Raw genomic sequence first — 144,179 nt, forward strand, 5'->3', positions numbered from 1 at the left:
TGTCTGTCTGCCAATGTAACTCAGTACCACCCTGATTACTCCCCAGGAATAATTTGAGCCATTAAAATCAATATTAATTAGGCTGTTGAATGTGCAAGAGGGAACGAAGACAGCTGCTTGCTGCTGTTAGAAGGTGTACACGATGTAATAGCTGGAAAGACCCATCCAGAGATGTTTCACTTTTTTAAAAACACTATAAATAGGCTATGAATAACATTATCTAGCTAGCTCCTGTCTTTATAGTTGCAATGAAATGTTATGAAGCAATTTTGTTAAGAACATCCTCACAATCCTCCTGGTAATGGTTGGGTTTCTGTACAGCACTTTGAGATATCAGCTGATGTACGAAGGGCTATAAATACATTTGATTTGATTTGATTTAATGCCCAAACAACTTGTGTTGGTTTTGGCTCTCCGTTTGGTCTCAGAAAATCCATTTAATCACTTAGAAGGTGTTCTCCCAACTTGATTGAAAGACAGAATACAGAGCTGATGAAGATGAGGGTGATAAAATCAATAACATCCATCTAAAGGTGATTAATTAACACTGGCAAGGGGAGCAGCACAGCAAGGGGGTGGAGTGTAAACAGGGCATCTCTAGTAACATCTAAAAGCTAGCTGCTGTAACAAAGGTGCTTCTCATGGACTTTTGAAGCTGGAGATGTCAAAGTAAATGCTGCTGGAACTGAGAATCAGTGTTGTGATTGGGGCCCTAGTTGTATTTTTATGAATATCACAATTCTACTATCAGCATCAACACACCACCATACACTGTAACTGATCTACATCCTAGTTGGCAGGTGTTCAACGACACATTCAGTCATCTCTCTGTCTGTGTTGAGAGACACAGAGCTGTGGAGGTTCACTGATGTGGTGCACAACGGAGCTAGATACATTCCTACTGACAATGTGAGATGTGCACCTTTCTGCTATCAGATGCAAGTGAGCCAACCAACTCTTTCGGTGGCTGCTTGGAGAATTTTGACATACACTTTTAAGAAAACTCGAGGAGGAATATGAGAATCAGTCTGATAGAATAACTGTGTTTCATTTGTTCAGACAGAACAGTGTACCAGGCTCTGGGTTAATAATGCAGTTTGTTCATTTTATGAATACCTTTATGAATACCTTTATGAATACCGCATGTCTCCTGTATCACTGAGAGGACTGGGGTAGGAACATGAAGAACTAAAGATATGAATGAGGGCACAGTCGTAGCTGCCGTTACACCATTTTTTCAGCGTAACATTGTTGGCTATCTTCATAGTGCTAAACGTTTCACCTCGTGGAACAACATACTTAATCATTTGTATATATCCCACAAGGAATTCCGTTGCAGAAGGGCTGGGTTCATGGAGCTTTAGTGCAGGAGTAGGCTTAATCTTGGTCCTGGAAACCGGACCTTCGTTTTTTCTATGTGTACATTAATTGTAAATGATCATGTTTGGTTTCTCATGTTGGGGGAAGACAGTTCAAAGTTTTGTATCTGTTGAGATACAGTGCCTTCAGAAAGTATTCATACCCCTTGATGTATTCCACATTTTATTGTGTTACAGCCTGGATTCAAAATGGATTAGGACTTTTTTTTCTCACCCATCTACACACAATACCCCAAAATGACAAAGTGAAAACAGGTTTTTAGAAATGTTTGAAAATGTATTGAAAATGAAATACAGAAATGTCTTATTTACATACATATTCACACCCCTGAGTCAGAACATGTTAGAATCACCATTTGCAGCGATAGGAACTGTGAGCCTTTCTGGGTAAGTCTCTAAGAACTTTGTACAATATTTGCACGTTATTCTCTTTAAAATTGTTTTTAAAATGGTTGTTGATCATTGCTAGACAGACATTTTCAAGTCTTGCCATGGATTTTCAAGACGATTTAAGTTAAAACTGTAACTTGGCCACTCCGGAACATTCAATGTCGTCTTGTTAAGCAACTCCAGTGTACATTTGACCTTGTGTTTTAGGTTATTTTCCTGCTATAAGGTGAATTTGTCTCCCAGTGTCTGTTGGAAATCAGACTGAGTCAGGTTTTCCTTTTTGTCCTAAAAACCTCCCTAGTTCTTGATGATGACAAGTATACCCATAACATGATGCAGCCACTACCAGGCTTAAAAATATGAAGAGTGGTACTCAGTGATGTGTTGTGTTGGATTTGCCCCAAACATAAAACGTTGTATTCAGGACATAAAGGGAATTTCTTTGCCACATTTGTTTCAGTTTTACTATGGTGCCTAATTGCAAACCAGAGGCATGTTTTGGAATATTTTCATTCTGTACAGGCTTCCTTCTATTTCCTTTGTCATTTAGGTTAGTATTGTGGAGTAACTAAAATGTTGTTGATCCATCCTCAGTTTTTTCCTATCACAGCCATTAAACTCTGTAACTGTTTTAAAGTCACCATTGGCCTCATGGTGAAATCCCAGAGCGATTTCCTTTCTCTCCAGGAAACCGAGTTAGGAAGGACACCTTTATCCTTGTGGTGACTGGGTGTATTGATACACCATCCAAAGTGTAATTAATAACTTCACCTTGCTCAAAGGAATATTCAATCTCCACATGTTTTTTTTTTATGATCTATCAATAGGTGCCCTTCTTTGCAAAACATCGAAAAACCTCCCTGGTCTTTGTGGTTGAATATTTATTGACGCAAGACATTTCAGCTTTTCATTTTTTAAAATGTATTTGTAAACATTTCTAAAAACTTCATTTCACTTTGACAGTATTGTGTGTGGATCAGTGACACAAAATCTCAATTGAATCCATTTTAAATTCAGGCTGTAACACAACAACATGTGGAAAAGTCGAGGGGTGTGAATACTTTCTGAAGGCTCTGTATATTAGCGTAGATCTTCAAAACAGTTTTCCCTTCCATTTGCTTGCTAAATAAGTCTAAATATAATGCAACACTGTGAACCGTGTGCCCTAATCTGCTACCTACTCAATCTAGTCCAGAGAAGCTGCAGGAGTAAAGCATATTGGGTCACGGGAGCACACTTTATATGCACATAAAATCCCATTCCCTGCTTGCTACAAATCAGATAGATCTTGTCCTGAGCCTATAAATATAATCATTCCTCACGTGCTTGAGTGGGTGGATGCCCATCAGGGAATGTATGAAATCAATAGTCAAGAAACATAAAGGCCAATAGACTAGTTCAGGTTACAACGGGTCTGTGAAAAATAGTAGGAGAGTAATGTATCTTGGTCAAAACAGTTGTTTCCATGGAAAAGAATGGTGGGTGTTATTTGGCAACAGCTTCGGTTGTTGTGAGTTAGACCTACATACTATGTCTGTTAGGGATACAGCAGAAATGGATTACGGACATGGAACATGTATTCTCAGCATTGCCTTTCATATTCATATTCAAAACCACTCATGTACTGTACTGTATAGTAAAGCATGTATAGCCTACCCTACATCTGTGTTAGATCTAATCATATTCCATATCTGGACCATCAACAACACTATTATTATCTTTTTAGTTATGAGCACAGGTTGGGGTTATGTGTGTGTGTGTGTGTGTGTGTGTGTGTGTGTGTGTGTGTGTGTGTGTGTGTGTGTGTGTGTGTGTGTGTGTGTGTGCGTGCGTGCGTGCGTGCGTGCGTGTGTGTGTGTGTCTTTGAGTCAGCAACTGCAGGCCTAAAGATAAAGTTGAATTATCCTAAAAGCCTTATTGGCTCCTGTACGACTCCTTCCTCATCCAATAACTCCTACATTTCCCACACTTCCCTGTAGCTCACAGGACTGGGAGAGGAAAGTTCCCACTAATTGGACAACCTTATAATCATTGGGCCATACTCAGATGAATGACTGGACCCATTTCTGTGCTGCCCTCTTATTCAATACCGACCCTGTCTGTGGGGCTCAGCTCTTATTCAATACCGGCCCTGTCTGTGGGGCTCAGCTCTTATTCAATACCGGCCCTGTCTGTGGGTCTCAGCTCTTATTCAATACCGGCCCTGTCTGTGGGGCTCAGCTCTTATTCAATACCGACCCTGTCTGTGGGGCTCAGCTCTTATTCAATATCGGCCCTGTCTGTGGGGCTCAGCTCTTATTCAATTCCGGCCCTGTCTGTGGGGCTCAGCTCTTATTCAATACCGACCCTGTCTGTGGGGCTCAGCTCTTATTCAATACCGGCCCTGTCTGTGGGGCTCAGCTCTTATTCAATACCGACCGTGTCTGTGGGGCTCAGCTCTTATTCAATACCGGCCCTGTCTGTGGGGCTCAGCTCTTATTCAATACCGACCCTGTCTGTGGGGCTCAGCTCTTATTCAATACCGACCCTGTCTGTGGGGCTCAGCTCTTATTCAATACCGACCATGTCTGTGGGGCTCAGCTCTTATTCAATACCGACCCTGTCTGTGGGGCTCAGCTCTTATTCAATACCGGCCCTGTCTGTGGGGCTCAGCTCTTATTCAATACCGACCCTGTCTGTGGGGCTCAGCTCTTATTCAATACCGGCCCTGTCTGTGGGGCTCAGCTCTTATTCAATATCGACCCTGTCTGTGGGGCTCAGCTCTTATTCAATACCGGCCCTGTCTGTGGGGCTCAGCTCTTATTCAATATCGACCCTGTCTGTGGGGCTCAGCTCTTATTCAAAAGCCATCTTGGCAAAGGGACATCAAGATGCTTTGGAGATTTTTTGCTGGGTATTATCTGTAAACAAATCTAAAAGCCAACTGGGACAGTTGAGTTGGTGATAGATTGGCTTGGGTGGGGCTGAGTTCTATTTTTAATTCAATCAATTGAGGAAATGAATGAGCTATTTGACTTGCTGATTGAACTGAATTGAAAAGTGAATTGAGCCCAACCCTGGCAGTTATCCAGCCATCGCTGTAACATACTGGTCCCGGTTTCTGGTTTGTTGTCTCTCTTTCAGGTTATTGCCATACTACTGTACCATAGATGTTAGGTCCTGATCACTGTCTGTGTCTTCTCTCCCCTGCAGGGTATGACCATGCTGCTCTACCATGCTGCTGTACCATTACATCCTGGTAACTGTGGTCTGTTGTCTCCCTGCAGGTTATGGCCATGCAGCTCCCGGCACAGACGCGGGGAAGGCCTTCTGCATGTTCTATGCCGTCCTGGGGATACCCCTGACCCTGGTCATGTTCCAGAGCCTGGGCGAGAGGATGAACACCTTCGTCAAGTCCCTCCTGAAGCGCATCAAGAAGTGCTGTGGCATGCGCATCACCGACGTTTCCATGGAGAACATGGTGACGGTGGGGTTCTTCTCCTGCATCGGGACGCTGTGCATCGGGGCGGCCGCCTTCTCCCACTACGAGGACTGGAGCTTCTTCCAGAGCTACTACTACTGCTTCATCACACTGACTACCATCGGTTTCGGGGACTTTGTGGCCCTGCAGAAGAACCGGGCCCTGCAGCGGAGGCCCCTGTACGTGGCCTTCAGCTTCATGTACATCCTGGTGGGCCTGACTGTCATAGGAGCCTTCCTCAACCTGGTGGTGCTGAGGTTCCTGACCATGAACAGTGAAGACGAGAGGCGGGACGCAGAGGAGAGGGCCTCGCTGGCGGGGAACAGAAACAGCATGATCATCCACATTCAGGAGGAGACGCTGGGGAGAGGAGGAGGTGCAGGGAGGAGGCGCAGGGAGACGCAGGGCCAGTTCTGCGCCGAGGTCAACGATGTGCCATCTGTCTGCTCCTGCATGAACTACCACTCACATGAGTTTGGTAGCTGTGGGGGAGAGATGGGAGGAGGGGGAGTGATGGGGGGTGGAGGAGGAGGGATAGAATGTGCCTTTTCCCACCAGAACTCCTTTAGTTCCCAGTTGAACCCCCACCAGTACTTTCACTCGTTGTCGTACCGCATCGAGGAGATCTCTCCCAGCACCCTAAAGAACAGCTTCTTCCCCTCGCCCATTAGCTCAGTCTCCCCAGGCCTCCACAGCTTCACAGACAATCGTCGACTAATGAAGAGAAGGAAATCCATCTGAGCCTAGTGCATCATAGTGTTTTGAACTATGTGTTGCATTTCAATGTTTTTTCCTAAATGATAAAACGTTGAAATAGAACAGATCATCAGACTGGGTTGGCTCATCTACACAGACAACTCCTAGCTTTCCTTTTTTATATACAAGTACAATGCATCTCCAATGTTGCTCCTAACCAAATCTTATTTTAGAACTTCTTTTTTTTTCTCTCTTTTGGTTGGTATAAAGATACAATATATTGAAGCGATTCATAGGGATTGATAGAAGAGGAAGGAGCTTCGGAAAGAAATGGAAAACCTTTTGGACATGAATTGTGTGTTTTTTTCTTGTGAGGGATTCAACGCATGAAGCATGGATACTTATTTTCCCAGGAAATTGGCCCATCTGAGAAATACAAATCAGAACCATCAGATGTTATCACAACTTTCCTCATTGCCAGCTCATTCAAATAGTATAGGATCTTGGTAACAATGTACCAAATGATGCACACTTAGCATTGTAATGGAGATATGCTATTTTTTTAAAGTGAGTATGCCTGTTTCACCTTAACTTAAAATGATTGCAGTTAAGTGCTTTTGAAATGACTTAAAAAGCATCAGGTATTATTTTCTATAAGCAATTCTATCTAGGAAAACAAGTAAAATGATTTATTTACAGAACATCATGCCAAAATATTGTTGCCAATCTTAGCATGTGCATTAGAAGTCATCAAATGAGTGTTTTTAATTTTTGTTTCTTTTTTTAAAATAGCAGATTTTGTATTATCATGGTTTGTGTCTGTAGATGTTTTCTTTCTGGATTTCAGATTGTGTAAAATATGAGGATGGGAAAAGGAGTAACAAGGGTTTTAAGGCTTTCCAGTTTGAAAAAGTTGCTATGTGCATGTACTTTGTGAAACTGGTATGCATATAGATGTATGGGGAAAAATAATAATAACCTTGCAATTTGATTGAATTTTGATAGCAAATAATCATAATAATGATTTAAAAAATATACTTAATTGATTTAGCCACTTAAAAGTAATGATGTATAGTGTAGGCTAAACAGCTTTTTGTTTTTCCATTTTTTTCCATTCTGAAAAATTGTACAATAACCTTTGGTCTCAGGTTTTGAATGGATAGCCTCTTTAGGTTCTGGTCCCCGAATCAAATCACAAAAGATATCCCGGAAATCCGAATGCACCTGCCAAACAAAACAATACATATCAATTTATTTTTTAAATAGTACACATTTTCCAGGAAAAGGATATTGAGATGCATCATCTTACTAAGCGAAGCTTCCTGTACTATAGACCAGCGTGGGTTCAGAGCGCACGCACACACATACAGCTCTTCGCTGTATCGAGCCATAGAGGAGCAGGCCAGATTACTGTACCACTGCTGTTATATAACAATGTTAATGTTGATGACAGGTGTAATCCAAGAGTCCAAACTTCAATTGTGTCACTAAGTATATATACACGCCTTCAGCCTACGAACACAATGACAGGCATTTGAGATGTATACAATGATGTTATCCTTGGGTTTAAATCAAAACATTGAAATTCAATGACAGTCAAATGGCAATCAATGGGTGAAAAATGACGAGATGAAGGAGCAATGCAATACTGGCATTGGTTCGTTAAGCACAAAATGTGCCAATTAAGTCGGCAACAGGGCAAAGGGATGAATACCATGGATACCATTAGGTAGATTTCCATTGACACAGGTTAATTAAACAAAATAAATGTTGTAAAAAAAAACGTTGCAATGTGTAATGAAAACGGTAGATATTGGAGACATTTTTCTAAAGATCAACAAAAAATGAATTCGTTTTACAGGATATTTATTTTGTCTAACTTTCTTTGTTGCGGCAAATGATGATGGAAAACACGTTTTTTTAATAAACGATGATTGCCGAATAATTTTGAAGGTACGCGGGGAAAGTGTTGTCATCACGTAGGTTGACTATAAAGGTCAACTTCACAATTCTAAATGCATACTGCTTGCAACATCTATTTTATAAAAATCTATAAAAAGAATGTTTCTTTGCAAGACAAGGATTGTTCTGACTTTCAAGAATGCCTGAATTGCTTCACCTTGCTTTTATGGTTGGCTGGCAAGTTTCGCCATCCAATTATTTCAGATCTACAGGAGTGCACAGACCTAGGCGACGTGTTGGCACATGAGAATTATTATGGAAAATATTAGTCAATTATTGCATTCTAGTATCCATGCTGACCTTTGCAGGCTATCTGAGACATGAAAGAGATAGGTGAGAGGGCATACAGGCTGTTGCCAATTTATTCATGTGGAAATTGCCTAAATGGGTAATGGAAACAATTCAACCAATACATTTTTATTCAAGACTAACGTAAACTCACCCCATTCCATACAAATGTGCGCAACCGCAACATACAAATGAGGCTACAAAGAAAACTAATGTGACTGTAGTGACTGTGTTGACGTCAAAATCGGGGGTGTAAACTAGGTTTCTATTCAAGCGTTGATTGACATGGTAATGGCTCTATAGTAGTGGAGAAAAGTTGAAAATAACTGACCCTCTGTTACATCTTGACGTGTCATGTCGTAACGTACAGCACACATAAAGCAACTATTTCTGTCTTACAATCTCTCTCCACCAGGTGTAGCACTTCTCTCATCCCTTAAAAACAAGAAATGGACAGTGACGGGGGTGAGGGGGGATACCTAGTAATTTTTTTCGTCATCATTGCATGCGATTATCATTCTCTAAGCCGCTGTTAACTTCTAAGATCACTTTAGCACCGCCCTAAAAACCCGATTCAAATTCGACACAAACCTTCAAATAGGTATGTAATGACACATTATATAAACTCTTTATAGTGTTTAATTTACATTTTAGAGGCGATAAGGTGATAAGTTGGACAGATCGAGTGAAAAAAAGCAATTTTCCCACCCAACATCTCTCCTTCTCACTATCACGCATTAGTTTCGCTTCCCCACCCGCCATTTTTAAAAAGACCCGACGGAGCTCATTGCCTTCTAGAATTATGCAGAAACGGGCAGCGTTTAGGTCATGTAATTGATTCTGTTGGAAATGGGAGAAATTGTGCTTTACAATGGTATTGACATTACAGTTGAAAGGAAGTATGGAAGTATTACGTTTTTAGGGAGCTAAAATAAGGGCAATTGTACGGTCCAAGGCGATGTACGAGTTTACGTGAGTTTACGTTAGGTTTTTGCAAAAATGTTTTGGGGTTTAGCTGTGACATCATTACGTCCAGCTGTTTTTAGCGACACAAGATAGTTAAATGGAAACGCACCCTAGCAGACAAAACAATACATATCAATTGCATCTAATTTCTATGTCGACAAAAAAATCACTGGACAAGTTAATGGAAACATACCTAGTGTCTGTCTTAAATGAAAATAACAAAACATGAACATCCAAGGTTCCAGAATGTTCAGATGACCCTAGAAATGCATATGTAAATATACCGACTACTTTATATCTACTGTACAGTACATATATTGTAAGTATTCATCCTTTGGAATAAAACGGCCTTTCCACAGCTCAGATGCGTTAGCATTTTTACAAATTTTAGCATATGTGCCTTTAAAAAACTATATTTCAATGTTTCTATACCTGTAGGCACATTTTATGTCTGTGAAATAAATCAAACACTTGTCCTTATAAAATATGTATCCATCTCTAAGGATTCATGTACACTTCATACAAATGCAAACCAAAGCAGAAATGGACTTATTTTCGACAAACCACATAGACGTAAGCCAGCTGATTTACAACTTAAAAAGTACTTATTTAGGCAGAACTGCCACAGGTTCTACGCTTGTCGTATTATTGAGGTGAATGATTGGGTATAGGTGGAGAAATCACTCTTACATTTAGCTAAACTACTACATGTGTAATTTATTGGCGTAGATGGTGGACATGCACATGGATATTAAGGGTTGAGAGTCAATGTTAAAGTCATTTTGATTGATTATGAGTCAATATTGGCAATATCCAATACATCTCTATTTATTCACTTTAATTTTAAAGTGCATACCAGCATTTTAATGACTGATCATACCATAGTGAGGTGATGCCAACATGATAATGCTTTACAATGATTTACAAGAGAGTAAAACAATAATTGTTACTGGGGTTTGCTTGCCAGGAAATGTACCATATTACCATGCATGGATTAAATGCTGAGTGAGTCAACAGTTAACAGATGTTTGTTAACACATATATAAAACACGTTGTACGAAAGACATTGATATTGACTTGTGGTATTTATATTAGTTGTTGCATTATCCCTGCTCTTTCAAAATGATACATTTGGCTTTTTACCTCCACGCTGTGCAGCCAGAAACAAAACGTACTCTGGATTCAGATGGTTATTGGCCGATCTTTCTGCATTCTGCATGTCCTCCTAATGCCTGAGGCTTAATGTGGCAGATATCGCCATGTGCCGGCCAGCGTTCTATCTGCCCAGAAGTCCAAAGTGCCAAGTTCTCCTATTACAGGGACAAAGAGACACATATTGCACAACTATATGTGTCGTGATGAACTCAAGAAGGCTGTTGGGTTACTTGTATAATTCCATGTTACTGTTTATTAATTTTACTAATTTCATGAGTTAAAAAAAATAATCCTTTGCAATAGAATATTTTTTTTTTAGGTCTAATGAACAAATGCCATGTACCATGTTAATTTTAACATTACAAAAATGCTAAATGCATACCATCTCCACATGACACGTTTTATCAATTTGGTTAAACAAATGACCAAATTGACCCAATGGACATTTTTGTTTCACAGTTTTGGAAAACTCCTGATGTCAATACATGCAGCGGTATGGGCTTTCTCTTTTCAATAAATGGAAAGAGCAACTTGTTGAGTAAACAACCATTTATGTTTATGTTTTCATTTTTGTGTGTGCATGATTTGGTGTGGTGACTTCCTGGTCAGGTGACCTGGGTGAAGCCATGACACCACTTAAATAAAAACTATGAGCCTCCTTCTCACACGGCCCAAACCCTCTGACTTCTGACTCTGGTCTTACACTACTGTAAATCTACTACAACACTACTACTGTAACACTACTGTAAATGTCAGCTACACTGACTATAACACCTCAAACTCTTTCTTCTGACTGTGGTCTGTGTTTGGTCTCACATTGATGTAACCCCACTATAACACGACCGTAACACTACTGTATTGGGCACACTAATGTAACCCCACTACAACACGACTGTAACACTACTGTATTGGTCACATTAATGTAACCCCACTACAACACGACTGTAACACTACTGTATTGGTCACATTAATGTAACCCCACTACAACACGACTGTAACACTACTGTATTGGTCACATTAATGTAACCCCACTACAACACGACTGTAACACTACTGTATTGGTCACATTAATGTAACCCCACTACAACACGACTGTAACACTACTGTATTGGTCACATTAATGTAACCCCACTACAACACGACTGTAACACTACTGTATTGGTCACATTGATGTAACCCCACTATAACACGACTGTAACACTACTGTATTGGTCACATTGATGTAACCCCACTACAACACGACTGTAACACTACTGTATTGGTCACATTGATGTAACCCCACTATAACACGACTGTAACACTGCTGTATTGGTCACACTAATGTGACCCCACTATAACACGACTGTAACACTACTGTATTGGTTACACTAATGTAACCCCACTATAACACGACTGTAACACTACTGTATTGGTCACACTGATGTAACCCCACTATAACACGACTGTAACACTACTGTATTGGTCACATTGATGTAACACCACTATAACACGACTGTAACACTACTGTATTGGTCACATTGATGTAACACCACTATAACACGACTGTAACACTGCTGTATTGGTCACACTAATGTAACCCCACTACAACACGACTGTAACACTACTGTATTGGTTACATTGATGTAACCCCACTATAACACGACTGTAACACTACTGTATTGGTCACACTAATGTAACCCCACTATAACACGAATGTAACACTACTGTATTGGTCACACTAATGTAACCCCACTACAACACGACTGTAACACTACTGTATTGTTCACACTAATGTAACCCCACTATAACACGACTGTAACACTGCTGTATTGGTCACACTAATGTAACCCCACTATAACACGACTGTAACACTGCTGTATTGGTCACACTAATGTAACCCCACTACAACACGACTGTAACACTACTGTATTGTTCACACTAATGTAACCCCACTATAACACGACTGTAACACTGCTGTATTGGTCACATTAATGTAACCCCACTATAACACGACTGTAACACTGCTGTATTGGTCACATTAATGTAACCCCACTATAACACGACTGTAACACTACTGTATTGGTCACATTGATGTAACACCACTATAACACGACTGTAACACTACTGTATTGGTCACATTGATGTAACACCACTATAACACGACTGTAACACTGCTGTATTGGTCACACTAATGTAACCCCACTATAACACGACTGTAACACTACTGTATTGTTCACATTGATGTAACACCACTATAACACGACTGTAACACTGCTGTATTGGTCACACTAATGTAACCCCACTATAACACGACTGTAACACTACTGTATTGGTCACATTAATGTAACCCCACTACAACACGACTGTAACACTACTGTATTGGTCACACTAATGTAACCCCACTATAACACGACTGTAACACTACTGTATTGGTCACACTAATGTAACCCCACTATAACATGACTGTAACACTACTGTATTGGTCACATTGATGTAACCCCACTATAACACGACTGTAACACTACTGTATTGGTCACATTGATGTAACACCACTATAACACGACTGTAACACTACTGTATTGGTCACATTGATGTAACACCACTATAACACGACTGTAACACTGCTGTATTGGTCACATTAATGTAACCCCACTATAACACGACTGTAACACTGCTGTATTGGTCACATTAATGTAACCCCACTATAACACGACTGTAACACTACTGTATTGGTCACATTAATGTAACCCCACTACAACACGACCGTAACACGACTGTATTGGTCACACTAATGTAACCCCCTATAACACGACTGTAACACTACTGTATTGGTCACACTAATGTAACCCCACTATAACACGACCGTAACACTACTGTATTGGTCACACTAATGTAACCCCCTATAACACGACTGTAACACTACTGTATTGGTCACACTAATGTAACCCCACTATAACACGACCGTAACACTACTGTATTGGTCACATTAATGTAACCCCACTACAACACGACTGTAACACTGCTGTATTGGTCACACTAATGTAACCACACTATAACACGACCGTAACACTACTATATTGGTCACACTAATGTAACCCCACTATAACACGACCGTAACACTACTATATTGGTCACACTAATGTAACCCCACTATAACACGACTGTAACACTGCTGTATTGGTCACATTAATGTAACCCCACTATAACACGACCGTAACACTACTGTATTGGTCACACTAATGTAACCCCCTATAACACGACTGTAACACTACTGTATTGGTCACACTAATGTAACCCCACTATAACACGACCGTAACACTACTGTATTGGTCACACTAATGTAACCCCACTATAACACGACTGTAACACTACTGTATTGGTCACACTAATGTGACCCCACTATAACACGACTGTAACACTACTGTATTGGTCACATTAATGTAACCCCACTACAACACGACTGTAACACTGCTGTATTGGTCACACTAATGTAACCCCACTATAACACGACTGTAACACTACTGTATTGGTCACACTAATGTAACCAAACTACAACACGACCGTAACACTACTATATTGGTCACACTAATGTAACCCCACTATAACACGACCGTAATACTACTATATTGGTCACACTAATGTAACCCCACTATAACACGACTGTAAGACTACTGTATTGGTCACATTGATGTAACACCACTATAACACGACTGTAACACTACTGTATTGGTCACACTAATGTAACCCCACTATAACACGACTGTAACACTACTGTATTGGTCACATTAATGTAACCCCACTACAACACGACTGTAACACTGCTGTATTGGTCACATTAATGTAACCCCACTATAACACGACTGTAACACTGCTGTATTGGTCACACTAATGTAACCCCACTATAACACGACCGTAACACTACTGTATTGGTCACATTAATGTAACCCCACTACAACACGACTGTAACACTGCTGTATTGGTCACATTGATGTAACCCCACTATAACACGACTGTAACACTACTGTATTGGTCACACTAATGTAACCCCACTACAACACGACTGTAACACTACTGTATTGGTCACACTAATGTAACCCCACTATAACACGACTGTAACACTGCTGTATTGGTCTCACTAATGTAACCCCACTACAACACGACTGTAACACTACTGTATTGGTCACATTAATGTAACTCCACTATAACACGACTGTAACACTACTGTATTGGTCACATTAATGTAACCCCACTATAACACGACTGTAACACTACTGTATTGGTCACATTAATGTAACCCCACTATAACACGACCGTAACACTACTGTATTGTTCACACTAATGTAACCCCACTATAACACGACTGTAACACTACTGTATTGGTCACACTAATGTAACCCCACTATAACACGACTGTAACACTACTGTATTGGTCACACTAATGTAACCAAACTACAACACGACCGTAACACTACTATATTGGTCACACTAATGTAACCCCACTATAACACGACCCTAACACTACTATATTGGTCACACTAATGTAACCCCACTATAACACGACTGTAACACTACTGTATTGGTCACATTGATGTAACACCACTATAACACGACTGTAACACTACTGTATTGGTCACACTAATGTAACCCCACTATAACACGACTGTAACACTACTGTATTGGTCACATTAATGTAACCCCACTACAACACGACTGTAACAATGCTGTATTGGTCACATTAATGTAACCCCACTATAACACGACTGTAACACTGCTGTATTGGTCACATTAATGTAACCCCACTACAACACGACTGTAACACTGCTGTATTGGTCACATTGATGTAACACCACTATAACACGACTGTAACACTACTGTATTGGTCACATTAATGTAACCCCACTACAACACGACTGTAACACTGCTGTATTGGTCACATTGATGTAACCCCACTACAACACGACTGTAACACTACTGTATTGGTCACACTAATGTAACCCCACTACAACACGACTGTAACACTGCTGTATTGGTCACATTAATGTAACCCCACTATAACACGACTGTAACACTGCTGTATTGGTCACACTAATGTAACCCCACTATAACACGACTGTAACACTGTTGTATTGGTCACACTAATGTAACACCACTACAACACGACTGTAACACTACTGTATTGGTCACATTAATGTAACCCCACTACAACACGACTGTAACACTGCTGTATTGGTCACACTAATGTAACCCCACTATAACACGACCGTAACACTACTGTATTGGTCACATTAATGTAACCCCACTACAACACGACTGTAACACTGCTGTATTGGTCACACTAATGTAACCCCACTACAACACGACTGTAACACTGCTGTATTGGTCACACTAATGTAACCCCACTACAACACGACTGTAACACTACTGTATTGGTCACACTAATGTAACCCCACTACAACACGACTGTAACACTGCTGTATTGGTCACACTAATGTAACCCCACTATAACACGACTGTAACACTGCTGTATTGGTCACACTAATGTAACCCCACTACAACACGACTGTAACACTACTGTATTGGTCACATTAATGTAACTCCACTATAACACGACCGTAACACTACTGTATTGTTCACACTAATGTAACCCCACTATAACACGACTGTAACACTACTGTATTGGTCACACTAATGTAACCCCACTATAACACGACTGTAACACTACTGTATTGGTCACACTAATGTAACCCCACTACAACACGACTGTAACACTACTGTATTGGTCACATTGATGTAACACCACTATAACACGACTGTAACACTGCTGTATTGGTCACACTAATGTAACCCCACTATAACACGACTGTAACACTGCTGTATTGGTCAGCTCCCAACACAGTCGCCACATCCCACTGACAAACAGTAGCCCAGTACAGTATTCACTATTCACCCCATGACAGACTACATTGTATGAAGACTACCCCGCTAAGATAAAACAAGAACCAGTATATAAACGCATACATTTCCAAATTCATTCCTTACCAAGATATTCACTATTGCAGTTAAAAGATTGAGTTCAAAACCTTACCTGTTGGGGAAATTAAGTTTTACTCCAAGAAGAAGTTATGAATTCATGACTACAGTGCATTTATTAAGAATCACCCTCCAGAAGGGAAATGACTGGCATCTAATTTGACGCTCAAACCCAAACTGAAGCTCATATTTGCTCAAGGCTTCCAGATACACAATGGGGCTTAAAAAGTCATTTTAGTGTTGGCTTAAGGACATGTGAAGAGAGAGAACATATCTAGCCCAGAGAGAGTGACCACCGACGTCTAAACTGATCAAAACACAAGACACTTCAAGACAAATCAGATCTAATTCTACATTCCGATTCAGAATGATCTAGAGGCAACCGTCCCAGAGAGGATAAAAATGTGAGCGAGTGTCACGGATCCCCCTGGTACTGCTGCTCATCCCATTCACCAGCTCTGGTGGTCTACGTCACCGGCCTTCCAGGTGTCACTGAACTGGATTCATTACCACCAACCCTGGACTGTCTCGTCTCATTACGCACACCTGGTTCCTATTCCCCTTGATTAGTCTGTGTGTGTATGTGCCCTCTGTTCCCCATTGTCCTTGTAGATTATTGTTACCATGTCCGTTGGTCTTGTGAGTCCCAGTGCTGTTGTATCGGCTTCCATGCTACGTGTTATTGTGAGCTTGTTTTACGGGTCTCGTCCTGTGTATTATTTAGAGGTTTACACTTCGCACTTTTCGTTGGAGAAAATAAAACCACCTATTACGTATTCCTGCGCCTGTCTCCATTCATTATACAATAACCAACCCCTAAATGGAGACAGCAGGAAAGACAGAGCTGTGGACCATCGTAGAGACAGTCCAGCATCACGAGGACTGTATCTCCCGACTCGGCAGCGCCATGGACAGCGTGCTGGCAACCATCCAGAATTTGGAGAGAAATGTGCAGTCCCTCCAGTCTCCAGCACCGGTTCCGGTATCAGCCCCCACACCACTACATGCCTCTGTCCAATCTGAGCCGGTCCGCGGAATACCCCTGTCCCTCCCGGAGCGCTTTGACGGCGTGCCAGCGAGATGCAAGGGATTCCTTCTGAAATGCGACCTGTACCTCGTTCGCTACGCCGAGGCTGTCTCTGGGAGAGACAGGGTTGCCACCGTCATCTAGGCACTGACCGGACGGGCCCTGGACTGGGGTGCCGAGGTCTGGGAAATGGGCGGACCAGAGGTCGAGTCCTACGAGCGCTTCACCCTCCTCTTCTGCTCTGTGTTTGATCATCCTGTGGAGTGCCGAGAGGGGGGTGAGCACGTACTCCGACTACGCCAGGGATCTAGGACCGCCTTGGAGTTCGCCCTGGAGTTCTGGACCATCGCGGCCTCCACCGGAGGGAACGAGTCGGTTCTGGTCACCGTGATCCACAGCGGACTGCGGGAGGAGGTACAGATGGAGTTAGCCTGCCGTGATGACAACCTGTCACTCGACCAGCACATCAGCATGGTGATTCATTTGGACAACCTCCTGTGGTCCAGATGAAGACCTGCACGGAATCTGGAGCCCGTGGCTACACCTTCTCTGTGCCAGAGCCGATGGAGTTGGGCTCTGCACGTTTGCCCGAGGCAGAGCGTAGGAGAAGTAGGAATCTGGGCCTCTGCTCCTATTGTGGAGAAAGGGGTCATTTCTTGCCGACCTGCCCTCTATCCACAAATAGGCGACGGTGACAAGCCAGGGAATTATCCTGCTCCAACCCAGGTAAGATGCAAGATCTAAATGTGAGCGAGTGTCACGGATCCCCCTGGTACTGCTGCCTACTTCGTTCACCAGCTTCGGAGGTAAACGTCACCGGCCTTCTAGGTGTCACTGAACTGGATTCATTACCACCAACCCCGGACTGTCTTGTCTCATTACGCACACCTGGTTCCCATTCCCCCTGATTTGTATGTGTATATCTGTGCCTTCTGTTCCCTATTGTCCTTGTCGGCTATTGTTACCATATCCGTTGGTCTTGTGAGTACCAATGCTGTTGTATTGGCTTCCATGCTAGGTGCTATTGTACACTTGTTTTAGGGGTTTTATAAAAATATAAAACCCCCTATTACGTATTCCTGCGCCTGTCTCCAATCCTTATACAACGTAACAGTGAGGCTCTTACTCACTGACTTAGTTAAGTCTCTATCCCTCTTTCTGTGATCATAAAGACTAACTGGAATAAACCTGTGTGTGCTTGCAATTAAAGCACCAGACAAGACACATGTCGAATGTACTTTAATTCACTCCGAACCCTACAGAGATGGAGTGCTGTGCTGAAATACCACAGGAGGCCGATACATGTCTAATACAATGTATGGGTGTAGAGGAGATTGAGAAAAGTACTGAGAAAGTCACCTTATTACAAATAAAGAAATCAGCAACGAAGTTCCACAAGCTTGGTGTGAAATGCAAAAGAACCACAGTGATCCACTGAGAAGCCATATTGACTAAGTGAAGGTATGTGTGTAATAATAGAGACAGGCAGATATAGGCTGTACATTTCACTAAAAGTCTATATCTGGAAATAGCTGTCAATGCCTGGGGAAGATGCGTATGGATGTCTACTGTACTGTGTGTGTGTGGTTCAAACCCAGGTCTCCTGCACACTAGAAGGGCACATTAGCCCGCTAAGCCAAAGTCTGGGTATAGACATGCAGGAGGGGGGTGCCGGAAAGAGGACGCTGACAGACAGAAAAATGACACGCCTCATGAAGAGGCTTGTGTGTTCTGCCACTGGATGCTCCCCTGCCCTTTTTCAGTAGGTGGGATCTCTGCAGAGCCGAGCGTGGTGATCACTGCAGTCCTATTTATCCAACCCCTGTTCTTATTGTGTCTTCCTCCTCATCCCACACCATGCTAATTACACTGCCAGAGCCACAGACGTCAGGGATGGAGGAGGACAATAAGAACAGCCTGGAAGGAAGGGCGTTGGAGTGTCATTGCGTCGTGGCCCTCTGTTCAAAGCCTAGAGGGGTGGTGGCGTTGGTGTTGGTGCTCTCCGTTCAACATTAAGCCTGTAATTTCACCACAGCTCAAATAATCAGGGAGGAGGGTTTTTATATATCAGCAAGCAGATGCTGATGGTGCAACAGAAACTATTGTTATTTTATGCAGGATTGTTTGGGAAGTTAGTGAATACATGAATGACTACCTGGGAAGATGGAAGATGTGTGTGGCACATGAATGACTAACTGGGAAGATGGAAGATGTGTGTGGCACATGAATGACTAACTGGGAAGATGGAAGATGTGTGTGGCACATGAATGACTAACTGGGAAGATGGAAGATGTGTGTGGCACATGAATGAGAAGGTTTGGGAACAAAACTGCCTGAAAGAAAACCAGCTGGCTGAAAACCACCATGATGTGAGAATTCATGAAAACCAAAATCCAGTGGAAATCAGTTGATGGAAGGGCCAACAAATCATCATTAAATGATCATAAAAGCATAGCCTGCCCTATGCCCTACTGTAATCGATCGCACACAACTAACATGTGATTTCACATCACAGACCAAATGGTCTCGTTGGCCTACATAAATCCATGACTCCTGCATTTAACACGTGACTCACAAAGACCTACACAAATAAACCGTAGGCCTATAATTCATAGATTGTGAGACTAGAACCTAATGCCCTGATATCACAGTAATAATCCCAACAGGCACCTATAGCCTACACAGACAAAAACAGTGGTCGATCACCTTTTCTTAATCGAGATCACTTTATGAGTCAAAATGCAAACTGAGTGAATTCTCTGCCTAGTGGTCAGAGCGTTTGACTAGTAACTGAAAGGTTGCAAGATTGAATCCCAGAGCTGACAAGGTTCAAATCTGTCGCTCTGCCCCTGAACAAGGCAGTTAACCCACTGTTACTAGGCTGTCATTGAAAGTAAGAATTTAACTGACTTGCCTAGTTAAGTAAAGGTAACAATACATTTTAAAAAATGTGACTACAATGTATTGTGTGACATCAATTAAATGATCAGAAGTGGATACGTATTGGGCCTAACTATAGTGAATGGGTGGAGAAGCACATGGCAAAGTTATATATAAGGCTCAAGATAGGCTACATGATAACACTGGTAATAGGCCAGGTTGTTGTTCCCTATTACCTGCAAGGCACGTCGAAGCATGAATTGAAATAACTTTCACTGGGTTGGTCGAAGTGGAGAAGCGTGTTTCATGATTTCTAAATGTTGAAGAAAAACATTGTTGTAGTGCAGATCATTGTCTTCGAACGTAGTGAAGCTCCCTTTAAAAGGTCCTGGATTAGATTAATATAGAGGGGGACTGGAGGCCCTTCGTTGTGAAATCACTGATATCAAAAATCTTGGCAAATACTCCCAACACCCTCTTCCATTCACGGTCTCTTGAAAAAAAAATGTAACAGTGAGCTTTGTTTGGCCATTTGGCTTGTTTTAGCTAGCCAAGTTGACTAGTGAGCCTTAGCTAGCTACAGTAGATAACGGTGAGTAGCCTACACAGTGTAACCTAGCCTACACAGTGTAACCTAGCCTACACAGTGTAACCTAGCCTACACAGTGTAACCTAGCCTACACAGTGTAACCTAGTCTACACAGTGTAACCTTGCCTACACAGCGATAGCTACGGTTTACTACACATGGTATCAGTGCGAAGTGACACGTACCAGAACCCCCTTACTACTTTAAAATTGCTAAGCAATTTGTTTACAGTATATTGTTTTTTTCCTGGTAAATAATCGAGCGTAATTCAAATTCATTACGTAGGCTTAAATGAAATAGATTTAATGTACAGCACTAGATGTTATGTACGATGTCCTTGTGTCCTGAAAGGCATCTGCCAAATAAAATGCATTATTATTATTAATATTACTATTGATTGTACAACACCTGCTCTTTCCAGGACATGGAGTCTATGTACAGTGTACTTTTCCCTCTGTGTAGTTTATTACATGTTAAACAAGGAAAATACCTACCAAAAGGAGAACATGTATGTGGTTTATTTCTGTGCATAAAATAAGTAGCGTATCTGGATGTGATTTCCAGTAGATATATCTGTCAACACGGTCATACACATGATGTATAATCCTGTAATATGAGTCTGGCCCGCGATGGCAAAATGATATTCTAATGTGTCCCTCCATGGAAAATAATTGCCCAGGCATGACATAGACTGACCAGGTGAATCCAGGTGAAAGCTATGATCCCTTATTGATGTCACTTGTTAAATCCACTTCAATCAGTGTAGATGAAGGGGAGGAGTCAGGTGAAAGATGGATTTTTAAGCCTTGTGACAATTGAGACATGGATTGTGAATGAGTGCCATTCAGAGTATGAATGGGCAAGACAAAATATTTAGGTGCCTTTGAACGGGATATGGTAGTAGGTGCCAGCGCACCTGTTTGTGTCAAGAACTGCAACACTGCTGGGTTTTTCATGCTCAACAGTTTCCTGTGTGTATCAAGAATGGTCCACCAACCGAAGCACATCCAGCCAACTTGACACAACTGTGGGATGGTGTCCTTCACGTTTGGTACATTTCCCCTTTGTTGTCCGTCCCACTATGCATTCAATCTGATGGTGTATGCATGTTCAGGCCAGTGCTTGACTTGGACTAAAATAGATGTCAGTACTCATTGTGGGTGCCGGTACTGTTGATATTCAGGTGCAGGAACTCCTCAATACTTTTGAGCTGATATTCTAAAGGAAGTGCAAGAACTCAAGCAGAAGAAAATATTTAGTGCTGGTACTGAGTTCCGGTGAGCTCCTGCTCAATTCAAGTACTGTGCTTAGGTAAAAAGACAAATAATGCACAGTCTGATAAAGTGGGCCTGGCTCCCCAGTGGGAGGGCCTGCGCCCACCGGTGCCTAAGCCCCAGCAAAAATCTACACCACCTTGTTGACAATGAATAAAAGTAGCAGTTGGGTAAACTGGAGGTAAATAGTGTACAAACTTGCTGCTGTTTGAGACTGATGTAGAGATACAGGAACTCCTGCAGGCAGCACACTAGAGTCTCACGTCTAATCTAACCTGTTCAAATAGATTTACACGAGTGGAATGTGAGTAGGGAACTGCATGGCATATGCAATAGGCTACCGATCACACCAAGATCACAGTCACTTTTGCTATTCGAGCCTATATTACTCCCATGCATAGTGGCACATACAATATACCATACCCTGCTGCCAGCTAGCAAACGAGTCATTCTCTATCAGTCTATGTAGAAATGAAGTAAGGGCTCGATTCAATCGGTAGCACTGAAGTTCCGTGTTACAGCGTGATTGAAATGTAAAGGCAACGTTCCCGCATTAGCAGACACTGCATTCTTGGTAAACTCTGCATATGTCGCTCAATCGGAAAATTACCATTACATTTCAAGCGCGCTATAACGCTGAACTTCAGCGATATAGATTGAATCAAGCCCTAAGCTATTTTGATATTTCGACAGACAAGATCAGGTACACATCCCTAGCTTCCTCAGGAGTCCTCCAAATTCCTTATCTCTAGAATTACTACTTGACTTCTATCCAGTGACGCTGTGAGATGACCACACACTAAAACATCCACAGTTGATAGAGTTCAGTGTCCTGTGGCGGCATCTAGTGGTCACAATACAAAACCACCAGTCCCCATTCATTATGATTCACTCCTAAATTATATTTTAACAAAATACCATTGTTCTCATGACGTTTTCTAGTCAATAGGCTACAGTCATTAATAAAGAATGAAAACAGTACCCGATAACTACCCTGCATATGGCACCGTTGCACACTACCCTGGTCTGCTATATGTGGAGTCATGGTTTTCGAGGATGAAACCAGTACCAGTCCCCAGGCTGTCTGGCAAGCTGCTGTCCAGTACCATCACCCTGACCCTGTATGAAAACACTACCATTTGGAGTCATGGTTTTCTCCAGGTGTAACTGAGCTGGATTTGGGATCATTACAGATGGCCCTGCTGCCTGCTGACCCTAATCCTCCTAATGACCTCACAGCCAGTCAGCAGGCAACTAAAACCTACCTTCCCTGCCTTTTACTGTAGTGTCCTCCCATCCCCTGCCTTCAACCCAGTGCTATACACAGCACAACAACAGCTTTTATTCATGGGCTCTCTCAGAGAAGAAATGATTCGGCAACAACTCAAGCAAGAGGAATTTGCCAAACCTGTGAGTATTGTAGCTCTATATCATCATCATCACCTACCTATCCCTTTCTTAGTTGTGTTGTATCTTATTGGGTGTATGTATACACTGGACAAAAATAGAATCGCAACATGTAAAGTGATGGTCCCATGTTTCATGAGCTGAAAAAGATACATGCATACAAAAAGCGTATTTCTCTCAAATTGTGTGCACTAATTTGTTTACATCCCTGTTAGTGAGCATTTCTCACTTGCCAAGATAATCCATCCACTTGACAGGTGTGGCGTATCAAGAAGCCGATTAAACAGCATGATCTTTACACAGTTGCACCTTGTGCTGGGGGATAATAAAAGACCACTCTAAAATGTGTAGTTTTGTCACACAACACAATGCCACAGATGCCTCAAGTTTTGAGGGAGAATGCAATTGGCATGATGACTGCAGGAATGTTAACCAGAGCTGTTGCCATATAATTTAATGTTAATTTCTCTACCATAAGCCACCTCCAATGTTGTTTTAGAGAATTTGGAAGTCCAACGGGCCTCACAACCGCAGACCACGTATATGGCATCATGTTGGCAAGCGGTTTGCTGATGTCAACGTTGTGAACAGAGTGCCCCATGGTGGTGGTGAGGTTATGGTATGGACAGCCATGAGGTGTGAACAATGAACACAATTGCATTTTATCAATGGCAATTTGAATCCACAGAGATACCGTGACGAGATCCTGAGGCCCATTGTCGTGCCATTGATCCGCCGCCATCACCTCATGTTTCAGCATGATAATGCACGGCACCATGTCTCAAGGATCTGTACCTAGAAGCTGAAAATGTCCCAGTTCTTCCATGCCCTGCATACTCACCAAACATGTCACCTATCGAGCATGTTTGGGATGCTCTGGATCGACCTGTTTTCCAGTTCCCACCAATATCCAGCAACTTAGCACAATTCATCGGGGCATGGACTCTACAAGGTGTTGAAGGCATTACACAGGGATTCTGGCCCATGTTGACACCAATGTTTCCCACAGTTGTGTCACGTTGGTTGGATGTCCTTTGGGCGGGGGACCATTCTTGATGCACACAGGAAACTGTTGAGTGTGAAAAACCCAGCTGCGCACAAACCGATGTGCCCGGCAACTACTACCATACCCAGTTCAAAGGCACTTAAATATTTTGTCTTGCCCATTCACCCTCTGAATGGCACTCATACACAATCCATGTCTCAATTGTCTCAAGGCTTAAAAATGATTCTTTAACGTATCTCCTCCCCCTCATCTACGCTGATTGAAGTGGATTTAACAAGTGCTGTCAATAAGAGATCATAGCTTTCACCTGGATTCACCTGGTCAGTCTATGTCATGGAAAGAGCAGTGCATTGGCAGTAGGACACTGTATGATGCCCATTAGTGTGAGCATGCAGTGAAAGTATCTGACATTGCTGGTTATACGCAGTCTATAACATTTTCACAAGAATATGTAGAAGAGAAAAAAATGATTGGCTACACAGGAGAGCTGTGAACTAGGTTTAGTGAACTACTATCCTCTTCAGGAAATTGATTAGTTTTCTGATGAATCTGTTTAACGTTCGACATAATAGACCACTGAGTACAGCCTGTTAAAGTATTTATGTGCTATACTTTAACAGTCTTTATGAACTGAGAAGTCACAAAGAAAAGGAAAATGCTCCTCATAAAACCGACAAGAATATTGAGATCTGTGGAAAACAATCTCAAGGAAGATGTTTCATTATTGATATCAAGGTTTTTTATAGAAAAATCTTTGAATTATAAATGATCCATCACTATGCCAATGTTTTTGAAATCTGCAGTGGAATGTCAGACTCAACAAGACATATACAACGAGATTACAAAGGAAACCGTTCGTCAATACCTTCTTGAGCATACAGTATTTAGTATTGACAGGTCTACTTTATAAGTATTCAATACTTTGCTATAATTTAATCTGAAGGATTTTCAGTGTTGATTGGCTGTGTTAGATAGTCATGTAATGTAATTGAGTAAGTGATTCTAATTTGTGAGTGATGTGTGTTTTGTCGCAGGGCTTGCCCCGACCAGAAGACCTGCTGACCTCTCAGGCTAAAAATAGCATTATGCATCTCATCGGCCAGAAGCACCTGCTGGCGCCTAAAAACGTCTGTGATTCCAAGACACCTGTCCTCCATCTGTCAGCCACACAGGGAGGGGAAGAGGAGGAAGTGGAGGTGATGGTGGGTCGGCTTATGCCAGAGTCTGCCATGCTGCCCACGCCGGGCCAGGAGGGCCCTGCCACCCAAAGGGACTCCTTGCTCCTGGTCAGGTATGTATCATGTAAACATTTGTTAATTCATTCATGCAATCGTTAATTTGTTTGTTTGTTTGTTCCTTCCTTCCTTCCTTCCTTCCTTCCTTCCTTCCTTCCTTCCTTCCTTCCTTCCTTCCTTCCTTCCTTCCTTCCTTCCTTCCTTCCTTCCTTCCTTCAGGTCCAGGTCTCCCCTGCCTGGCTCGTCCCAGGAGAAGGAGGGGAAGAACCTGCCCCCGCGGCGGCCTCTGAAGCTGGCACCTCTGGAGCTGCCCAGGGAGGTACAGAAGGCACAGAGACAGAAGATTAAGCGGATTGGGCTGGAGGCCAAGGCTGCTGCCCATAAGCTGGACACGACGGTGGGCGACCAACCCTGCTCCAGGAAGGTGAAGGACTGTGGGGTGAGAGGAGAGGGACTAGGACTGGTTAAAGGTACGGCAGAGTGTGTCTCCACCCCAGCCCCACATCCCTTACCTCTGAATGAAACAGTACCCAGGGTCCAGCGACATCAGAAGGTTAGGAGAGCGCAGCTAGCCCGTGCCAACCAAATCCAGAGACAGACAGGAGACAGGCTCTCGGAAGATGCTGGTATTAACGTTAACGGCCCTCCTCCTCCCCCTATCAGCAAACCAGCCTCTCCCTCTTCCTCTCTCCCCACCAGCGCCAAAGCTCAGGTCCAGCAGGTGGTAGCACCACATGGCGAGGAGAGCTCATGCCAAGTGGCCGGCACATTCCAGCAGGATACCGGTGGGAGGAGGCTGCGTCTCAGGAGGGCAGAGCACCTCGAAGAAGATCAGAGCAAATCTAACATGTCAACAGTAGGATTACCTGGGGAAGAGGCCAAGCTGGCCCAAGGTGTCCAGCAAGGAAAAGCCCTGAGGGCAGAGAATACAGAGGAGGCTCTGAGAAAGCCCTGAAGCAGGCCAGTCACATACTGGAGAAGGCTTCCAGGAAGAACGCCAGGCCGGAATCACCGTAGAATCCGCTGAAAGTGTCCGGAAAGGTAACCCGGAGAACGGCAGAGAGAAATCGCCAGGACGCTGTCCTTTGACCTCTGACCCCTGATCTTTGACCTCTTAACCCCTGACTCCCTTTGACCAGACCAGGAAGTAGCGAAAACAGACTTGACAGTGTTAAGTCATGTGTTTACATGTGCTTATCACCTGGAGATTAAGGATAGAAAAGCCCCTGCATCTTACTTCACACAGCATCTGCTATTCAAAGCAACAAGCCAGTTACAATGCCAAGTCCCTGGCAGGCAGTATGTACAGTATACTGTACAGAGGATAAATATAGAAGTATATTATGGACCAAAAACACATGTATTTATTATTTTATAAAAAGATGATGCTCGTAATACATTACATTTAACCATTGTAGATATCCTGACATAGGCTATTCAATGTCATATTTTGGATGAAATATGTCTGCACATGCAGGTGACATAACCATATTTGAGCGTCCCAGTAGCTTGGTAAAGCTATGTGAAACTGACCTGCATTCAGGGATTATTATCAAGGTCTCATCAGATGGATACATTGGCTTCATCTATGACCACTGTTAACAGCTCCATCTAGTCCATAACAATGGCATCGAGTAGCAACAGAGCTCACAAACAGAGCCGCAGCAGTAATCGTGTGTTAAGATTGGCAACAGCAAATAAAGAGATTTGAAATATGCCTTCTTTTCTGAAAAAAGAAGGCCCTCACTTTGGGTACTGTGTATTTAGGCCTTCAGTTCATTCTATCATCTTTCTGCACCTTAGCTACTTCGTCAGGCGTGCAGTAGATTCCTGTAGTACATGCAATCTCAGAAGAATGTCTTTAATCAATGTTTTTCCTCCAATCAGCATGCAGTACAGCTCTACGTGTGTTTGGTAACAGAACAACGGCCATCCCTCACTGTAACAAGTGAAACACTCACAGAGACGATGTTACTCTAGTCTAGACATCCACGTTTTGAGGTGACCCATTTGTTTTCAATTTATTCCCTAAATCTAGAATGGATGTAGACATTCCAGACAGTAGTTATGGGAATGTGATTTAGGTAATGTAATGTATGTTTATCATAGAGAAAAGAAGTCTCCTGAAACATGTGTGAGATTTCAAGTACAATTGTTTTCGCAGGTATGTCAAAATGAACTGACAGTGAGAAAACACATCCAAAACCATATCACAACCATTCTACATCCGAGCAAGTGAGTCGTATTAGGCAAGTCTCTCATTGACAGACTTGCAACACAAGAGGCTTCTAACACACTACTTTTTGCCTTGAGTCCCGCTGCATTCTGACAGTGAATTCATAAATTGTTTGAATATATATGTGAACCCTGCGGGAATTGAACCTACGACCAAAACCCTCAATGAGTCAGTCTGACACCAGTAGCACAGCAATGTCCATCTGCCCCAGACCATGACACGACCACCAGACTTCCTGACCGTTTCACACCACGTAGTTAGGCTGGCCTATACTCACTTTCCCTGATTGACTGACTGCAAAGTTAATCACAAATAGGATCTCAGAATGTATAGCCATTATGTCCAATGTATGTATTTGTCAATGACGTACAATAATAATAATTTTTGTTGGATGCTTGTATTTGTCCTTTATTATACGCATGTGTGAATCGTAACATTATTATTTTATATATTTTTTTACATATCTCAACTCCCCCTGAGCAAACACACAACCAGGACAAAACGTTGTTTTAACGTTGACTCTGTTGTGTACTTTAATACACTTACCAGTATCAATCACTTTACAGTTCAAACAAGGCACCTCAACCTGAGAGACGTGTACAGCACAGAGGGGACCGAGGGAGAGGAGTTCTGAGAGCTATTGGGGAAAGGGAGACATGCCATTCTGACAGGATATCTGGCAACTTCACTAAGAGAGAGAGGGAAAGAGAGAAACCAAAACACTGGAGAACAAGACCACTGTTTCCCCTTTCTTTCCCCCTCCTGCAGGGAACATGGCTGACAAGTAAACATTACTTCTCAATGTGGTTAACAGACATTTTCCTATGTTGTTTTAAATAATTTAGCACTTTTCAGAATGTAAAATCGCTGTCCAATTCTACTACATAAGAGACAGATTAGCACAAGCACAAGGAGGAGCACAAGACACATAAAGCTTCAAGCACATGCTAATCATTTTCCTGACTCAAATACACCCTCACCACCATACAGCAAGTTCCCCACTAGAGTAGACCCATCCCACCACGGCCACCACGCGCCCATCACCACAGCTGCACCTAGGGCAGCTCTTTTGTGGCTATATCTGAGGCAGGGTTATGGCTGAAGGGTTGGAGTGGATGGACAGAGGAGGCGGGGTGGCTGAGAGAGAAGCTGTGTGCATTCTGTTTCTGAGGGCAGCAACACTTCAGATGGGCGCAGCTCTGGCAGCCATAAAGAAAAAAAAAAGAGACTAAAATATATCCAGAAAGTTGGTCTATAATTGGCCAGGCCTGTCAGGGTTGTTGTTATGCCTGTGAGCTGAACAGCTAGCTAGAGCAGTACAAGCCACCTCGTCCACTAGTGAAACCCTACACTTTCAACTTCAGTCAGTTCCTCCCTCTCTATCCACCCATCCAAGAGGTTGTAGCAGATGCTCGCTTCACTTTGGACTTTTTATCAACACTTGGATTGACATCGTGGTGGATTTTAGGATTACATTTCTTCGCACCTGTAAAGGAAGTCATTTGGTGGATTCACCGTTGGATAGGGGATGGTGCCTTAATGCTGAGCTAAGGAACAAGTGAGAACTGGAGGATAGGAGCCACACAGAGCGAGAGAGAGACCTCCAGTGAAACTAAGTGATCTGCAATACAGGTAGGAGTAGGCCTTTCCTGCAGTCAAATGACCTATTGGCCTCATGGGTGGAATGTTATTAAGATTTTTTATTAGGTTTTTTTTTAACACCGAAAATCCGGTGTTTCTATGTCAAACAGTTTGTTATATTTCTGTCTTCTGTGATATAAAGTGTAATAATGGGATGCAAACTCAAAATGTAAATCATTTAAACTCTGTACCTGACATGTCTTCTTTTATTAAGTCCATATCCATGTGTGTGATGTATACTTTTACTTCAAAATAGATTTGTTTAAGACTCCCAAGAAACACTCGGTGTGACCCTGATTTAGCCCACTGCAGTAAGAAGTTTAATCAATCTGTCCCATTGAAATGGTTTTATTTCTGGCTATTTCCATTGCTTCTTTGGAGGGTAGTTTGACGTTTTCGTGCATTTAGATTTTTTTGTTTGTGATACATTGTTTGTGAGAGGAGCTCGGCGGAGCCACGTGTTGGATGCTCCGTCAGGAGGAGCTACAGGATCCATGTCTATCTTCATTTCCCTTTGGACTGGAAAACTCCTTCTGATTTTTACATCATTTTCTGGATGATGGAAGTCAGGTTTCTGGAATAGACATTTAGATTGTAATCCCTGGTCTGCCATTGAGAGAGGAGGTGGAAACGTACAGGCCCCATACAGGATACAGACCATAGCTTGTACGGGGGAGATCTGGGCTCAGGATTGGGGCTTGGGCTGCTTACTAAGTCACATCCCAATGTTTTTCATCTGTTTATTTTTGTATTATTTCAAAGTATTTCAAAGTCAACGTGTTGAAAGGTTTTTAAAGCTTACGTGATTTAGGGAGTACATGTCAAAATATTTATCTGATGGGACAAAAATAGGCTAAATGCATAGTAGCCTTTCCTTAGTTTCATAATTTGATCTCTCAGATGAGCCATCTGTTGAATAGTTATTCAATATGTAGGCCTATCATATGTATTGCGGGTAGATGGGTGGATAGTTTTTACAAGTCTGAAAAGTTTTCCAGTAGGCTATATGGCTTGAGACATATTTTCATTTTGGTCAGCTTTAAATACACACTAATTACAGCAATTGCAGCCATTTCACTAAGTAGGCATTGAGCTCATTAATAGTGTCAGTAAAACCTAAGAAAGCTCCAGGGCATAAATAGCTCTGTGGTGTGTCAGATAAAGTAATCTGCTGCCAAACTAACCCGACTACAGGTTCAACCCAGCGTCATGGTGATTGCACAGGGTGTTCACATGTTGACCATGCTGCTGGAGGATAATGGACAATCAAGCAAAGTGTAGGACATCACACAATTGTTAAGTGGCTGTGGGCACTCCCCTATGATGTAACTGTAGAGCACAAGACAGGAGAGGATACGTCGTATTAGAACAGAACTTAACTTGGTCATGTTCCAAGTTCTTAGTAGGAATCCCCTTCACAAACACATTTTTAAAAATGGGTTCCGCTGTTTCCCTCCATTTCACTAAAACATTCACATGGCTGTATTCCTGGATTTGATGATCCTGTCATTGCTATGCAAGATCTGCATAACACTTGGTGTTAAAGGATAAAGCAGCAATAAAGCATTGTGAAGGTTCAAGGAGAACGGTAAGCCATTGCCACATCACCAGACTTCCATTCACCAAAGCCACACAGAGCTTTCGCCACACACCACTAGTCTAGCCCTCTGATGACAGTGTAGCATTGGGCCCACAGACTTATTGTACTGTATTTGGCTCTGATCTTAGTTCACTGCTGCTAAATCACACAGACACTCTTCCCGTAAGGATGACTTAAAGATATAGAGGAGGTTGATGACAGATGAGAGACACAACCTTGTAACCTCTTGTAACCTCTCTACACAGGAAGTTCTATCGGAGTTGGTGTGTGTGTTCTAACAATATCATGATAACACTAGAGCACTGTCACTGATTTCTGTCCAATTCAAAACCCAGGTGCCTTTCACTCCCAGTCTCTCTAGTCACTGGGTCAGGTATCAATTGGCCTTCTCTAAAAGCATCAACTGACACGTTCCTCAATCTACTTCCAGAAGAGATGCGTACATTTCGATTAGTTGACTACTACCTAAATGAGTAAATGAGAGTTGAATACGGAATTGTAGCTTTTTGTGAAATCAATATTCCCCAAAGAAAAGCTGTTTATCGGAATCAGAAGACATTTAACATGATATTGCATTCCAATACTCAAGGATAATATTGAGGCTTAGGCCCTAAAAACACCCAGTAGTCTCTCACACCTGTCTGCTTCTTGGTAGTTTGTAATGGTGACCTGTTGATGTCTACAGGTTGGAGACTTTGATGGTGATCACAACCTAAGCTCAAAAGACCAGAGGCTGATATGGAGCTGCGACTGGGATGCAGGGCTTCCCTGGTCCTGGTCATACTGGTCCTGACACTCTCAGGACTGAAGGTTGATGCTCAGAGCAGGGCAGGTAAGGACATCAGCTGTTAATAGCTGGTTCAAAAGTATTTGTTTTTTTCTCCATATACTTTGAGCCACACTGAGCTTGTCTGGAACCAGTGGAGTAGTCTTGAAAGTAGAAACCCTGCCCACCTGGCACTAGTGTGGCTAGCTCAATCTTCAGTAGTTAGAAAGAAATTAAATACTATTTGAACCAAAGCCTGGTTCTTACTATCTTTATGACCAGTACTGGGAATTCCTCAGGTCTGACTTCTAACATCCACTTCCTCTCAGGCTGTAAGAACGTGCACTATGACCTGGTGTTCATCCTGGACACGTCGTCCAGTGTGGGGAAGGAGAACTTTGAGAAGATCCGCCAGTGGGTCTCCAACCTGGTGGAGTCGTTCGACGTGGGCCCGGACAAGACGCGTGTGGCCGTGGTACGCTACAGCGACCGGCCTACCACAGAGTTCAACCTGGGACGGTACAGCACCATGGACGAGGTGAAGAGGGCCGCCAGGAACATCCGCTACCTGGGAGGGAACACCATGACCGGGGACGCCATAAGCTACACCACCACCAACATCTTCACTGAGCGGGCCGGGGCCAGGCCTGCCGCCAGGGGCATCCAGAAGGTGGCTATCCTCCTGACGGACGGGAGGAGCCAGGATTACGTGTTGGAGCCTTCCAAGGCGGCGGCGAAGGCCGGGGTGAGGATGTTCGCAGTGGGCATCGGGGAGGCTCTGAAGGTGGAACTTGAAGAGATCGCTGCGGAACCTAAGAACGCTCACGTGTTCCATGTGACAGACTTTAACGCCATCGACAAGATCAGAGGGCGGCTGAGGAGACGGCTCTGTGAGAGTAAGTAACCAATCACAGGCTGAGAAGGAGGCTCTGTGAGAGTAGATTATCAGGTGCAGGATTTTTCTGTGACTGCCGTTACTCTTTAGTTTGTCAGTTTTGAGAAAACAGATTCCAACAAGATGTTTACATTACATACACAATCAGATTTTCAGAATTGGCTCTTAAATTCAGTTGAAAATGCAGCTATTTCTATCAATCAAAAGCCTCCACCTTTCTTACTATACAATCTGTGACTTTGAACTGTAAAGATATCTCCATCTATATCACTCTGAACTTACACTCCAAAACGAACCCTTTTACACCTCTAACCAAGACTCTAACCCAAAACTCCACCACACACCTTAATTCAATTACAGTACATGAGCCATTTCAATTGGCTTTCCTCTCGACTAAGACGGGTGTGACATGATATGTGTGAGGCGTGGGCGTTAAGCATAGATCGGCTCATAAATTACATTTTTGTGGCCACTTGCCCCAATGACTTGGGTAAGAGGTGTGGAACGCTGGATAGCCTGAATTACTCTAACCTCAATGTCTTCTCCAGGACCCAGCTACACTACTACACATCCCCCGACAGGGAAACGTTCAGTACAAATGTTACAAATGTCATTAAAATAACAACACGTATATACTGTACTGTATTCAAATGCTAAAACAGTGAGGTGAGTGGTCTGGGACGGCTCTGGGCTGGTGAGGAAAGTGGAGTAGTGAGTATATATTGTATGTTCAGGACAGGAGGTGGAATACGATTGGTTGGATGCTTCACACTCCAGAGTTTGCATTCCCCACTAAAATGATCTGAACAGGAAAGCAGCGTGTGCCTGAAACTGTAGCGTCTCAACGGAATCCTTGGGACCTCTCAACTCTGACGTCACCGTATTAAAGTCGACATTTAAAATGGTTAGGGAAGAGTTCTGGTTAGGGTAAGGATATGGGTTAAGGTTAGGGTTAGGGCAAAGACGGCACAGTATGGTTTAGAAACTCTGGTGAAGGTTTAGGGTAGGGACGTCCCATGGATACCGGATAGCACTAACCTGCCTGAAACCCTGACAGTAAATAAGGAAGATGAAATGACACGGTCACACAGCTGTACCTGACGATGTGGGTCTCGTCACAAGATAAGTGTTGGACCACCATTTCAACATAGCCTGTCTCTGAAATGCCACCCCATTGGTCAAAAGTAGTGCACTATGTAGGGAATTTCATGCCATTTTGGATGCACGTACATAATCTCATTTATTGCTAAAAAGCACAACAGGATAGTACAATTACTCAGAGCTGTGTTTAGTGTTAACTCAGAATCACACTGTAATCAGAGCCTCAATTCTTTATTTAAGTCAGACAGGTGTCCTTGTGTAGTAATACTTTAACCACTTGAGTTTGGCAGGATGCTAGGAGATTCCTTTGGAAGCTCTTAACCCTGACCCTTCCCTCTGAGACCACAGATTCCAATGTTAATATACCCACCTTGAAGTCAGTCTATACATTCCTCTCTAGTCGTAATGGCACATGCTTTCAGACATTCGATCTATTACAATATGGGGATAAGGGTACTCAGGGCTCACTACACAGAACCTCTTTACCTTGGACAACTAGTTAATTCGCCACCCAAAATTGTTCCTTCTGTAATCTCTAGGATCACCATGTTAGTGTATCTAAGAATATAAGTGGGCACCGCACAGAGCGGCCCAAGTTATTTTTGCCCTGAAAATTACAGTTCTAAAGTTTCAAGTAGGTCCTAAAGAGCAGTTTATGAATTCCACGTTGTATGTTTTCACCTTCACATCTAACATTACCACCACCGTTAAACACAGTGCTGGGAGAATATATATATATAAACACAGAAACCTTTTAACTTGAACTAAACCTCAGTGAACGAGAAAGGCGTCTTTGCCAAATCAAAGACTATTCAACAGCCATAATTGTACTTATGAGGTAATACAGTAGACTGAATTAGGTACACTCCTTAGTTAGAGCCTGTTTTCAGTTGAGTGTTTTTGATTATATTTTTGGGAACCATAGAAGTCCACTAGACAAATTAGGGCTATTATGCTTTTAGATTTGAGCAAAGTGCAATAACACTGTAGACTACCTAATCTGGAAACCAAGGCTTGTAGGAGTTAACATTGTTTTGTATTTCATTAAACCAAATGTTTCTATCATTTACAGATGTTTTTAGTTCAACTTAATAATAAACAACAGGCTAAATAAGTCCCATCATCTGATCCACTATGTTTCCTGTTGATACAAGAGCATGGACACACTTGACCTTGCATGACCTCGCAATCCACCCATGACATGGCATATCCATTCTCCCGCAGAAATCTCTTTCCCAGAGTTAATTAGTGATGGCGCCAAAAACAAATCGATACAGTTACATATTGGGATGTTATTTTTGACAATATATCGCAACATTATGCTGGACAATAGCTAGGTTTCCATCCAATTGCCAATATATTTTCATGCGAAAGTCTAAAAGCTGCATGGAAACTATATGCACATTTCCCCCTCAGAAATGTGTTTCCATCCAATTGACTTGTTGCAGATTAAAGGCTGTGCATGATGACGTAGCGCACATAAAAATAACTTTTGCAGTTCAATTCCCCATCTACCAAATTAAAACATACAAGTTAAATGTGTTTCAATCGCATTTCCAACTTTACTGATGGTTTTGTCACAAAGAATGTTGCGTTATATAGTGAATGTGCTCTCTCTGGTCTTGGCAAGTGCACTGTAGCCAACAGCTCACAGATACAGTGTGGGTATAGCCTACATGATGAGATTATTATGGACAAAAAGAGCAAAATTTTTTTCAATTGTTCTGAATGGCAGCCAAGCCTCAATCATCATGTCACCAGAATAAGACCCTGGAGCATCAAGCTCATCACTTTGCACTTTCACCACCCTGTGAAGTTCAACAAAACGTATTTAATCTGTAGTCTAATAAACTGCATGCTTGCCGGAGTCGTAGCGGGAGGACCACACACAACTTAATCGCGTGACTCTAAGTTTACTTCGATATGATAGTTATTATATCAATATTTGCGCTTAAAGACGTTTCCACAGCCACTTTTTTGCATAATTAATTTTATCAACATAAAAATATCCCACCTTGTCTAGCCTACTTTGTTTTGTCAACATTTGGAAAGTTTACCGACCAATATTCTGTTTCCATCAGGCCTGTCTTTAAATGTGTTATCCGACATGTACTGTACTTCACTCTCATAAAAAGGTTGGATGGAAACCTGGTAGTAACAATATTATTTACGTGCTATTCGGCTGTATCTGCACCAAAACTTCAGTATTTTCCCTTCATAGCTTGTTCTCCGTCTTCTTTTGAAATGTTGAGCCAATTTGTTTTCAGCACTTTTACTTCCATGACTGATCAAAACTGGTTTTCTCTTGGCTCTGTCTTGTCCCTCAGCGACAGACATACAGTATGGTAAACCCCAAAATGCAGATTCAGCTCAACTTGATTAGGACATGCTGCTTTTGCATTGTATGTTACTGCTGGTGTATGAGACCTATGAGATACCACTGGGCCCAAAAATGTTAAGGGCTCTGCCCTGCATTGCTTCCATTTTAACTCTGAGGTGGATCTTTAAATTATAGCTGTTGGGCCACAAGGAGAGGGAGTGGCTAGCTCTGCAGTGAGCACAGTCTCAGACCTTCAGTTATGGCGGATCTTAAAACACAGTGACGCACGGCTGTCCTTTCAAAGCTAGCATTGTAACTGTTGGCCAAAATAGGTATGTAGTATTACTCCAACCATCTCTTTACAAACTGAATTAAAGACATCCTATAACCACCAGCAAAGCCTATTTGGTTTACATGTTTGGAAATGCTTAAATAAAGGAAAAATCCACACCAAAACTATATTTTGGTATTTGTTTCATTAGTCAGTTGTTAACATAGTCTCAAAATGTTTTGCATGTCAGCAATCAAGTTTTCAAGACATGTAACTTTCACAATACAGCATCTTATGATGCAAAATGCATCATACTGTCTATATTTCTGTATTTAAAAAAAAATATATATATATATATATATATATATATATATATATATATTTATATATATATATATATACACAGTACCCGTCAAAAGTTTGGACACACCTACTCATTCCAGGGTTTTTCTTAATTTCTTCTTTATTATTCAACAAGGTAGAAAATAGTAAAAATTAAGAAAAACCCTGAAATGAGTAGGTGTGTCCAAACTTTTGACTGGTACTGTAGTGACGACATCAAAACTATGAAATAACACATATGGAATCATGTGGTAACCAAAAAAGTGTTAAACAAATCAAAAAATATTTTAGATTTTAGATTCTTCAAAGTAGCCACCCTTTGCCTTGATGACAGCTTTGTACACTCTTGGCATTCTCTCAACCAGCTTCACTTGGAATACTTTTCCAACAGTCTTGAAGGAGTTCCCACATATGCTGTGCACTTGTTGGCTGCTTCCTTTACTCTGTGGTCCAACTCATCCCAAACCATCTCAATCGGGTTGAGTTCGGGTGATTGTGGAGACCAGGTCATCTGATGCAGCACTCCATCAGTCTCCTTGGTCAAAGCCCTTACACAGCCTGGAGGTGTGTTTTGGGTCATTGTCCTGTTGAAAAACAAATGGTAGTCCCAATAATACGCAAAGCAGAATGCGGTGGTAGACATGCTGGTTAAGTGTGCCTTGAATTCTAAATAAATCACGGACAGTGTCACCAGCAAACTGGTACTGTATACACAGTTGAAGTAGGAAGTTTACATACACCTTAGCCAAATATGTTTAAACTCAGTTTCTCACAATTCCTGAAATTTAATCATAGTAAAAATTCCCTGTCTTAAGTCAGTTAGGATCACCGCTTTATTTTAAGAATGTGAAATGTCAGAATAATAGTAGAGAGAATTATTTATTTCAGCTTTTATTTCTTTCATCACATTCCCAGTGGGTCAGAAGTTTACATACAATCAATTCGTATTTGGTAGCATTGCCTTTAAATTCTTTAACTTGGGTCAAACATTTCGGGTAGCCTTCCACAAGCTTCCGACAATAAGTTGGGTGAATTTTGGTCCATTCCTCCTGACAGAGCTGGTGTAACTGAGTCAGGTTTTTTAGGCCTCCTTGCTTGCACACGCTTTTTCAGTTCTGCCCACAAATGTTCAATGGGATTGAGGTCAGGGCTTTGTGACGGCCACTCCAATAACTTGACTGTTGTTCTTAAGCCATTTTGCCACAACTATGGAAGTATGCTTGGGGTCATTGTCCATTTGGAAGACCCATTTGTGACCAAGCTTTAACTTCCTGACTGATGTCTTGAGATGTTGCTTCAATATATCCCCATAATGTTCCTACCTCATGATGCCATCTATTTTGTAAAGTGCACCAGTCCCTCCTGCAGCAAAGCACTCTCACAACATGATGCTGCCACCCCAGTGCTTCACGGTTCGGATGGTATTCTTCGGCTTGCAAGCCTCCCACTTTTTCCTCCAAACACAACAATGGTCATTATGGCCAAACAGTTCTATTTTTGTTTCATCAGACCAGAGGACATTTCTCCAAAAAGTACAATCTTTGTCCGCATGCGCAGTTGCAAACCGTAGTCTGGCTTTTTTTTATGGCGGGTTTTCGAGCAGTGGCTTCTTCCTTGCTGAGCTGCCTTTCAGGTTATGTTGATATAGGACTCGTTTTACTGTGGATATAGATACTTTTGTACCTGTTTCCTCAAGCATCTTCACAAGGTCCTTTGCTGTTGTTCTGGGATTGATTTGCATTTTTCGCACCAAAGTACGTACATCTCTAGGAGACAGAACACGTCTCCTTCCTGAGTGGTATGATGGCTGCACGGTCCCATGATGTTTATACGTGCGTACTATTGTTTGTACAGATGAACGTGGTACCTTCAGGCATTTGGAAATTGCTCTCAAGGATGAAGCAGACTTGTGGGGGTCTACAATTTTTTCTGAGGTCTTGGCTGATTTCCTTTGATTTTCTCGTGATGTCAAGTAAAGTTTGAGTGTAGGCCTTGAAATAAATCCACAGGTACACCTCCAAATGACTCAAATGATGTCAATTAGCCTATCAGAAGCTTCTAAAGCCATTACATAGTTTTCTGGAATTTTCCAAGCTGTTTAAAGGCACAGTCAACATATTGTATGTCAACTTCTGACCCACTGGAATTGTGATACAGTGAATTATAAGTGAAATAATCTGTATGTAAACAATTGTTGGAAAAATAACTTGAGTCATGCACTAAGTAGATGTCCTAACCGACTTGCCAAAACTATAGTTTGTTAACAAGAAATTTGTGGAGTGGTTGAAAAACGAGTTTTAATGACTCCAACCGTAGTATATACATCCGCATTCAAATGTATATACATATCTTGAAAATGTGATTGCTGACATCTAAAACATTTTGGGACTATATCAGCAATGGACTAATGAAACAAATACCAAAAGATAGTTTTGGAGTGGAATTTTCCTTTAAAATAAAAGTTTAAAAAGTAAAATGTAAAAAACAAAACAATTAAGTATACAAAAACAAACAATCAAACAACAAACACATCACAGAGACACCAAATCAAATGTAGAAATGATTGGTTGCAAATGTCCTTTTCTGCCACAGTAAAAAACATATTATGGCAGCCAGGCACAAACACTGTGACACACTGTAACAGTCTACCAGGGATAAACTGTCTACCTGAATTTTCGCAGGACATTATGCACTTGACTCTGCAGTTAGAAAGAACAAGGCATGTCAAGAGACGGAGCCATTCCGTCCATAGTAAAGTTAATGCCTCCTTAACTCAACAAAGTCCTTTTTATAGCCGCAATTAAAGAAAATTACAGGGTCTGATAGTGCATGATCATCAGAGACACAATCTGCTCCGTGGTTTGGGTTTCTGCCTGCTGTACACACGCACAAGTTCACATGCACCACACACGCATGCACACATGCACACACATGCACACACACAGATTAACAATACATTTGGTTAAGTGCCGTTAATTATTCTCATGACAATTTATCATAGCATCACAGTTCAAATGCAATAATGTGAGTTAAAACTGAATTCCTCTAGTCTTAAGAATTTCAATAATTTCACCTTCAGCACCTTTTAGTGTCAGTGTGTCTGCTCTCCTCTCAGTCGTCATAGCTGACAACTATTTCAGAGATTTTACTAATAGAGATCAATGGAATGAGAATTGGTGTTTCTAATATGCCTGTTTCTGCACATGAACATCCTACAACAAACTGTGCAGCATTCCACGAAAGTAGAGTGAGATGGGCAAAGAAATGTACAATACATTTACAGTATACCCCTCTCCAACCAGAGGAGGCTGGTGGGAAGAGCTATAGGAGGCCGGGCTCATTGTAATGGCTGGAATGGAATAAATGGAGTCAAACATATGGGTTCATATGTTTGATATGGTTACATGTATTCCGATCAAGACATTACAATGAGCCCATCCTCCTATAGCTCCTCCCACCAGCCTCCACTGTCTCCAACTGAGCCACTAGCTTCCATCCCAGTTTGAACATCATACAAAGGACCCATCCCATTGTGTCAGCAGCATTGATACCTGTTACCCCAGCAACAACACATAGACAAGTCAGGATGGCATCTTCCCTCTGCCAATGTAAACTAACCCTGAGTGGGGCTGTTGCCTTTCCTATCTGTCACCACTGGCATCACTTGGCCATCCCAGGCCTGTGAGGTATGTATGTGTGTGTGAGTCTAAAACTGTCACCGCTGGGAATGGTGCATGCATCGCTCCAGTGGCTTGCGATTCACCCCCTTGGCATTTTTCCTATTTTCTGCCTTACAACCTGGAATTAAAATGTATTTTGATTTTTTTTTAAACATTTGATTTACACAACATGCAAACCAGAAGTAAGACAAAAAAACTGAAAACTTGAACGTGCATAACTATTCACCCCCCCCCCCCCAAAGTGAATACTTTGTAGAGTCCCCTTTTGCAGCAATTACAGCTGCAAGTCTCTTGGGGTATGTCTCTATAAGCTTGGCACATCTGGCCACTGGGATTGTTGCCCATTTTTCAAGGCAAAACTGCTCCAGCTCCTTCAAGGTGGATGGGTTCTGCTGGTGTACAGCAATATTTAAGTCATACCACAGATTCTCAATTGGATTGAGGTCTGGGCATTGACTAGGCCATTCCAATACATTTAAAGGTTTCCGCTTAAACCACTCGAGTGTTGCTTTAGCAGTATGCTTAGGGTCATTGTCCTGCTGGAAGGTGAACCTCCGTCCCAGTCGCAAATCTCTGGAAGACAAACAGGTTTCCCTCAAGAATTTCCCTGTATTTAGCGCCATCCATCATTCCTTCAATTCTGACCAGTTTCCCATTCCCGGCCAATGAAAAACATCCCCACAGCATGATGCAGCCACCATCATGCTTCACTATGGGGATGGTATTCTCAGGGTGATGAGAGGTGTTGGGTTTGCGCCAGACATAGCGTTTTCCCTGATTGCCAAAAAGCTACATTTTAGTCTCATCTGATCTGAGTACCCTCTTCCATATGTTTGGGAGTCTCCCACATACCTTTATGCTTATTCTTTTCTTCAAGCAATGGCTTTTTTTGGCCACTTTTCTGTAAAGCCCAGCTCTGTAGAGTGTACGGCTTAAAGTGGTCCTATGGACAGATACTCCCATCTCCGCTGTGGAGTTTTGCAGCTCCTTCAGGGTTATCTTTGGTCTCTTTGTTGCCTCTCTGATTAATGCCCTCCTTGCCTGGTCTGTGAGTTTTGGTGGGTGGACATCTTTTGGGAGGTTTGTTGTGGTGCCATATTATTTCCATTTTTTAATAATGGATTTAATGGTGCTTCATGGGATGTTTAAAGTTTCTGATATTTTGTATAACCCAACCCTGATCTGTACTTCTCCACAACCTTGTCCCTGACCTGTTTGGAGAGGTCCTTGGTCTTCATGGTGTCGCTTGCTTGGTGCTGCCCCTTGCTTGGTGGTGTTGCAGACTCTGGGGCCTTTCAGAACAGGTGTTTTTATACTGAGATCATATGACAGGTCATGGGACACTTAGATTGCACACAGGTGGACTTTATTTAACTAATTATGCGACTTCTGAAGGTAATTGGTGGCACCAGATCTTATTTAGGGGCATCATAGCTGAGGGGGTGAATAGATATACATGTACCATTTTTTTAAACAAATACTTTTTAAAATTTTACTTCACCAATTTAGACTATTTTGTGTATGTCCATTACATGAAATCCAAATAAAAATCAGTTTAAATTACAGGTTGTAATGCAACAAAATAGGAAAAAAGCCAAGGGGAATGGATACTTTTGCAAGGCACTGTACTCCTACTGGAGTATCTACCGATAGTTTCAATGAGGAATCCCGTTTCAATGGGACACATCCTTCATAACTCCGATCATCTAGTTAAAACTAAAGATTCTATTGAATGAAAACAGGTTATCTAGGTTTTTAGGATAGGTCAAAGATTGCATTCTGTATAAGATTTTTTTTTCTCCATACTGTGAACATTGATTTATTGACTACGTAAATCCAAGTGTGCATTCTTGCAGCTTAAGACAAATGACAAAGTGTTTACTTGAATTACTGTATGTGGAAGGCATAAACTGATCAAAATAAGATTCTCTGTTACTCCAATCTAATTCTGCTCTTCTGCTCTCTCCTCAGACGTGCTGTGCCCCAATATGAAGGTCCAACCAGACCGCTTCAAACCCAACAGTACCAGTTATGGATTGGAGGAAGTTCCAGGTAAAAACAGATTTTTTTTTCACTGATAAACTTTTGTGAATGTTTCACATTCATCTAAAAGAATGGTTAAAAACTAAAGTGCCATGTATCTTTCATCTGACTGCAAGTATCATTGGATCTATGAAATCATGGTGAATAACAACGTCTGAAAATAGGCCCACTACACAAATACCTGTTTTTCATGAACATTTGTACTAAGACCAGATGGTAAATGAATTGCTAAATTACTTTCTCTACCCTCTCCTCTATCACTCCAGACCTTCCTTCGAGAACACGAAGGGAAAAGTATTTGAACCTAGCCAAAACATACCTATTAATTTATCCGTTTGCTGGTACTAGTTTCCTGTTGTTATAATGTTACAAAAAGTATCAAATCTTGTCCATGAAGCAGCCTACTTCCCTTGTGTTGAACCAAAGACTTTCCATCCAACTACAAGAGAAGGTGGGACGTTTTACTGAATGACAACTATGACAACTTCAAATTGATTATTATGGTCTAGTTCTGTATTTACTGGTTATATCAAAGCACCTTAGCAGGTTCAAGTTGTTCTAGTGGTCTCTATTTTCAGTGGGTATTTATATAAAAAATAGTTTCTGAGAAATGTGGAGCAGTATTGCTTAACCAGATAGGTAGGATGTTGTCTTACAGTCTTAAGGGATCAGAGTTCCTGTCTACTGTATGCCTCCCACTCACATTCATCATGCTAAGAGGAAAAACAGACACGGAGCAGGAGGGATGTCTGACTCTTTACCTGGGGAGAGGAAACGGTCAAATCTAGTGTGAAATGCGTAAAATATCAAGTATTGGCATCTGATCTTAGAGAATATCAAGCAGTGAGAAATTTAAAATTTACAGGCTGTTCAAAATGGTAATTTGCTTCGTAACCTAGCGTGTCAAAGCAGTGTGAATAATTGCAATAACATACTTCAGAGTTTTACTGCTTAATTATTTTTCCTTTACTTCTCCTGAGTGATTTAGGGTCAACTGCCACAACCTACATCTGTTCACTCAAAAGTCAAGGTTTTGATACCACCATCTAGTGCAAAAGGCAGAAGAGGCCAATTTCATCTAGCCAAAATAATAGTTTTCAAATAAGACTGATTAGCTAAATGAGGTGTTACTGCATGGCTGGAACAAAAGCCTACACACTTACAAGCCCTTAGCGGATAAGACCCCTGGGGGAGTAGTCTAGGGCATTCGGGGACCTAGTCCTAACTCAGTCATGTGGAGCTACACACTGAAACAGCTTTTCAGCCAAGTTCAGGAAAACCCTATCTGGGGAAGAACAGAGGTTTAACAACCTGGGTCGTAAACCTGTCTGAGAAGCTGAGACCTTCTGGCAGAGCTGCGTTTGTTTCTGGTGTTTGAAACGACAGTTCCTCCGGGGGTTCCCACTGACTAGACTGGATACATCACATCCTCTAGTATACACACCAGTTCTAATTATGTGGCTGGGCCTTTACTATAAACTGCAATATAAAGAGGAAGAAATCTGGATAAATCACTAGAACTATGCAGCCAAAGTTGTTTGAAGATGCTTCCCATTCACAACTACAATAAATGTGTTGTTATAAAGTCCCTTTGGATAAAAGTGTCTCTTAAATGGCAAGTATGTTTTATTTCATATACAGTATATTACATTTACCTGAATTGTTCAGGCAGATCTCAGTGTGGGTTTGATTGATTGGCAGATATGGGTTAATCCACACACACACACACACACACACACACACACACACACACACACACCACTGTATTTGTGGCATTTCTGCGGGAGCTTAAACTAAGTGGAGCCACACCCTTATTCTGGCCTCGCTAGATATCAGGCCCACTAGGTTTGTCTGTTAAATAGATGTACTGCCAGAGGACATTAAACTCCACTTGTTTAAATGGCAGAGGTCTAAAATACGCTCCTATTTGCAATTATGTCATTGGTGCTCCAATGGAACAGCTGCGTGTGTATGTGTGTGTGCGAGTGTGTTTGTGTGTAAGGGTTTCCAGGGTTAGCCACCCACCATATTAATGTGGTTTGTAGAGGACACACCCTTTTAAACAACAATCAAGTCACTATGGCAATGCTAGCAGGGCCCAAGAACCAGGGGCAGGGAGTTTACCAATGCTGCCTGCTATCCATCTGATCTCAGTACTGCAGCCCATGGTCCTGTTGTCCTGTAAATACAGTCTGGCATAATTCACAATAAAAGTGGGGCAAATTGCATTTGCACTGTTTGTTTGACTTAGGACCAACTTGAATAACCTGCTGTTTCATCCTGTGAATGCAGATATCATTCATAAGTTATAGTCTAGACTGCAGTTTGCTATGAGTGCTCTAGAGAATCACTCTTGAGAGAGTTTTAATCAGGCTACAGTACACGTTTTCTCAGCTAGATTTGAATCACATTTCCTATGTGGACATGATTCAGAAGAAATAAGCCTTGCGAATGTCAATATGTGATACTTCACATTGTTCAGGGGGCAGTTAAGTTCCATTATGAAGGCGGTCATGTGAGAGTGCTACTGAAGAGTACAGGCAGGTGGCAAAGCACACAGGCTGCAGATACACCATTAGCAGCAAACAAACAAGTGACCTTAAAACATACAGGTGCCCCAAGAGGCCTGTCATAGCATGCTGTTGGATAACTGTCGAAGGGACCCCATAACCCATCAACTGTCTGAGACCATAAACATTCCTCTGACCTGCTGCATCTATCTACTTCATCTCATAGCAAGAACGTGTGAATTACTCAGACAGTCAGACAGACAGGTCTACTGGTCTGTGGGGTTAGCTGCCCCGCCCCACCCCGCCTAGACAATTATGGTAGGGGAAACACTTGGAGATCAGATGTAATCTGGGTGGGTCGTGGTCAAGGAGGTACCCAACTACCCATAATCTAGCTGTGAGGTTTTTAATAGCTCTGTTTTCTCTTCTGTCATCGTGCTGCACTGTGCAAATATTCTCTGTGCTCTGTGCACTCGTTGAGTCCCGTGGCTTTAAGGACAAGCCGGGCTGTAGCACAGACCTGTAATTTGGATTGGCAGAGGATGCTGTATAATCATCATCCTCCAAAAAGTTATTCTGAACATCCAGAGACGGCCAATGGGTCGACCTGGCTCTGTGGGGAACGCCAAATGAGTGCAGTGACTGGGGAAGAGAAAGACACAATGCATTCTTTTGATCCGGACAGATGGTAACATCTGAGCGCTGGGCTAGGCTGCCGTGATGGTCGCTTTATAATTACACACAGTGGGGATATCATGGTTGCCAATCTATGGTTCTATGGTTCTCTGCTGACTCTTCTCAATATTTATTCACCAAGTTGGGTCAGACCAGACAACCAATGTCTATCTCTCAACACTCAGATGTAAATGGGTTAGGCATACTGAGTGACTAAAAGGGTTCCTCTCACTCTGATTGGTGATAGCACCAGTCAATCTCACCATTTGTTCAACAGGATGGTGAATGGTAGGAGACCCTACATCTCCTGGGGCGGCAGGGTAGCCTAGTGGTTAGAGCATTGGACTAGTAACCAGAAGGTTGCAAGTTCAAACCCTTGAGCTGACATGGTACAAATCTGTTGTTCTACCCCTGAACAGGTAGTTAACCCACTGTTACTAGGCTGTCATTGAAAATAAGAATTTGTTCTTAACTGACTTGCCTAGTTAAATAATATTAACAATTAAACCAGTCTGGGAAGTCAAATGTTGATCAATTAGTGGGTAACTACAAACTACAGAGAGGATTTCCTTCTGTCTGTAACTTTCCTTTTCCCAGGGGCCTCCCGAGTGGCGCAACGGTCTGAGGCACTGCATTTCAGTGCTCCTGCAGATCTGGGTTTGATCCCGGCCTGTGTCCCAGCCAACCGCGACCTGGAGACCAATGAGGTGGCCCACAATTGGCCCAGCGTCATCCGGGTTAGGGGAGGGTTGGGATGTCCTTGTCCCATTGTGTTTTAGCGACTCCTTGTGGCTCTCTCTCTCTCAACCCCCCCCCCCCCCCCCCCCAATTTTTTTTTTAACTGTATCAATCTGACTAGCTAGTAAGGATACACACACACACATGTAATTAATAATATATATATATATATATATATATATATATATATATATATATATATTGTGAGAAACAGTATACAGTAAATATCATCGATCTACTTGGGTATCTGTCTGTCAGTCATTTTCAACCTATAGCTCTTTTTGATGGGATCTAGTGTGTTGCTCTGGCCTTGTCATGATCAGTGCTCCCTCTGTTGGTGAGCAGAAGAAAGTTCGACAAAGCACTTCAGTGATTTGATTTACTCAGCTACAACTCCAAGCTAATCATGTTATTTTCTGTCCCGTCTGTTGCAGGGTTCGACCTGATGGAATACTTCAAAGTGGAAAACATACTGGGACCAAGGTTTGATGAGGGCCAGAGCTCCTATGTTCGACTAGGGACCATGCCTATTGTACAACAGACAGAGTGAGTGAACAATTCTTTATTTGCTGTGACAAGTAGGGCTACATTTAATTCCCAGGCTGCAGCGTACATTGATTGAGTTGAGTTGAGTTGCTGACAGGTATTCCATCACAATCTTTCTATCCTAATACAAAGTGAAGACACATTTCAACTGTTTGAGGGCAGTGGAAGTCTAGAAAAAAAGCGTAATTATTGATAACACCAACACGTTTCTACCTTTAGGTTTACACAGGAAGCCAAATTCCTTACTTTTGTTTCTACTAATTGGTCTTTTTACCAATCAGATCAGCTCTTTGACTATGATTGGACAAAATTCAGAATTGGGCTGCTTGTGTAAACACTTTTACAGACTACATTTTAAAATGGCTTCCAATGGGTTCAGGGGTTATGTTACTGATGGTTTTTATGGCTGTGGCTACCAGCACACTGCTTCGGGTATAACATTGCATTTCAACATAACACATTGGTGGGGATGAAACAACAGAGCCCCATTCATTTTCAATGGAGGGAAGTGAAGTGGGTGGGGGACCGTTGGGGAAAGCTGAACTTTATACAATACTCTGCAATATTGCAACGCTACTGACCAATCTAAGCTCACAATAGCTTCCAGACCCTACTGGATTGGCTGTTGATACCTAGCACTACCTAGCTTGCTAGCTTCCACATGAGATTATAGCTAGAGTGGCTATCCGAATAACTGTTGTTGACCCCTATAGCATTTTAGCTAAGCTTAACCCTAACCCTTTTCCTAACCTTAACCTGCTGCCTTAATTCTACTAACCTGCTACGTGAAGTCACTTCTGTCCGTAGCTGGGTACGCTTAGCTACAGTTGTCAACAAATCATCAGTCTCGACACACCATCAGTATCATCACACCTGTAATAATAGTTTTCATCAACTTCCACTGCTTTCCAAGAGTTGCCCAATTTCATCTTCACTTCAGTTCACTCCTCAGTTTTAGTGATGGGTGTTTTTGAATGGTCCTTGCTACCATCCCTACCCCTTTGAAGTTGACATTAAAAAATGGTTAAGGTAAGGGCTAGTGTTAGATTATGGTTAGGGTCTAAGGTTAGGGTTAGGGTTTAGTGTAGGGACATCCAAAGGATCCGGCTAGCACTAACTCTTTTTGAATGGCTCTTTATGGTGAATGTCAGGAACCGAATCGCATCGGTGAAAGAGCCGTTCATTTGACTACTTGATTTGCATACTGATTTGCATATTTGCATGAAGCATTTTGAGCCATGTGGGAGCCAAATGATGCTATTATTTTATGTGAACAGAGCCAGATGATGCCGCTCACCGAAAAGAACTCGGAATGCCCATCACTACTCAATTCATGCGCCCCATGGTTGGAAAGTGAGGTGGTGGCAGTGTTCCTAATTCGCTTTATCCTAATAGAAAGGATAAATGCTGCACACACTGCAGATTAAACAGTTGGATTTGTTATGCTATATGTCTTCGAGTAGCTATCAAAGCAACACGTTTTTCTAAATTTACTTGTGAGGGATTTAGGATGCAAATGCCCATTTTGTCTCCTCCTAGGACCCAAGGTGGGCATTCGCCGTCATTTGTTGCTTTTCACAATAAATGGTTGACTGGTGAAGTTGGCTGCCCATTGTACCACCAACAGTTGCTGAATATTGAGGTGACAGGCAGTTGACGGAAATGGCACGAATCCTGCAACATCGTGCAGGATAGGATTAAATGCCAGGAATTGTGAAAAACTGAATTTAAATGTATTTGGCTAAGGTGTATGCAAACTTCCGACTTCAACTGTATATACACCAAACAGATATACTGTAGTAAGAATGCCATGTAGGTCTACATATATACACCAAACAGATGTAGTGAGAATGACATGTAGGTCTACATATATACACCAAACAGATGTAGTGAGAATGACATGTAGGTCTACATATATACACCAAACAGATATACTGTAGTAAGAATGCCATGTAGGTCTACATATATACACCAAACAGATGTAGTGAGAATGCCATGTAGGTCTACATATATACACCAAACAGATGTAGTGAGAATGACATGTAGGTCTACATATATACACCAAACAGATATACTGTAGTGAGAATGCCATGTAGGTCTACATATATACACCAAACAGATGTAGTGAGAATGACATGTAGGTCTACATATATACACCAAACAGATATACTGTAGTGAGAATGCCATGTAGGCCTACATATATACACCAAACAGATGTAGTGAGAATGACATGTAGGTCTACATATATACACCAAACAGATGTAGTGAGAATGACATGTAGGTCTACATATATACACCAAACAGATATACTGTAGTAAGAATGCCATGTAGGTCTACATATATACACCAAACAGATGTAGTGAGAATGACATGTAGGTCTACATATATACACCAAACAGATGTAGTGAGAATGACATGTATGTCTACATATATACACCAAACAGATATACTGTAGTGAGAATGACATGTAGGTCTACATACTGTATATACACCAAACAGATATACTGTATTAAGAATGACATGTAGGTTACACATAAACACCAAACAGATATACTGTAGTAAGAATGACATGTAGGCCTACATATATACACCAAACAGATATACTGTAGTAAGAATGCCATGTAGGTCTACATATATACACCAAACAGATATACTGTATTAAGAATGACATGTAGGTCTACACATATACACCAAACAGATATACTGTAGTAAGAATGACATGTAGGTCTACACATATACACCAAACAGATATACTGTAGTAAGAATGACATGTAGGTCTACACATATACACCAAACAGATATACTGTAGTAAGAATGACATGTAGGTCTACATATATACACCAAACAGATGTAGTAAGAATGACATGTAGGCCTACATATATACACCAAACAGATATACTGTATTAAGAATGACATGTAGGTTACACATAAACACCAAACAGATATACTGTAGTAAGAATGACATGTAGGCCTACATATATACACCAAACAGATATACTGTATTAAGAATGACATGTAGGTCTACATATATACACCAAACAGATGTAGTAAGAATGACATGTAGGTCTACATATATACACCAAACAGATATACTGTAGTAAGAATGCCATGTAGGTCTACATATATACACCAAACAGATGTAGTGAGAATGACATGTAGGTCTACATATATACACCAAACAGATGTAGTGAGAATGACATGTAGGTCTACATATATACACCAAACAGATATACTGTAGTAAGAATGCCATGTAGGTCTACATATATACACCAAACAGATGTAGTGAGAATGACATGTAGGTCTACATATATACACCAAACAGATGTAGTGAGAATGCCATGTAGGCCTACATATATACACCAAACAGATGTAGTGAGAATGACATGTAGGTCTACATATATACACCAAACAGATATACTGTAGTAAGAATGCCATGTAGGTCTACATATATACACCAAACAGATGTAGTGAGAATGACATGTAGGTCTACATATATACACCAAACAGATATACTGTAGTAAGAATGCCATGTAGGTCTACATATATACACCAAACAGATATACTGTAGTAAGAATGCCATGTAGGTCTACATATATACACCAAACAGATATACTGTAGTGAGAATGACATGTAGGCCTACATATATACACCAAACAGATGTAGTAAGAATGACATGTAGGCCTACATATATACACCAAACAGATATACTGTAGTAAGAATGACATGTAGGTTACACATAAACACCAAACAGATATACTGTAGTAAGAATGACATGTAGGCCTACATATATACACCAAACAGATATACTGTAGTAAGAATGACATGTAGGTTACACATAAACACCAAACAGATATACTGTAGTAAGAATGACATGTAGGTCTACACATATACACCAAACAGATATACTGTAGTAAGAATGACATGTAGGTTACACATAAACACCAAACAGATGTAGTGAGAATGACATGTAGGCCTACATATATACACCAAACAGATGTAGTAAGAATGACATGTAGGTCTACACATAAACACCAAACAGATGTAGTGAGAATGACATGTATGTCTACATATATACACCAAACAGATGTAGTAAGAATGACATGTAGGTCTACACATAAACACCAAACAGATATACTGTAGTGAGAATGCCATGTAGGTCTACATATATACACCAAACAGATGTAGTAAGAATGACATGTAGGTCTACACATAAACACCAAACAGATATACTGTAGTGAGAATGCCATGTAGGTCTACATATATACACCAAACAGATGTAGTGAGAATGACATGTAGGTCTACACATAAACACCAAACAGATATACTGTAGTGAGAATGCCATGTAGGTCTACATATATACACCAAACAGATGTAGTGAGAATGACATGTAGGTCTACATATATACACCAAACAGATATACTGTAGTGAGAATGCCATGTAGGTCTACATATATACACCAAACAGATGTAGTGAGAATGACATGTAGGTCTACATATATACACCAAACAGATGTAGTAAGAATGACATGTAGGCCTACATATATACACCAAACAGATGTAGTGAGAATGACATGTAGGTCTACATATATACACCAAACAGATATACTGTAGTAAGAATGCCATGTAGGTCTACATATATACACCAAACAGATGTAGTGAGAATGACATGTAGGTCTACATATATACACCAAACAGATGTAGTGAGAATGACATGTAGGTCTACATATATACACCAAACAGATATACTGTAGTAAGAATGCCATGTAGGCCTACATATATACACCAAACAGATGTAGTGAGAATGACATGTAGGCCTACATATATACACCAAACAGATGTAGTGAGAATGACATGTAGGCCTACATATATACACCAAACAGATGTAGTGAGAATGACATGTAGGCCTACATATATACACCAAACAGATATACTGTAGTAAGAATGCCATGTAGGCCTACATATATACACCAAACAGATGTAGTGAGAATGCCATGTAGGCCTACATATATACACCAAACAGATGTAGTGAGAATGACATGTAGGCCTACATATATACACCAAACAGATATACTGTAGTAAGAATGCCATGTAGGTCTACATATATACACCAAACAGATATACTGTAGTGAGAATGCCATGTAGGTCTACATATATACACCAAACAGATATACTGTAGTAAGAATGACATGTAGGCCTACAACAGTAGATATACTTCAGTGACCTACTGTACAATCCAGTGATAATGCATTCATGTAGTGTGGATGAGGTGATTGATTGGCAACCCTCTGTGCTGTTGATGTTTTCCAGAGATGTGTTCCCTCAAGGTCTGCCAGATGAATATGCTTTTGTGACGACTTTCAAGTTCAGGAAGACCTCGAGACGAGAGGACTGGTACCTCTGGCAGATCTTTGACAAGTATGGAATTCCACAGGTGGGTTATCATACTGCTGTGTGTGTGTGTGTGCATCAGCATATTCCATGCTGAGTCTATTTGATTGCCAGTTGCTGGGCTGGCATGCAGACAGAGAGGCATGACTATTATTGTCCTATCATTGAATATCAGAGAACATGTTAAATTTCCCAGGGGTGCAACTTTAGTTTTCGAATTGGGGGGACATATTATTATAATTATTTTTTATGCAGTCAGATAAACACTCCAAACAGCCTACCAGACTGCTTGGAGGCATCTGCATGGTCCTAAAGCACACCGTCCCTCGTTTTGTATCACAAAACTGGGGGGAGGGGGGATTCAGAATGTGGGGACATTTCAGAATGTGGGGGGGACAAGTTGCGTCCCTGTATTTGCCTATCACATGAGAAACCTTTCATTATTAACACATTCAACTTTATTCACTTGATCCTTCCTCCGTCGATCCTACCCAGGTGTCTATCCGTCTGGACGGTGAGAACAAGGCAGTGGAATACAATGCAGTGGGGCTGACCAAAGATGCAGTGAGAGCTGTGTTCAAGAACGAAGAGGTGGACAACCTGTTCGACAGGAACTGGCACAAGATCGCCCTGAGCGTCGAGGCCAAGGCTGTGTCTCTCTACCTGGACTGTAAACTCATTCAGACCCTGCCCATCGGGGACAGGGAGGACATTGATATCCACGGGAAGACTGTGATCGGGAAGAGGCTGTACGACAGCGTGCCCATTGATGTGAGGGCTGGGTGTTTTTATAAGGGTTGAGCTTAAGAGCAGTGGGAAGATCAGGGGAATGGAAGTATGCTACCGTATGTGGTGGAACAACATGGTGGATTAAGGAAATATTCTTTATTTTGTATTTCTAGACTACAGATGTGGGATTTTAATTTCATCACTGTTGTTGCTGAGAATTCTTGCACAGCAGGAAATGTACACTTGTAGTGTATTCAAGGTTTAAAAAGGGTCCTAAAGTTTGTAATTTTCACTTTGAAATGTCGGACTTAACGAAAAATGTATCAACCCCTACAAAAATGGCCAAAAATTATAATCCAGATAATAATTGTTGCAGGACTATTTTCCTACTGTAGAAAAAAAATATCCTACATCTGTAGTGTGCATCTTGTGATTCTGTGTTCATTTACTGTACTGTAGCGTACGTTTAGATAACTTTGTGACTTTCTGTCCCTGCAGTTTGACCTTCAGAGAATGATCATCTACTGTGACTCCAAACACGCTGAGCTGGAGACCTGCTGTGATCTGCCCACCGGGCCGGTGAGTCAGACAGACAGACAGACAGACAGACAGACAGACAGACAGACAGATAGACAGACAGACAGATAGACAGACAGACAGACAGACAGACAGACAGACAGACAGACAGACAGACAGACAGACAGACAGACAGACAGACAGACAGACAGACAGACAAACAGACAGACAGACAGACAGACAGACAGACAGACAGACAGACAGACAGACAGGGCACCTGTCTATGTGGTAGTCCACTCCAGGAGCATGTCTGCCATGTTTCTCATACTCACCTTACAGTGGTAGGCCACTCCAGTGAGTCAACCAATCGTCTGTCTCTGTGGTGGGCCTGGGCCACTCTGCTGGACAGAATGCCTATCATACCTCTACTGCTGCTACCATACTGCTTCCTGAGAGACATCTTTCCTTTTTCTCCTTTTCGCTGTTCTGTACAGTTACCTGGCTCACCTTCAAACGGTAACACTGTTTTTTAATTCCAGTGCCCCAAGAAGGTGGTGACAGAGGTCCCTCCCATAGAGATTCCCACCCCCACCCCTGCAAGGGAGGAGCAGCAGAGAGGACCCCAGGCGGTCAACTGTTCATGTCCCGCTGGAGAGAGGGTAAGATCTATTATAAAATGGGGGGTTAAAGACCTGAATGCTGATTGGCTGAAAGCTGTGGTATATGAGACCGTATATCACGGGCATGACAAAACATGTATTTTTACTGTTCTAATTATATTGGTAACCAGTTTTTCAATAGCAATAAGGCACCTTGTGCCTAACAACAGCCCTTAGCCATAGTATATTGGCTATATACCACACCCCCTGCTGCCTTATCACTTAATTATAGGTCATAGCTCCTCTATATCAATGGTCATGTGTTTTACGGTTTCCAAAGATCTGTTTATTTAAAGGGATAGTTAGTGATTTTGGCAATGTGGCCCTGTATCTACTTCACCAGAGTCAGATGAACTCGTGGATACCATTTTATGTCTCTGTGTGCAGTTTGAAGGAAGTTGTTAACCAGCGCTAGTGCCTATTGCTAACTAGCATAAGGACTGGAAGTCTATGGTATCTGCTAGCATGCTAGCAGATACCCATAGACTTGCAGTCATTGCACTAACCCTAGTTAGCATGGCTCGCAAAACTACCGCTAACTTCCTTCGTACTTGGACACAGATACATACAAATTGTATTCATCTGACTCAAGGAAAGTAGACATCAAGGCTCATTGACGAAATTCAGAAGTATCCCTTTAATGTTTCACTCACTTGCAAAAGAGATCTTATTTTCAATGTGACGACCTGATGTAATAATGGATCAATAAATGTTCCTTCCTCACAGGGAGAGATCGGTGTACCTGGCGTTGCCGGGCCCAAGGGTGAAAAGGTCATCTAACGCTCCTCCTAAGCTATATCTCATGTGTGATACAACAATATTCCTATTTTGTGGATCTATTTCTCTGGGCTCGTTCTTGTTCTCTGTCATAATGTCACATGCCTACTCTTACAGGGTGATACTGGTGCTCTGGGAGCGGCTGGACCTTCTGGCCTCAAGGGATCCAAAGGAGAAACTGTATGAAAACATTACTGTGACAATGTCAAACATACTGTCCCATTTACTTATCTGCTATCTTAATTTGACCCTGTTTCTCACAGTAGGGAAATGATCCTGCAGCAACAGGAAATTTGAATTATTATGGGGATTTAGTTCATGGACATTAGGCGTTGATTCGTTAGGGCAAATCAAGTCTGACATTTTAAAGAGGAAATTACAAACTTTAGAACAATGGCATGTATTTCTGGATGCCAAGGTAAGCCTGCCCCCCACCCCCCACAATATATATATATATATATATATATATATATATATTTAGTCTCTCTGTGTTCCATAATTTTCCTTCAAATCGTAAGAAGCTGAAAGTATCTCACAGGAGAAATTATCAGAATGAGCGTGTAGGCGACCTATCTGACGCTGTCTGGTCCAAACGAGTATGACATTGTTGCTGCCCGTAGCATTGAATGAAAGGGAAGCCAGCGAACATTTGGCCTCCCTTGACAAAAAAGTATACAAATTGTGCCAACCAGCATTGAGCTAAACTGAGCATGCTCAACTGTGAATGGTCCTGGCGCACCACAAAAATGTGTCAAGGGAAGGCGGCATGGATTTGGCATTGAGAGCATACTGTACGTCATTGACAGAAACAACTTGAATTGTTGCATCTCGTTGTGTTGTTGTCCTCCGGTCGCTAGGTAGCTAGCTAAAATTGCCCCTTTCCTAAATTAGCCATGGATGGAGATAGGGATTTGGACTTGTGGTTTTACATAATTCTCCGTACTGGCCAATGATTATAATGGCAATTCTGATCCAACCATTAATTCATACATTGTGCCCCTGGCCTGAGAGGATGGAAGTTCAATGTGTAGCTAGATGTAGAAGACTAATGTTAACTAGCTAAAGTTGCCCATGAATGAAAGTTAGGTCAACGAGAAAGCATTTTAGCCAGGTAGCCTAGGACAACAAAAAAATACAAGTGTGTACTGTATGACAGTGATAGACTGTTTCGTCAAAAGGAAAGAGACGCACCACTACTGCTTTAGAACCCTTTCAACTTTGAACACACTACAATTTGCATTTCCTGCCGCGCTGGAAAATTCTCAGCGACAACAGAATATCAAATTAAAATAGCAGATCTGTACGGGCCTGGCATTTGAAAGATAAACAGTTGATAGTAAGCATACTAAACAGTCATATTAGAACATAGCTTGTTGACCTCATATTGGAGTGTTTTGTTGTAGTGTGTGAGGTATATGATACAAATCAATCATGTTTAAAGTTCCTGCTCGATGATGTGTTACTCTACGTAGATATTAGAGTTCCAAGGTTCCGTTATCTTAAGTGGCATGCACCTCCTTTATCTTGTCTGCTGTCTTTCTCCAGCCTCGATAATAATTGATCCATGTCGATTGATTATTTGCAGGGCAAAGTAATATCTGTCAAGGGAGACAGAGGTGAGAAGGTAAGGCCATGGTTTTGACAGTGAAACTTCTCTCGTCATGATAATAATAATAACAATAACAGTGCATGGGCATCATCATATCCTAACCCTCTTCAACCAAAGATGTCTGTCTCATTGGATCTATCACACACATTTAACAAAGATAGAATTACATCTCCTAAAGTACAGTGGCACTGTAAAAACAGTATTCTTTTTTTCTTCGGGAATACCACACCATTTTTTGGGATTAGGAAAATGGCCGTACATGTCCTAGTGAGAATTACAGGACTGTGGGCCACAGAGGAAGTGGCAAGTGGCAGAGGACAAGCACAGAAACATTTCAGTTGAATGCATTAAATTGTACAACTGACTAGGTACCCCCCTTTCCCTTTCCCATGCAGACGCCCACCTGCTCCGTTAGAAACACACCGTTTAGTTCTGTTAAACACACACACACACACTGGCATCGCCCAGTTCAGACTACACTAAATCTGGGTTCAAATAGGAACCCAGATTTAGGAATTTGACTTTTTTAATAGTTTTGTTTGCTGGAATGAGCTTGCCTGGTAGATAGTTCCAAAACCACACCAATCTGGCACTCCAGCCAGGGAAGTGAAAGGGGTACCTAATCAGTTTGACAACTGAAGGCATTCAACCAAAATGTGTCTTCCGCACTTTACCTAACCCCTCTGAATCAGAGAGGCTCAATCAAGCACTCAAAGTATTTGAAAAGCGTTAAATACTTTCTGAACCCAGGTCTAGTGCTGACAGCTGCACCTTTAGCGAGTGTGCTATCATTTCAAAATGCACGCGATATGTAGGCAGGGTAACTTCCCGCCTTGATATCCACAGTGTTAGGACTCAACATCAACAGTCTCAACGTCATGGACTCACTCCAGCCATGTTGACTCACAACACAAGCAGCCACCCTTAGCTAAAAAATATGCATGCCTGAATCCTGGCAATTTATTTATTTGTGGACATGATGTGGTGGTGGAATTTCCAGAGCTTGTTGGAGAAGTGCAACACACACCTAATGTCTGAGGAGTTTACTGTTTGAACGGAATTTCTGCTTCTATACTTTTTATTTATCTGTCGCTGTCTGCAAAACCCTTAGAAATAGAATTACTATTCTATTTCATTCTATTTCTGGAAAATCCATGTTTCTACTATAGGGTTTTCACAATTCTGTTTGTGTCAACTTTACAAACAGAATGTAAAACTTGACGTTAATTAGTACACCCACAGGTGTGGTCAGAATGGACATGCTGGCACATTGACTTGTAAGTGGTAAAAGTGAATTCACCATGCTCTGCTTGCTACTGTAGTAAATACATCCTCAACAGTCTAGACTAGACGATCGTACAAAAGTGTTTTGTGTACAATGTCCTTTCATTATAGGCTGCAATTGGTTGTATGAATATTTTTGTTGCAATGCTGCTCACTTTTTAATGAAGACGGGACCTGCGTCAAAGTGATACGAGCTCTGAGAGTAATGAAAGGGTAACATTTTGACTTCTAAAGAAAGGGATTTATGAAGTGAAGCCACAGCGAAGTCTTTCTGGTGGTCGAAGGCTTAGTGGCACTATGTAATTAAACACTCCCACTTTTCTCTTCTAAGACTCAAAATGCTTTGGAGGGATTCCTTGGCACAAAGAATGACATCAGAGCACAAACCAAAACGACAATGTTAAAAGGATACAAAAATGTTCGAAGCCATTGTTCCTTGAGGAGTTTGAGGTTGGGTTGGCTGTGTGTGAGTGAGGTTGAGAAGGGTTGAGTTTGGCTGTGTGTGAGTGAGGTTGAGTTAGGGTTGAGGTTGGCTGTGTGTGAGTGAGGTTGAGTTAGGGTTGAGTTTGGCTGTGTGTGTGAACTGACCAGACCGGGACCAGACCGCTGTTATAGTTTGGCCCCCAACACCATTGTTCAAAAGGTGTGTACTAACTGTTCGTCCTTGCTTGGTTATGCACAGTGTGTGTATTCTGTTTTGTCCCAAAAGCAGTTTTTATGTTTTTTTTGTGTGTGTGTACTACATGTTCTAACAGTAATCTACTAATCCCTGTTCAGGAAGTGAACCCCACCATATTGTCTCACAACACGTCGCCGCTGTCAGCATCTGTTACGCCATTACGCCTAGGCATCAGCGGTGTCCAGCCACCCTAACCTCCTCTCCTCTCTCTACAGGGTGATCCCGGGAGACGGGGGACATCCGGCGATGAAGGATCCAAAGGGGAGAAGGTGAGTTGATCCTTAAGAGTTTTGCTTTCATAATGATGCTTTCCCACTGTTCTGTACCTCTCAGGACATGTCTGTCACAGAGGTGACTCATTAAATGGTGAGGCTTGACCTACTGCATCTGTTGCCGCTGCTTGTCTGAAAGTTGATTCTACATTAGGACATGTACAATAGACAGGAATGATATACTCTGTAGATGATTGTGCCTTAAAACCACTTCCAGGGAACCAGTGGAGCGGCAGGTCTTGCTGGGAAAGATGGATCTAAAGGAGAAAGAGTATGAGACAACCATCTTCCACTAATATTCTCTTACTGTGATTATAATGTAAACCTTTCTGATTAACTTCTGGATCTTTCTGCTTTATTGTGACAGGGTGAATCTGGGCTGGCAGGCGATCAGGGATTACCTGGACCTCTGGGACCAAAGGTGGGTGAACATTCTATTTCCCCTTGTTGATTCCATGTTGGCCTTGGAGAGTATACTATAGCCAATGCACTTTCATAACTACATGCTGCAATATGCTCTGTGCAAACCCCTTTCTTGTGGTTGACACTGTGTTGGAGGATTTATGGCAGGTTAAGTGAAAGCTTAAAGAATGTAGGCAGCAGAGTTTATATATAGTTTTTTTTCCACTCTGATATCAAAGACAGCCTTGTTCTTTGTGTTCTGTGTCTTGGTGGGCGTTTAGACATTTGATGGACAATTACCTCTCTGCTTGCTATTGATTTCCTGTGACCTGGCTGGCTTCTCTTTTGTGAGAAGCTGGAGAGGGAGGGAGGGGTAAGAGGGGGGGGGGGGGGGGGGGGGGGCAAGAAGGAAAGTAGGAAAGAGAGAGAAGGGAAAGGGGAGGGAGCAGTTTTGCCAATGTGCTGTGTGACCATTCAGTCCCAGACTCCCAGCTAAAGAGAATGTCTCCCTGTTGACAGAAGTTCATGTTTTTTAGACTATACACCAGGGAAATGAGTCAAAAGCCTGAACATAGCATGTCCTCGTAACTGTGAATTCCATGTTAATACGGATACTTTCGTATTGTGGCAACCATTACTCCTCAGGGAGCCTAGCGTAGGCCATCGGTGGCTTTCCATTGCACTCTGACACTCCCACACTTGTCACAGTCAGAACAAAGGTCAGGGTCCCCCTAGAGGGTCACAATGCTAACAGGTGTTGTTGCTGTTCTGGTTGCTCATTTGCCTCTACAGAATCCATATACTGTACCTCCCAAGTTAACTTGTCAAGTTAGACACAGCAAAATGGGCTTTTTCCCGTCTACCCCTTTTAATCTCTTACCCCTCATATGACCTAATATGTAATACTACTGCTCAACTTGAAATGATTGGGAAATAACATTGCATCAGTAGTACCGTATCTGTAGGTTACTGGTCTTTACTCAGCATCTGTTATCCGTCAAAATAATGTCTGGTCGTTTTGTTCCTACAGGGAATTGAAGGAGACTCGGGACTTCCTGGTTCATCTGGACCCAAAGGTGTCGGTGTGAGTAGAAGCAACAATGAAAATATGTCATACATAAGCCAAGTAAATAGTTTCAGACCAACCTATGTTTTCTAAAAGTATCTTTGGATGTTACTGTATGTCTGTGTTGTACTATGTTAGGGTGAAAAAGGTTTGAAAGGAGATAAAGGATCAGGAGGATTACGGGTAAGTATTGTTACATGTCCTATATTTGATTCAAATGATCGTCAAGTATCATAGGTCATCACGAGCATGACTGGTTAAAGAAATCAAATATAACTGCATGTACAGAGTTGAGAATAGAAAGCTCCACCAGGCTTGGATAAACTCTAAAAATAGCAGAGACTGACACACTTAGCTGACACACTTGTGCAGGTGTGGTTATACCAATTCCCTGCGGGTAAACAAATTGAAATAAAGGTAATAGAATTTTTAACAATTGACAGATTTTTCCTATTTAAGGGTTAAGTCCGTAGTTTATGAGAAGGAATATAGACCTCAATCCCAGAGGGGAGTAATGGTTCAGACAGATGTGGACTGGCTTCCTTGATGTACTCTCCACATTTCCTGTCCTGGGCCCGAGGGGGCGGATCCTAATAATACTAGCTAGGGGCTAGCTGCCTCCAGTACTGTGTGTCAATGCCTCGGTTTCCTCTAAACTTTAAGGACTTCATGAAATATAGACTTTCACTGCTGCTGATGGCCATCGACTGGACAGAACACACTAGTCAATCAGTCAGAGTGATGGTGGCCTATGATTAAAATGATTATACTGAAGTAGCACCCAACATTGTGTAGCCTATATGATTCCTGGCCTACTGGGCTTCACACAGTATGTCAAGTGGGTCGTTGAGGGCTATGGCTGTTATTAGGCTTTGAGATACAGATTGTCCTCTGCGTTGGGTGATGATGTGAAATGATAGGACTTAGATATGCTGGTAAGTATCATAGAGATAGACTGGGGTTCAAGGAGAAGGGTTTTTAGATGTACGATCACAGCAGAGTAGAATATTATTTACATGGTGAGTTGGGTGATGATGTGAAATGATAGGCTGGTAACTGTCTTAGAGATAGACTGGGGTTCAAGGAGAAGGGTTTTTAGATGTACGCTCACAGTAAGAGTAGAAGATTATTTACATGGTGAGTTGGGTGAAATGAACTGACAACCGAGGAGAAAACGGCAACACCTACATAAAGACTTTATAACACACTCATAACCCATGTATACCACATCCATTGGTCGTTGACATACGTCTCTGAGGATGCGAAACAGAACATCTTTGCATGTCCTTCATAGTCCAGGCTGTCAACACATAAAGTGAAGAATCATTAACCCCGTACAGTACTGCACATACCACATGGGTCTTCTCCACCAACCTCCACCGACCCCCGACAGAATGCCATGTAGTAGGTTTGAGAACAGAACAGTCTGGAGAAGCATTTACTTCTCTGGAGGTGACAGAGGAAATGGTGGTTCAGAACAGGAAGTGGTGGTTCAGATCAGGAAGTGGAGGTTAGGAGAGTCCTCTCGGGGTCAGATAGGGGTCAGGGGTACCCTTGTTGTTGGCAGATAGAACAGTCACAAAGCATGTGAGACATGTGTGTGATGTATTCAGCACTAGCTACCGGCTGGAAAAAGTGATGAAACAACAAGGTCTTAGATAGAATGCAGTACAGCTGGGAAGATGTGGCAAGGTTATTGTTAGTCATAGCAGGTTACTTTAGAATCTCATCTCTTATGTACCTTGTACCATTTCTATTCAACAATGAACACTGTCCTTTCTTCCTCACAGGGTGCCAAAGGTATTGACGGATTCCCTGGAAAACCTGGTGTTCCTGGAAAAGATGTGAGTTGTCATTTTCTGTTCTGTAGGTGCACAACGATGTTTTACAGAAGACAAAGACCTGAATATTTCTTTCACTGGTAATAACTGCTCATTTCAGAATGCTGTTTTGTTTTGATTTACTGTCTAGGGTTTGGGAGGACTGACTGGTGCACCTGGAGCCGCTGGAGTGAAAGGGGAAAAGGTATGGTCCTCTCTCTATCAAACACTGTAATACAACACATGATCATGAACAATACAATATGTGAATCGGGACAAAACTTTCCTCAAAGAACACTCAAGAAAACACATGAAACAAGAGTTGATATGCTATGCATCATTTTAGGATTGATAGGCTGAAGGTCTCATCCAGAGAGACTCGCAATCAGTGCATTAGCCGGTAAAACATTCACATAATAGTACGATCAGTGCAGGTAAACCTTTAAAAAATCTACAAAATCTTTCGCCAGACTGAATTCCTAAGTTACACTCTGTGTTTTCCAGACAAACCTCTGTTTTCCAACCTCTTTTCCCATCATCCCCCTCTTTTACCATCAAAGGTGGCCCATTAATCTGTCTGATATGATAACACATTAATCTTGTCTGTCTATGATTACACACGCACACACACACACACACGCCAGCACACACACACACACACACACACACACATACACACACACACACACACACACACACACACACACACACACACACACACACACCTCAAGCACTGTATGAAAAGTTAAACTTCGCATAACACTACATACCAGAAACTACTATTGCTCTTGTCATTGAAATGAATGTATATTTGCCATCTGAAATACTACCCCATAAACCACACAAATGATTTAAAGAGACGACTTTTCAAAACCTTTTTTTAAATTCCTGTCTGGTTTCACTGTCTTGCAGGGAGAGATGGGCTCTGCTGGAATGCCTGGGGATATGGTAAGTCTTTTAACGTCATGTACTCTATACTCCACTAGCATGGATGCCAACGCCAACCTGATACAACGTAGAGTGATTGTAAAAACACACACTGAAAATGTTATTTAAACCACACAGGTTCAAAGCGAGGGCTTGAAAGGAGTGGATGTGAGTACATGGATATAGTCATTTTATCTTCATATTTTTCTGTTCAGTATTTTGTGCATGGGTCTGTATCTTTAACACCATCAACTGCATTACTAAGTCTCCATCTGTTGCCGTAGAATAACCCTGTGTCATGTAAGGTTAATGAAGGAAAGTACACTGGATTGCACAGAGGTTGAGTTACTACACAGTAATGTTTGCAGTAACATGGACAGTATAATGCTCCTGTGACGTACAGTGTATTGTTATTAAGTGATGTCTGTCTCTCATGGACTCTGACTCTGTTACGTCTTTCTGTCTGTTCTGTGTTCCAGGGACCTCCAGGACCTCGTGGCCCTCCAGGGCCTGACGGCCCCCCAGGACCCCCTGTAAGGAACCACAATTTATTACTTCCCCTGTAGACCCCACCTTCATCTTTATCCCTATTATGTTATCTGTATAGATAACAGACAAACACAAAAAAGCCCACTGGCTCTATAGCTTTACCAGTCAAAGCTGAGGTAGAAAAATGACAAGTGCTTTTTTCCCCTAGGGTGCACCTGGTCAACTTGGTTTACCTGGCGAACCTGGAGAGTTTGGCCAAAGGGTAAGAGTTTAACCTTTGCTATAGGATTTACATGCTTTTGATTACAGTTATACTGTAGGCCTACATCGGACCTCACTGGTACTTTAGTCATAAGAGGTTTAGGCGTGGCACAAACAGGTTTCCTCCCATATTCTCAAAACCATTTAGCTAACTTTCTCAACATGGTGCTCAAAAGTAAAACGTGCCTCTCGGTATCAAAGCCCTGTAGTCATAGTGACTGCACGTTGACAGCACACAGTAATCTGTATTACAGCAGTACACAGCTGTTGGACTGCTGTCAGATTCGTCCCTTTGTTTTTCTACAGGGGCAGTTTAGGAAGTCAACTGTCTCGTAGAAACAGGGATGGTGTAAAAGGTTTATGAACCTTAACATCCGTGTCGATATCCTAACAATAAATACACGGATATTCTATTCTAGGCAAGAAAAGGCCTATGATAACTTTACACCGTCATTTTCTGTATTGCCATTGTCGGTGTGGTCTTTTTTGCACATATCTCTGGATCCGTTTAATGGGTTCATGAGCAGCTTAGCGGCTGGCTACTCTCTTGCCTCCTGTTGTTGTGGAACCACCTATATATTGAAGTACCTTCAATATGTCAAACCTTTCAACAGTCACATTCCACTATACTGTACACTGTATGTACATTCTAGTCATTTAGCAGACTTATTCAGAGCGACTTACAATGAGTAGTAGATCCACCGCTTCAGACCTGTCAACAGTCCTACCCCAGGAACACCACAAAACACTACAGAAGGCTGTAACAGAGACAGGAAGCCTTGTAGTGACCACCCAGCAAGCCGGGAAGATTCCCAAGACATTAGCTAACATTTCCATTCAATTGTATTTAGGGTTTTATCTAACAATTGTATTTAGGGTTTTATCTAACAATTGTATTTAGGGTTTTATCTAACAATTCAATTTGTTTTATTGGCATGACATAACAATAACGTCCCAAAAACATAAAAATAATGTTTTTGATTTAAAAAAGAAAATCCTCCAGAAAATGTTTTAACCCATGAAGGTCAATGTCCAAACCCATTCAAATCTGTTAGTTTAAGCTAGAGATATCATTTTTTTTTTACATGGTATGCGTCTCAATCCAATGCATACGTCTATGTTGCACATCTCCATCTGCAGTGATAGGTGACAGAGATAGAGAGGTGTTTGTCAGACCATGAGACATTCCGAAATTTGGTCTTCTCTCAAAATTGTCTGTAGCGTCTGAATGGCCTACAAAATAGCATGACCCCTCTGTGGAAAGATGAGACTCTCCGTTTTGCTCTACGACCCCCACAAGCGTCTTGGGTCTCGTCTGAAGTTGGTACAGCCGATCTGCCAACTTCTGTCCGTAGCGATCGAACAGTTTGGGGTACACACTAATATGTCCCCTCTGTTGTTTTTTTTTTGCACTAGGATGCTCACAGGCCTCACAAGACTTGTCTGAAGGTCCCCGGTACCAGTTTAAAATAATTGTAGTATATCATTTCTAAAGTATATATGGACACTGAACCAAAAATAAACGGTTAAATAAATGTACAAATAAATTCTGGGGGGATACTTCAAGGTGTCTTAAAATTCAAAATCCAATAGCTAGTAGAACCCCCCAAGGTTCTTATTAGGTTTCTAGGTAATGTAATAACAAAATGGGTTCTGGGAATGGACAGTTTTTGTGTTATTAGAACGTTTTGGGAACGTTTATAGAATCAATTTTGGTTTGCTGGGTAATCTGACTGAGCCAGACCTCCTGGAGCGAGCGGTAGGATGTAACATCAGCTGGAGTTTAGATAGCACACAGTTGATGGAATGAGATGTTTTCTAACTATAACAAAAGATCTGTCACTGTATTGTGTTGAGGAGTACCTTTGTCATAGGGCTCTGATGGCAATACATTTAGAAAATGATATGTTTCTCATATGGATGTGGAGATGTCACTGTATTTGGTACAGTATGGAGAAGGCATCACCCTATCTCTGTAGTATTTACATGTTCTGTCATTTAGCAGACACTCTTATCCAGAGCGACTTACAGGAGCAATTAGGGTTAAGTGCCTTGCTCAAGGGCACATTGTCCGATTTTTCACTAGTCGGCTCGGGGAGTGCTACCAGCGACCTTTCAGTTACTGGCCCAACGCTCTTAACTGCTAGGCTACCTACCTGCTGTTTCCTCCTTGTATCTGCTATCTCTACTGGAGCTTAGTCTAGCCTGTTTACTGTGGATACCCATGGCCTAGTCCTCTCTGTTCTGTTCAACACAGTTAGTTACAGCTTGATCCTTTTTGGCTGTTCTGCTGTGGCTTGTAGCACTTAACTGTACCTCAGTATTGTTGTTACTGCTGCTGTGAACTCTGCCGCGGTGTGATGTGGGATGGTCTGAGTGTGTGTGTGTAGGTGTATTGAGGATGTGAAGTCACTGAGGGGATGTCTGCTGTGATAATGGGGCTGTCATGGTGGACAGGGCCGTGCTCTCCTGGTTCCTCACACAGACCGCAGTCCACACCACAGCCATCATTAGTCAACTGTTTCCCTGACAAGCCTCAAATAACTGTCCACCCCCCATCCTTTACATATATCAGTCACGGCACTAAGGCCGTCTCAGGTTAACCATGACGCTGTAGCTTAAACAGTCCTGCAGAGGGCAGTATATCACAGTCCAGAGAATGAGAGAGAGTTGAATACAGGAGTAGCTAGAGCAACAAAGGTTTTAAAGGGTTGATTGTACTAAGTGAATAAACATGTTTTCCTGCACAGGTTTATTTTCTCCCATTGTGACATGTTTTGATGTATGAGGGTTGATTTTGCGTCTATCTTTTTCAGGGCAAGAAAGGTGAAAGTGGATTACCTGGTGTCGATGGGCTACCCGGACCTCCTGTAAGAAACCTATTTCATGTCTATGTGCTATATAGTGCAGGTGCTCTTTATTGTGTCCTACAGTATCAGACCATTTACAGATGTATTTCATGACAAAACAATCTGCTGGAACATGAAGGCTGTGTGTAACAGCATGACTCGCTGCTTCATAAGATCTGTGTCAGTATGTGTCAGTTATCAGCACAGCTGTTATATCAGGCTCTGGCTCATTGAAAAACATTTTCTTCTTGATGTTAACTACTCAACAGGGACCACATACCTGACATTACTGATCTCTCAACACTAGCTTCACTAAACACTTCCACTGGAGGGAAAATATGCTCTGCCACTTCGGGAACTCATTCACATGACATCAATTCATTTAGATTCCATATCGCTCTTAAAAGCAATAATTAGCGCCTGAGGGCCTGGAATTTTTCCTGACTGTGTGACTAGCCAACCAGGAATAACTCTTGATATTTCCACAGCTTGGAGCTATGACTGAATATCAGGCCAACCTAGAATGTCTTCCCTGTTGGACTGAGGTTGATGACAGTCTTTATTGATGATGCCATCTCTCGTTACAGGGTCCCCAGGGGCCTCCTGGAGGGCAAGGAAACCCTGGACAAACTGGACCTCCTGTGAGTTCTGTGCACCAACATTGAAGGCTGTACAGTGCAGATGTACTGTCATCTGTCATTCCAAAAGCTCATAGAGGAAATGAAATAATAGGAAGCTAAAATGTATATATATCCTTTGCTTAGGGTCTACCTGGTGAGATTGGATTTTCAGGGAAACTAGGAGAGCCTGGCAAAGCTGTAAGTTTACTGTATTTTTTTTCACATTTACATTTTACATGTTGACATGTTATATGATTCACTGATGTACCATTGAGTTGTCAAAGTACTCATATCCCTATATAATATTTATTGTTGAAAGGGTTTACCTGGAAACGATGGGCTGGACGGAGTTCCAGGAAATGACGGAGACAAGGTCAGTGTAGTAGTAATAGTGATTCATGTTTCCTAACCAACTGAATGTTTCAGGTTTTTATTCCTTACTAACAGTAAGGAAACATCTAATAATATGTAGCATTCCAAAGGCATGGAGGACAGTGTGCCAGCGTGTTATCCCTACTGGCACGTTTATGTTCTCAGATTGTTGTCACATGGTAATGCCATGACCAACCTTCTTTCACAACCTATTTGCAATGTTGTGACAACGTAATGTTTTAGTTGGGATAATATCTGATACAATACCATAAATGTATAAAGCTGTGTTTTTCATTACTCTCCATAGGGGCCTAGAGGAGAGTCTGGATTGGATGGCTTCCCTGGTAAACCTGGTCCTAAGGTACAGTGATACTACTCTTTGTCTTTGTCCAAAATGGTAACCTTTTTCCTAAATAGTGCACTTCATGGAGCTCTGGTCAAAAGTAGTGAACTGCATAGGAATTACAGTAGGGCGCCATTTTAGATACAACCTATGTCTGGACACCCTGGCCATATCAATGGCTCGTCATAAAAGTGATGCATGCAGCAGGCTAAAGTTTATATGGAGTCTACAAAGGTGACTTTTAAAGTATCCATTTCACTTGAGCTGGAGGGATTGTTAAATAGGAAAAGAGGTAGCAAAACTAAATTAATGGCATTGTGTTTCAACTCAGGGAGTTGGATAGAAACCTCCTGAGATATACCTGTGCATCAGTGGAGGTTCCTCAGAGGAGGACCATCTTCCTCAGTGAATTCAAAAAAAAAAAATGGTAAAACATTAAAAAGTTATCCTTTTTAGGTAAAACTATACTAAATATAATCACGTCTCCACATAATTGATAAAAACACACTGTTTTTCAATGAATGTCTACAGTAGCCTCAACAGCACTCTGTAGGGTAGCACCATGGTGTAGCCAGAGGACAGCTAGCTTCCCTCCTCCTCTGTGTACATTGACTTCAATACAAAACCTCAGAGGCTCATGTTTCTCATCCCCTTCCATAGACTTACACAATAATTATGACAACTTCCAGAGGATGTCTTCTAACCTATCAGAGCTCTTGCAGCATGAACTGACATGTTGTCCACCCAATCAAATTATCAGAGAATGAATCAAGTATTGAAAGCATAAACTACAGCTAGCTAGCACGGTAGTGCAAAACATGTGGTGAGTAGTTGACTCAAAGATAGAGAAAGACAATAGTTGAACAGTTTTGAACAAATTCATTTCTTCTAAAATGAAGGAGAAGCAAGAGAGAAATATATATACTATAGTGTATGCCATACTATAGCTCAAATGGAGCTTGCTAGTTTAGCCTACTGAAACACCCTGCTCAAAAAAACACCCTGCTCAAATAGAGGGATGCTATATTAGCTAGCTGGCTATGACTATCCAACAGAACACTGGAACTATTCCAAGTCAAGCAAAGCTTTTGGTTTTACAAGTGTATTGCCACCTGTGTAACTGCTTACTGACTACACTGTAACGTTACTGCATGATTGTAGCGGGTTTACCTGCGCGTTAGTTCTATTAGCTATGCTGACTATGAAGTTACTTTAGCTATGGTGACAACGATGTAGGCTGTGTGTAGAGGTTTGGCTTGGAACGGGGATAAACATACTTGCATTTGTCCAATAGAACCTCTCGTTTGCAACTGTTGGATAGCTAGATATATCCGCTAGATGCAGGCAAGAGTGTGCAAGTGTCACTGTGTCACCTCAATTTTGTCTCTCGACTTGTGTTCACATATGTCGTAAACTTTCATTCATAGGCTAGGTTGCAGCAACCTCATGATGGGTATAGGGAAAATTCGAGTATCACGTAGAAGCCTAAACCTATTGCTGTTACATTGAACTGGGTGAACGGAATATGAATGACAGTCATCCAATATGCTGTAATGTAAATAAGGCCATGCTGATTAAAAAAATCGTCCAACCTCATCGGCACTGACTGCCACTGCTGTGCATTTATAGACTTAACATTTTCTTATTGCATATGGCTCCTTACAGCTCCCCATTTGAATCCAAACGGCTGATTGCAAGGTGGTTAATAGACAGTGTTACAGAAATGTCAAGCATTGTCTGAGGAATCGTATGATCTCATGATGACAGAATGTGTCACTCCTATAGGGTGAAGAAGGAACACCTGGGCCAAGAGGACCTGGAGGAGAGAGTGTAAGTCAATAATACATGGCTATCACCTTAAATCATCATACTCAACCCACATGCTCTTAATCTTTCTCTCTGTGTGTGTGTGTGTGTGTGTGTGTGTGTGTGTGTTTTTTTATACAGGGACCAGTTGGTTTAACTGGACAACCAGGGGTCGTTGGACCAAGAGGGGAGAAAGGAGGACAGGTAAGTTTGATCTCATAGCCATCATTAAAGCCACATTCCTGAAATGTGTGCTTCAGCCCAACGGCAGCCCACATCTAAATCTCCTTGTGTACAACGGTCTTGTTATGTCTTGTGTTTTCTTTTTTTAGGGTGACAGGGGACAAGATGGCTCTTTCGGGCCAAAGGGTGACAAAGGTGACAAGGTAAGACCGAGATATGAGACGATAGATCTGCAAAGACTCTCATGTAAACAGCTAGCTACTGTGGGTCACAACATCCTTTAAATGCCGTACGATCTCTTACCTTTACTGTTACTAGAACGTGTTATTGACAGTCAGTAACAGTGAAAAAGATTCTTGCTACACTGTGTTTTGTTTGAAGAGGGATTGGATAAGCATGCTTATTAGCATAAAAGCTATGTTAGCTGCATGAAAGATAATTCCTGCTTGTACCAGAGGGTGTATTAGTCACAGACTTCCTCTCCACTTTGTCTCACTAACTACCACCAGGGGACTAGTGTGTTGTAATGAGCTAATTAACATTCCCACACTGTGTGTGTGTTGCCTCAGGGTGACACAGGACCCAAGGGAACTCCAGGAATACCAGGAAATGTGAGTAAAGTCAAGGGAGCAATGGAGCAAAATACCATATTAAGACACTGTAATAAACCTCATTGAAGGACACGATGTATTGGAGTAAATTCGAACTGTGAAAATTGACATGTCTTTTATCCGAATAATATTTGTGTCATGCATATATTATTTGTTTTATTTTTATGATCCATGTACAACTAAGCAAACAAAAAAACATATTGGAAAAGTGCATTGCAATCTGAGGATGCTTGTTGGATAACTTGTCTCTCTCTCTTTGTTGTGTTTTTCTCTCAGGTGGCCAATGTTATCCCTGAGCCTGGTGAGCCTGTAAGTACTGTAGAAACCAACAAGATCTCACTGTCTTACTTCAACTTACTCAGTATTCAACTTTTGTCCAGGGGCGGTTAAACCAGAAAATAAAACATTTAAACCAGTGTCTAACACTGGGATTGGATCAGCGATCGTTAGGGGCTGGAGCGCGCGATTTAAGGCCGCTAGCCTACTAGATGTAATAGGCTCTCACGTAGCCCCCAGTGGACTGTATTGAAGGCATTTCCTGACATCCTGGGGACCTGGAAAAACGTTGAATACTGAAGTCGATCTGGTGTGACCTGGCTGGTAGACACTGCTCTGTGTGAGAAATGTTCTTCGGGTCTAATGCATGTATAGGCATTTTTTACGTGGTGTTTAGTTGATACAAAATAACAGTGTGTGGCCAGTCCTAGAAACTACACAACATGTTTTACTATACAGCTAGATTTCCCAACTTGGACATGCGTTCATCCTTTTTCTTTCTCCATAGGGAAATCCTGGAGCGAGAGGAGAAAAGGGAGAGCAGGGGAATCCAGGAGAGATTGTGAGTTATTCAGAATAAAATTTGCCTTTTACCAAAGGAGTAACATAAGGCTGCATTTTGGGAAAATCAGCAATGCTCCAAACTCTCCACTAGATGGTAGAAGAGATGTGAATCGATTCAAGTGCCCCCTTTATTTGGTAGAGTCAAATGGACATCAACCATGCTGCACTTACAGTGCTCTCTATATGTGTACTAACATAGTGACAGCACTCCACCACTAGGGTGGGCACTGTGTGTTTGGTTTTTAAAGGAATCATCTGGCATTGCGAAAGAGCAAAATACGGTATCATTTGTTTGATGTTGAACATAATTCTGGGGATGTTACTAACCCGTTTGTTGTCTGAAGGGTCAACGAGGACTGCCTGGTGAACCAGGCTTTAAAGGACTGGCTGGAGCACAGGTAAGGAGTTTAATCAATCAGTCAGTCAGTCAATCAAATGTTATTTATAATTGGACACTCACCTATTCACAACCCATGTAGTAACAATAACATAAGTTGGGCACTATAAAATCCATTTAATTTTTGCCTAATTCTGTTTTGTTAGAAAAACAACAAAAATTGATTTTTTAAGTCCACTACAATGCTTAAACCACACCAGGAGACAATTTGTTAGGTCTGGGAAACATTGGAGCCTAGTTACCCTTTATTTCAAGTGGGTACCTAGCAAGAGGCTCTTGTTTAGCGGTGGTTTTGCACAAGTGACGGTCGACTTTTCAAAACAAATAACCTGAATTGATGAAATAATCATGATATCTTTCTGCCAGGTAAGCATAGGATACTTTGTAGTTAACATTTCATTGAGAAGACGGTTTTCCCTAGCCTCCTCGGTAACGGCTAGAGCGTCTTCACAAAGTTGCAGGAAATACGAATCACGGATGCATTCTATTCATGTCTTATGATAAACTCGGACAAATGAAATACTTTTCAATACATTTAGTTCATTCCCTGCTAAGCTCAATAATAAAACACATATTGTTGAATTCCGTTTTAATGTCTGGATTCCGTGCACCGTATATTGTATAGGACTCTACATAAGGTGTCATCCATTGGAAAATAGAAAATCAAACTTCGACATAATTTGACATACTATAGTGAATGATTTCAGCGTCCTTCATATCCTTAAATGACTGGCAAGTTTGTTTGTTCTCCCCTTCAATTCAGGGCCCTAAAGGAGACATCGGCCCTAAAGGAGAGACTGGGAGACAAGGAGACCCTGTAAGTTTTGGGTCCTTAAGGCTGTGTATTTGATAATACTTCTACATATGAATGAGTTGTGAATGAAGCCTTGTTTCTCTTCCAGGGTCCTCCAGGATTGCAGGGTACGCAGGGCACCCGTGGATTGCCTGGCAATGTGGTAGGTTCATTTTGTGGAGATGACAATCCAAAAATATTGTAAACACATGGAATTTGTTTGTTGGTGTCCGAGGACATCCCTAATGCTTTAAACTAACCTTTAACCTAACGTGTGCCTTGAACTGCTCTCTCTGTCCATGACACAGGGCATCCCTGGAACCCTTGGACCACCTGGAATAGCTGGACAGAGAGGAGAGAGGGTCAGTAATCTCATCACTGCTATATGCATCAAAACACATGTGATCTCAAATGTGTTGCAATAGGGACATCATATTGTAACTCATGTGTTCTAGGGACATCATATTGTAACTCATGTGTTCTAGGAATATCATATTGTAACTCGTATCTCATGTGTTCTAGGGACATCATATTGTAACTCATGTGTTCTAGGGACATCATATTGTAACTCATGTGTTCTAGGAATATCATATTGTAACTCGTATCTCATGTGTTCTAGGGACATCATATTGTAACTCGTATCTCATGTGTTCTAGGAATATCATATTGTAACTCATGTGTTCTAGGAATATCATATTGTAACTCGTAACTCCTGTGTTCTAGGAACATCATATTGTAACTCATGTGTTCTAGGAACATCATATTGTAACTCGTGTTCTAGGAGCATCATATTGTAACTCATGTGTTCTAGGAACAACATATTGTAACTCGTAACTCATGTGTTCTGTGGACATCATATTGTAACTCATGTGTTCTAGGAATATCATATTGTAACTCATATCGCATGTGTTCTAGGGACATCATATTGTAACTCATGTGTTCTAGGAGCATCATATTGTAACTCATGTGTTCTAGGAACATCATATTGTAACTCATGTGTTCTAGGAGCATCATATTGTAACTCATGTGTTCTAGGAACATCATATTGTAACTCATGTGTTCTAGGAGCATCATATTGTAACTCATGTGTTCTAGGAATATCATATTGTAACTCATATCGCATGTGTTCTAGGGACATCATATTGTAATTCATGTGTTCTAGGGACATCATATTGTAACTCATGTGTTCTAGGAACATCATATTGTAACTCATGTGTTATAGGAATATCATATTGTAACTCATATCGCATGTGTTCTAGGGACATCATATTGTAACTCGTAACTCATGTGTTCTGTGGACATCATATTGTAACTCATGTGTTCTAGAAATATCATATTGTAACTCATATCGCATGTGTTCTAGGAACATCATATTGTAACTTCATGTGTTCTAGGAACATCATATTGTAACTCATGTGTTCTAGGAACATCATATTGTAACTCATGTGTTCTAGGGACATCATATTGTAACTCATGTGTTCTAGGGACATCATATTGTAACTCGTAACTCATGTGTTCTGTGGACATCATATTTTAACTCAGGTGTTCTAGGGACATCATATTGTAACTCATGTGTTCTAGGAACATCATATTGTAACTCATGTGTTCTAGGAACATCATATTGTAACTTCATGTGTTCTAGGAACATCATATTGTAACTCATGTGTTCTAGGAACATCATATTGTAACTCATGTGTTCTAGGGACATCATATTGTTACTCATGTCTTCTAGGAACATCATATTGTAACTCATGTGTTCTAGGGACATCATATTGTAACTCATGTGTTCTAAGGACATCATATTGTAACTCATGTGTTCTAGGAATATCATAGTGTAACTCGTATCTCATGTGTTCTAAGGACATCATATTGTAACTCATGTGTTCTAGGAACATCATAATGTAACTCGTATCTCATGTGTTCTAGGGACATCATATTGTAACTCATGTGTTCTAGGAACAACATATTGTAACTTGTAAATCACGTGTTCTGTGGACATCATATTGTAACTCATGTGTTCTAGAAATATCATATTGTAACTCATATCGCATGTGTTCTAGGGACATCATATTGTAACTCATGTGTTCTAGGGACATCATATTGTAACTCATGTGTTCTAGGGTCATCATATTGTAACTCATGTGTTCTAGGGTCATCATATTGTAACTTAATGTGTTCTAAGGACATCATATTGTAACTCATGTGTTCTGTGGACATCATATTGTAACTTATGTGTTCTAGGAATATCATATTGTAACTCATATCGCATGTGTTCTAGGGACATCATAATGTAACTCATGTGTTCTAGGGACATCATATTGTTACTCATGTTTTCTAGGAACATCATATTGTAACATGTGTTCTAGGGACATCATATTGTAACTCATGTGTTCTAAGGACATCATATTGTAACTCATGTGTTCTAGGGACATCATAATGTAACTCATGTGTTCTAGGGACATCATATTGTAACGCATGTGTTCTAGAAATATCATATTGTAACTCATATCGCATGTGTTCTAGGGACATCATATTGTAACTCATGTGTTCTAGGGACATCATATTGTAACTCATGTGTTCTAGGGTCATCATATTGTAACTCATGTGTTCTAGGGTCATCATATTGTAACTTAATGTGTTCTAAGGACATCATATTGTAACTCATGTGTTCTGTGGACATCATATTATAACTCATGTGTTCTAGGAACATCATATTGTAACTTATGTGTTCTAGGAATATCATATTGTAACTCATATCGCATGTGTTCTAGGGACATCATAATGTAACTCATGTGTTCTAGGGACATCATATTGTTACTCATGTTTTCTAGGAACATCATATTGTAACATGTGTTCTAGGGACATCATATTGTAACTCATGTGTTCTAAGGACATCATATTGTAACTCATGTGTTCTAGGGACATCATAATGTAACTCATGTGTTCTAGGGACATCATATTGTAACGCATGTGTTCTAAGGACATCATATTGTAACTCATGTGTTCTAGGAATATCATATTGTAACTCATATCGCATGTGTTCTAGGGACATCATATTGTAACTCATGTGTTCTAGGGACATCATATTGTAACTCATGTGTTCTAGGAACATCATATTGTAACTCATGTGTTATAGGAATATCATATTGTAACTCATATCGCATGTGTTCTAGGGACATCATATTGTAACTCGTAACTCATGTGTTCTGTGGACATCATATTGTAACTCATGTGTTCTAGAAATATCATATTGTAACTCATATCGCATGTGTTCTAGGAACATCATATTGTAACTTCATGTGTTCTAGGAACATCATATTGTAACTCATGTGTTCTAGGAACATCATATTGTAACTCATGTGTTCTAGGGACATCATATTGTAACTCATGTGTTCTAGGGACATCATATTGTAACTCGTAACTCATGTGTTCTGTGGACATCATATTTTAACTCAGGTGTTCTAGGGACATCATATTGTAACTCATGTGTTCTAGGAACATCATATTGTAACTCATGTGTTCTAGGAACATCATATTGTAACTTCATGTGTTCTAGGAACATCATATTGTAACTCATGTGTTCTAGGAACATCATATTGTAACTCATGTGTTCTAGGGACATCATATTGTTACTCATGTCTTCTAGGAACATCATATTGTAACTCATGTGTTCTAGGGACATCATATTGTAACTCATGTGTTCTAAGGACATCATATTGTAACTCATGTGTTCTAGGAATATCATAGTGTAACTCGTATCTCATGTGTTCTAAGGACATCATATTGTAACTCATGTGTTCTAGGAACATCATAATGTAACTCGTATCTCATGTGTTCTAGGGACATCATATTGTAACTCATGTGTTCTAGGAACAACATATTGTAACTTGTAAATCACGTGTTCTGTGGACATCATATTGTAACTCATGTGTTCTAGAAATATCATATTGTAACTCATATCGCATGTGTTCTAGGGACATCATATTGTAACTCATGTGTTCTAGGGTCATCATATTGTAACTCATGTGTTCTAGGGTCATCATATTGTAACTTAATGTGTTCTAAGGACATCATATTGTAACTCATGTGTTCTGTGGACATCATATTATAACTCATGTGTTCTAGGAACATCATATTGTAACTTATGTGTTCTAGGAATATCATATTGTAACTCATATCGCATGTGTTCTAGGGACATCATAATGTAACTCATGTGTTCTATGGACATCATATTGTTACTCATGTTTTCTAGGAACATCATATTGTAACATGTGTTCTAGGGACATCATATTGTAACTCATGTGTTCTAAGGACATCATATTGTAACTCATGTGTTCTAGGGACATCATAATGTAACTCATGTGTTCTAGGGACATCATATTGTAACGCATGTGTTCTAAGGACATCATATTGTAACTCATGTGTTCTAGGAATATCATATTGTAACTCATATCGCATGTGTTCTAGGGACATCATATTGTAACTCATGTGTTCTAGGGACATCATATTGTAACTCATGTGTTCTAGGAACATCATATTGTAACTCATGTGTTATAGGAATATCATATTGTAACTCATATCGCATGTGTTCTAGGGACATCATATTGTAACTCGTAACTCATGTGTTCTGTGGACATCATATTGTAACTCATGTGTTCTAGAAATATCATATTGTAACTCATATCGCATGTGTTCTAGGAACATCATATTGTAACTTCATGTGTTCTAGGAACATCATATTGTAACTCATGTGTTCTAGGAACATTATATTGTAACTCATGTGTTCTAGGGACATCATATTGTAACTCATGTGTTCTAGGGACATCATATTGTAACTCGTAACTCATGTGTTCTGTGGACATCATATTTTAACTCAGGCGTTCTAGGGACATCATATTGTAACTCATGTGTTCTAGGAACATCATATTGTAACTCATGTGTTCTAGGAACATCATATTGTAACTTCATGTGTTCTAGGAACATCATATTGTAACTCATGTGTTCTAGGAACATCATATTGTAACTCATGTGTTCTAGGGACATCATATTGTTACTCATGTTTTCTAGGAACATCATATTGTAACATGTGTTCTAGGGACATCATATTGTAACTCATGTGTTCTAAGGACATCATATTGTAACTCATGTGTTCTAGGAATATCATAGTGTAACTCGTATCTCATGTGTTCTAAGGACATCATATTGTAACTCATGTGTTCTAAGGACATCATATTGTAACTCATGTGTTCTAAGGACATCATATTGTAACTCATGTGTTCTAGGAACATCATAATGTTACTCGTATCTCATCTGTTCTAGGTACATCATATTGTAACTCATGTGTTCTAGGGACATCATATTGTAACTCATGTGTTCTAGGGTCATCATATTGTAACTCATGTGTTCTAGGGTCATCATATTGTAACTTCATGTGTTCTAAGGACATCATATTGTAACTCATGTGTTCTGTGGACATCATATTATAACTCATGTGTTCTAGGAACATCATATTGTAACTTATGTGTTCTAGGAATATCATATTGTAACTCATATCGCATGTGTTCTAGGGACATCATAATGTAACTCATGTGTTCTAGGAACATCATATTGTAACTCATGTGTTCTAGGAGCATCATATTGTAACTCATGTGTTCTAGGAACATCATATTGTAACTCGTGTGTTCTAGGGACATCATAATGTAACTCATGTGTTCTAGGGACATCATATTGTAAGTCATGTGTTCTAGGGTCATCATATTGTAACTTCATGTGTTCTAAGGACATCATATTGTAACTCATGTGTTCTGTGGACATCATATTATAACTCATGTGTTCTAGGAACATCATATTGTAACTTATGTGTTCTAGGAATATCATATTGTAACTCATATCGCATGTGTTCTAGGGACATCATATTGTAACTCGTAACTCATGTGTTCTGTGGACATCATATTGTAACTCATGTGTTCTAGGAACATCATATTGTAACTCATGTGTTATAGGAATATCATATTGTAACTCATATCGCATGTGTTCTAGGGACATCATATTGTAACTCGTAACTCATGTGTTCTGTGGACATCATATTGTAACTCATGTGTTCTAGAAATATCATATTGTAACTCATATCGCATGTGTTCTAGGAACATCATATTGTAACTTCATGTGTTCTAGGAACATCATATTGTAACTCATGTGTTCTAGGAACATTATATTGTAACTCATGTGTTCTAGGGACATCATATTGTAACTCATGTGTTCTAGGGACATCATATTGTAACTCGTAACTCATGTGTTCTGTGGACATCATATTTTAACTCAGGCGTTCTAGGGACATCATATTGTAACTCATGTGTTCTAGGAACATCATATTGTAACTCATGTGTTCTAGGAACATCATATTGTAACTTCATGTGTTCTAGGAACATCATATTGTAACTCATGTGTTCTAGGAACATCATATTGTAACTCATGTGTTCTAGGGACATCATATTGTTACTCATGTTTTCTAGGAACATCATATTGTAACATGTGTTCTAGGGACATCATATTGTAACTCATGTGTTCTAAGGACATCATATTGTAACTCATGTGTTCTAGGAATATCATAGTGTAACTCGTATCTCATGTGTTCTAAGGACATCATATTGTAACTCATGTGTTCTAAGGACATCATATTGTAACTCATGTGTTCTAAGGACATCATATTGTAACTCATGTGTTCTAGGAACATCATAATGTTACTCGTATCTCATCTGTTCTAGGTACATCATATTGTAACTCATGTGTTCTAGGGACATCATATTGTAACTCATGTGTTCTAGGGTCATCATATTGTAACTCATGTGTTCTAGGGTCATCATATTGTAACTTCATGTGTTCTAAGGACATCATATTGTAACTCATGTGTTCTGTGGACATCATATTATAACTCATGTGTTCTAGGAACATCATATTGTAACTTATGTGTTCTAGGAATATCATATTGTAACTCATATCGCATGTGTTCTAGGGACATCATAATGTAACTCATGTGTTCTAGGAACATCATATTGTAACTCATGTGTTCTAGGAGCATCATATTGTAACTCATGTGTTCTAGGAACATCATATTGTAACTCATGTGTTCTAGGGACATCATAATGTAACTCATGTGTTCTAGGGACATCATATTGTAAGTCATGTGTTCTAGGGTCATCATATTGTAACTTCATGTGTTCTAAGGACATCATATTGTAACTCATGTGTTCTGTGGACATCATATTATAACTCATGTGTTCTAGGAACATCATATTGTAACTTATGTGTTCTAGGAATATCATATTGTAACTCATATCGCATGTGTTCTAGGGACATCATAATGTAACTCATGTGTTCTAGGAACATCATATTGTAACTCATGTGTTCTAGGAGCATCATATTGTAACTCATGTGTTCTAGGAACATCATATTGTAACTCATGTGTTCTAGGGACATCATAATGTAACTCATGTGTTCTAGGGACATCATATTGTAACGCATGTGTTCTAAGGACATCATATTGTAACTCATGTGTTCTAGGAATATCATATTGTAACTCATATCGCATGTGTTCTAGGGACATCATATTGTAACTCATGTGTTCTAGGGACATCATATTGTAACTCATGTGTTCTAGGAACATCATATTGTAACTCATGTGTTATAGGAATATCATATTGTAACTCATATCGCATGTGTTCTAGGGACATCATATTGTAACTCGTAACTCATGTGTTCTGTGAACATCATATTGTAACTCATGTGTTCTAGAAATATCATATTGTAACTCATATCGCATGTGTTCTAGGAACATCATATTGTAACTTCATGTGTTCTAGGAACATCATATTGTAACTCATGTGTTCTAGGAACATTATATTGTAACTCATGTGTTCTAGGGACATCATATTGTAACTCATGTGTTCTAGGGACATCATATTGTAACTCGTAACTCATGTGTTCTGTGGACATCATATTTTAACTCAGGCGTTCTAGGGACATCATATTGTAACTCATGTGTTCTAGGAACATCATATTGTAACTCATGTGTTCTAGGAACATCATATTGTAACTTCATGTGTTCTAGCAACATCATATTGTAACTCATGTGTTCTAGGAACATCATATTGTAACTCATGTGTTCTAGGGACATCATATTGTTACTCATGTTTTCTAGGAACATCATATTGTAACATGTGTTCTAGGGACATCATATTGTAACTCATGTGTTCTAAGGACATCATATTGTAACTCATGTGTTCTAGGAATATCATAGTGTAACTCGTATCTCATGTGTTCTAAGGACATCATATTGTAACTCATGTGTTCTAAGGACATCATATTGTAACTCATGTGTTCTAAGGACATCATATTGTAACTCATGTGTTCTAGGAACATCATAATGTTACTCGTATCTCATGTGTTCTAGGGACATCATATTGTAACTCATGTGTTCTAGGGACATCATATTGTAACTCATGTGTTCTAGGGTCATCATATTGTAACTCATGTGTTCTAGGGTCATCATATTGTAACTTCATGTGTTCTAAGGACATCATATTGTAACTCATGTGTTCTGTGGACATCATATTATAACTCATGTGTTCTAGGAACATCATATTGTAACTTATGTGTTCTAGGAATATCATATTGTAACTCATATCGCATGTGTTCTAGGGACATCATAATGTAACTCATGTGTTCTAGGAACATCATATTGTAACTCATGTGTTCTAGGAGCATCATATTGTAACTCATGTGTTCTAGGAACATCATATTGTAACTCATGTGTTCTAGGGACATCATAATGTAACTCATGTGTTCTAGGGACATCATATTGTAAGTCATGTGTTCTAGGGTCATCATATTGTAACTTCATGTGTTCTAAGGACATCATATTGTAACTCATGTGTTCTGTGGACATCATATTATAACTCATGTGTTCTAGGAACATCATATTGTAACTTATGTGTTCTAGGAATATCATATTGTAACTCATATCGCATGTGTTCTAGGGACATCATAATGTAACTCATGTGTTCTAGGAACATCATATTGTAACTCATGTGTTCTAGGAGCATCATATTGTAACTCATGTGTTCTAGGAACATCATATTGTAACTCATGTGTTCTAGGGACATCATAATGTAACTCATGTGTTCTAGGGACATCATATTGTAACGCATGTGTTCTAAGGACATCATATTGTAACTCATGTGTTCTAGGAATATCATATTGTAACTCATATCGCATGTGTTCTAGGGACATCATATTGTAACTCATGTGTTCTAGGGACATCATATTGTAACTCATGTGTTCTAGGAACATCATATTGTAACTCATGTGTTATAGGAATATCATATTGTAACTCATATCGCATGTGTTCTAGGGACATCATATTGTAACTCGTAACTCATGTGTTCTGTGAACATCATATTGTAACTCATGTGTTCTAGAAATATCATATTGTAACTCATATCGCATGTGTTCTAGGAACATCATATTGTAACTTCATGTGTTCTAGGAACATCATATTGTAACTCATGTGTTCTAGGAACATTATATTGTAACTCATGTGTTCTAGGGACATCATATTGTAACTCATGTGTTCTAGGGACATCATATTGTAACTCGTAACTCATGTGTTCTGTGGACATCATATTTTAACTCAGGCGTTCTAGGGACATCATATTGTAACTCATGTGTTCTAGGAACATCATATTGTAACTAGTGTGTTCTAGGAACATCATATTGTAACTTCATGTGTTCTAGGAACATCATATTGTAACTCATGTGTTCTAGGAACATCATATTGTAACTCATGTGTTCTAGGGACATCATATTGTTACTCATGTTTTCTAGGAACATCATATTGTAACATGTGTTCTAGGGACATCATATTGTAACTCATGTGTTCTAAGGACATCATATTGTAACTCATGTGTTCTAGGAATATCATAGTGTAACTCGTATCTCATGTGTTCTAAGGACATCATATTGTAACTCATGTGTTCTAAGGACATCATATTGTAACTCATGTGTTCTAAGGACATCATATTGTAACTCATGTGTTCTAGGAACATCATAATGTTACTCGTATCTCATGTGTTCTAGGGACATCATATTGTAACTCATGTGTTCTAGGGACATCATATTGTAACTCATGTGTTCTAGGGTCATCATATTGTAACTCATGTGTTCTAGGGTCATCATATTGTAACTTCATGTGTTCTAAGGACATCATATTGTAACTCATGTGTTCTGTGGACATCATATTATAACTCATGTGTTCTAGGAACATCATATTGTAACTTATGTGTTCTAGGAATATCATATTGTAACTCATATCGCATGTGTTCTAGGGACATCATAATGTAACTCATGTGTTCTAGGAACATCATATTGTAACTCATGTGTTCTAGGAGCATCATATTGTAACTCATGTGTTCTAGGAACATCATATTGTAACTCATGTGTTCTAGGGACATCATAATGTAACTCATGTGTTCTAGGGACATCATATTGTAACTCATGTGTTCTAAGGACATCATATTGTAACTCATGTGTTCTAGGAATATCATATTGTAACTCATATCGCATGTGTTCTAGGGACATCATATTGTAACTCATGTGTTCTAGGGACATCATATTGTAACTCATGTGTTCTAGGAACATCATATTGTAACTCATGTGTTATAGGAATATCATATTGAAACTCATATCGCATGTGTTCTAGGGACATCATATTGTAACTCGTAACTCATGTGTTCTGTGGACATCATATTGTAACTCATGTGTTCTAGGAACATCATATTGTAACTCATGTGTTCTAGAAATATCATATTGTAACTCATATCGCATGTGTTCTAGGAACATCATATTGTAACTTCATGTGTTCTAGGAACATCATATTGTAACTCATGTGTTCTAGGAACATCATATTGTAACTCATGTGTTCTAGGGACATCATAATGTAACTCATGTGTTCTAGGGACATCATATTGTAACGCATGTGTTCTAAGGACATCATATTGTAACTCATGTGTTCTAGGAATATCATATTGTAACTCATATCGCATGTGTTCTAGGGACATCATATTGTAACTCATGTGTTCTAGGGACATCATATTGTAACTCATGTGTTCTAGGAACATCATATTGTAACTCATGTGTTATAGGAATATCATATTGTAACTCATATCGCATGTGTTCTAGGGACATCATATTGTAACTCGTAACTCATGTGTTCTGTGGACATCATATTGTAACTCATGTGTTCTAGAAATATCATATTGTAACTCATATCGCATGTGTTCTAGGAACATCATATTGTAACTTCATGTGTTCTAGGAACATCATATTGTAACTCATGTGTTCTAGGAACATTATATTGTAACTCATGTGTTCTAGGGACATCATATTGTAACTCATGTGTTCTAGGGACATCATATTGTAACTCGTAACTCATGTGTTCTGTGGACATCATATTTTAACTCAGGCGTTCTAGGGACATCATATTGTAACTCATGTGTTCTAGGAACATCATATTGTAACTCATGTGTTCTAGGAACATCATATTGTAACTTCATGTGTTCTAGGAACATCATATTGTAACTCATGTGTTCTAGGAACATCATATTGTAACTCATGTGTTCTAGGGACATCATATTGTTACTCATGTTTTCTAGGAACATCATATTGTAACATGTGTTCTAGGGACATCATATTGTAACTCATGTGTTCTAAGGACATCATATTGTAACTCATGTGTTCTAGGAATATCATAGTGTAACTCGTATCTCATGTGTTCTAAGGACATCATATTGTAACTCATGTGTTCTAAGGACATCATATTGTAACTCATGTGTTCTAAGGACATCATATTGTAACTCATGTGTTCTAGGAACATCATAATGTTACTCGTATCTCATGTGTTCTAGGGACATCATATTGTAACTCATGTGTTCTAGGGACATCATATTGTAACTCATGTGTTCTAGGGTCATCATATTGTAACTCATGTGTTCTAGGGTCATCATATTGTAACTTCATGTGTTCTAAGGACATCATATTGTAACTCATGTGTTCTGTGGACATCATATTATAACTCATGTGTTCTAGGAACATCATATTGTAACTTATGTGTTCTAGGAATATCATATTGTAACTCATATCGCATGTGTTCTAGGGACATCATAATGTAACTCATGTGTTCTAGGAACATCATATTGTAACTCATGTGTTCTAGGAGCATCATATTGTAACTCATGTGTTCTAGGGACATCATATTGTAACTCATGTGTTCTAAGGACATCATATTGTAACTCATGTGTTCTAGGAATATCATATTGTAACTCATATCGCATGTGTTCTAGGGACATCATATTGTAACTCATGTGTTCTAGGGACATCATATTGTAACTCATGTGTTCTAGGAACATCATATTGTAACTCATGTGTTATAGGAATATCATATTGAAACTCATATCGCATGTGTTCTAGGGACATCATATTGTAACTCGTAACTCATGTGTTCTGTGGACATCATATTGTAACTCATGTGTTCTAGGAACATCATATTGTAACTCATGTGTTCTAGAAATATCATATTGTAACTCATATCGCATGTGTTCTAGGAACATCATATTGTAACTTCATGTGTTCTAGGAACATCATATTGTAACTCATGTGTTCTAGGAACATTATATTGTAACTCATGTGTTCTAGGGACATCATATTGTAACTCATGTGTTCTAGGGACATCATATTGTAACTCGTAACTCATGTGTTCTGTGGACATCATATTTTAACTCAGGCGTTCTAGGGACATCATATTGTAACTCATGTGTTCTAGGAACATCATATTGTAACTCATGTGTTCTAGGAACATCATATTGTAACTTCATGTGTTCTAGGAACATCATATTGTAACTCATGTGTTCTAGGAACATCATATTGTAACTCATGTGTTCTAAGGACATCATATTGTAACTCATGTGTTCTAAGGACATCATATTGTAACTGATGTGTTCTAAGGACATCATATTGTAACTCATGTGTTCTAGGAACATCATAATGTAACTCGTATCTCATGTGTTCTAGGGACATCATATTGTAACTCATGTGTTCTAGAAATATCATATTGTAACTCATATCGCATGTGTTCTAGGGACATCATATTGTAACTCATGTGTTCTAGGGACATCATATTGTAACTCATGTGTTCTAGGAACATCATATTGTAACTCATGTGTTTTTAGGAACATCATATTGTAACTTCATGTGTTCTAGGAACATCATATTGTAACTCATGTGTGCTAGGAACATCATATTGTAACTCATGTGTTCTAGGAATATCATAGTGTAACTCGTATCTCATGTGTTCTAAGGACATCATATTGTAACTCATGTGTTCTAGGAACATCATAATGTAACTCGTATCTCATGTGTTCTAGGGATATCATATTGTAACTCATGTGTTCTAGGAACAACATATTGTAACTTGTAACTCACGTGTTCTGTGGACATCATATTGTAACTCATGTGTTCTAGGGACATCATATTGTAACTCATGTGTTCTAGGGACATCATATTGTAACTCATGTGTTCTAGGGTCATCATATTGTAACTCATGTGTTCTAGGGTCATCATATTGTAACTTCATGTGTTCTAAGGACATCATATTGTAACTCATGTGTTCTGTGGACATCATATTATAACTCATGTGTTCTAGGAACATCATATTGTAACTTATGTGTTCTAGGAACATCATATTGTAACTCATGTGTTCTAGGAACATCATATTGTAACTCATGTGTTCTAGGGACATCATATTGTTACTCATGTTTTCTAGGAACATCATATTGTAACATGTGTTCTAGGGACATCATATTGTAACTCATGTGTTCTAAGGACATCATATTGTAACTCATGTGTTCTAGGAATATCATAGTGTAACTCGTATCTCATGTGTTCTAAGGACATCATATTGTAACTCATGTGTTCTAAGGACATCATATTGTAACTCATGTGTTCTAAGGACATCATATTGTAACTCATGTGTTCTAGGAACATCATAATGTTACTCGTATCTCATGTGTTCTAGGGACATCATATTGTAACTCATGTTTTCTAGGGACATCATATTGTAACTCATGTGTTCTAGGGTCATCATATTGTAACTTCATGTGTTCTAAGGACATCATATTGTAACTCATGTGTTCTGTGGACATCATATTATAACTCATGTGTTCTAGGAACATCATATTGTAACTTATGTGTTCTAGGAATATCATATTGTAACTCATATCGCATGTGTTCTAGGGACATCATAATGTAACTCATGTGTTCTAGGAACATCATATTGTAACTCATGTGTTCTAGGAGCATCATATTGTAACTCATGTGTTCTAGGAACATCATATTGTAACTCATGTGTTCTAGGGACATCATAATGTAACTCATGTGTTCTAGGGACATCATATTGTAACTCATGTGTTCTAAGGACATCATATTGTAACTCATGTGTTCTAGGAATATCATATTGTAACTCATATTGCATGTGTTCTAGGGACATCATATTGTAACTCATGTGTTCTAGGGACATCATATTGTAACTCATGTGTTCTAGGAACATCATATTGTAACTCATGTGTTATAGGAATATCATATTGAAACTCATATCGCATGTGTTCTAGGGACATCATATTGTAACTCGTAACTCATGTGTTCTGTGGACATCATATTGTAACTCATGTGTTCTAGAAATATCATATTGTAACTCATATCGCATGTGTTCTAGGAACATCATATTGTAACTTCATGTGTTCTAGGAACATCATATTGTAACTCATGTGTTCTAGGAACATTATATTGTAACTCATGTGTTCTAGGGACATCATATTGTAACTCATGTGTTCTAGGGACATCATATTGTAACTCGTAACTCATGTGTTCTGTGGACATCATATTTTAACTCAGGCGTTCTAGGGACATCATATTGTAACTCATGTGTTCTAGGAACATCATATTGTAACTCATGTGTTCTAGGAACATCATATTGTAACTTCATGTGTTCTAGGAACATCATATTGTAACTCATGTGTTCTAGGAACATCATATTGTAACTCATGTGTTCTAAGGACATCATATTGTAACTCATGTGTTCTAAGGACATCATATTGTAACTGATGTGTTCTAAGGACATCATATTGTAACTCATGTGTTCTAGGAACATCATAATGTAACTCGTATCTCATGTGTTCTAGGGACATCATATTGTAACTCATGTGTTCTAGAAATATCATATTGTAACTCATATCGCATGTGTTCTAGGGACATCATATTGTAACTCATGTGTTCTAGGGACATCATATTGTAACTCATGTGTTCTAGGAACATCATATTGTAACTCATGTGTTTTTAGGAACATCATATTGTAACTTCATGTGTTCTAGGAACATCAAATTGTAACTCATGTGTGCTAGGAACATCATATTGTAACTCATGTGTTCTAGGAATATCATAGTGTAACTCGTATCTCATGTGTTCTAAGGACATCATATTGTAACTCATGTGTTCTAGGAACATCATAATGTAACTCGTATCTCATGTGTTCTAGGGACATCATATTGTAACTCATGTGTTCTAGGAACAACATATTGTAACTTGTAACTCACGTGTTCTGTGGACATCATATTGTAACTCATGTGTTCTAGGAACATCATATTGTAACTCATGTGTTCTAGGGACATCATAATGTAACTCATGTGTTCTAGGGACATCATATTGTAACTCATGTGTTCTAAGGACATCATATTGTAACTCATGTGTTCTAGGAATATCATATTGTAACTCATATCGCATGTGTTCTAGGGACATCATATTGTAACTCATGTGTTCTAGGGACATCATATTGTAACTCATGTGTTCTAGGAACATCATATTGTAACTCATGTGTTATAGGAATATCATATTGTAACTCATATCGCATGTGTTCTAGGGACATCATATTGTAACTCGTAACTCATGTGTTCTGTGGACATCATATTGTAACTCATGTGTTCTAGAAATATCATATTGTAACTCATATCGCATGTGTTCTAGGAACATCATATTGTAACTTCATGTGTTCTAGGAACATCATATTGTAACTCATGTGTTCTAGGAACATTATATTGTAACTCATGTGTTCTAGGGACATCATATTGTAACTCATGTGTTCTAGGGACATCATATTGTAATTCGTAACTCATGTGTTCTAGGAACATCATATTGTAACTCATGTGTTCTAGGGACATCATATTGTTACTCATGTTTTCTAGGAACATCATATTGTAACATGTGTTCTAGGGACATCATATTGTAACTCATGTGTTCTAAGGACATCATATTGTAACTCATGTGTTCTAGGAACATCATAATGTAACTCGTATCTCATGTGTTCTAGGGACATCATATTGTAACTCATGTGTTCTAGGAACAACATATTGTAACTTGTAACTCACGTGTTCTGTGGACATCACATTGTAACTCATGTGTTCTAGAAATATCATATTGTAACTCATATCGCATGTGTTCTAGGGACATCATATTGTAACTCATGTGTTCTAGGGACATCATATTGTAACTCATGTGTTCTAGGGTCATCATATTGTAACTCATGTGTTCTAGGGTCATCATATTGTAACTTCATGTGTTCTGTGGACATCATATTATAACTCATGTGTTCTAGGAACATCATATTGTAACTTATGTGTTCTGTGGACATCATATTGTAACTCATGTGTTCTAGGAACAACATATTTTAACTTGTGTGTTCTAGGAACAACATATTTTAACTTGTGTGTTCTAGGAACAACATATTTTAACTCGTGTGTTCTAGGGACATCATATTGTAACTTCATGTGTTCTCGGAACATCATATTGTAACTCATGTGTTCTAGGGACATCATATTGTAACTCATGTGTTCTAGGGACATCATATTGTAACTCATGTGTTCTAGAAATATCATATTGTAACTCATATCGCATGTGTTCTAGGGACATCATATTGTAACTCATGTGTTCTAGGGACATCAAATTGTAACTCATGTGTTCTAGAAATATCATATTGTAACTCATATCGCATGTGTTCTAGGGACATCATATTGTAACTCATGTGTTCTAGGGACATCATATTGTAACTCATGTGTTCTAGGAACAACATATTGTAACTCGTAACTCACGTGTTCTGTGGACATCATATTGTAACTCATGTGTTCTAGAAATATCATATTGTAACTCATATCGCATGTGTTCTAGGGACATCATATTGTAACTCATGTGTTCTAGGGACATCATATTGTAACTCATGTGTTCTAGGAACAACATATTGTAACTCGTAACTCACGTGTTCTGTGGACATCATATTGTAACTCATGTGTTCTAGAAATATCATATTGTAACTCATATCGCATGTGTTCTAGGGACATCATATTGTAACTCATGTGTTTTAGGCACATCATATTGTAACTTATGTGTTCTGTGGACATCATATTGTAACTCATGTGTTCTAGGAACAACATATTTTAACTTGTGTGTTCTAGGAACAACATATTTTAACTTGTGTGTTCTAGGGACATCACATTGTTTCTCATGTGTTCTAGGGACATCATATTTTAACGCGTGTTCTAGGGACATCATATTTTAACTCGTAATTCATGTGTTCTAGGGACATCATATTTTAACTTGTGTGTTCTAGGGACATCATATTGTAACTCATGTGTTCTAGGGACATCATATTTTAACTCGTGTGTTCTAGGGACTTCATTTTCTAACTCGTGTGTTCTAGGGACATCATATTGTAACTTGCGCTCTATGAATGACTATGCTATGTGTTCCAGGGAGATTTGGGGAAGGAGGGTCGTGCTGGCCCCCCAGGTCCCCCTGGAGATGCAGGCATACAAGGACCCCCTGGCCTGCCAGGGAAGGGCAAAGACGGACAGAACGTAAGACACAGAAACATCACTCTTCATAAGACATTCAAACCTCGTTCGTTGTTACGGCTAGCAGTTTCTCCTGTCCGTGTCACCACTATAACCAAGGTCAAGAGTTTAGCCTGGTCTCGTGCCGTAGTGAGGGAAATATCCTGACTGCAGAGTTAACACACATCTATCTTGACTCTAAGAAATATGAACCAGAGTTTGTTGGCACTTATGCAATCAGGCAATTAAAACCTCAGGCTCTGGAGTTTCAAATGAAAAGCCCTTCACATCCTGTACGGGTATTGGCTGCACATGTACATAAATCAACATGCATTTAAATACAACCATATTAAAATATGACTGGTTATGTTAGTACCGTACAGCCCACATTATACAGTTATGCCAGTGATTTGACCTGGAACCTGTTTACTCATTTTCTAAACCACAGGCCATATGGTGATAGTGCTGAGAAAGCAAACAAAGAGCACATACCCAGTTTGTGCTTTTATCACATGAAACTAATGAAGGAACCCAGCAGGACGGTGTACAGGTGCTGGGTGTGTGTGGTTTATAACAGTTCCATTTTACTACTGTCAGCTGCTGGCCCATAACCCATAACCCTAGCCTCAAAAGTATTGTACAAGGAATATAGGGGCACATAACAGTCATGCCTACAGCAGTATGTTACACTAGTTGACTATTCTCCACTGTTAAAGTGGTTTCTGTTACCGTAGTCCAGGGAGGTGCAGGACCACATATCCTGCGATAAGACTTTAAATGCTTAGTGTTTGATTTGACCAGCCAGCGGGCTCATAATAGTGTTATGTGTGATATTATATTACAGGGTGACCCTGGGCAGCGGGGAATTGAAGGACCTCCCGGACAGAAGGTAACTCATTTTTTAAGTTGGGTTGGGGGAGGAGGGGTAGGGAGAAACACAGTGCTTTGAAGCCAGATTCTATCTGGTGACAAAGCAAAAAATGAGTATTCTCTAGCATAGGAAGAAAATGATTCATTTTGGTTGCCCTAAAGCAATTTTCTTTGACACAATGATTTAACAACAACTTTTTGAGGAGCAGGAGAGAGAATTCTGTTGTCGTTAAATCATCCGCCCTGGTCACCTTCATGATTGCCACACTGAATACTGAAACTTCTAATTGGATTCTCTGTTAGAAATAAACACACGTTGATGTATCTTGCCTGAGCACCGAAGACCTGCAGAGATCAACAACCACTCTGCTCAGCACAGCAGAACTCTCTGAGCCAAGCGTTACGATATTACAGTAATGTCATTAGAAAGTATTGGCTATTGCATTAACAGGACACAGTGTACCCTAGATGGAAGGTGAACAAGGTTCTGTTTGTGTCTTACTGCATGGTAACCAAGGTTCTGTCTGTTCCAGGGCCAACCCGGATCCCAGGGACTTCAGGGGGTTCCAGGGGACAGGGGTCCACCAGGAGAAGGCAAAGTCGGACCCCCGGTAGAGAGAGAGAGACACACACACACACACACTCACACACACACAGGCACATTATTTTGAACATGAGAACTGAGAACTGATGTATCATATGTATCTTTTACAGGGACCTTCAGGGCCCAATGGTGCAGTTGGATCACCGGTAAAAACCATTTTTGACATTTTGTCATAATTATGCTCAGCCTTAGTGTGACAAAGTGAAAACGTAAACTGAGTAATGTTCAAATAAAAGTTCAACTGACTGCTGTTTGTTTCCTGGTTCAGGGCATGAGAGGTCTGCCAGGCGTCGCAGGTACACAGGGACCTGCAGGACACCATGGTTTACCAGGACGACCAGGAGAGAAGGGATCCCCAGGAGAGCCAGTGAGTTGACCAGTACAGTAAATGGGGTCGGAAACGTCCCAAAACCACAGCAAACTGAGACCAAATATTGCACCTTCACTATACCGTACCTTCTTTGTCACGGCACTGACGTGATGGCTCACCAATGGGGATGTATTCAAATGCATGATGTGATTATCAGTGTATCAGTCCAATCAACCTTTGCATAATAATGGACGCAATCTCTTTCAGGGAGCAGCAGCAGACTTGTCAGATTTGAATCTGAAGGTAAGGAGGAGAGCCCCATTACCACAGTACTGTTGCCTCTATCTTGTTAAATCATCCTGACACGGACATATTCTTTCATCGCTAAGTGTTTCTCCTTGTCCTTCAGGACGTGTGTTCAGACTGCCCGGCCGGACCCCTGGGACAGCCTGGTCTCCCAGGGACACCAGGAGACAAGGGACCTGCCGGACCTCCAGGGAAGAACGGACAGGACGGGTACCAAGTAAGGACAAAGTCATAGTACCATGCTATTCCATCTGTTGTCTGATAAAGGTATCCCTTACTGGGAGATGCACATCCTGAATCATTCTGATCCTTTCCATGCCGCTTCTTCATGCTCGAAACACTGCAAAGGGGACTTATAACTTCATAGAAGTAGTATGCCTCAGACAGCAGCCTAGGAGAATAGCGAGGAGTCTCCTGTATCCATCACACTGTGTTTGACTGGAGTGGTGGGAAGCTAACAGCCTGGCTCTCAGCATCGTTAGGCTTCCTGGGGGGGGGGGGGGGGGGGGGGGGGTGGTGCAGTGAATGATCAGGACCTGGAGACAGGGCTGCAGATGGTCTTTTTAGAGAGCCAGAGATGGGGAGGGGGAGGGGGGGGGGGCGAAAGACAAACAGACCAGAAAGAGAGATGTAGAGAGAGAGCCTTTAGTTGCCCAGAGACTGATGGTGTCTCTGTCATTATCATTACAGGGCCAAGCAGGCCCGACCGGACCCACTGGACCCCCTGGTGCCAACGGAGAGAAGGCAAGTCCTCCTCAACCACACCCGCTTATCAACCACACACATTCATCTTCCATAGAATATGAATTATCGAGTTGAAGACCTGAAAACATCCTGTGGTTTGTGTGTGTTATGTCACCTGCTGTACAACACAGTGGCCAGAGGTGACATGTATCATTTGTTCTTCGTTCCACAGGGTGTGAAAGGTGATGGAGGACCCCAAGGAGGACCTGGAGACAAAGGAGAAACGGGTCACACCGGACCCCCTGGCCACCCCGGTGCTGCTGGCATCATGGGGAATCCTGTGAGTACCTGTACCTGCCTGGTGGTGCTAACAGAACCTACCATTAACCCATCTGTCAGCCTGCTCTTTTTACTATTTAGTATCGCCAGTAGAATGAATGTTCTTTCTGACTCCTCCCTCTTCGTCTCTCTGTAGGGTAACGACGGTCAACCCGGCCCCATCGGTCCCCCAGGAGCCCCTGGAGAAAAAGTCAGGATGTTGTCCATATGTTTTATTTCCAGACAGCATATTACACTACCGGCCTCGTCCCACTGGCTGGCCATATAGGTCAACTGGGATGAGTGTTGTGGCAGAGGACATTAATCGTCATAGTGCTGTTGTTGATTTATCATGGTTGAAACTGTGGAACTGTCTTGTGTTTGTTTTGTCTCTGCAGGGAAAGGAGGGGATGAAGGGAATCCAGGGGCCACCAGGTCTACCAGGCTTAATGGTGAGAAACCATGTTGATCAAGTTGTGTGAAGGACTCGAAATGACCTGCTAAAAACTTCAAATAGTATTGGTGTGATAGTAACAATTCCACTATAAACTCGCTTTCAATCTGTCCATGAAAACACATATGTCATTTATGGAGTGGAATGTGAATAAACAGTTTGAAACCCAAGGCTGACAACAAAAATACTAAATGCTGAATAACCTTGTTCCACAGGGTCAAATGGGTAAAATTGGCAAAGATGGCCGACCAGGAGAACAAGGAGAACCTGTGAGTACACATGATATGGCCTGACTATATTCCCAGGATATTCTGTATGTTCTGTATATTCTGTTTTTTATACATGGCACACTATGGGTCCCCTTCATATTGACCTGCACATCATTCCCTTGGCGTGTAATCTAATTATGTTGTAATTTCAGGGTAAACAAGGAGATACAGGACCACCAGGACAACCAGGTCTCAGGGGAATGCCTGTAAGTAACTAGGTCCCGTGTGGCTCAGTTGATAGAGCATGGCACATGCAACACCAAGGTTGTGGGTTCGATTCCCATGGGGGACCAGTACGAACAAAATCACTCTGAATTAGAGTGTCTGCTAAAATGTTAAAAAAAATTGAATGTAACAAAGTCTGTGGGAATGATTATTTAAGACTGTGGCTAATGGAGATATCATTTCACTTGTATGAAAACATTGGTGGTGTATTCATGTTGGTCATTCTTTCCACACAGGGCTTCAAGGGTCACAGAGGAGAGCCTGGACAACCAGGTTCAAAGGTCAGCCCATTGACTCCCATGTCACAATTCTCAACACATTAGATGACTAGGAGGCTGTAATGTGGTGAATATGAACGTTAGACATATGTCTTCCCTGGTCTGTCAAGTTCAAATCATCTCACTCTCGAAATTGTGACATATGCCTACTCTCATTAAATCTCTCTCAGCTCGAGGATACAATATCTGCCACAGCAGTGTGGTCAATAGCGCGTCTCAATATAGTGTGACCTATTATTGCGTGACCAATAGCATGCCTCATTACTGAGACATTACTCACATCCCCTCTAGCCTGTTCTCTGACAGAGAACAGGCTAGAGGGGATGTGAGATGGACCGCCAACTTCCTTATGCCATCGCCAATAACACGTCTCTTAAGACAGAGGCTTTTGTTACATAGACTGCTGTCTACCTCCACGTTAACCTATGGATTTTATAGACCACATTGGATGTATAAAAGTGTCTCGCCTTGACCCCAGACTCGAAAGAGAGGCCAACTGTGAATGGATTGGTTGCGTTGATGAATATGTTTCTGTCTTCGACCAATCAGGGTGAAGATGGAAAGGAAGGACGTAACGGACCGGAGGGTAAACCTGGCCAAGACGTGAGTGAGAACACTAATATAACAAATCATAACTCTGCAATTATCAACACACCGGGGATGTCTTAATAATACATGCGTTGTGTTTGTTTGTTGAAGGGTAATAGTGGACCTCCTGGGCCAGAAGGCCTGGCTGGCCGGAGAGGGGAGAATGTAAGTCACCTTTATGTTATACTGCCTTTATCTGCTGACACCAGATTCATCACGATGACAACCTAGCTAATAGAAAGGGACACTAATGTCTCTCTCTCTCTCTCCCCCACTTTCTCTCTCTCTCTCCCTATTTTCCTCTCTCTCTCTCCAACCCTCGCTCCATCTACCTCTGTCTCTCTCTCAAGGGTAAACCTGGTGAACCAGGACCTTCAGGAAAGCCAGGAGCCCCTGGTACTCCAGTGAGTGATCATTTATTTATATACAGCAGTAAATGCTCTTAACATTGCAGACATTGTAGTCGTTGCTTCTGTGAAAGCAGAAACATGCGGTGAAATGCTGTTTGTATTTAGCGAAGACAGCAGCTTCCTCTACCCTGTATCTGGTACTCTACAGCCAGCCCCACCAAGCCCTTGTAAATATGAATATTAATCGCTTGCAGATGTTTCATCTCCCACCGCAAGATCTTTTATGAGATTTACCTCCAAGCGTAGCAACGTTCACAAGAACTTCAGATAGCTAAACATTATGTTAATGTCACCAAATCCCTTATAACGAGTGGGGCTGCATCTGTGTTCCAACTACAGTACGACTACAGTACGACTACAGTATGACTACGCCATGTGAAAGACCCCATGTTTCTGTGTATATTACAGGGTCAGGCTGGAGCCAAGGGAGACCCTGGGAACCCAGGATTACCAGGCTTTAGTGGTCCCAAGGGACCGTCGGTAAGTAGGGATTCCTGCTCCTTTTTAATGTAAACATCATCACTAGGGTTCTAAGCTACTGTTGACAGCGGTGTAAAGTAACTAAGTAAGAATACTTTAAACTACTCCTTAAGTAGTTTTTTGGGGGTATCTGTACTTTACTATTTTATATTTTTGACAACTTTTACTTTTACTCCACTACATTCTTAAATAAAAGATGCACTTTTGACATTTTCCCTGACACCCAAAAGTTGTCGTTACATTTCAAATGCTCAGGCAGGACAGAAATATGGTTCAATTCACGCATCTATCAATATAACGCATTGTCATCCCTACTGCCACTGATCTTGCGGACTCACGAAACACAAACAGTGAGTTTGTAAATGGTGTCAGAGTGCTGGAGTGTCCTCCTGGCTATCCATAATTTAATTTAAAATTGTGCCATCTGGTTTCCATATTATAAGGAATTTGATGTATAGCATTTTCCTTTACTCAAGTATGAAATGTGCGTACTTTTCCCACCCCTACTTAAGTACATTTAAAACTAGATACTTTACTCAAGTAGTATTTTACTGGGTGACTTTCACTTTTACTTGAGTAATTTTCTATTAATCTTTACTTTTACTCTTTGCCTCCTAGTCCTACCACTCATGTTGGAACAGTCTGAGTTGATGTTCTGCCATAAGAAGATTGGAAGTTGTGATGCAAGCATTTCTGATTTGATCAAACGTATTTCTATATAAATGTCTCAGCCTTCGATCTGTCTGTCTATCTAGGGTCCTGCTGGTCCGGTCGGCCCAGAGGGGAAACAGGTAAGAACCATTGGTTAAGGTTCTTGTAAGTAAGCATTTCACGGCGCATGTGACAAATAACATATGATTTGATTTGATTGATTGGTTTGTTGCTAGATTTTTTTGGAGACATATTTCAATTTTGATCAGCTACTTTTAGTGTCTTTACAATGGATATAATGTGGGACGTGGATTGGGCGAAGTCTCGCTCACAGCATATTATATCAACTCTTTATCTGTTTCACAGGGTATGTCTGGCAGAGCAGGAGAACGTGGAGTCAAAGGAGAGAGGGTGAGTTCATACAGGACACCTGCCCAACCAATGACCTTAAACAACATTGTTGATATTGTCTCTGAGTGAGTTTTGTTGGATGTCTTTGTAGGGCGACTCAGGTGGGAAGGGAGATAAGGGACCTGTTGGAGATCCAGGTATGCCTGGTAACCAGGGGCTCCCAGGTCGTAAGGGCCACACAGGGATGATGGGTATGTCCGGGCCCCCAGGAGAGGTGGGTCTTACAGGGCCTCAGGGAACACCTGGAAACCCCGGACAACCAGGACCACGGGTGAGTAGTGATTTGAATACTTGCACTTTACAGAATACTCTCAGAATACCCTGGCACTTTACAGAATACTCTGGTTCAATCTCAGTCACATTGCTATAGAAAATAGTACAGACATCTACAACTCGATGACCTAAACATGCTAATTTCTCCTTCCACAGGGAGAGTCACCATCACTGGAAACAATGAGAAGGCTGATCCAGGAGGAACTAGCGAAAGCGCTAGATGGTGAGACTGGATTATTGTTAGGAACAATGGGACATTAGTGCAATCTGCAATGTATGCAAAGTTCGTTTGACCTCAAATGAGCTGTGCAAGTCATAATCGTGTGTGTCCTTGTGTTAACCCCTCCAGCCAAAATGGCGTACCTGATGGCCCAGATCCAGCCGGCCCATGTGAAGAGCACGGCAGGTCGGCCAGGACCTCCAGGCCCCTCGGGGAAAGAAGGGAGCGACGGTCGCCCCGGACCACCAGGGGAGCCTGGCATGCCTGGGCAGAACGGAGGAGACGGCATGAGGGGACCCATGGGTCCTAAAGGTAACTGATCCCAAGTCCCATTGTTTTTGGTCATGCTTCCTATATTTATTGGTTCAGATAAACACACTGTGAGAGCATAATATTAGAGTGAAATATTGTCAAAACACTACATGAGAGGTTTCAGGTTTCCAACTCAGAAAACACGTTTGCTACCCATTGATATTAGTCACCTTTGGTGGTCTTTGAGTTATTTTTGATTCAGACACTGTCTTTAAGAACATCATTGTGAGTGTTGTGTCTGTCGTCTCTGTGACATCCAGGTGAGAGAGGATCCAGAGGAGACAAGGGAGAAAACGGAGTTGGACAGAGAGGAGAGACTGGACCATCAGGTCCTATAGGTACAGTAAATCTATTACAGCAATATATCAATATAATGTCTCTATTACTACAGTATCATTCTAAATGGATGATTGTTTGTATCCATCTTGAGATCCTTTGTTGCTAAACTATGAGCTATCCAGCATGAGTGGGGTGAGTGACTGGCATTTGAACTTCCTAAGAAAGCAGCAGTTGCTTCATTGTGACTCTTTGCCATTCACTTGCTATTCCACCCCCCAGGACCAGCAGGTATGCCAGGCTATGGTAAGGACGGGCAGCCCGGGGCGGCTGGAGCTCAGGGAGAACCAGGGAACCCTGGTCCCCATGGCCAGGCAGGCCCCAGTGGACCCCCAGGGCAGTGTGACCCCTCCCAGTGTGCCTACTATGCCAGCCTGGGAGCACGACCCCACACCAAGAACGTCAAGGGGAATTAAAGAGACAGAAACACACAGAAGGTGCGTCCGATATGGCAACATCTAAAGGGAATAGGATGCCACGTTGGACGCAGCCAGAGAGCTACAGGACCCTACCCAAGTCCAGATATTTATGAACTGGGATGTGTCAGGATGAACCAAGAACTTTTCTTTCTATTACGATGTTTCTTCTCGGTGTGGAGGGATCTCAAGAGAAGTGTGCTGCTTTTTTTTTTGTGGGGGGGGGGGGGGGTTGAGGGGCGTCTAATATTTGGTAATGTCATCATTAAGAATTACACAACTTGTTCAATTTAGACGGACTGCCGTTGTTCTTATCCGGCTCGAAGGACCATGTAAAAGACCACCGACTACAGTCATGCTTACTGGGCTATGATGTGGCAGCACGGAACCAGGCCTGGGCCCAAATAGTATTTGTTTTCGCTTGTTTGAACTTGCCTCACACAATGGAACCTATGGAATAGTCCCCAAAAGTGCAAACCTGGCCTATCAGCACTTTAGGCAGGCTCAATCAAATGCTCACAACTATTTCAAAGAAAACGAAAACTATTGGTACCCGGGTCTGGTAAAAGATGGAGCCCCAGTTACAGAACGGCCATTTAACTGACTCCAAATGATGTTGTCAGTCTCCCAGCGTACACAGTTGTCAGCCTGGAATGGGTTTAGCATTAGATTTAATGTCAGCCCATTTGTCAGTGTCCACATCATTGATCCAGAGATAGGCATCTCCTCTGGAGTCAACTGGTAATTATCCAGTCAACGATTTTATCTACTTTGCTTTTATTGATGGGAAGGAAGATTAGCCTTGGGGGGGGGGGGGGGGGGGGGGGTGTGACTAAGGCACAATCTAAAATAACAATACTGAGTTTCATGGAAGGATCTTTAATGAGCATGTGGATGGAGGTGAAAAACTTCATGCTTTGTTTTGTTTTGCCTTGCCTGTACGCTGATGATAGTGCAATTGTCTTGAATAATGACAGCCAGGCCACCAGTACTGGTCAGGGTGAATACTGAGCTCTTAGATTATCTGGGTATCTTACTAGAATGTCCACCTTATTACAAACTAAGATACTGTGTCAATAACAAAAACATTTGTGACAGCTTTAATTGTCTATTTGTATGATGTTTATTGTTCCTCCAAAGGGAATCAAACCTCATGAATGCATGTAAGGCTGTCAAGTAGACAAAACCCATAAGACTCTTTCAAAATGAAATGTAAAACTTTAAAAGGAAAACTACATTTCCCCTTTCGTTTCTCAATAAGTGTCTCTGGTGATTCCACAGTCAGGCTGTAAACAGCCTGGAGAGAGAAGGTACTAAAATCACAGCCTTTGTTCCAGTCGTTCCTCAAAAGTGACTTGTTTCCTGGTTTCACGCCACGTTCTCTTCCTCCTGCTTATTAGTCTGTCGGGGACACTGACTCAAATAAAGACATTGTTTTAACTAATAAGTGCTTGACAAAATGAGTTCGTTCTTCCCTGTGTTGTATATTCTGATTGGTAAGGTCAGTGAGTATTCTGTCTGAAGGATGTTCCTCACTCAACCCCCATAGGACCAATTATACCTTCTCTAAAACTCACAAGACTGATCGAGCGAGAGAGAGTCAGTAAAAAAATACAATAGATAGCCCACTGCTCACTCTAGGGGAATTGTTTTGGCTTGATAAAGGTAAAGAAATGTAACGCATCAACGTTGAGGTCACGAAATGTTAATCAGGTCACCAATGAAGTCAAATAGATATATTGTCTTTTAGTCTTTACTTATGGATTTGAGCCTGGATCCAGCATTTATTTCTAGAACACCCACAGTGTTCCAGAACACAAGCCAACACCAAGTGTTCCAGAACACTAGCCAACACCCACAGTGTTCCAGAACACAAGCCAACACCAAGTGTTCCAGAACACAAGGCAACACCCACAGTGTTCGAGAATACAAGCCAACAACCAACAGTGTTCCTGAACACAAGCCAACACCCACAGTGTTCCAGAACACAAGCCAACACCCACAGTGTTCCAGAACACAAGCCAACACCAACAGTGTTCCAGAACGCAGGCCAACACCCACAGTGAAAGCACTGCTTGGCCTACACCCACAGTAAAAGCACTGCTTGGCCAACTGCACCTCAGGTCATTTCATTGAAGGACATCCAAAGAGCTCTCCTGAATATTTATAGCTAAACATATGTTACGTATTGTACTGCAGCCTATCAAACTATGCCTCATGATCCATAGCAGTCAAAGAGACTGATGCACTCTTCAATGACTTGCATACACTTTCCCACCACATCACAGTGGAGATGTGTGGACTTGGTTTTGAATTAGGTGTCAGAATGACACAGGAGCTATACTACAGTAACATAATGGTTTTGTAATTGGAAAATGCTTTTTAGCCCATTGACATGAACCTCAGAATGTCGGCTGTTTGATTCCAGTGCTCCGCAAAGCAAATATTGCAGAAGGTTCTAGTTTTATAATTATTGGCTTGGCTTGTTTTTTAATTTCATATACGTTTGTGATTATTCAAAACAACCAACTGTATGCAATTGATTTAGTTTTTTTGTTCATTATACTGTTAAATGATTTACAGTTTGAAGTACCTGTAGCCTACCATATGTGGAATGTTAAACATGGTTTCACAGTGGTGACCCTTAACCGTGTTTATCCTAACAAACTGGTGCTAAAACATCCTTCATTACTGGCTGGTATATTTGTAAGTATTGGAAAGGTATATTATGTACTGTATCATGTTGTAATAAATACCGGAACAGATCCCTTTTTATAGAAAAGGCATTTCCTTTCCTTTGTGAGTACTGTCATCTTCCTGTGTGCAGGTATGAATTTCATTCTCAATTGTTAGGTTTCCTACTTTACCAGTAAACCCTGCAGGCACTTGACAAGATCATGCCTTCTATTGAATGTCAATAGCAACTTCTACAGACCCATTAAAATGAACAGAAATCACTCAGTTTTACATTTTCTCCCAGTATCATTTGCATAGCAAGCACGATTGGCACTTCTGTAAAATATTTAACCAGTTTGTACTGCTTATTAGAATTTTAATTTTGCTGAAATGATCCATTGTGGAACTTTAGCATGTTAGTATTTTATGGACAATCTACTATTCTATGGGATGCCAGTAGATCCATGATTAGACCTATGAAGACAAATAGATGCTGTTGAGGAAGGGAGAAGGGGGTTAAAGAGGAGGGGGAGGGGGGAGGATGGGGAGGCTAGTTCCAGCCTGCAGCAGCCCAATCTCCTGGTTACAGCCAACAGCCAGCCTTATAAAGGTCATATTGACTCAATAAATTAATCCCTGGTGTATAGACTCAGAGAATGGGATGTTGACTCTCCTCTCTCAGTAACTAGGCAACAGTGGACCAGACGACCCTGCGACGTCTGTAACAAAGACTGACCAAACTGGTCTCTTGGTGGTCTTGGTCCGTCCCCTGGCTGCAACAGCTTCAACAGACAGTACTCTCTTTGGTAATCGTGATGCCACAAAACAGCTCTCAAATGGTAAAGTCTTGAAGCTGTATAGCATGTTGGTATTCTGTGAATGCCTGTTATACCCGGATCGAAGGACCAACATAAAACATGGACTAATGGTTTGTTCTAAAATGCTTCACTAAAGGTAAAGCTAGCTGTATTTACATTCATAAAAACAACTCACCGGTCTAACATGAAATATTTCCCAGACTAATCAGTTTATTACATTGTTAGAAAACAAAACAGGGAAAAACATATACTGTCTAACATAGATTATCCTATGATCAAATGACTGAATGAAAACATGAACTACCAATATCAGTTTATGGCTCGTGACGGTAGTAGACTTCTTCTGTCATTGTTTATTGATCAACATTGAAAATGAATGATTCCAAAGCAAAGTTTGCAGTTTTGTTATTTGTGAAAGGCTGAGCTTCGTACTGTACATTGTGCTGGAGAGGACGTTTTTGATGACAAGGAATTAAACAGTACACGCATAGAAGAAAAAGGCACAGTATTTACCTTTGTATTACTTGAAAACCAACATAGTGCCCTGTTTGTCTGCCCCACATACAGTATGTCTGTTGAGTGATAGAGTAAAGCTTGAAGCTGTGGATATAAATTGAACAGCATGAATTGAACAATATGGTCATTTTACAAGTTTGTCTAGTTTTGTATTGGTCTTTGGGGCAGCTCTTGGGCCATGATGGGCCACTCGTCAGCTGAAAGGCTAGCTTAAAATCAATAGCAGCTGTCTTAGAAAGCACAACATCAGATAAGCTCTCTCTACAAAAAAATGATGCATCAGTCTAAAAGATGAAGCTTGAAAAGTATCTATACAGTATTCCAAATTACATTTGCCTTGTCTCTGTTTCCCGTTGTGTTTTTCTTTGGTTCTGTGGTGCGATGATGGAGACGTAAAGACTCCCATGTATTACCCCTGGGAACTGGGTACCTCATGTCTCTCTTGCTGCTGCTAGAGATGGAATGTATTCCTGGAATGTGTTCTGAGCTCCTGTTTGTGTTCCTCACGGCCCCTTCCTGTAGCTGGAGGATTTCTTCCCCCCATTCATCATGTAGAGAGGTGGGGGCCTGCCTATACAGTCTGAGGGGTCACAATAGCCTGGGGCTCCTGTAGCTCCCCTGGGACCAGAGGCACCTGGGCTACCATTAACACCGTCTTTACCGGGAGGTCCATCTTTACCGTCCTTCCCAATGCCAGGGCTGCCAGCCACACCTGAGAGAGAGACAAAGGATTAGGGAGATGACGAAAACAGGTACTGAACAACATCCACTCATGTCAATGTGTGACCGACTGGGTTCGCACCCAGGTCTCTTGAGCTACACAAGACTGTGTTAGCCTGCTGAGATAAAGCCTTCGCATAAACTTGAAGAGCTAAAGTCTTCAGGTCTTAGGCAAGAAAATAATGGAGTGAGGGGTGGTGTTACCTTGTGGGCCTGGTTCGCCTGGACTTCCTGGGGTTCCCACTCCCTTTTCTCCCTTATGTCCTGTATCCCCCTTTACACCAGTGTCACCTACAGAGAAGAGGAAGACATTTCCTTTCACATGTTTTACATTGACTGTCTGAAATGGGCTATTATCCCCACAGGAGGTGTCTGTATGCCTGCGTGTGTGTGTGTGTGTGTGTGTGGTGTGTGTGTGGTGTGTGTGTGTGTGTGTGTGTGTACGGGTGCGGGTGCGTGCGTGTGTACAACAGGGATGCAATTAAAGGGATTTGGCAGAGAGTGCTTTAAGTGCTGTGTTGTCTGATTCAGTGCTGGATGTGCAAGCTTTTTCAGAGCACTAAGCTACAGTACTGTGGACACAATGGAGCTGGTCGGCCAGACAATGCTGTGTTTCTCTAAAAGGTTTAATTAAGAAATACATTGCAGTACATTAGTACGGCTGTAGACCGTCTACAGAAACACACTATAATGGACAAATAGAAGGTCATTATACCAGCGTGCCAGCGTGAGTCTATACTTTTCTAGTTGTAGTTTCTATGTTCTCCACTGTACACAATGAAATGGCCATTTTCAAGATGGTCCAAGTATTCCATTTGAATGATCAGTTCTTCATACATTTCACCTTTTATCTTGTAAGTTATTGATGCATTATTCCCCATTACCTTGTTTTCCAGGTGTACCTGGTAACCCAAAGTATCCATGTGGTCCCTTCATTCCCATCAGTCCTCTGGGGCCTGGATCTCCTACAGTCCCTGCTGGGCCCGGGGGACCTGGAGGGCCCGGCAGTCCTGCCATTCCAGGGGCCCCGATCGCTGCTGGTTTCTTCTGTACCTCCTTCTTAAACTCTGCCAAGTGTTCTAGATGGAGAGAATGATTAAAATGTCCATTTGACAAAGCACCCTACTGTACATGGCAGACTGCCTTGAGCTACAAATGTTACAGTGTGTACACAATCTTCACGTACCTTCAACAATTGCTGAGCATAGTTCGCGAAGTTTGATATCATTCACTTTAGGACCCTATTGGATTTGAAAGTGGAAAAAGTATATGAATTAACACTAAAACATTTATATGTCACTCCATTCCAAAAAGTATTCCAGAGGATTATTTAGTACTTGTGTTGTACAGTCTTTGTTCACTTCATGGAAGAAGGTACTTACAGGTAGGCCCCTAGGCCCAGGTGATCCAGTTAACCCTCTCTCTCCCTCCAGTCCATTGGTTCCCTGGGGACCGGTCAAACCTTCATGACCTGGCTGCCCTGGTCTACCATCTTCCCCGGTATATCCCTTCATGCCCTTCTCTCCAACCTAGAGGCGAGTGGACAATGCAACATGACTTCAATGTTAACTGTATACCATAACAGATTCAATTATTCCACCCATCAATCAATCAATCAATCAATCAGTCAATCAATTGATTTGTAACATTGTTCTGTACCTCTCCTTTGATTCCAGGAACACCAGGAGAACCCTATAGAAACAACAATAGATTAAATAAGGACCATTGTAGTTATTACAAATACTGGGGAATACTAAAGCTAGATCAAATGTATCTCTCAGTAGAACATATACCTGGTCTCCCTTGACTCCAGAATCACCTATAAGACCTGGATCACCCTGTGGACAGCAGTAAGATTGTCAATACAGCTACTGTGTCTTGCAAACGCATACTGTATCATCATTGACATGATATATGGTATTGACGTGAATCCATAGACTTACTTCACTTCCCTTTGGGCCAACGGGACCAATAGGACCCTAGGAACAAGATATTAGAGGCACAAATTAGAAGACATTCAAACCCCTTCATTTACAAACAGACAACTATTACCAAAACAGTAAGCTACACATCAGAACTTACCTGGTCTCCCTTATATCCAGTGTGACCTTTCAGTCCTTTTTCACCAGTGTCACCTTTGTCCCCTTTGTCACCTTGGATGCCTGTATCACCTGTGACCCCCACTGGTCCCTGCTTTCCTGTCTCACCCTGAGGAGAGTGATGCAGGATAAAGGAAATGTTACTAAAGATACTCTGGTGTATCTGTCTGGTGGGTTTATGTGAGGTTAGCTATCAGCTCATTGTTACCGTCAGACAGGGGTTGTTATTGAAGAGCAGTATGCTTGACAATCCTAGTTTAATATATGAATAAGAAATGACTACTGGCATGTATATTTAATAACCAATTATTATAAGCAGTTGAACTATAATCAAATGTTACATATGGTCAACTTACAGAAGCTCCCTTGTCTCCTGGTTGTCCATCTTCTCCTGCTGGTCCAGTTGCCCCCTAAACAACCACGACAGTCTTATTAAGCATCTTCAGCAGCGTCAGTAGAATATGGATCCACAGTCATGGCTAGCAGTGTTGAGTGATAGTAAACCCTGAAGTGTGAAATTTGATACTCACTGTCTTCCCAGGAACTCCGATTGGTCCTACTGGTCCGTCATCTCCTGTATCGCCCTGTACAAAAAACATACTATTTTACAATAGACAAACACAAGGAATTAAACTGTACCCAAGACAGGCCTGCACCCACACAGTCACAGGCAGACACACAGTCACACACACACACACACAGTCACACACACACACACACAAACACACAGACTTCACCTTGGCACCTCCAGCTCCAACTAGCCCCTGTTTTCCTGGTAACCCCTAGAGAAACGACACAGGATATCCTCAGAATACCGTACAGTATATTGTTATTTTTGAAAGCACTACGACATTAGGGATAGACTACTTCCTTGTTGTGTTGTTTCTGTTGATTCTGTTTTCCCTGCCATGTCCTCTGACCTGTATAACCTTGCAGCCAGACAGGCTATGATGGGAAGGTTGTGGTTTTATTGGATTTTCCTTCCGCTTGGCTGTTTGCGTCTAAATGATTTATTAATCTGGTCTGCGGTGTGGTTTGACTGGGAGAGAACCACTCTATTGATTTTCACAGCTTTTCTCTTTATTTTAAATACCAGCAAAACCTTGTAAGGTCATCTAATCTACAACGATGTTTGTAAATGAGTAATATTCCAAGACAAATGTCCCAGATTAATATTACACTCACTGGAATTCCGACGATACCCCTGACTCCAACAGTCCCGGGAACGCCAGGCTCTCCCTGTTGGAAAGATGACAGGGATGTTTATAGGATAAACGGTTGATTTCTTGACAGATCTTGTAAGACTGTATATATTCTATAGTAGTCATAAAGTGTAGACTAACTTTAGCTCCATCCACTCCAGGGAGTCCATCCATGCCGTCTTCCCCAGGAGTACCCTGTAATCACAGTTCATCATTGATCACAACAACAACACCACTCCGCATCATAATCACACTCATCAGAGATAAGATGTTGCAAAATGTTAATTATTCATGGGAATCTAACTATACAACTAACAATACAAAAGGATCTCACGAGCATCTGATAACTTATTGGAAAGGTCATTGTTTATGTTGTATTGTTTGTTTACTCACAGTGTCTCCCTTTGCTCCAACAGGACCCTGATCTCCTTGAGGACCGATCGCTCCCTAAGAAAACACACATGCAATGAACCATGAAACAATTTTAGGCAAACAAAAAGAAAAACCTCTAGAGGTAGAAGAGAGGAAACACTCACATCATCACCTTTATCTCCCTCCAGACCCTGACGTCCACGACTGCCCTCCACACCCTAAAAGAAGACAAGTGGTCAGTCACTACAGTACATAACGGAAGACATTTTGGAAAACACTTTTCAGCCCTAGGTGATGTCAACCACCGTCTGTCCTTCAGTTCGCCTAAGAACATTGAAAATGGCAGTTATAATTGACTGAGTTAATGAAATGAGTAGTGCTTACAGGAGATCCCGGTGGTCCGGTGGGTCCTGGGATGCCGTTGAAACCAGGGGGACCCTGAGTGGAGCGGACAACACAGATGGTGAGTTGAAGACTTTAAACACTTGAGTAAAACGTCAATAAGACGTGCAGTAAATATGGTTTTAAACCCTTACCCTGTCTCCTTTCTCTCCAAGAGTACCAGGAAAACCAATTGGACCTCTTTGTCCCTGGAATGTATTACAGACGTTAAAAGGAATTATATTTCATATGATTCACAGTGGTGCGCAGCAAACACATTCATCAATTATAAATGGCTGGTTGTATGAGCAATTTCCACTTGAAGCAAGAAATCCTATGTACCATCTTTGAATGCGCAAGATACACATTTTGCGCTTAAGGCAGAAATCCTATGTAACATGTCGGTATGCTCATTATCTATGTTCAGCTTGGAACAGAAAAACAGAAGTATAAAAGTGACAAAGCAAGAGACATTGGGATTTTCATTATCAGACAGTGAGGTAGAATAGATCATCCAATATGTGTTGGTACAGTTGAAGTTGGAAGTTTACATACACCTTAGCCAAATACATATAAACTCAGTTTTTCACAATTCCTGACATTAAATCTGTAATGGCTCTCGTGGTTTGAAGAAGGAGACCAAGGTGCAGCGTGGTAGGTGTTCATGATTTTGAATAAACTGAACACCGCAACAAAATAACAAAGTAGATAAAAACGAAAGCACACAGTTCTGTCAGGCAACAAAACAGCTAAAACCCAAATGGAAAATGACAACCTATATATGATCCCCAATCAGAGACAACGATAGACAGCTGCCTCTGATTGGGAACCACACGAGGCAAAACAACAAAGAAATCGAAAACATAGATTCTCCCACCCGAGTCACACCCTGACCTGACCAAACATAGAGAATAAATAAGGATCTCTAAGGTCAGGGCATGACAAAATCCTAGTAAAAAACTCCCTGTCTTAGGCCTGTTAGGATCACCACTTTATTTTAAGAATGTGAAATGTCAGAATAATAGTAGAGAATTATTTATTTCAGCTTTTATTTATTTCATCACATTCCCAGTGGGTCAGAAGTTTACATACACTCAATTAGTATTTGGTAGCATTGCCTTTAAATGGTTTATCTTGGGTCAAATGTTTCAGGTAGCCTTCCACAAGCTCCCCACGGTAAGTGGACCCATTTGCGACCAAGCTTTAACTTCCTGACTGATGTCTTGAGATGTTGCTTCAATATATCCCCATAATGTTCCTACCTCATGATGCCATCTATTTTGTGAAGTGCACCAGTCCTTCCTGCAGCAAAGCACACCCACAACATGATGCTGCCACCCCCGTGCTTCACGGTTGGGATGGTGTTCTTCGCCTTGCAAGCATCCCCCTTTTTCCTCCAAATATAACGATGGTCATTATGGCCAAACAGTTCTATTTTTGTTTCATCAGACCAGAGGACATTTCTCCAAAATGTACAATATTTGTCCCCATGTGCAGTTGCAAATCGTAGTCTGGCTTTTTTTATGGCGGTTTTAGGGGCAGTGGCTTCTTCCTTGCTGAGCTGCCTTTCAGGTTATGTCGATATAGGACCTGTTTTACTGTGGATATAGATCATTTTGTACCTGTTTCCTCCAGCATCTTCACAAGGTCTTTTGCTGTTGTTCTGGGATTGATTTGCACTTTTCGCACCAAAGTAATTAATCTCCTTCCTGAGCGGTATGACGGCTGCATGGTCCCATGGTGTTTATACTTGCATACTATTGTTTATTCAGATGAACGTGGTACCTTCAGGCATTTGGAAATTGCTTCCAAGGATTAACCAGACTTGTGGAGGTGTACCATTTTTTTCTGAGGTCTTGGCTGATTTCTTTTGATTTTCTCATGATGTCAAGCAAAGAGGCACTGAGTTTGAAGGTAGGCCTTGAAATACATCCACAAGAACACCTCCAAATGACTCAAATGATGTCAATTAGCCTTTCAGAAGCTTCTAAAGCCATGACATAATTTTCTGAAATTTTCCGAGCTGTTTAAAGGCACAGTGAACATAGTTTATGTAAACTTCTGACCCACTGGAATTATGATACAGTGAATTATAAATTAAATAATCTGCCTATAAACAATTGTTGGAAAAATTACTTGTGTCATGTACAAAGTAGATGTCCTAACCGACTTGCCAAAACTCTAGTTTGTTGACAAGAAATTTGTGGAGTGGTTAAAAAAATAGTTTTAATGACTCCAAACTTAGTGTATGTAAACTAAGTACGGTTCTTACATCATCTCCCATCTTGCCAGTTAGGCCCTGCACCCCAGATGGTCCTGGCTCACCCTGTGGATTAGCAACATAGGAAGAGCACAAATACTCACATGTAGCGATTTGTATGCTTGCATAATCATCCTAACCACCCAATGTCCTGTACTTAAGCACATTGTCAAACATCAAACGTCTCCACTAAACATGAGAATTGATTGCTTGTCATACCTTTTGTCCAGCTTCCCCTGCAGCTCCATCATCACCTGGTAATCCCTTGTGCCCCTAGAGAAGACATAGCAATCCAGTTTAGACTGAATGTCAACAAACTACTATCACACTCTTACCATTGGTAGTTCACACGCTGAGTTTCCTCTTAAAATGTAAAGCACTTTGAGCATCTGGAAAAGCCCCACAGTACATCAATCCATTCAATTATTAGATACTGGTATCTGAGAGAAAACCAGTGACCACAATGGTGTAAATGATGATAAGGGCTCTGTTGCTCCAAGCCAGGTACAGTGCCTTGCAAAAGTATTCATCCCCTTTGGCGTTTTTCCTATTTTGTTGTATTACAACTTGTAATTTAAACTGATTTTTATTTGGATTTCATGTAATGGACATACACAAAATAGTCTAAATTGGTGAAGTGAAATGAAAAAAACATACTTATTTCAAAAAACAACTGAAAAGTGGTGCATGCATATGTATTCACCCCCTTTGATATGAAGCCCCTAAATAAGATATGGTGCAACCAATTACCTCCAGAAGTCACATAATTAGTTAAATAAAGTCCACCTGTGTGCAATCTAAGTTTCACATGATCTCAGTATATATACACCTGTTCTGAAAGGCCCCAGAGTCTGCAACACCACTAAGCAAGGGGCAGCGCCAAGTAAGCGGCACCATGAAGACCAACAGGTCAGGGACAAAGTTGTGGAGAAGTACAGATCAGGGTTGGGTTATAAAAAAATATTAGAAACGTTGAACATCCCACGGAGCGTCATTCATGATAAAAAAAAATGGAAAGAATATGGCACCACAACAAACCTGCCAAGAGAGGGCCACCAAGACTCACACACCAAGCAAGGAGGGCATTAATCTAAGAGGCAACAAAGAGACCAAAGATAACCCTGAAGGAGCTGCAAAGCTCCACAGCGGAGATTGGAGTATCTGTCCATAGGACCACTTTAAGTCGTCCACACCACAGATATGGGCTTTACGGAAGAGTGGCCAGAAAAAACCCATTGCTTATAGAAAAAAATAAGCAACCACGTTCGGTGTTTGCCAAAAGGCATGTGGGAGACTCCCCAAACATATGAAAGAAGGTACTCTGGTCAGATGAGACTAAAATTGAGCTTTTTGGCCGTCAAGGAAAACGCTATGTCTGGCACAAACCCAACCCCTCTCATCACCCCGAGAATACCATCCCCACAGTGAAGCATGGGTGTGGCAGCATCATGGTGTGGGGATGTTTTCATCGGCAGGGACTGGGAAACTGGTCAGAATTGAAGGAATGATGGATGGTGCTAAATACAGGGACATTCTTGAGGGATACCTGTTTCAGTCTTCCAGAGATTGGGACGGAGGTTCACCTTCCAGCAGGACAATGACCCTAAGCATACTGCTAAAGAAACTCTCGAGTGGTTTAAGGGGAAATATTTAAAAGTATTGAAATGGCCTAGTCAAAGCCCAGACCTCAATCCAATTGAGAATCAGTGGTATGACTTAAAGATTGCTGTACACCAGCGGAACCCATCCAACTTGAAGGAGCTGGAGCAGTTTTGCCTTGAAGAATAGGCAAAAACCCCAGTGGCTAGATGTGCAAGCTTAAGGACACATACCCCAAGAGACTTGCAGTTGTAATTGAATAGTTATGCATGCTCAAGTTTTCAGCTTTTTTTTGTCTTATTTCTTGTTTGTTTCACAATTAAAAACATTTTGCATCTTTAAAGTGTTAGGCATGTTGTGTAAATCAAATGATACAACCCCCCCAAAAATCGATTTAAATTCCAGGTTGTAAGGCAACAAAATAGGAAAAATGCCAAGGGGGGTGAATACTTTCACAAGCCACTGTATGTACTCACTCAGTTTCTGTCATTAAGATTCCTCACCTTTATCCCTGGTAGCCCTGGGCTTCCCTGTGGTCCAGCTGGACAGGCAGCAGGGCACTGCAAACAGACAGACACAGACATTACATTATCACTACACCTGCAAGGGGCTCAACTCCTATTCGATAGCTACTAACCGAAGAACACCTAAGCTACCAATTTTCCACATGCAGGTTTGTCAGAATTAAATGACAGCAACAACAGTTTATAAAAGACGTGTGAATTAAGCTGAAGTGTAGTTATTGCAGCAACATTAGGCTCTGAAGCACTTAGTCCAGGGCTCTCCAACCCTGTCCACGGAGAGCTACCGTCCTGTAGGTTTCCACTCCAACTCTACTCTAGCACACCTGATTATAATAATTAGCTGGTTGATTAAACTGAGCCAAGTTAGTTATAAATAGGGGTTGGAGCAAAAACTTACAGAAGGGTAGCTCTCCAGGAACAGGGTTGGAGACCCCTGACCTAGCAGACCCTGTGAAAGATGGTTTCCCCTGTGAAAGATGGTTTAACCCTGTGAAAGATGGTTTACCCGTGTGAAAGATGGTTTAACCCTGTGAAAAATTGTTTATTTTTTAATTTATCTTTTATTTCACCTTTATTTAACCAGGTAAGCCAGTTGAGAACAAGTTCTAATTTACAACTGCGACCTGGCCAAGATAAAGCAAAGCAGTGTGACAAAAACAACAACACAGAGTTACACATGGGATAAACAAACGTACAGTCAATAACACAATAGAAAAATCTGTATACAGTGTGTGCAAATGAAGTAAGGAGGAAAGGTAAGAAATATGCCATAGTGGCGAAGTTATTACAATTTAGCAATTAACACTGGAGTGATAGACGTGCAGATGATGTGCAAGTAGAAATACTGGTGTGCAAAAGAGCAGAAAAACAAAATCAAATATGGGGATGAGGTAGGTAGTTAGTTGGATGGATGGGCTATTTACAGATGGGCTGTGTACAGCTGCAGCGATCGGTAAGCTGCTCTGACAGCTGATGCTTAAAGTTAGTGAGGGAGATATAAGTCTCCAAATTCAGTGATTTTTGCAATTCGTTCCAGTCATTGGCAGCAGAGAACTGGAAGGAGACATAGCAAAGACTTATAGATGACCTGGAGCGAGTGGGTTTGGCGATGAATATGTAGCGAGGACCAGCCAACGAGAGCATACAGGTCGCAGTGGTGGGTGGTATATGGGGCTTTGGTGACAAAGCGGATGGCACTGTGAAAGACTGCATCCTATTTGCTGAGTAGAGTGTTGGAGACTATTTTGTAAATGACATCGCCGAAGTCAAGGATCGGTAGGATAGTCCGTTTTACGAGGGTATGTTTGGCAGCATAAGTGAAGGAGGCTTTGTTGCGAAATAGGAAGCCGATTCTAGATTTAATTTTGGATTGGAGATGCTTAATATGAGTCTGGAAGGAGAGTTTACAGTCTAGCCAGACACCTAGGTATTTGTAGTTGTCCACATATTCTAAGTCAGAACCGTCCAGAGTAGCGATGCTAGTCAGGCGGGCAGGTGCGGGCAGAGATCGGTTGAAGTGCATGCATTTGGTTTTACTAGCATTTAAGAGCAGTTGGAGGCCACGGAAAGAGTGTTGTATGGCATTGAAGCTCTTTTGGAGGTTTGTTAACACAGTGTCCAAAGAAGGGCCAGATGTATACAGAATGGTGTCGTCTGCGTAGAGGTGGATCAAAGCATCACACACAGAAAGAGCGACATCATTGATATGTACAGAGAAAAGAGCCGTCCCGTGAATTGAACCTTGTGGCACTCCCATAGAGACAGTCAGAGGTCCGGACAACAGGCCCTCCGATTTGACACACTGAACTCTATCTGCGAAGTAGTTGGTGAACCAGGCTGAGGCAGTCATTAGAGAAACCAAGGCTGTTGAGTCTGCCGATAAGAATACAGTGTTGACAGAGTCGAAAGCCTTGGCCAGGTTGATGAAGACGGCTGAACAGTACTGTCTTTTATTGATGGCGGTTATGATATTGTTTAGGACCTTGGGCGTGGCTGAGGTGCACCCGTGACCAGCTCGGAAACCGGATTGCATAGTGGATAAGGTACGGTGGGATCCAAAATGGTCGGTGATCTGTTTGTTCACTTAGCTTTCAAAGACTTTAGAAAGGCAGGGAAGGATGGATATAGGTCTATAACAGTTTGGGTCTAGAGTGTCACCCCCTTTGAAGAGGGCCGCTTTCCAATCTTTAGGAATCTCAGTGAAAGATAGTGTAACCCTCTGAAAGATGATTTACAGTAACCCTGTGAAAGATGGTTTAACCATGTGAAAGATGATTTACAGTAACCCTGTCTGTGCAAGTTGGTTTAACCATGTGAAAGATGATTTACAGTAACCCTGTGCAAGATGTTTTAACCATGTGAAAGATGATTTACAGTAACCCTGTGCAAGATGTTTTAACCATGTGAAAGATGATTTACAGTAACCCTGTGCAAGATGTTTTAACCATGTGAAAGATGATTTACAGTAACACTGTGCAAGATGTTTTAACCATGTGAAAGATGGTAAAAAAGAGACTCACATCTTCCCCACTCCCCTCAGCTTTGCCAGCCCCAGGTGGTCCCTAAAACACAGCAGAGTGAGTGACAGAGGTAAAACAGCACATATCTCTATGGAGTGACGTCTCAAACACAGTGTAGATGTCCACAGACAGTACAGCAAAGATCTCCAGTGTTCGAGGCTGTGCAATCAGTGTCAAGTAATGCAGGAGTGATACTGATTATCACTCTACATCAGGGTTAAGACGTCAGTATAATATTTGGATAGATTTCTTATGACAATATGGATTAAAAAAAGACTTAGGTTAATGGGAAAGACCAAAGAGACAAAGCTACATCTGAAACCTCAACAGATAGAAACATAGGTCAGACTCAATTCACATGATGATACAGATGTTAAATCACTTATTTCAGGATAGATCCATAAGTAAGAGGTTAGCATCAGTACATACCACAGGTCCAGGTGGTCCTGGTAGACCAGGGGGACCAGGGAGACCCAGACCCCCTCTAGGCCCAGGGGCACCCTGATAACAATAGATCATTGCATTTAGAGCTCAAACACCTGAAATGTCCTTCTAGACAAAAATCTCATATATATTAGTAACAAAATTGTCCACAGGATATACTATAAAGGGCCAATGAAACAGTACAGAAGGCAGCACTTTATGCTAAAATGTTTATTCTATTTTACTGAGCCATTTACTTTATGTTCATATTCTTATATTTTATTATTTCTTATTGTCAAAAATCTTGCACATATTGTATTGTTGTATTGTCAAATCCTGTACATATGACTAAGAAAACTTGAAACATATCCTGTATGTTTTTATTGCTGGATGTGTTCTTGTTAACCAGTCATATACTGTAGTTATGTAGGATGTGATCCTCATTTGAACACTGACCTCAGGCCCAATGTTCCCCTCGTCTCCTGGAGTTCCTGCTTTCCCAGGTGGGCCCTGTAGGGAGCGACATACACAAGTTATACAATTATTCTATAGCCCCTAAGTAGGGCTCGATTAAACTACTGTATGCTGTCTTAATGCCATTTAGAACATGGGGTGAAGTTTCTCTAAAGATGTTGAAGAGTTTGTAGTACATACGGGAGGTCCAGCTGTCTCAGGTCCCTGGGAAATAAGAGAAAACGCTATCAGACAAATCATAATTATTTAGCTATAGAAATGAAGTGGTCTGACATGTTCCATGGCTTCATGGCTATACATGTCAGCAAAATGTTTCCATTAATATCTGACGATCTAAAGATGACAAAGATAGTGGATACTTACGGGAGAGCCTGCTGGCCCAGGAAAACCTTGAAGTCCCTGTTATTAGACACAGAGCAGTCAGATATTAGTTAACATTGTCCCTGCTGTTACAGTTATTAGGAAGACAGTTTCTTTAGTAGGTTCTGGTAAGAAAAAAAACTCACTCTCTCACCCACAGGTCCTCTTGGGCCCATTGAACCAGGTATCCCCTTCATTAAAAAGAGAGGAAATCCTTGATTCACACACAATCTACAAACTAAAACATTCTCTCGCCACCAGCTGGAATTCTAATAATATCAGTTGAGTGGTGGATAGCTGCTGTTAACGGTTCAATGAATAAGGTGATAGAGAACAACCCTGTCTTGCTCAACAAGACAAAATAGAGGTTGAGTGTGTAACAAGAGGTGTGTGTTGGGTGTGGTACAGTAGTAGGTAGTGATGCTTACAGCAGCTCCTGGTAGGCCAGGCATGCCTCTGTGTCCAGGAAGACCGATCTCCCCCTGTTCCCCTTTGGCCCCCTGAGAAACAGACAGAACCGGCAGCTGAGTTACAGACACAACCGGCATATGAGTTACAGACACAACCGACAGCTGAGTTACAGACACAACAGACAGCCTAGTAACAGATACAACAAACAGCCTAGTAACAGACACAACTGACAGCCTAGTAACAGATAGAACACACAGCCTAGTAACAGATACAACACACAACCTAGTAACAGATACAACACACAGCCTAGTAACAGATACAACACACAGCCTAGTAACATATACAACACACAGCCTAGTAAAAGATACAACACACAGCCTAGTAACAGACACAACAGACAGCTGAGTAACAGATACAACACACAGCCTAGTAACAGATTTAACAGACAGCCTAGTAACAGATACAACACACAGCCTAGTAACAGACACAACAGACAGCTGAGTAACAGATTTAACTGACAGCCTAGTTACAGATACAACAGACAGCCTGGTAACAGATACAACACACAGCCTAGTAACAGACACAACAGCCAACTGAGTTACAGACACGACAGACAGCCTAGTAACAGACACAACAGACAGCTTAGTAACAGATATAACACACAGCCTAGTAACAGATACAACACACAGCCTAGTAACAGATACAACACACAGCCTAGTAACAGATACAACACACAGCCTAGTAACAGACACAACAGACAGCTGAGTAACAGATTTAACTGACAGCCTAGTAACAGATACAGCACACAGCCTAGTAACAGACACAACAGACAGCTGAGTAACATATTTAACTGACAGCCTAGTAACAGATACAACACACACCCATCCTCGGACGGGGCCACAGTGTCTCCTGACCCCTCCTGTCTCAGCCTCCAGTATTTATGCTGCAGTAGTTTATGTGTCGGGGGGCTAGGGTCAGTTTGTTATATCTGGAGTACTTCTCCTGTCCTATTCGGTGTCCTGTGTGAATTTAAGTGTGCTCTCTCTAATTCTCTCTTTCTCTCTTTCTTTCTCTCTCTCGGAGAACCTGAGCCCTAGGACCATGCCTCAGGACTACCTGACATGATGACTCCTTGCTGTCCCCAGTCCACCTGGCCTTGCTGCTGCTCCAGTTTCAACTGTTCTGCCTTATTATTATTGGACCATGCTGGTCATTTATTTATTATGAACATTTGAACATCTTGGCCATGTTCTGTTATAATCTCCACCCGGCACAGCCAGAAGAGGACTGGCCACCCCACATAGCCTGGTTCCTCTCTAGGTTTCATCCTAGGTTTTGGCCTTTCTAGGGAGTTTTTCCTAGCCACCGTGCTTCTACACCTGCATTGCTTGCTGTTTGGGGTTTTAGGCTGGGTTTCTGTACAGCACATTGAGATATCAGCTGATGTACGAAGGGCTATATAAATACATTTGATTTGATTTGATTTGACAGCCTAGTAACATACACAACAGACAGCTTAGTAACAGATACAGCACACAGCCTAGTAACAGACACAACAGACAGTTGAGTAACAGATTTAACTGACAGCCTAGTAACAGACACACCAGACAGCTGAGTTACAGATACAACAGACAGCCTAGTTACAGACATAACCACAGCCATATAGAGCAGACACAACCACAGCTAAGTATGGCTCGGTACACAAAAAAATCTGACAAACACCTTTATCATCTGTCTGCATCGCTCACCGCTGTTGCTAAGATACACTGTGGCAGTGCCAGTCAGTGTTTAATCAATGAAAGATGTGCAATTCTCATCAGGACAGAGAGAGAGAGAGAGAGATAAGAGGCAGGCAAGGTGGAGGAGAGAACACTGATCTATTTTTGCAGCTAAATTGATTGTAAGTAATGAGGTTGAGCTACAGGATGGCAACAAAGAGTCAAATAAATACTTAGAGAATTAAACACATTTAATAATATGACATCTCGTACTTACAGAAGTTCCAGCACTGCCAGGTGAACCTGGAAGGCCCTGCAAGAAAAAAGGAAGACCGTTGTTATCCATTCTAGTCATTGAGAATAGAGAAATAAGAAAAGTGTGTACTGTCTGTCTAAGATATCTTACCAATTCACATAGTTTGAGGCAATATCCAGCATGGTTAATTACATAACGCTATGGTTAATTCTTCCTTCTACATGTAGTTTGGATGGGGTGGATAGACTTACATCTCTACCATCCCTGCCGTCCTCTCCATGTGGCCCCCGGGGCCCCTCAGGGCCGGTGGGACCGGGAGGGCCAGGGATAGGCTTGGGGTCAGGCTGGAGGGAGAAGAGACATCACAGTCGATGAGTACATGAGAAGGAGTGAAGGCCACTCTGAGGGGAGTGGAGAAGCTTCTTACTCCAGCCAGAGTTTGATTGTGTCACTAAAGTAACAAAGCATCAAGGCTATTAGGCAACAGAGCATTGAAGTAGATTATTTGCCCCAAAAAACACCAAGAAAAAAAGGAAGAAAGATAAATACCTCAGCATTGGCATACATCTGAAGAAGCAAGAGAAATAAGAAACATGTAGAGTTAGTGAAGTAGTCACACCACCTTCACCCAGAGTGTCAGAAGAAGCTAAAGCACCTGTCCAAAAGAAACCCTCAAAGCTAGAGGGAATAGACCATTGCCAAACTGATATTTGAATCATAAAGAAAGACAGGACTTTTTTCTGCAGTCTACGGGACAATGGGACTCTACCCACTCATGACAGCATGTATTCTAATATACAATTCTGACCTGAGGAGTCAGACTTTAATATGCTGACAAAATGGGGCTGAATTGAGAGTGAGAGCCAGCAGTATTCTCTCTGTGTGGAGGTAAGTGCTTATTTGACATACAGTACCAGTCCAAAGTTTGGAAACACCTACTCATTCAAGAGTTTTTCTTCATTTTTACTATTTTCTACATTGTAGAAAAATTGTAAAGAAATAAAAAACGATGAAATAAAACATTTGGAATCATGTAGTAACCAAAAAAGTGTTAAACATATGAAATGTATATTTTAGATTCTTCAAAGTAGCCACCCTTTGCCTCGATGACAGCTTTGCACACTCTTGGCATTCTCTCAACCAGCTTTACCTGGAATACTTTTCCAACAGTCTTGAAGGAGTTCCAGCACATGCTGATCACTTGTTGGCTGCTTTTCCTTCACTCTGTGGTCCAACTCATCACAAACCATCTCAATTGGGTTGAGGTCTGCTGATTGTGGAGGCCAGGTCATCTGATGCAACAACATCACTCTCCTTCTTAGTCAAACAGCCTGGATGTGTATTCTGGGTCATTGTCCTGTTAAAAAAACAAATTATAGTCCCAGAAAGCTCAAACCAGATGGGATGGTGTATCACTGCAGAATGCTTGAATTCTAAAGAAATCACAGACAGTGTCACCAGCAAAGCCCCCCACACCATCACACCTCCTCCTCCATGCTTCACGGTGGGAACCACACATACGGAGATCCTCCGTTCACCTACTCTGCGTCTCACAAAGACATGGCGGTTGGAACCAGAAATCTGAAATTTGGACAGATTTCCACCGGTCTAATGTCCATTGCTTATGTTTCCTGGCCCCAGCAAGTCTCTTCTTCTTATTGGTGTCCTTTAGTAGTGGTTTCTTTGCAGCAATTAGACCATGAAGACCTGATTGACGCAGTTGATGTTGAGATGTGTATGTTACTTGAACTCTGAGGCTAGTAACTCTAATGAACTTGTCTTCTGCAGCAGAGGTAACTCTGGGTCTTCCTTTCCTGTGGTGGTCTGAAGACAGCCAGTTTCATCATAGCCCTTGATGGTATTTGTGACTGCACTTGAAGAAATGTACAAAATTCTAGACATTTTCTGGATTGACTGACCTTCATGTCTTAAAGTAATGATGGACTGACATTTCTCTTTGCTTATTTGAGCTTTCTTGCCATAATAGTGACTTGGTCTTTTACGAAATAGGGCTATTTTCTGTAAACCAACCCTACCTTGTCACAAGATGCCGCCGGAGAATAAGGTAAGACGTTTTATGTGCCCCCGGCGATTGTAACTTATTGTTTACAATTATTTTGTACAAAATGTTACATTATGACCAAAAATACGATGTACGGGCAGGATAGAACAGCGGCGTCTGGTAAGACAAGTGGTGGCGGTACATGCATTTTTGTAAACAACAGCCGGTGCACAATATCTAAGGAAGTCTAGAGATACTGCTCGACTGAAGTAGAGTACCTCATGACAAGCTGTAGACCACACTACCTACCGAGAGAGTTTTCATCTGTATTCTTTGTAGCTGTTTACATACCACCACAGTCAGAGGCTGGCACTAAGACAGCATTGAATGAGCTGCATTCCGCCATGAGCCATCAAGAAAACGCTCACCTAGAGGCTGCACTCCTAGTAGCCCGGGTACTTTAATGCAGGAAATCTTAAATCCGTTTAACCAAATTTATATCAGCATGTTAAATGTGCAACCATAGGAAAAATAACTCTGAACCACCTATACTCCACACACAGCGATGCAAACAAAACTCTCCCTCGCCCTCCATTTGGCAAATCTGACCATAATTCTAACCTCATGATTCCTGCTTACAAGCAAAAATTAAAGCAGGAAGCACCAGTGACTAGATCAACAAAAAATGGTCAAAGGAAGCAGATGCTAAGCTACAGGACTGTTTTGCTAGCACAGACTGGAATATGTTCCGGGATTCCTCCGATGGTATAGAGGAGTACACCACATCGGTCATTGGCTTCATCACCACAGTGACGACGACGTCGTCGATGCACTTAGTGATAAAGCCAATTGTTGTACATACCCCAACCAGAAGCCATGGATTACAGGCATCATCCACACTGAGCTAAAAGCTAGAGCTGTCGCTTTCAAGGAGCCCTCCGACAAACCATTAAACAGGCAAAGCGTTAATACAGGTCTAAGATCGAGTCGTACTCCACTGGCTCTGATGCTAGTCGGATGTGACAGGGCATGCTGCAAACCATTACAGACTACAAAGGGAAGCATAGCCGAGAGCTGCCCAGTGATACGAGCCTACCAGACGAGCTAAACTACTTCTATGCTTTCTTCGAGGCAAATAAAACTGAAACATGCTGTTCCTGGAAGACTGCCGATGTGAGTAAGACCTTTAAACAGGTCAACATTCACAAGGCCTCAGGGCCAGATGGAGTACCAGGATGTGTACTGCGGGCATGCGCTGACCAAATGGCAAGTGTCTTCACTGACATTTTCAACCTCTCCCGATCCGAGTCTGTAATACCAACATGTTTCAAGCAGACCACCATAGTCCCTGTGCCCAAGAACACTGAGGTAACCTGCTTAAATGACTACCGACCCCTAGCACTCACGTCTGTAGCCATATGAAGTGCTTTGAAAGACTGGTCATGGCTCACATCAACACCATTATCCCAGAAATGTGCATACCACACCAACAGAACCACAGATGACGCAATCTCTATTGCACTTCACACTGCTCTTTCACACCTGGACAAAAGGAACACCTATGTGAGAATGCTATTCATTGACTACAGCTCAGCGTTCAACACCATAATGCCCTCAAAGCTCATCACTAAGCTAAGGACCCTTTGACTAAACCTCCCTCTGCAACTGGATCCTGGACTTCCTGACGGGCTGCACCCAGGTGGTAAGGGTAGGTAACAACACATCTTCAACGCTTATCCCCTCAGGGGTGCGTGCTCAGTCCCCTCCTGTACTCCCTGTTCACTCATGACTGCACAGCCAGGCACGACTACAACACCATCATTAAATTTGCCGATGACACAACAGTGGTAGGCCTGATCACTGACAACGATGAGACAGCCTATAGGGAGGAGGTCAGAGACCTGGCCGTGTGTTGCCAGGACAACAACCTCTCCCTCAATGTGATCAAGACAAAGGAGATGATTGTGGACTACAGGAAAAAGAGGACCAAGCACGCCCCCATTCTCATCGACGGGGCTGTAGTGGAGCAGGTTGAGAGCTTCAAGTTCCTTTGTGTCCACATCACCAACAAACTATCATGATCCAAGCACACCAAGACAGTCGTGAAGAGGGCACAACAAAACCTATTCCCCCTCAGGAGACTGAGAAGATTTGTCATGGGTCCTCAGATCCTCAAAAGGTTCTAAAGCTGCACCATCGAGAGCAAAAGGTTCTAAGTTGCCATACCAGGCAGTGGTTATATCACTGCCTGGTATGGCAACTGCTCGGCCTCCGACTGCAAGGCACTACAAAGGGTAGTGCAAACGACCCAGTACATCACTGGGGCCAAGCTTCCTGCCATCCAGGACCTCTATAGCAGGTGGTGTCAGAGGAAGGCCCTAAAAATTGTCAAAGACTCCAGCCACCCTAGTCATAGACTGTTCTCTCTGCCACCGCACAGCAAGCGGTGGAAGCTTCTACCCCCAAGGCATAAGACTCCTGAACATCTAGTCAAATGGCTAACCAGACTATTTGTAGTGCCCCCCCACCCCCTCTTTACACCATTGCTACTCTCTGTTGTCATCTATGCATAGTCACTTTCAGTAACTCTACCTACATGTACTATTACCTCAACTAACCGGTGCCCCCGCAAATTGACTCTGCATCGTTACCCCCCTGTATATAGTCTCGCTATTGCTATTTTACTGCTGCTCTTTAATTACTTGTTACTTTTATCTCTTATTCTTATTTGTATTTTTTGACAACAACTGCATTGTTGGTTAGGGGCTCGTAAGTAAGCATTTCACTGTAAGGTGAATCTGTTGTATTCGGCGCATGTGACGGATACAATTTGATTTGATTTGATTGGCTCAAACGCATTCAGAAGGAAAACAATTCCACAAATGAACTTTTAACAAGGCACACTTGTTAATTGAAATGCATTCCAGGTGACTACCTCATGAAGCTGGTTGAGAGAATGCCAAGAGTGTGCAAAGCTGTCATCAAGGCAAAGGGTGGCTATTTTGAAGAATCTCACTTTTTTGGTTACTACATGATTCCATATGTGTTATTTCATAGTTTTGATGTGTTTACTATTTTCTATTTATTCTACAATGTAGAAAATAGTAAAAAATTAAGAAAAACCCTGGAATGAGTAGGTGTGTCCAAACTTTGACTTGTACTGTATGTATTGTAATCATGGCACTCCTACAGTAGTATAACAGGCCATCCTATCTCCTCACATTTTGGCAAGTGCAGATTCACAGAAGCCAGTTAGTGAAATCTATGTTACTGGTCGATATGAATCAAAACCCAAAGCAAGTAAAGACCAGGTGGAGACAAGTTTGTTGTTGTTACCTCTGTGATAGGCAACTCCTGGCAGTTCTCTCTATTGGCTCTCTTTGGGTCGCAATGGATCAACATCCACTGAAGTTCAAACTAGAAAGAGACAGTGGCATGATATTGATCATATGACATGACTCATATGATAACGCTTACTGTATAACAACGCACCACTGAGGAACCAACACCTTCTCAGCCTTAGCCTGATCCCAGATCGTATGTGCTGTCTTACCAACTCCAACTCTTATTGTCATGCCAAACAACGACCATAAGAGTTGGCAATACAGCACAACCAGATCTGGGGCCAGGCTATCCTTGCCCTGCTCACCACAACAGAAGCATCAGCGTCAGTATCCAGCCTCCCAATAAGCGTATCTCCCTCTGTGTTGACGGGGCCTTTCCCCTTGATGGGCTTCTTGTCCACGGCCTGACAGTCCACATACAGGGTGACCTGGTCTCTCTCCACCCCAATCATCACCTGTAAGGATATGCTATAGGGTTACTGTTGTTGATCCTCAGGGGCCACCGTAATGTTAATGAGTGATCAGTTATCACTAATTACATTGTACCAGGAGTAGAGTTGCACAATTTCCAGTAACTTTATCAAAATTCCTAGGCTTTCCAGGATTTCCAGCTTATTCCCTCTTGATTCCGGGATCTTCCATCCGAGATTTCTGGAAAGCCGAGGAGTTTTGGGATAGTTACTGTATTTTGCAACGCTAACCAGGAGTGCCATCACTCATTCCATCACCTTGTGCCACTTGGTGTTGAACAACACAGAGAGCCCTGGGAAGGTGACAGTCTGCAGGTTGCCATCCTGGCCCATCAGGAAGTACTCCAAGGCCTGCTGGTCTCCATTCAGCCTGAGCCCTGCCTGCTTCCAGCCGTCTTCATCCACCACCTGCCACACGTTCCACACCTTGTTCACCGTGTTCTTGATCATACGGAACGTGACCATGACGGAGTACTCGTCAGGGAAACCCCGGGGGAAATTGAGCCTGGGTGAAGAAGAACAGAAGATGAAGATGAAGATACAGATGGGTCGGAGAGGGAGGAGAGAAAAGGGTTCATACATGCCAGTCCAGTGAAGCCCCTGTGGAAGGTCATCCTCGGTGGGAGAGGGATGGATGGACAGAAGAAATGGTTCAAACTTATCTTTACAAAATCATAAAGAATGTAGTTCAGTTAGAGTCATAGAGAAGAGGGCACTGGGGGCGACACTTCGCAGTGGGTAAAAAAGAAGCTTTCCACCACATACACACAGCACACATTGGGTGGTTCGAGGATTTCAGATCTCTGATGGCGGCTAATGTCAAAGACACTCCATGATCACAAAGCAGAGGTAAAGCTGCTGCAGGCCACGTTTAAAAAGCATCACGCACAGCGGCTCAGTTCCCTTCCCACTCCTCACGCCCACGATAACATCATGAATGGGGACATCAATCAAACCCTAACACTTTTATGTTCAAAGCACTTCCATTCTCTTTCTCTCTCTATCCCTCCATCTCTCCCTGTCTCTAATGCATGATGCATGCATAACCCAACAGTTACAAATACTCCAAAGGAACAACGAGGCCCTTTATTTTTTACATCAAACCCTTTTGTTATAAACAGAAGCGGCGCCCCGGTGGCTCTGATCAACAGATCAATTAAGCAGTCGTCCCGTCTCCGTCTCTAACGCGTAAACTGCTCTCCAGTCTCCCCAGTCCTAAACCTCTAGGCTGGTATTCATAAAGAGCCTCAGGTGCTGATCTCAGATTAAGGCCCCTTCAGTCCATTCATTATCATCTAAAAGGTTAAACTGATCCTAGAGCAGCACTCCTACTTGTCGCTTTATGAATACGAGCCCTGGGGTTTTAACTAGCCAGGCCAAGGGCTCCATAGGTGGTGCCTTTATGGACGGGAGCTGCAGAGCTGCAGCCGGCTTGTAAATGGATCAAGGCAATAAAAAAGGAGTTTCCTGTAACCCAATAAAACAAATGAAGACCACTCTAACGTTCCTGCAGTGTGCCTATGTGTGTGTGTGTGTGTGTTTGTGTGTGTTGAATGCACCTTGGGAGAAAGTATCTCACAGCCTAGGCCAGAGTTTGATGCGTGTTGTGTTGCAGGCCTCTATCCCCTGCAGTGATAAGGACACAGGTATCGGAAATTAACCTTTCTGACGACAGACTTCAAAGCCCAGACAGACTGGCCACTGGACTCCGAGAGATAAATGTTTTTGTGATTAGTGTCCTGAGTGGCATGAGGCAGACTGGAAGATGTCAGTATGTTACATAACAGTTTATGTGATAACAGGACCAATACAGGTCATTGGCCAGACCAGCAGTGAAACACCAGAAGACAGCTTTAGTTATGTAAGAAGGTAACCACTTAACAACAACCTCTAGCCTACTAAGCAATATGAAAACAGTCTAAGTTGAAAATGGAAGATTGTGCACTGGTTTTCAAATATATTTTTTTACAGGGTAGAATACCAGGCTAGAGGATCCCCACATGTAAACAATCTAGCTGATCTAGGCAAGACACACACACACACAGACACACACACCCACACCCACACCCACACCCACACACACACACACACACACACACACACACACACACACACACACACACACACACACACACACATAGACACACACACACACACACAGTCTCTCTTCACACAGGAAGCTGCTCGGGCTGTCACCACCTGTCTCTTTTGATTTCCAGAATCCTTCATGAGCACAGACAGAAACAAGTGAATACAACTACAACTTATAATGCTGCATGATGAAATATGTCTCTATGTTTCTGGTACGAGATATTTAATGGTTACACGAGGTCTGGGTGGGTGGGGTCCACTGCTTTCCCCCCTCGTTGCAAAGAGATGCCAGATCAGTTCAGACATGCTGTTCTCTGTTTCACAGAGTGATAACACCTGTCTGAGACCTGCAATAATACAACACCTGCATCGACCCAGGGGAAAGTATTTATTATGTGTGCGTGTGTGTGTGAGTGTAGCGATTATGTGTGTGTTTCTGTTTCTGGTTTCTTCATTCTTTCTTCACCTGGTAGGTATTTGAAAGCTGACCTCTGCCATAATAATAAAACACCTGCAGCAAGCCTGGACAAGCTCCAATATCATGTTTCTTTTTCTGTCTTTCCTTACCTGGTAGGGATCTGGAAGTTGGCCTCCCTATCAAGGCGATATGCCACCTGGAGAGGAGTGGAGCCCTCCACCTTCCTCACCCCCTTCAGAGGAATAACATCCAGCTGGAACTGGGTGATCAGATCAAACCCTAAAAGAGAGGGAAACGGATTTTCAGATATCTCCTGTTCGTTCTGAATTACATGTTACAGTATTATTCATCTGGTGGGTCTAACTCTGAATGCTGATTGATTAAAAGCGCATTCCAGACTATGTCTATTCCACAAGTTACAATGTATGATGTTAAAATGCCTATTTAGTCTGTTCCATCTGACTGTGCAATCCACTGTCTCATTAGCCCAGCCATTCAATTTATAAACTATTAAAAAAAACATCTAGACATTATCTCGCATTTCTTTTAGACTAACATTTAGTTTTCAACAGTGGATATTTGTATAAACATTGATATCTGTCTCTCTGACATTTGCAACATTGTTTCAATATAAAAATGTGATCTCCAGCTGTCCTATAGTAATGAACGTGTTGGGAGTCGGGACGAGACAGGCAGGCAGCGTTTCTTAGCCAGTCGAAATCATGAATCAGCATCAATGTTTGGATATATACAAAGAACTGTTAATAGAAAACGGGTCAAATGAAACGAAGTGCAGGTAGTTTGCTGTCTTTCCAGCTTCAGTATGAAGTGATTGTGTAAATTGTGTTGTTGGCTGTCTCCTCTGAACAACAGTGTCCTGACAAGAAGGTACATTTTCTATGCCAGGTGAAATCATGCATCATTAGCTCATTGTTATGAATGTATCCAAATAAACGTCACTAGAAAACAGCTTAAACAAACGCAAATGCAGCTACTTTGCTAGCTAGCAAGCGATAAGAACGTTGCCAGCCAGTATGGCAATGGAATATTTAGAACGAACGACTGGGTCACGCCCATAGATACAGAACAAAAAAACTGAACGACTGGGTTGTGTCTCTGGCAACCGAACTGATAGAACGAAAAACCAGCTGAATTTGTGTCGGGACTATATCTAGTGGAAGGATGAAATAGTATGAATAAATTAATAAAAAATACTTTTTTAATTAAAAGATGTAAATCATTATTTGAATATGTTGGTAACCCGTTGTAAAAACGTGATAATACCCTCAAAGCAGGTGTTTGGAGGATATATTGGCACGACTTCGTCTAGGGCATGCCAATATATCCTCCAAACACCGGCTTCTCGGGCATTATCACTTAATTGTACGTATCCCTTGAATCGTTCTGGTGAATTATACTGCATGTCAGCAGTAGGAAAAAAATGCACATCTGATTGACAGGTACTGGTCTTTTTTGTATTTGACACACAGTCGTATAAAAGTGTAAGTGCATATTTCTGGATCAGTTTTGTAAAGTCAAATCAAATCGTATTTGTCACATGAACCGAATACAACAGGTGTAGACCTGGGGGGTAGTGTCTTGCGGTTGGAGGCCGAGCAGTTGCCATACCAGGCAGTGATGCAACCTGTCAGGATGCTCTCGATGGTGCAGCTGTAAAATCTTTTTGAAGATCTGAGGACCCATGCCAAATCTTTTCAGTCTCCTGAGGGGGAATTGTTTTTTTTTGTGCCCTCTTCACAACTGTCTGTGTGCTTGGACCATGATAGTTTGTTGGTGATGTGGACGCCAAGGAACTTGAAGCTCTCAACCTGCTCCACTACAGCCCCGTCCATGAGAATGGGGGTGTGCTCGGTCCTCCTTTTCCTGGAGTCCACAATCATCTCCTTTGTCTTGATCACGTTGAGGGAGAGGTTGTTGTCCTTGCACCACACAATCAGGTTTCTGACCTCCCTATAGCCTGTCTCATCGTTGTCGGTGATCAGGCCTAACACTGTTGTGTCATCGGCAAATGTAATGATGGTGTTGGAGTTGTGCCTGGCTCTGCAGTCATGAGTGAACAGGGAGTACAGGAGGGGACTGAGCACGCACCACTGAGGGATCCCCGTATTGAGGATCAGCGTGGCAGATGTGTTGTTACCTACCCTTACCACCTGGGCGCGGTCCATCAGGAAGTCCAGGATCCAGTTGCAGAGGGATGTGTTTAGTCCCAGAGTCCTTAGTTTAGTGATGAGCTTTGAGGGCACTATGGTGTTGAAAGCTGAGCTGTAGTCATTGAATAGCATTCTCACATAGGTGTTCATTTTGTCCAGGTGTGAAAGGGCAGTGTGGAGTGCAATAGAGGTTGCATCATCTGTGGATCTGTTGGTGTGGTATGCAAATTGGAGTGGGTCTAGGGTTTCTGGGATAATGATGTTGATGTGAGCCATGACCAGCTTTTCAAAGCACTTCATGGCTACAGATATGAGTGCTACGGTTCTGTAGTCATTTAGGCAGGTTACCTTAGTGTTCTTGGGCACAGGGACTATGGTGGTCTGCTTGAAACATGTTGGTATTGGTACAGACTCAGACAGGGAGAGGTTGAAAATGTCAGTGAAGACACTTGCCAGTTGGTCAGCGCATGCTCAGAGTACACGTCCTGGTAATCCGTCTGGCCCTGAGGCCTTGTGAATGTTGACCTGTTTAAAGGTCTGACTCACATCGGCTGCGGAGTGCGTGATCACACAGTCGTCCAGAACAGCTGATGTCTCATGCATGTTTCAGTGTTACTTGCCTCGAAGCGAGCATAGAAGTTATTCAGCTCGTCTGGTAGGCTCGTGTCACTGGGCAGCTCTTGGCTGTGCTTCCCTTTGTAGTCTGTAATAGTTTGCAAGCCCTGCAACATCCGACTATTAACGGAGCCGGTGTAGTCCTGTAACGGATTCGATCTTAGTCCTGTATTGACGCTTTGCCTGTTTGATGGTTCGTCGGTGGGCTTAGCGCGATTTCTTATAAGCTTCCGAGTTAGAGTCCTGCTCCTTGAAAGCGGTAGCTCTAGACTTGAGCTCAGTGAGAATGTTGCCTGTAATCCATGGCTTCTGGTTGGGGTATGTACGCACAGTCACTGTGCGGACGATGTCCTCAATGCACTTATTGATAAAGCCAGTGACTGATGTGGTGTTCTCTTCAATGCCATCGGAAGAATCCCAGAACATATTCCAGTCTGTGCTCGTAAAAACGTCCTGTAGTTTAGCGTCTGTTTCATCTGACCACTTTTTTATAGACCAGTGCATATTCACGAAGTGGACATTTTGGAATGTCAGTGTTTCCCCAATTTACTATGTTTAGCGGTTTATTCTGGTTTCATAATCTGTATGCAAAACAGGGTGCAGTGATATGACTAACATATGAAACTAATTTTAATTCGTTCTCTTATACGTAGGCCTGTACCTTCCCTGCCTGGGCTCGCAACACATTGTACACCATGTGTTTTGAAGGTAGCTAATGCATCTGTTCCTACCAGGGCGCTGGTACACAATTAACATCTTGCTGAGCTAGAATTGTTCCTACTAAAATCTATCAGGCTTCAGCGGAATATTTTATGTGGCTCATTTGAAATCTAAACGTGTCTCAAGCCATTAAGCATTTAGACATCCCAGCCTAGTTCACTAAGCAATCACAGCAGCTAGCTTAGTTGTGATGTTCTGTATTTTGCTTCCTCAGGGATTTCTGTAAACCAAGGCTGGTGGTTTGGTGGTCCTGGGCATTTAAAATGTAAGTCTATGTTGTCTAGCAAAGAGAAAAACCACAGGGACTATAGTGTTAAACTATTGCTCCAGACAGAGCTCCTTCTGACCTGGTCTGTTGATGTGAGGTAAGACTTGGTTACAGAAAGACATCTCAAAACTACTAGGTCAGACCTCCTGAGATGTCTTGAACTGTTTGATGTAATATGTCTTCCCATGCAGGTCTCCTTTTGATTATGTCATAAACTATATCCACATCTCATGGGAAGGGGGCACAAGCAAGATGTGGCCAAAGACATACTGGAAGCAAATTGTTGCTGTTTTACAGTATGTCCCACCAGGGATGAAGAGGACTAAGTTAGTACGCATATTCACAGAGTCGTAGTATCTATACATTACCTGGAAGGTCATCTTGTCCATTTCTCATGGGAGGGCAGACAGCTGTGTCCCCATCTAACCTGTTGAGATCTAACTCTTGATGGAAAACACACAGAGACAGAAGCTTGGTTAGGATGTTTCCGTTCACAGCATTTACATTTTAGTCATTTAGCAGACACTCTTATCCAGAGCGACTTACAGCAGGGAGGGGATGCATTTTTGTACTTTTTCCTGTACTGGTCCCCTGTGGGAATCAAACACACAACTCTGGCATTGCATGCACCATGCTCTACCAACTGAGCCACCAACCAAACAGTGAATCAGAATTCACAGTGCCAACTCCATGGGAAAGCCACAGGGAGATCAGGCAACGGTGAGAAAACATGGTAAGAATGTAATTCACCTTATACTCTGGATTCATTTTTTTAATGTTGGTTATTCTTAAAGCTGTGGCATCCTATATTTGATACCACAAGCACACACACAGGTATGTAGTAAAGTATCAGATGCAAAAGATAACAGCCCGGTCTCATAGACTAGACATAACAAATTACAAATGTAAATAAGGGACACTCAAATTAGTACGTTACTTTTGGTATGGTTACATAAGACAGAAGGTTACTCAAGGCAAAAAACGAAGGTAGTGTGGTTGGTAAGGGTGGATGGGTGGGTGTATAATCTGAACGTCTAGCAACTCAAAGGTTGCGTGTTGAAATCTCATCATGGACTACTTTGCAATCTAACACTAACCCCTAGCTAATGTCAGCCACAATAAATTGGAATTCATAACATATTATATGCTATTATACTGTATGCTTTGCAAATTCATAACATATTGAACATATGACATACAATATTTACATTTACTATGTTAAGTCTACCCCTGAGCCCAGATTGAAGATACTGTTGACGTATGTGTGTAGCTGTTGTAGCGTGAATGTGGATCGGGGTAAGGCCATATCGCTCATGCTTGTCGAGCACAGGAGGCTGATGAGGGGAGGATGGCTTATAGTAATAGCTGGAATGGCGTAAATGGAATGACATCAAACACATGGAAACCATGTGTTTGATGTGTTCGATACCATTTCATGAATTCCATACCAGCTATTATTATGAGCCGGTCCTCCCCAATTAAGGTGCCACCAGCTGCCTCTGTTGTTGAGAAACTGACAGGTATTCTCAGTTTATTAATCTACAGATGTAGCATCTAAATGTGTTCACCCTGTTGAAAACATGTAGTGTATTTGAGGTTCAAAAAGGCTTCTGAAGTTTGTCATTTCCACTTTGAAATTTCAGACTTGATTGTCCCTTATGAAAAATGTATGAACCCCTACAAAAACATAATTTACATTTTCTTTTTCTGCAGGATTATTTTCCTGCTGCAGCAAATGGGCTCAAATTTAGATGTTACATCTGTACCTGTGATTTATTGAGATGGAAATCTCTCTGTAGAACTAATTTAAAAGGCCAACAATAATCAATCACACTGTTGTGCTATAATTTCTGCTTTCATCCTCAATGTCTTTCTCGGGTGATTGAGTAACCTATAATATTAGTATTGTGTCTTTAGTATTTGTTAATGTACTATAACCTACATATCTGGCTGGGATTAACTGTCATTGGATGGGATTAATTGAAAAAGAGAGCTACTGTAATGTAACTAAAACCTGAGGTGATTTTTTAAATGTCCTTCTCAGCTAAAGCTTTAAGTGAATCTTGAAACAATGAGAGTGAAAACATTTGATCATGTTTCATTGAAGAGCCTTGCTCTACTGTAGTATCATCTCAAGGTGAAACTTCTAAAGTATTCAGAGAACACATCTCCTCCTCTCCTCCCCCTGTTTGATATGAGGATGAAAACGCAGTGCAGGGGAAACTAGGAAACAAAGATCTGGAAGTAATGAAACAACACTGGGAGCCGGAGGGCTTCTAGCCTCTACTCCCAGAGTCAATAACCTGATTCAGCTCATTCGGAGGTGCAGAGTGTGGAGGCAACACATCTGGAAGACCCTATCGGTTCCACCATAACTGCTGAGTAGAGGAGATACTTTGGTGAGATGGTATTTATCCTGTGTGTTTACTAGCCATAAACACTTCTCTCGCTGTGCAGTGGGAGCTGTAAGTAGTTAACCACTCCCTCCCCAATACCATGGTGTGCGTCCCAAATGGCACCCTATTCCCTATATAGTGCACTATTTTTTTAAAAACCAGATCCTTACGGGCCCTGATCAAAATTAGTGCACTATAGTGGGAATAGGGTGCCATTTGGGATGAAGCCCATGTGTTTTAGCAGCCTATTCATTACGCTAAACGAGCAGTAGATGGAGATGGACCTCAGCTCAGCTTTTACGACACCGCCGTCACGTGTAACTGAGTGCTATGAGGATGACTAGTGGATATAAGCAGACCATTTCCAAAAGGAAAGTAATCTAGCTACGTATTAGACCACACATCATGTGCTTGTACTGCAACAGCTATGCTATAAGATGGTATTCACTTTAAATGTGATAAGAATAAACATGTTTTTTTTTTTACCGCTGTAAGTATACCCCAAGTCTGTATTGTATTTGTGTTGATGGTGAAAAACATCCCATAATGTGGATAGATGTGTTATTGCATCTCTCTGACAGCTTGCGAGAGAGGCTTAAACAGATGTAGGATCTTCATTTGAGCCAGTTTCTACATTAGGAAAATAATATGAATTATTATGTGGATTATAATTAATATACTTTTTTTTTGTAGGGGTTGAAACATTTTTCGTCAGGACAAATCAAGTCTGACATTTTTAAGTGGAAAATACAAACGTTAGAATCCTTTTTAAACCTCAAATACACAACAAGTTTGCATTTCCTGCTGTGCAGGACAAAAACAGGATCAAATTAAGATACGGTATCTGTAAGAATTAAGAAACTAGAGATTATCTGAATTAATCTTACAGACTAGTACAGTAGGCTACACTACATCTGCTGTTTTTGTCTTAATCTTAGATTTGCATTTGTATTAAATGGAATGACTTGGGATAGTATTCCTGAAACAACGTGTGTGTTTTGATACCAAAATCAAAAGTAGTCGTGCAAACAAATACCATATACCAGTAGTACACTGTTATGTGTCTATCATGAGCCTGAAGGCATCTGGGTAACTTACGGCCGAGGGCAGGAGAGAGTAGCAGAGAGAGGAGGGCCATGCAGGTAGAGGAGTACAGCAACATCGCTGGGTTCCGTGGTCGCTTCCTGAGAGGGAGAGAGAGAGATAGAGGGGGGGGGGGGGGGGGGGGGGAGAGGGCGAGAGAGAGGGAGAGGGAGAGCGAGAGAAAGGACAGCTGGGTCAGTGATCTGATTTCTTTAGTCATCATGTCTACCATCTCTGGCCTGATTTGATAAAGCTTTAGAGTAGCGACACATTAAAAGACATTACAACTCACGTAGACACATCAATATTTTCTGAAAGGAGTGACATACGTGTCATACTGATCAGTACGATCAGTTAACACAAGCACGCGTTATCGCGGAAATACAGGAACCCATACATTTCTCCTTTTGCAGGTAATGGGGGAAACTGTGTCAGGAGGATGTTCATAAGCAGTCGAGTGTTGTTTTACTGATGCCAGACATGAATGTACATTGTCTAAGACATTAGCTCAACTCCAGAGTACGAATGTCTGTCCATACTATGTAAGCTTACAGAAATAGTGAAGTAAAAACTACACACAGTAAAGACAGACATTGTGTCGTAGAAAGCAGCAACAATGAAAATGACTTGCTCGGGACGGCCATTGTTGTCATGCATAGGCCTACGCCACATAATAATGGCTGGAATGGAGAGAATGGAATGGCACCATGTGTTTGATGTGTTTGATACCATTCCACTTATTCCGCTCCAGCCGTTACCACGAGCTCGTCTTCCCCAATTAAGGTGCCACCAGCCTCATGTGGCTTACACATGAATGTGTACTACATAAAACCAAAACGTTGTGTTGTGTGTCCTCAGACCGCTCCACAGACTAAGAAATAAGACCGCACCACTGGCCTTGTTTTACTCAACCTTCCTCAGCCCCTTCCTCAGCCCCTTCCTCAGCCCTACCAGAAGGCTGACAGGCAGGGTGGTATGGAGTGATGGTCGAGGGTGTATATGGAGGTCTTTTTTCGTAAGAGAGATTACTTGTTAAAGCTTTGATCCGCATTAGGAGACACAGCGCCACTGGCTGCCCCCTGGAAGATTTGCTATTGCTGTTGTTTTGTTTATTAAACAGCAGTGAGGATCTCCAGCATCAAGAATAAAACAACCGCAGTACATCCTCTGCTGTTCTATCAGGAATAAAACAACCGCAGTACATACTCTGCTGTTCTATCAAGAATAAAACAACCGCAGTACATACTCTGCTGTTCTATCAAGAATAAAACAACCGCAGTACATCCTCTGCTGTTCTATCAGGAATAAAACAACCGCAGTACATACTCTGCTGTTCTATCAAGACTAAAACAACCGCAGTACATCCTCTGCTGTTCTATCAGGAATAAAACAACCGCAGTACATACTCTGCTGTTCTATCAAGAATAAAACAACCGCAGTACATCCTCTGCTGTTCTATCAGGAATAAAACAACCGCAGTACATACTCTGCTGTTCTATCAAGAATAAAACAACCGCAGTACATACTCTGCTGTTCTATCAAGAATAAAACAACCGCAGTACATACTCTGCTGTTCTATCAAGACTAAAACAACCGCAGTACATACTCTGCTGTTCTATCAAGAATAAAACAACCGCAGTACATACTCTGCTGTTCTATCAAGACTAAAACAACCGCAGTACATACTCTGCTGTTCTATCAAGAATAAAACAACCGCAGTACATACTCTGCTGTTCTATCAAGAATAAAACAACCGCAGTACATACTCTGCTGTTCTATCAAGAATAAAACAACCACAGTACATACTCTGCTGTTCTATCAAGAATAAAACACCCGCAGTACATACTCTGCTGTTCTATCAAGAGTGCAATGGTGTCCGATGGAAAAAAAGTGTTTGCTGTTTGAAGTAACGTCTTCATTGTTGTAATATCGCAAACGAACGTGGCAGTTTCACCGCTACAGATTCCAACTTTAAGGAGATAGGGAAGACAGGGTGTAGAGAGGCGGATGCTATCAGAGAAATTAATAAATTAATAATGGCTTACTCAGAAAGGTCCCTACAGAGGAGGGAGGGAAGAGGGAGTTGGCCACTAACATATGTCCTTCACCATGGAGGACACTGCCCAAATCACTACAGGCTGGCAGCCCTGCATCTCCCCATGCCCATTAATCTATCAGGAACCCTGGACCACAGTACAGTACACCAACCAACACAAACCACTGGACTATCTGTATCAGGTAGCTTTCTGAATTTGTTTGCTTTACTGTGATCTTGCCCTGCACTTCCATATATGGCCACTAGTTGTGTTAAGCAGCTTTAGTGTGAGGCGAGAGAGAGAGGAGAGAGAGAGAGAGAGAGAGAGAGAGAGAGAGAGAGAGAGAGAGAGAGAGAGAGAGAGAGAGAGAGAGAGAGAGAGAGAGAGAGAGAGAGAGAGAGAGAGAGAGAGAGAGAGAGAATAGAAATGTAGCATTAATTGGGGTTAATTCACAATAGAGATGTCCTTCTTTGCTATCAGCTTTTGGGCATTTCAATTTGCATTTGTCCTTAGATCCAGTCTGATGTTGTGATATATAGGAAAGGAAAGCTTGGTGTTCTTTGACGCCTTGTGTACAATAGACTCCCAACCCCTCAAGATCAACTGTCACAGCAAGCAATAGCATCAAAAACATTCTGACACTGATGGTCTGGGAAAAGCTTGACAGCGGTCTTAACATCAGCTCTTGAGCTGCAGAAAATATCCTTGGAAAAGCAATTGTGTTTTGACTTTTTCCCTATACTATGTTCTCAGACCACAGCTGAAACTATAAACCAAGTCAACAGGGCAACAACCTCAACAACACTATCCTCGGGGGGAAATTCTAAATCAATATGCTGCATCTTAGACAGAGTCTCTAGTCTCTAGTACTGTGTCGTGAAAGGTCAAGGGCCTTACTGATAAGAACATAAACATCTTCAAGATTGTGCCTCTTTCATCAAGAGCAATTACAACTCTGTGATCAGTCATCCCTCTCTCGGAGTGAAAAGCACAGTGTGTGATCTCCAGCATCCAGAGTTTGTTTGAATGTTTTCTGGCCTCCTCGCTGTGCCACCCATATGGGCTCGTCTTCCAGCGTCCCAGAGCCTGGACAATGTAGTCAGCCAGCTCTTTAGCTCTCCTGGAGGGACCTCCGTCACCCTCATTTGTCTTAATTACACCAACTGGACCCCCGTTACTCTCTCTGCTGCTCAGCCTTACAAATTAAACCTATCACTCACTTTAATTAGTATGCTAATAATTTGGGAGCGTTCCCCGGACAAAACTTTAGGACTATAAAAGTCAAAAGTATGTGTGTGAGCAATACGTCATGACAAAGACACAGTTGACCACCCCATTGGAGAGGTAAGGAGGAAAGGAAGGCTGGTTCTCAAGGTTTAACAGCTTTAATTTTCCCCCTGTTTAAATACCCACCAAACAAGGTTTATAGTCTGTGTGTGTGTGTGTGTGTGTGTGTGTGTGTGTGTGTGTGTGTGTGTGTGTGTGTGTGTGTGTGTGTGTGTGTGTGTGTGTGTGTGTGCGTGCGTGCGTGCGTGTGTGTGCCAGATTATACAGCTGTGCTAGCTCAGTCTTAGCCATGGAGCTTCAATTAAGCAGCCCCAATATCACTGGTTAATTTCAAGGCCGTATAAATTCAAGCACAATTATTTCCTATTTCTAATAAAAGATGTGTACGGATTTTTTTTTCCTATAAAATATTGATTTGTCATTATTCTAGAGTGAGTCAATGGTTCAGGGGAATCTGATACTAGAAATCTGTAAAAACCATGACGTTTTCTTTAAAAAAATGTTTTCAGATGAAATATCTCACTAAATGTATTAGTGATTAAACTAGTTAATTCCTACCAAGCATTTTCTTCCCTAATCTCTCCTCTAGTAACCTCAGCCCTTCCATTTATTTGATGCATTCCAGTTGTAGCACACCTGATTCCACTGGTCAACTAATCACCAAGCCTCTCATTACAATATTGGAATTGTGTCATCTGGCATTGGAATACATTCAAGACATTGGAATGGCTGAGGATACAAGAGGAAATGTTTGGCAAACACTGCCATTGAGAGAATGTCATATTGTTCATCGTTTGCTAACTAGCAAGTCCTCAGATTAGAATGAATCAATCAATAAAACATATATTATGGCAAGACAACAGTAAACCTGACTAAACTCTTCCCCACACCAAGTTCAGAGTCAAGTGGAACACACTGCCAATCCACCCAGATATTACCACTTCAACATATAAATAACTACTTTAATAATACATGTTTCGTTCGAAAAGCTCTTACCTTGTCAAGAGAGCACAGTGGTGCTCCATGTTTTACTCCCGTCTAGGAGTGAGGGGCAACGCAGGGCTTTAAGAGCGGACAGACAGACAGACTGATAGCAGTGGGTGAGGTAGAGGAGCAAAAGGAGCAACAGACATGAACGTTAGGTTAGTTCCCCCTAAAGATCAGTCCTGGTGCTGGGAGAGCATGGTGGGGATGCTCTAACTGGGGCCGAAGACACATAAAACCTGCTTCAATAGGTTCCCATTGGACAGGAGCTTTTCAGGAGGTGGTGACTAGGTTTTATTACCAGTACTTAAAAGACATGTTGGAGGCCTCTAGGCTTTCCCTTCCTCCTGTTACACCTTTCTCCTCCTACCTCCCTCTCTTTCTCTCCTTCACTGTGCCCCATAATGATATGTGTTGGCTGTGTGTAATTCTGTTAATAATTCTGTTGCAGGTTAGGGATAGGGATGCCGTAGGAGAGTGTAAAGTGATGGAGGAAGAAGGATTTAATTGTGGAGGTCCTTTACTGTATCTGAAGAATGCCTCTATAGTGACTAAATACCTGCTTTTTAATTCAAAGGTCCTGGTCCACACAGACAGGGTGGTTTGGTTTTACACGTCTTATATTTTTTGGGTCCCGAGTGGCGCAACGGTCTAAGGCACTGCATCTCAGTGCAAGTGATTGGAAGTCCCATAGGGCGGCGCACAATGGGCCCAGCGTAGTCCGGTTTAGGGGAGGTTTTGCTGGGTTAGGCTGTCATTGTAAATAAGAATTTGTTCTTAACTGACTTGCCTAGTTAAATAAAGGTTAAATAAAATTATATAATGGAGTGTGTGATTGGCTTTTTAGAAAACGTGGTGATAGATATATTGCATGTTTAGCTGTTTATCAAGTCCTAGGGACAACTACAAAAGGCCTGAAAATGTAACATTGCACAATAATGGACTATTATGTCGCTCACAAAATGTTGTATTACATAGCATTATTGCATATCTGTCAAGTGAAAAATATATATATATATTTTTTTTACTTTCTGTCAAGTGAAATTGATCCTAACTGATTCAAGTACTGTGTGTTTAGTCATAACCACATAATAGTTGATCAAATAACTATCTAGCTATCCTATCAAGTATCAGAGAGATTCCTAACCTCGAAGCCATCTGATTGATACACTGCAGCCTGCTACAACCAATAATAAAAAGGTCAAGGATAGGATACTGTATTCCATACTATATTACATTTCATGAATCAATGATTATGATGTAACTACAACACAGTTTTCATTTTCTGCCGTGGGGTAATTTCATAGGCCTACAGTACAGTGACTGACTGAGTCTCCCCACTGAGTTATGTGAGTGTGATCATATGTCCATCTAGGTAATGGAGAACGTGTGACTTCAATGGAAGTACAGACCGATAGAAAGGGGGAGGAGAGAGGAGAGGAAAGAGAGAAAAGCCAAAACAACTTGTGATTATTCAGCCAGACCAGACCTCATGACTAGCAGACTCATGACCTACTGAGTCACATTCACAAAAGCCAGACAGCAGCCTGGTCTGGTCCGTCCTGAGAGGAACTTTTTGGGCTTTTACAACGACACGTTTAGACTTTAGCTCAGCCGGTTGATACAGTTTTATTGTGCGTAGGAGACACGGATTTGAACTCAGTTGGTCAAACACACTAGGGCAACTGGCAGCCTAGTGGTTAGAATGTTGAGCAAGGCACTTGACCCTAATATGCTCCAGGAGTGTTGTACTACTATGGCTGACCCTGCAAAACAACACATTTCATTGCGCCTATTTAGTGTATGTGACAATAAAACACTTATTTAGTGTTGTGTAATGGAATGTGTGTAGATCAAGTTTTGATAGATTGCTGGCAAGGGCCATTTACGGAGAACTCAATGAACTCAATGTAAATGCTTCTACTTCTGTTGTAGACTAGTGTGTGAACTGTGACCTATGAGTAGCCTTGTCTTACACTGTCAAGGAATGATAGGAAGCCAGTCAATCTCAATGCCAGCTCTGATGATGGTCTTGCTAAATGCAGGACTTCTGTTTGAGAGAGAAAAACATATTTCACTCCGCAGGTCCTAACAGCATATACTGTGTGGATAACTATATAGATAACTACAGGAAGTGTTTTTACCTCTACCAGATGGTTCTAGATGCTTCTGGTCACATGACTCCGTCTACACACCTGCAATCCCTCTTCTGTCGGCTGCATGGGGGATAATGATGGGTAGAACCTGTACGATATTAACTCTGGGCCCTTAGATAAGAAGGGTGTGGTTGGTCCCATGTTTCATGAGCTGAAATAAAGTTAGTGACCATTTATCCTTTCCCAAGATAATCCATCCACCTGAAAGGTGTGGCATATCAAAAGGCTGATTAAACAGCATGATCATTACACAAGTGCACCTTGTGCTTGGAACAATAAAAGGCCACTCTAAAATGTGCAGTTCTGTCACACAACACAATGCCACAGATGTCTCAAGTTTTGAGGGACTGTGCAATTGGCATGCTGACTGCAGGAATATCCACCAGAGCTGTTGAACTGAATGTACATTTCTCCAACGTTGTCTTCAACATGCCTCCAACGTTGTTTTAGAGAATTTGTCTGTATGTCCAATCGGCCTTACAACCGCAGACCCGTGTATGACATCGTATGGGCGAGCAGTTTGCTGATGTCAACGTTGTGAACAGAGTGCCCCATGGTGGCGGTGGGGTTATGGTATGGGCAGGCATAAGCTATGGACAACAAACACAATTGCATTTTATCGATGGCAATGTGAATGCACAGAGATACCGTGATGAGATCCTGATGTCCTTTGTCGTGCCATTCACCCGCCGCCATCACCTCATGTTTCAGCATGATAATGCACAGCCCCATGTCGCAAGGATCTGTACACAATTCCCGGAACGTCCCAGTTCTCCCATGGCCTGCATACTCACCAGACATATCACCCATTGAGCATGTTTGGGATGCTCTGGATCGACATGTACGACAACGTGTTCCAGTTCCCGCCAATATCCAGCAACTCGCACAGCCATTAAAGAGGAATGGGACAACATTCCACAGAAAAGTTTGTGGTCATACGCACAGCCTGATCAACTCTATGCGTAGCAGATGTGTCGCGCTGCACACCAGATACTGACAGGTTTTCTGATCCACGCCCCTACCTTTAAAAAAAAAAATAGATATCTGCATATCTGTATTCCCAGTCATGTGAAATCCATAGATTAGGTCCTAATTTATTCATTTCAATTGAGTGATTTCCTTATATGAACTGTAACTTAACAAAATCTTTGAAATTGCTTCATCTTGCATTTATCATTTTGTTCAGTGTATCTCTGTCTGTTTATGAGTGTTCCAACTTGTTTACCAGGAATTAGTATTTATTGAAGTTTTTCTTGGGTAAACCCTATCACTGGATTACTGTCATTAGTGTTGAGCACCCCTCCTACTTGTGTTTACTGAAGCACAGAGGCCTACCTGAAGTTCAGGTCCTGAACTCATAACTTTTTAGCTATTTTGCTTCTCCATCCTGTAATACTACGACTTGTTGTTATACACCAAACTAAGAAATGCTAACAATCCAATGACTGTAAACATAGCCTATTGTGTAAATATGTTGATAGTGCTGGTGAAAGTTCTCAAGTGGGCTCGTTCAGCGTTCTCAACCGGCAGTGACGTCAGCCCGTCAATTGTACGCACAGTGCGCAAACTGGCAGGAGCCACTGCAGGACACTTAGTGTTCTCCCGAAACGATGTGTCAACCACCAGACATAGGATAAACACGAAGCTAAACCACGAGACAGGCCAGGCGCACCACTTAGACTATTTGAATATTACTGTCATGATGGGGGAAACGTAAGCTAAGCTAGGAAGCTGTTAGCTAGTGGTTTGCACTGCAGAATAAGAGGATACAGGGTATAAATGGATAACCATGGCAACAGCAGCAGCAGCAGCAGGAGAAGCGTTGAGCAGCAGCTTACGACAGCGATATAAACACTGAACACAGACGGGGAAGGCATCATACATCCGCCGACCGAAAGGAAAGTGTCGCTGCAGGTTGTGAAGCCAAAGCCTTGTGGATATTCATTAGACAGTGGTGAGCGCATCAGTGAGCAAGGTAAGGTTTGTTACATTGTACTATAGCTATCCTCATTGTCCATCACAGCGTAGTGAGACAGACGGAGAATATAACGGGGCGGCTGTTGCTTGCTGTTGTATTGTGAAACGGATAATGTTTTGACGAGATTGTAACAGACCGCTAAATTGTTAAAGCGCACACTCATAATTTAGTCACCGTTAAAAGTTCGACGAGTCTATAGTAGCAGAATTGGCTATAGCAGCAGCACTAAAATACCAACAGTAGAACGTTGTGTCTGCTATGCACGCACGCAGGCACCGACACACACACACGCACATACACACACACACACACAGAGCAAATCGTTTTATGGAAAATATTTGGCAAACACCCATAGCTGCTTTGTCATTTGAAATAGTTTGGGTGTTGATTTAGTGTGATTTATCCACTGACAGGACTTAGATTGACGGACACCTACACAATTCAGATGTCTGTCATTTTAAATACTAGGCAAAACAAAGAAGCTACCCCCCCCCCCCCCCCCCCCCCCACCCCATCATTATTCAATACATGCGGAGCTGTTGGACCAATATTTGGAATAGCGCAATAACAATGAACCTCTAGAAGTGGCACCTGGTGTATGGCAAGCCCTCTTACACACGGTGTATGCAAAAACCTAGCAAGAATCACTATGAACTTTGTTGCCATCACATACAGTTGAAGTCCGAAGTGTACATACAACTTAGCCAAATACATTTAAACTCAGTTTTTCACAATTCCTGACATTTAAACCTAGTAAAAATGCCCTGTCTTAGGTCAGTTAGGATCACCACTTTATTTTAAGAATGTTAAATAGTAGAGAGAATGATTTATTTCAGCTTTTATTTCTTTCATCACATTCCCAGTGGGTCAGAAGTTTACATACACTCAATTAGTATTTGGTAGCATTGCGTTTAAATTGTTTAGCTTCGGTCAAATGTTTCGGGTAGCCTCCCACAATAAGTTGGGTGAATTTTGGCCCATTCCTCCTGACAGAGCTGGTGTAACTGAGTCAGATTTCAATGGGATTGAGGTCAGGGCTTTGTGATGGCCACTCCAATACCTTGACTTTGATGTCCTTAAGCCATTTTGCCACAACTTTGGAAGTATGCTTGGATTCATTGTCCATTTGGAAGACCCATTTGCGACCAAGCTTCAACTTCCTGACTGATGTCTTGAGATGTTGCTTCAATATATCCCCATAATGTTCCTACCTCATGATGCCATCTATTTGGTGAAGTGCACCAGACCCTCCTGCAGCAAAGCATCCCCACAACATGATGCTGCCACCCCCGTGCTTCACGGTTGGGAAGGTGTTCTTCGGCTTGCAATCCTCCCCCTTTTTCCTCCAAACATAACGATGGTCATTATAGCCAAACAGTTCTATTTTTGTTTCATCAGACCAGAGGACTTTTCTCCAAAAGTACAATCTTTGTCCCCATGTGCAGTTGCAAACCGTAGTCTGGCTATTTTATGGCTGTTTTGGAGCACTGGCTTCTTCCTTGCTGAGCGGCCTTTCAGGTTATGTCGATATAGGACTCGTTTTACTGTGTAGATACCTTTGTACCTGTTTCCTCCAGCATCATCACAAGGTCCTTTGCTGTTGTTCTGGGATTGATTTGCACTTTTCGCCCCAAAGCACGTTCATCTCCAGGAGACA

General features: G+C 41.5%; 5 protein-coding genes across 7 annotated transcripts in view; 4 read left to right on the top strand and 1 right to left on the bottom strand.

The window, feature by feature from the left end:
• LOC110488194 (potassium channel subfamily K member 9-like) overlaps positions 1-8,809 on the top strand; it is a 42,265-nt gene extending 33,456 nt beyond the window's left edge. The window contains exon 2 of the mRNA XM_021560301.2: positions 5,036-8,809. Coding sequence (XP_021415976.2) covers positions 5,036-5,970 — 935 coding nt within the window. The 3' untranslated portion in view covers positions 5,971-8,809. The remainder of the gene's footprint in view (positions 1-5,035) is intronic.
• Positions 8,810-23,372: 14,563 nt separating this feature from the next.
• Positions 23,373-28,329, top strand: LOC118946485. Its single transcript, XM_036971324.1, has 3 exons — positions 23,373-23,483; positions 25,521-25,777; positions 25,941-28,329. Exons 1-3 carry the CDS (start codon positions 23,421-23,423, stop codon positions 26,674-26,676), a joined length of 1,056 nt encoding a protein of 351 aa, XP_036827219.1. The 5' UTR covers positions 23,373-23,420; the 3' UTR covers positions 26,677-28,329.
• A 630-nt stretch (positions 28,330-28,959) lies between these two features.
• On the top strand, positions 28,960-101,969 carry LOC110488195 (collagen alpha-1(XXII) chain). Of its 2 annotated transcripts, XM_036970931.1 has the most exons (63): positions 28,960-29,589; positions 31,884-32,030; positions 32,294-32,860; positions 42,545-42,625; positions 46,974-47,085; positions 52,392-52,515; positions 52,968-53,243; positions 53,700-53,780; positions 54,257-54,376; positions 55,103-55,147; positions 55,271-55,333; positions 56,739-56,777; positions 58,941-58,994; positions 59,215-59,268; positions 59,365-59,418; positions 60,430-60,483; positions 60,604-60,648; positions 62,256-62,309; positions 62,437-62,490; positions 63,198-63,233; positions 63,351-63,380; positions 63,692-63,745; positions 63,910-63,963; positions 66,779-66,832; positions 67,399-67,452; positions 67,576-67,629; positions 67,751-67,804; positions 68,111-68,164; positions 69,932-69,976; positions 70,094-70,156; positions 70,285-70,338; positions 70,705-70,746; positions 71,023-71,055; positions 71,531-71,584; positions 71,931-71,984; positions 72,747-72,800; positions 72,886-72,939; positions 73,085-73,138; positions 90,680-90,784; positions 91,605-91,649; positions 92,164-92,241; positions 92,345-92,380; positions 92,503-92,601; positions 92,812-92,847; positions 92,954-93,067; positions 93,541-93,594; positions 93,767-93,874; positions 94,010-94,063; positions 94,251-94,304; positions 94,522-94,575; positions 94,728-94,781; positions 95,037-95,081; positions 95,628-95,681; positions 95,778-95,831; positions 96,017-96,070; positions 96,485-96,556; positions 97,312-97,347; positions 97,574-97,618; positions 97,710-97,889; positions 98,048-98,114; positions 98,241-98,423; positions 98,684-98,761; positions 98,982-101,969. In XM_036970931.1, the coding sequence occupies exons 2-63, from the start codon at positions 31,937-31,939 to the stop codon at positions 99,173-99,175; spliced, it is 4,875 nt and encodes a 1,624-aa protein (XP_036826826.1). In that variant the 5' UTR covers positions 28,960-29,589; positions 31,884-31,936; the 3' UTR covers positions 99,176-101,969. The 2 variants fall into 2 exon arrangements, with proteins under 2 accessions (XP_036826826.1, XP_036826827.1); XM_036970932.1 differs by lacking the exons at positions 55,103-55,147; positions 55,271-55,333; positions 56,739-56,777.
• Positions 101,970-102,982: 1,013 nt separating this feature from the next.
• On the bottom strand, positions 102,983-138,599 carry LOC110488196 (collagen alpha-2(IX) chain-like). Of its 2 annotated transcripts, XM_021560305.2 has the most exons (38): positions 138,401-138,598; positions 134,097-134,182; positions 130,971-131,045; positions 126,978-127,107; positions 124,578-124,824; positions 124,155-124,304; positions 123,842-123,922; positions 119,053-119,070; positions 118,755-118,847; positions 118,525-118,560; positions 116,547-116,618; positions 116,265-116,309; positions 116,122-116,157; positions 115,939-115,962; positions 115,741-115,794; positions 115,291-115,362; positions 114,862-114,903; positions 112,322-112,378; positions 110,439-110,492; positions 110,232-110,285; positions 108,115-108,168; positions 107,963-108,016; positions 107,743-107,796; positions 107,600-107,653; positions 107,348-107,401; positions 107,190-107,243; positions 106,742-106,786; positions 106,535-106,588; positions 106,361-106,414; positions 105,988-106,113; positions 105,849-105,884; positions 105,699-105,743; positions 105,565-105,597; positions 105,288-105,434; positions 105,092-105,146; positions 104,790-104,984; positions 104,110-104,196; positions 102,983-103,897 (listed from the first exon to the last, which is right to left on the bottom strand). In XM_021560305.2, the coding sequence occupies exons 1-38, from the start codon at positions 138,427-138,429 to the stop codon at positions 103,689-103,691; spliced, it is 2,865 nt and encodes a 954-aa protein (XP_021415980.1). In that variant the 5' UTR covers positions 138,430-138,598; the 3' UTR covers positions 102,983-103,688. The 2 variants fall into 2 exon arrangements, with proteins under 2 accessions (XP_021415980.1, XP_021415981.1); XM_021560306.2 differs by lacking the exon at positions 119,053-119,070 and having other exon boundaries at positions 103,689-103,897; positions 138,401-138,599.
• Positions 138,600-142,126: 3,527 nt separating this feature from the next.
• Positions 142,127-144,179, top strand: part of LOC110489415 (protein FAM135B) — a 58,979-nt gene continuing 56,926 nt past the window's right edge. The window contains exon 1 of the mRNA XM_036971567.1: positions 142,127-142,519. The gene's annotated coding sequence lies outside the window, so the exon portion shown is untranslated. The remainder of the gene's footprint in view (positions 142,520-144,179) is intronic.

This window comes from Oncorhynchus mykiss, chromosome 32 (assembly GCF_013265735.2).
Source record: "Oncorhynchus mykiss isolate Arlee chromosome 32, USDA_OmykA_1.1, whole genome shotgun sequence".
Lineage (NCBI taxonomy): Eukaryota > Metazoa > Chordata > Actinopteri > Salmoniformes > Salmonidae > Oncorhynchus > Oncorhynchus mykiss.

What these genes read in the sequence shown, in the direction of transcription:
- LOC118946485 (XM_036971324.1), top strand. Translation starts at nt 23,421, where the DNA reads ATGGGCTCTCTCAGAGAAGAAATGATTCGGCAACAACTCAAGCAAGAG. An exon ending in AAGAGGAATTTGCCAAACCT is followed by an intron (nt 23,484 to 25,520) that starts GTGAGTATTGTA and finishes GTTTTGTCGCAG; the next exon opens with GGCTTGCCCCGACCAGAAGA. An exon ending in GACTCCTTGCTCCTGGTCAG is followed by an intron (nt 25,778 to 25,940) that starts GTATGTATCATG and finishes TCCTTCCTTCAG; the next exon opens with GTCCAGGTCTCCCCTGCCTG.
- LOC110488196 (XM_021560305.2), bottom strand. Translation starts at nt 138,429, where the DNA reads ATGGAGCACCACTGTGCTCTCTTGACAAG. An exon ending in CTGGCAAGATGGGAGATGAT is followed by an intron (nt 108,169 to 110,231) that starts GTAAGAACCGTA and finishes AATACATTCCAG; the next exon opens with GGACAAAGAGGTCCAATTGG. An exon ending in CTGGATATAAGGGAGACCAG is followed by an intron (nt 105,885 to 105,987) that starts GTAAGTTCTGAT and finishes TCTTGTTCCTAG; the next exon opens with GGTCCTATTGGTCCCGTTGG.
- LOC110488195 (XM_036970931.1), top strand. Translation starts at nt 31,937, where the DNA reads ATGGAGCTGCGACTGGGATGCAGGGCTTCCCTGGTCCTGGTCATACTG. An exon ending in CAGGAAATGACGGAGACAAG is followed by an intron (nt 67,805 to 68,110) that starts GTCAGTGTAGTA and finishes TACTCTCCATAG; the next exon opens with GGGCCTAGAGGAGAGTCTGG. An exon ending in CAGGAGAACAAGGAGAACCT is followed by an intron (nt 94,576 to 94,727) that starts GTGAGTACACAT and finishes TTGTAATTTCAG; the next exon opens with GGTAAACAAGGAGATACAGG.